Source organism: Marmota monax, unplaced genomic scaffold (genome assembly GCF_021218885.2).
Source record: "Marmota monax isolate L192 unplaced genomic scaffold, Marmota_monax_Labrador192_F-V1.1 WCK01_AAM20220418_F8-fsc00024, whole genome shotgun sequence".
NCBI lineage: Eukaryota > Metazoa > Chordata > Mammalia > Rodentia > Sciuridae > Marmota > Marmota monax.
This window is the reverse complement of record NW_026695224.1, coordinates 18,694,690-18,834,798: the sequence shown is the minus strand read 5'-3', so window position 1 is coordinate 18,834,798 and position 140,109 is coordinate 18,694,690. Positions and strand designations below refer to the sequence as shown.

The 140,109-nt window shown below is 40.7% G+C and overlaps 5 protein-coding genes across 8 annotated transcripts; 3 read left to right on the top strand and 2 right to left on the bottom strand.

Annotated features, from left to right (window-relative positions):
- Positions 1-2,418: 2,418 nt before the first annotated feature.
- On the bottom strand, positions 2,419-9,337 carry Pdp2 (pyruvate dehydrogenase phosphatase catalytic subunit 2). 2 transcript variants are annotated; one of them, XM_046434979.2, is made up of 3 exons: positions 9,197-9,337; positions 8,593-8,700; positions 2,419-7,395 (listed from the first exon to the last, which is right to left on the bottom strand). In XM_046434979.2, exon 3 carries the CDS (start codon positions 7,356-7,358, stop codon positions 5,766-5,768), a length of 1,593 nt encoding a protein of 530 aa, XP_046290935.1. In that variant the 5' UTR covers positions 7,359-7,395; positions 8,593-8,700; positions 9,197-9,337; the 3' UTR covers positions 2,419-5,765. The 2 variants fall into 2 exon arrangements, with proteins under 2 accessions (XP_046290935.1, XP_046290936.1); XM_046434980.2 differs by lacking the exon at positions 8,593-8,700 and having other exon boundaries at positions 9,197-9,328.
- A 25,237-nt stretch (positions 9,338-34,574) lies between these two features.
- Positions 34,575-42,606, bottom strand: Ca7 (carbonic anhydrase 7). Its single transcript, XM_046434921.2, has 7 exons — positions 42,464-42,606; positions 39,748-39,945; positions 37,438-37,556; positions 36,569-36,664; positions 36,403-36,465; positions 35,739-35,894; positions 34,575-35,345 (listed from the first exon to the last, which is right to left on the bottom strand). Exons 1-7 carry the CDS (start codon positions 42,501-42,503, stop codon positions 35,223-35,225), a joined length of 795 nt encoding a protein of 264 aa, XP_046290877.1. The 5' UTR covers positions 42,504-42,606; the 3' UTR covers positions 34,575-35,222.
- A 6,866-nt stretch (positions 42,607-49,472) lies between these two features.
- On the top strand, positions 49,473-71,401 carry Nae1 (NEDD8 activating enzyme E1 subunit 1). Of its 2 annotated transcripts, none has more exons than XM_046435012.2 (20): positions 49,473-49,581; positions 52,256-52,359; positions 52,462-52,522; positions 54,390-54,420; positions 55,192-55,263; positions 55,457-55,536; positions 56,322-56,431; positions 58,461-58,570; positions 59,686-59,748; positions 60,147-60,210; positions 60,534-60,625; positions 63,133-63,192; positions 63,276-63,409; positions 64,887-64,962; positions 65,232-65,271; positions 66,143-66,229; positions 66,679-66,771; positions 69,803-69,917; positions 70,003-70,052; positions 71,161-71,401. In XM_046435012.2, the coding sequence occupies exons 1-20, from the start codon at positions 49,529-49,531 to the stop codon at positions 71,268-71,270; spliced, it is 1,605 nt and encodes a 534-aa protein (XP_046290968.1). In that variant the 5' UTR covers positions 49,473-49,528; the 3' UTR covers positions 71,271-71,401. The 2 variants fall into 2 exon arrangements, with proteins under 2 accessions (XP_046290968.1, XP_046290969.1); XM_046435013.2 differs by lacking the exon at positions 49,473-49,581 and adding an exon at positions 49,740-49,854.
- A 5,070-nt stretch (positions 71,402-76,471) lies between these two features.
- Positions 76,472-113,002, top strand: Terb1 (telomere repeat binding bouquet formation protein 1). The gene is made up of 17 exons (XM_046434561.1): positions 76,472-76,502; positions 82,252-82,362; positions 82,547-82,675; positions 83,295-83,426; positions 84,834-84,894; positions 84,983-85,098; positions 85,187-85,309; positions 89,156-89,308; positions 91,175-91,306; positions 92,968-93,093; positions 94,290-94,450; positions 99,491-99,837; positions 102,433-102,497; positions 102,784-102,879; positions 108,280-108,429; positions 108,725-108,790; positions 112,815-113,002. The coding sequence occupies exons 1-17, from the start codon at positions 76,472-76,474 to the stop codon at positions 113,000-113,002; spliced, it is 2,187 nt and encodes a 728-aa protein (XP_046290517.1).
- A 2,706-nt stretch (positions 113,003-115,708) lies between these two features.
- On the top strand, positions 115,709-139,462 carry Dync1li2 (dynein cytoplasmic 1 light intermediate chain 2). Of its 2 annotated transcripts, XM_046434783.2 has the most exons (13): positions 115,709-115,969; positions 116,098-116,171; positions 118,184-118,300; positions 123,082-123,312; positions 128,039-128,208; positions 128,995-129,088; positions 129,993-130,128; positions 131,922-132,033; positions 132,612-132,671; positions 133,310-133,351; positions 133,650-133,767; positions 134,560-134,676; positions 136,511-139,462. In XM_046434783.2, the coding sequence occupies exons 1-13, from the start codon at positions 115,863-115,865 to the stop codon at positions 136,609-136,611; spliced, it is 1,479 nt and encodes a 492-aa protein (XP_046290739.1). In that variant the 5' UTR covers positions 115,709-115,862; the 3' UTR covers positions 136,612-139,462. The 2 variants fall into 2 exon arrangements, with proteins under 2 accessions (XP_046290739.1, XP_058431807.1); XM_058575824.1 differs by lacking the exons at positions 115,709-115,969; positions 116,098-116,171 and adding an exon at positions 116,306-117,789.
- Positions 139,463-140,109: the final 647 nt, after the last annotated feature.

Sequence of the window (140,109 nt, the reverse complement as noted above, 5' to 3'; positions counted from 1 at the left end):
AGCAGTTGTCATTTGGGGGCAGGGGAGGATAAAGGTGGTTCGGATTTTTCTTGAAATTGGCACAGGATGTTGGCAGGAAGGCATGGACCCCAGGGTTGCTGGAAAAGTGGCTGTGGGAACTGGCTGTAAGGAGTGGAGTAGGGAGGATGGGATCAGAGGTGTAAGGTAGTCTACAGAAGAAAAGCCACACTGTCACCATAGCAGCCACTCTCTGATCACATGTGATCTACCACCTTCTCTGCTGCAATCTGGGACCCTAGCAGCCCCTTTCCCATAAATCTGAGCTGGGTGACCACAAATCAGAGTCCTTCTCCCATCCCACACTTGTTTTTTGCCCCAAAGACTTCTAAGACTTTCCAAAGCTTGTTTCAGCTTGCAGTCACAGAGAAAGCTTGCTCAGGCTGGGGCTAGGCCTCAGGAACACACTCCTCCCACCCTGGCTGCATCTGGTGTCAGCATGGCTGGATGGTGACATCTAGAGGCAGCCTCTGGATCTCACATGGCCTCGGGCTTTCTGCTGATGTTCCGCCCATCACGCCACTTGCAGGATTTAGTGATCAAGCCACTGGGTAGAGGTGGGAAAACCCCATCTCCTCCATCCTCAGTACCAAAACTCTGTTCAGAGTCAGCAGATTCCCTGGGACCCCAAGTGCCCCACAAACCAAGGAGCACACTGGTTTGTTGATGACATTCCCTGTCCTCCCACCCTCTGTACCACTTTGTTTCAGAGGTAGGGTCCTCCCAGCAACTCAGCCAAGCCTTTTCTCAGAAAGTCAACACCCTGTCCTTACCTCCATCAAGGCCCATCCTCTGTCTTCATCCCCAAGTGAGATTACAGAATGGTCTGCCCCTCTCCTGCAGCAAATCTTTCTTAGCTAATTATTCATTTCCATCCAGCCACATCCATGGCATTTCTGGATCTGGACCCTCTTTGCCAACTCCCCTTGCTTCTTTCTGCCTCCAGGACACCACTCACTCTTCTCCTCCTACTTCTCTGAGCCTCCTGTATGCTAGTTCCTCTTCATTTACTCCTCCTTTATCATCTATCCATCCATCTGTCCTTCCATCCTTCCTCATTCATTCCACATTCATGCTTGGAGCAGGACAGGGGCCAGGCCTGAGGCTAAAGGGGTGGGGTGGGAGGAGAGTAATAAGAGTGACAGCCCTGGAAGTAACACCACAGGATATTGGGGAGTTGAGGCAGGATTCCCAGCTCTCCTCCCTACCCCAGGCTGATGCCAGAGCAAGCCATGCCCATAGCCCTTCCTGAGGCCACTACACTGCCTTTCTCATTTTCCCATCCTAGAAGTCCCCTGAGGGGCTCATCGCAGCCAGCCACATTTAGCCAGCTTCCCCTCCCCCTTCACTGCAACAATGTTCCAGGAGTCCTGTCCCCAGACACTGGGCTGGACCAGATCCTGGGCTTCAATCCATGTGCTCTCTTCCCTGGACTGGCCCTTCCCGTTCCCCACTGTGGCTGTGTCATAGGCCTCTCAGCCCCTAGCTGGATTGGGCCATTCCTAGACAGCTCCACATGACTGGCTCTGGGGCATGCAAGGCTCAAATAGAGGTAGGCAGGCATTCCTTCTGTTTATCTGCTATAGGGAGAACAAGGTTGGGCAGATGAGGGCTTTCCAGAATCCTGGGAAGGCAGGAAGAATTGAGATAGGAAATGAGTGGGTTCTGGAGTGTCCCTCCCCAGACTGTTTATCCACAAGTCTAGGCTGCTTATTCCCTTGGCAGTAAAAGCTGGCACTGGAACCCTGGCCTCCTCAGCCCTGAAGTCCCGGCCTGGCCATTTCTCAGACCAAGACATGCTTGGAGAAGACAATAAAGCCAATGAGACAATTTCTGACCCATGGAAGTCAGTAAAGGCTTACCCATCCTCCTAGGGGAGCCACCTGAAGTGGCAGGAGGATCATGAGTTCAAAGCCAATCTCAGCAACAGTGAGGTGCAAAGCAACTCAGTGAGACCCTGTCTCTAAATAAAATACAAAATAGGGCTGGGGATATGGCTCAGTGGTTGAGTGCCCCTGAGTTCAATCCCTAGTACCCGCCCCCCCCAAAAAAATCTGCTCCTTCTAAAAGCCCAACACACACACACACACACACACACACACACAGAGAGACAAAATCAATATCTATCTAAAATCCCAGTAGGCCTTAGCCCTAAATGTATGGAGACCCTCACAGCAGAAGTTTATTCCCTTTTCCTTTTTCTCAGGTCTCCCACATATGGTTAACATAAATGAGGACTTCCTGGGTACTCAGCAGCCACCAAAAATTTGTGGAACACCATGCTTGTCTTTTGGGTGGACTCTTAGAGCCTAAACTCTTCCTTGGTCAGATAAAGGTGGTGAAAAAAAACATAGTGTCCTAAGGGCTAGAAAATTAGTGTTCATACCAAAGGAAGCCAAATTTCATTTTACTTCTTTTATTTACAAGTTTTGATTAAATAGCACTAATGGTTGGAGAAAATCAGTGTCAGATATGAACATTGGTTACAATGCCAAAATACAAATGCCAGTAATTATTAAAGAACATGGTTAATAATTATTCCAAGAGAATGTTTAATAAATATTTTCTGGGAGGCAAGTTAGACATCAGATGCCCCAGAAGGAAGGGACAGAGCCTGGGTCAGCTCAGGAGATGGTTAAACAGCAACCAAACATACCTTCCCCTCAGGTCATGCACATGGCAGCTCTATCACAAGCTTATTGAGGTGTCATAAGTATGGGTCCCCCAGCTCCAAGACTATACCAGGGCTTTTTCTGTCATGGGGATCACATTTCAGAGACAAGTGAAGAATCATTTTCTGATGAAACCAAGTTGGCTCAGTTCCAGGATGTTCTGGTTTGACCTGGGAATTTAAGACTTCCCAAAAGTTGTCAAATAAACATGGGCCACTATGGGCTGATGGACTAAAGAGTTCAGCCAGACTCATTCTGAACACCTTTTTTTTTTTTTTATTCCACATAATTATACTCTTCTTTAACTAATTCGAGTTCAAGTTGTTTATGTTTCATTTATGTTTAAAAAGTGTCAATTTGATTGTGTCTCAAACTGAACTTTCAAGACCTATAACATTTTAGGCCAAATGTACTTCAGGAAAAAATATGTTCATACATTAAAATACCCCAAAGTTTATATTTTCATTATAATAAATTAGCTTTAATATACAAATAACATCTCAGAAAGCTGAATCTCAGTAACGATCTAGCATACCAATTTGAATTGAGAATACCATCTTCTCTATCCATTTTGACCCAGAATCGACAGAGCTATATTATTTATATATAAATAATATCTAAATTACGCCAATATTATCAGTTTCATACCTAAAATAATAAATAATTTTAAGCACCAAAGCATATTTCCTTCAAAGTTACATCTAAAATATTACATGGCCAATCTCATTTAAAAAAAAATATTTTAAAAGCCTCAAAATTGAAATCTCTATATAAAAGGAATGACAGGTGCTTTGCAAAATTTGACAAAGACCTCTAACCTCCTTTCCAATTGCAGTGTCCCAAAGCAGTAGACTATGTGCTTTAGGAAGGCTGCTAACAAGAACTAAAGTCTGGAGACAGACACACTGGAGTTTAACCAGAAGGTTAGACTCCCTGGAGCACTCATAGTAAGAACTGACAGTTCACAGCAGAAAAAAGACATAAATGGGCCATTCTTCCCTTTCAATATGCCAACTAGATAGCAGGGAAATCTAATAGGCAAAGGAAAAAAACAGGCTTGGAGACACAGGTGGGAAATCTGTGTTCTATCAGCTGCTACTCAAGCTACTGAATCAGACACATTTATGAACCATGCATCCAAAGTAGGATTCAGACCCTCTAGGCCAGTTAAGGTTCCAGGGTGTAGCTGGAATGGAAAACAAAGGACAAAGAAAAACATTAGGCAAGCAGAGTCCTCACCTCAGTTTGAACAAGGAACCATGCTAACAGAATGGTAGTGATTCACAATTTATTTCTGAGTTAAGGTCTAAGAGATCAAAGAGAATAATGATGGTTTCAGAAAAAAAAGGACCAAGACTTAAGTACCTAAACGAGAATTTCTTAGATGAAGCCATGACACTAAACAGGTGTCCTGGATGATATACAAAGAAATGTCCCCATATTAGACATATCTCAACTGTTGATTGAATGTCAGCTGGAACACAAATAAGAGGAAAACACTCAGGTTATTAGCCTTTCTTTTCAGGGGGATGGCAGGGTGAGTAGAGAGGGATCAACTAATGCAGTTTGACTACGCTGAAGAATTCTGCCTGATGCAGTACAGGAAAACCAAAATGGTCAATTTTGTGGAATTATATTTGTGTTTCTATTTAGGGACACATTTCCTGTTTAAATGCCACAGCTGCACATGACAAGAGGAAATTCATCCCCAAAAAGGATCCATGTGGGTTAATTTTTAAGTAAACAGCCTCTGTGGCCCATGGAAACCATGACAAGTTAAATTTTTATTTTTGCCTTAACTCCTATACTAAACATGATCTAATTTCTGAGAAGTAGCAATGGTGATTGATCGCATTCTAGGGTAGATGTCCCATCTAATAAGTCTTACTCCTCCCTCCTCCTCACTACCCCTCAGGATGCAGAGTCTCGGACAATACCTGTTCTCTTTAGACCCTTCATGTTTTCACCTCTCCAGATTCAGACTAAATCTTAAGTCCACTAAATAATTCTGTCTCCTGCCTAAATGTCCATCACAACTATCACACATGCTCACATAGCCTCCTTTCCTGAAACCCATTTGAATAGAAAACAGGTGAAAGACTTTCTAAGATACTCTTGTGTAGTCAGCAGCTGCAGGGCAAGACTGGGCAGAGGTAGAAGGACTGTGTCAGATGGAATTAACAGAAGAATGTTTGAAAGATATAATCAAAAATGCTAAATGCTTAAATAATCCCCTCAGGAAGTGGAGGGGGTTATTAAGTAAGCCTAGAAGAACATTTTCTAACACAAGAAAAAGGCCAGGAGTTAAGGATTAGACATAAATTACCCCCTAGTATGGCTCAAAGGTTCTGGAGTGAGACTCATTGGAGGAGACCAAATGCTGTACAAGTAAATTTAGCTGGTCCAGAGGCCTAGACCCTCTTACTCTCAGCTGAAAAACAAAACATGCTTACAGTAGGCCTGCTTGTAAGTTTGAGGATTAATTTGTAAATAAGCTAAAACAGAACTAGAATGTAGTATTACAGAAGGTCTTCACAAGAATATTCACAAAAAAGTTAGAATATTGCATAGAAAAGTGTACTGTAGTATGCTTTGTAACCCTAGGCTTTATTAATTAAACAAAACTAACAAACAAACAAAAAAAAACTCTTCATAAACCTAGAGTGTGTGATTGTGAATTCAGAATGATCAAACCTGCAGATTTTGCAGTTGAATCTCAGAAGATCCTAAAGTTCTTTATGCTTGGAATCATGATTAAATTTGCCCTTTGAAAGTTCAGGATGACACAGTTTAACAGTGTCTTTATAAGGATGTGGGCTATATGAGCCCAGGGCCAATTCTATGGTCCTCTGCCCTCTCTGCATAGAAGAGTTGACCAGTACATTCAGACATATGAAATCACTGCTACTGTTTTTAAACCTTAGCTGTTTTCCTCCTCTTCTCATGTTAGTCAAATATTCAGCAAGCTAATATCTGCCTGTCCTTTCAACAGCGATATTTGCATAGCTCATTTAAAAGTAAAAGAAAATGTTTTAAAGAGCATTTATGTTAACTGGGCAATAGGATGGGAAACTCTTAACCCCCCTTGTAATACGCATCAATTGAGTCTGAGTTAAAATACACCACAGTGACAGTGATATCATCCCTGTACATCCTTGCCAGGTCCTCTGGCAAGGTCAGCATTGCTGTCAGTCGATCTGGCTCCATCTCCCCATACTCGTTGCTCCCAATGGCATGTCTGATCAGGTGTGTGGCTGCATTTTGGTCAGCTGCGTGGAGCCCACTAACTTTCCTCTGCAGCAGCAGACTCTGCATGAGCCCCAGGTTGGCGGGTCTTTGGGCCAGGTCTGGCTTGTGGCAACCTGCCTTGGACAGGTGCCCCACCACCAGCCTTACCACATCCTCATTGTCCAGCATGTCCCACAGGCCATCGGAGGCCAGCACGAGGAACTTATCCTGGGGCCTCAGCCTGTGGTACGTAACCTCAGGTTTGGCAGTCAGGTAGGGTGGAGTATAGTAGTGTGGGGGGGTGAACTGGTAAATGTTCAGGGCCTCAGTATCAAAGCCCCTTTCTAGGACGTTGCGCTGCAGCTCTTTACTCCACTTCAGCTGAACATCCCCAAAGGCCCTGCAGGGCATGAGGACACCCAGCAGTCTGTCATCTATGATGATTGTCTTGTCCTCTGACTCAGGGTGTTCCCTTTTAAGCCGGGATAGCTCAGCTGTATTCCAGGCATTGTGGTCGTGGGTAAGGGGTAGACAAGACCACATACCATTGTCCTCCTGAACACCAAGGATGGCCCGGCAGTCACCAGCATTTGCTACATGCAAGTGAACTCCGTTGACATGGGCCATGCAAGCTGTTGCCCCAGAGAAGGCAACCTGGAGTGATAGATTCTTTGTCACTTCATCTTCCAGGGGAGCCTGGATTTCCAGTGAGATATCAGAATCCAGTCTCTGGAACGAGTACATTAATGCTTCCTCAACGCTCAGTCCCAACTCCATGTGTAGGTCAAGTAGCTCCTGCCAATAGACACGGAGGTGGTCAAGATGCACTGAAGTGATATCTTTATAGATACTATCCCCAGGATGTTTGAGCCACTGCAGGATGGGCAGCAGGGGCTTCATGTTCTCCATTGCTCCCTCCATCTGCTCCAAGGTTTGGTGGGACATCAGGGACACTGCCACATAATAGAAGAGCCTCTCGCTCACTGCTTGTGCACATGCATGACCACCATGTCCATCAAAGATGCCAAACATCAGTCCACTGGTCTGCAAGCAGGAGGCTATACCTCTCCGGTCCTCCACTGGGGAATTGGCAGCTAGCTGATTGCTCTCAAACCGCAACACTGAATTTGGGACTCCACTGTTGAAGTCAAGGATCTTGTAGGCTGATTCACCAGCACGAAGCACTTCATTTACCTGCTCAGGACTGAGCTGCAAGTGGAAATCCTCTTCCTCCGTTGATGTGTGTCTGTAGGCTTTCTGTAGAGCGAAGCTACCACAAGGAGAACTGTTTTTCAGCGTTGGTGGCACCCAGGAAAAGAGCTTCCATTTCGATTGATTCCTATTTGAAACACACCTTGAGTATAAGCGTCTGCCCCCTTGGAATGTGGCAATATGGTTCCTTGCAGAATTTAAGATCCAGTAGGACACAGTACTTGACATTCTGAATATAAACTAGCAAACGGGAATTTTTTTAAGCCTGAAAATTAAAGAGTTTAAGAAAGTTTCAAAATTTCTTAAAAATATCAACTTCTGAAACATTTAATTTGCTAGTATCCTAAACAAAAATGATTTAAGCAATTTAGAAGAGTTGATTAAATTCAAAAGGCTAAGTAAGTGTCCCTATTCCTCATTATAACACATAATCACATTCTACAAATTTGGGGAACAGGTTTTATAAATTTTCTGCTTTTACAGGGACACTGAAGGCCTCCCTTCTCCCTACTAGCCAACCCAGGGTCTCTTTTTCCTCTCCTTCCCAAATTCTTTCTCTTGCTAGACCCTATTGTCTAGCTCCCATGTACACAACCTCCCTAGCACTCAAAGCGTTCATTTAGATATCTGCTTCCTCACTAGTCTATAAGCTCCATGTGTTTAAAAACTATTAACTATCTTACCATTAGTTATTCAGTGTCTAGCCCTGTACCTGGCTGGCACACAATAAGTTCTTAAATATTGGCTAAATGTGACATTTTCAGAGGCCCAGTAACACATTATCTGTCTAGCATTGGATATACTGCATAATCTGAACTCCAGTTATCCACGGGTGGGATGGTAATAATGCCAGTCTAACAGAGTTTCGTGAAGATTTAATAAAATATGATCCTTTTGCTTAGAAAAAGGCAGTTATTTTTGTCATTAAGAATATATTCCTCCATGCTGTTCTTATAACTTTGAATCTGGCTTTCCTGTTATGAGCATTTTGTGTGTGTGCGTGTGTGTGTTCTAATCCACTGAATGAATATGTAATATGCCTCAATTGACTTATCTAATGCTAAGGACTTAGAGATTGTTTCCACTAACCTGTTATTTGTAAAAAACCTAACCACATGGCCTTATGCAACTACCTTTTCCTTACTTAGGTTTTAATCTACTTATTCCCAAATGAGGATTCAGTAGATCAAAGGGCTTGGACTCATTGCCAACACTGATTTCTAAAAAGCTTCACATCTGCCTCCAGAGAGGCATGAAAGAAACAGTTTCATAGTGCCTTTTCCAGCCTTGGTGGTATTTTTCCTTGGGCAAGGAGGAAAAAAAAAAATGCTCCAGCCATTATAATTAGCTTCTGACCCGGGAGGGAGGAAGGGCATTTCCCACGTGTTTTCAGATTTCATGATGAAATCTGCCCTGAGTTTGTCCGGATTTCGAGAGCCCTAGCACTGAGGACAGTACCCACCCCGCTAAACTTGGGGACAGGAGAGGTCAGTCAGGAGCACAGAGGGCTTCGGACACTTCCGGGCTCAGCAGAGCCGGCAGGCAGCAGCCGGGACCCAATTTCACGTCTCTAAAAAAAAAAAAAAAGACAGGTCTGGAGTTCAAGTCTATGATCACTGCCTTATAGCCCGGGCTCCAGAATCTACTAAGCCCGATGCCCCTCAAACCCGGGCGCGGCTACGTCCCAGCTAGATGCTCCCAGGCCACCCCACCGACTTGGTGCCTCTGAGTCTCCACTTCCCAGGTTGTACAAGATGGGAACTCGGTCAGGACGCCAAGCTCAAAGGGTGCTCCGGACATAAAACTACTAGTGTGGGTGTCGCGGTCCGCAGCCGAGTCCTCGGCCAGCCCGCAGGCCCACGTGGCGCGTGCGTGCGAGTGGGGTGACCGTGACCATGGGCCCAGCTTGTCCCTCCCGGCCACGGGCCCGCCCTCTAACCTCCCCTCACCCCATTCGGCTCTCCGCCCCAACACCTAAGCCCGCGCCTAGCGCCGGAGAGAGCCAGGCGCCGGCGAGGGCTGGCAGGAAAGAAGGCGTCCACATCTCAGGTCATCCCCTTCCTTACCTCGAACCTCCAGCCCTTTTCTCACCAGCTTGCTCCCTGCCGCCTTCTCGGTCACCTCAGCTGCGCGCTTGCGCACAGTGCAGCGGCAGCCGCCTCTCTGGTCCCACTTCCCGAGAACCGGCCCTAGAAGGAAACAAGCTCTAGAAGAAAGCCCCGCCCGCAATTCCTGATTGGTTTATCTTCGGAGGCGGGTCCTTGACGAACAGTAATATTGCCCAATGACTGAAGAGGACAAGAAGCCGGCAGAGAGGCGTGACTGGGAGGGGCTAACACCGCCCTCCACCCTATCCGCCCGGATTCTGACAGTACCTGAGAGCTGGGCTACCTGACCCTGCAGTCACGAGACTGAGTCCCGCCACTACGTAACGGCTGCGCTTCACAGCCGCACACCCCGAACCTAGCGGCCAATCCGGTTCCTTACTGTTAATATCCCCTGGCTTCCTATTCCTGTGTCGACCCCTCTCCTAAGTATCGCACCTGTAAAATATTCAACAACTTGGACACCTGCTCCATGGGTGCCTTAAGCAAAACTTGCCCTGAACTTAACTTCCTACCAAACCCTCTCCTCTCCTAACCCAATAATGGCCTCACCATCTGCCCAAAGATCCAGGTCAAAAACCCTGGGGGTTACCTCGAAGCCTCTCCTTCTTCCTCCCCACAATCAGTTACGAATTTTGTCAAGCCCACTTTCTAAATACCTGTCCACCCACCCATCCATTTACCTCCAGCTCCTTCATCCTATTCCAAGTCCTGGTCTTCCTACCAACTTAGTGGTTTTTCTTTTCTTTTCTTTTTTTTTTTTTTTTGGACTGGGGATTGAACCCAAAGATGTTCTACCACTGAGCTACATTCCCAGGCTTTTTTTATTTTTTATTTTACCCAGGCTGGCCTTGATCTTGCAATCCTGCCTCAGCCTCCTGAGTCGCTGGGATTCCAGGAGTGTTCTATCCCTAGAACACTACCACAAATTTTGACTACTCATTCTTTACAGAACAGCCAAAATAACCTTCTTAAAAAAAACACCTGCTCCAAAATCTTCGTTGGCTCCCCACCAACCACTGCCTTGAATTCCCAATTACACTGGCTTGTCACTGACAAGTATAACAGCAAGATTAGTGGTTGGCAGATTAAGAAAGGCAGAGAACATCAGATATTCCCCTCAGGCCCTTCTGGTACTAACATTGTGAGATTCCTGTCATTATCTGCTTCCTTACAAATTATTTTAATAAAACTCTACTAACTGTGGAAAGTCAAATGGAATCCTTCCTTGCAGGCAGAGAAAAAGTTACTTAGAACTCTGAGAATGGGATCTTCAGGAAGGAAGTCACAATGGTTTACCTGAGGAGCCTGGCCAGCCTACCTGGACCCAAGGATATGCCTGCAGGAAAACTTGTCCTGGATGAAATTTGTACTGCCACTCAGGCTTTTCTGGAAATACTAAGTAGGGATTTACAATATCTATCCTCTTGGGGGTGGGGGCGGCTGTTTCAGACTTGTACTAAAATAACTGTAACTCTAAAAATGGGTGTGAGGCAACCAGGAAGCACACTTTTGTTGTTGTTGTTGTTGTTTGTACAAATAGTTCATTTGAAGTTACAGAGGGTTATCCTTCAGGACAGATGCAGCAGAGTATAATTGCTCAAACTGCAGGCCCTGGACTGAGTCCTAGAGACACACAGATGGTCCCCACCACTTTCCTGAGAAATATCACATCACTCTACTAAGCCTCAAACAACAGAGTTTTTCTAAGTTACCACATACCCCACTTCCAAATAAAAATGTACCCTTGAGGATATTATATTGTCTTAGTCAGCTTCTTTGCTGCTGCAAATAAAAGGACCCAAGCAGAACAACTGTAGAGGAGAAGTTTATTTGAGGGCTCATGATTTCAGGAGTGTTAGTCCATGGAAGGTGCTCCATTCCTCAGGGCTAGAAGTGAGGCAGAACATCAGGGTGAAAGAGTGTGGCAGAGGGAAGCCACTCACATGGTGATCAGAAAGCAGGGAGAGCAACTCTACTTACCAGATACAAATATATACCCCAAAGCCATGCCCAATTCCTGTTTCTTCCAGCCACACACTACCACTTCAGTTACCAATCAGTTAATCTCTATCAGGGGATTAATTCACTGATTGGGTTAAGACTCTTATAACCCAATCATTTCTCCTCTGAACCTTCTTGCATTGTCTCACACATGAGTTTTGATGGACACCTCACATTCAAACCATAATATTCTGCCCCTGGTCCCCCAAACTCACAACCATCTCACAATGCAAAATACATTTAGTCCATTCCCAAGAGTCCCCATAGTCTCAACAGTTCCGAGATTGCTCAAAGTTCAAGTCCAAAGTCTTCTCTGAGGCTCAAGGCAATCTCCCATGTGAACTCCTGTAAAATTAAAAGCAATTTACGAGTATCCAATATATAAAGGTACAGAGTACAAACAAGTCCTGTAGCTCCATCTCGGCATCTAGGGCACATAGCCTTGTGAGGGTCCCTGTTACCCTGTGGCCTTGTTTGTTGCAGCCCAAGTGGCCTTTCCGTTGGCTTGTGTCTGCTCAATTTCTGTAGCTTTCCTAGGACAATATCCCACATTACTGGCATTTCTTAATCTTGGGGGTCTCCACTGCAGCTTTGGCTTCCTCCTCACTTCTCCACACTTGGATTTCTCAGGAGGTTCCTGCAGGGACTGTAACCCTCCTGCACTTTGTCTGGCCTCCCACACCTTCCTTTGAAATCTTGGTGGAAGCCTCTTTGAATCCCTAACTCCAGTATCCTGCATTCCTGCAGAACCCGAACCACGTGGTTGACACCAAGATCCGCTGCCATCTCAAGCAGTAGACAAGCCTGTAGGGATCCTTGCTACAGCAGCCTCTGAGTGTCTGGATAGCTGAGCATGTTGAACAAACTTCCCAGGCCCCCTTGTTCAAGAAGGGTGCCCCACTGGTCTCTTCTCAAAAGAATTTTCACTTTTACTCCCTTGAGCCTGAGATGGGTGTGGTCTTGTTAACTCCTGAAATGCCCTCAAACCATCTGTCTTTGGACAAAGTCTTTAACATTTCTTTAGTGGCAATAAGGTCTTTAACAACTGCAACTTCCTTAGCCCCAGTTTTACACCTGCCTTTCAAGTCCACTTTTTTCCAAATCTTTCTGCTCCTGATTATCACACAGTGCCCCCATTGTCTTCAAAGAAAATGGCTACCCCATTGCTGCAGAGCAACAAACTCAGGGAGTTCGGAGCAAACTTTGTGGTTGTGTTAGTAACAAACACTTGGGAATTTTTGAAAAATATAAGTCCTGCCTCAGTCCCTTTCTTAATTATGCTTTGAAGCAACACTACTAACAGGTTTACCAAGGTGTTAGGAAGCCTTAAAATGATTGTGTTAAGCTCTTAGAGCTTAGAGTCAATGCTTGCTCTTCCCTAGAGGAGAATGGGCAGACTCTTTTGGAAAAGATGATCTGACTTTCTCAGGCTACCACACACACACTCACACACACACACCTTTTCCCTCTACAGTTCTGGGATTTTCTTTATTTTTTTTTTTAAGTTGTAGATGGACACAATGCCTTTATTTTTTTTATTTATTTATATGTGTGCTGAGGATTGAACCCAGTGCCTCACATGTGCGAGGCAAGTGCTCTACCACTGAAGCACAACCCCAGCCCCCTGTTCTGGGGATTGAATCCAGGAACTCACACATACTAGGCAGAATATATCTCTACCACTGAGATATATTCCCAGTCCCTACTACTTTTTACTTTGAGACAGGGTCTCAGTTGCTGAGGCTGGCCTTGAACTTCTCCTGCCTCAGCCTACCCAGTTGTTGAGACTACAGGCATGTGCCACTGCACCCTGCTCTCAGTCTCTTTAAGGCTTTTCAAAACATGGGGCAACCTCTTTTGCCAACCATTCAGAGAAGATGCACCCAAGGCTGCATCTTCCAAGGGTCCTGAGGGCAAAATAATCACTCCCCTTGCTACTACCATTTCACATCCATCCTTACATTCAGGCCATATTTTCTTTTTTTTTTTTTTAGCTTTAAAAATCTTTTTTTTTTTTTTAATTTTTTATTGTGGGTTGTTCAAAACATTACAAATTTCTTGACATATCATATTCCACACTTTGATTCTAGTGGGTTATGAACTCCCACCTTCACCCCATACACAGATTGCAGATTCACATCAGTTACACATCCATTGATTTACAAATTGCCATACTAGTGTCTGTTGTGCTCAGCTGCCTTTCCCATCCTCCACCCTCCCCCCTCCCCACCTCTCCCCTCCCCTCCCCTCCTCTCTCTCTACCCCCTCCACTGTATAACCCTGAGGGTCTCCTTCCATTACCGTGCAATTTACCTTCTCTCTCCCTTTCCCTCCCACCTCTCATCCCTGTTAAATGTTAATCTTCTTCTCCTGTTCTTCGTCCCTACTCTGTTCTTAGTTACTTTCCTTATATCAAAGAAGACATTTGGCATTTGTTTTTTAGGGATTGGCTAGCTTCACTTAGCATAATCTGCTCTAATGCCATCCATTTCCCTGTAAATTCTATGATTTTGTCATTTTTTAATGCAGAGTAATACTCCATTGTGTATAAATGCCACATTTTTTTTATCCATTCGTCTATTGAAGGGCATCTAGGTTGGTTCCACAGTCTTGCTATTGTGAACTGTGCTGCTATGAACATCGATGTAGCAGTGTCCCTGTAGCATGCTCTTTTTAGGTCTTTAGGGAATAGACCAAGAAGGGGAATAGCTGGGTCAAATGGTGGCTCCATTCCCAGCTTTCCAAGAAATCTCCATACTGCTTTCCAAATTGGCTGCACCAATCTGCAGTCCCACCAGCAATGTACAAGTGTACCCTTTTCCCCACATCCTCGCCAGCACTTGTTGTTGTTTGACTTCCTAATGGCTGCCAATCTTACTGGAGTGAGATGGTATCTTAGGGTGGTTTTGATTTGCATTTCTCTGACAGCTAGAGATGTTGAGCATTTTTTCATGTACTTGTTGATTGACTGTATGTCCTCCTCTGTGAAGTGTCTGTTCAGGTCCTTGGCCCATTTGTTGATTGGGTTGTTTGTTCTCTTATTGTCTAATTTTTTGAGTTCTTTGTATACTCTGGATATTAGGGCTCTATCTGAAGTGTGAGGAGTAAAGATTTGTTCCCAGGATGTAGGCTCCCTATTTACCTCTCTTATTGTTTCTTTTGCTGAGAAAAAACTTCTTAGTTTGAGTAAGTCCCATTTGTTGATTCTAGTTATTAACTTTTGTGCTATGGGTGTCCTATTGAGGAATTTGGAGCCCGACCCCACCGACTGTAGATCGTAGCCAACTTTTTCTTCTATCAGACGGCGCGTCTCTGATTTGATATCAAGTTCCTTGATCCATTTTGAATTCACTTTTGTGCATGGCGAGAGAAAGGGATTCAGTTTCATTTTGTTGCATATGGATTTCCAGTTTTCCCAGCACCATTTGTTGAAGATGCTATCCTTCCTCCATTGCATGCTTTTAGCCCCTTTATCAAATATAAGATAGTTGTAGTTTTGTGGATTGGTTTCTGTGTCCTCTATTCTGTACCATTGGTCCACACGCCTGTTTTGGTACCAGTACCATGCTGTTTTTGTTACTATTGCTCTGTAGTATAGTTTGAAGTCTGGTATCGCTATACCGCCTGATTCACACTTCTTGCTTAGCATTGTTTTTGCTATTCTGGGTCTTTTATTTTTCCATATGAATTTCATGATTGCTTTCTCTATTTCTACAAGAAATGCCATTGGGATTTTGATTGGCATTGCATTAAACCTATAGAGAACTTTTGGTAATATCGCCATTTTGATGATGTTAGTTCTGCCTATCCATGAACAGGGTATATTTTTCCATCTTCTAAGATCTTCTTCTATTTCTCTCTTTAGGGTTCTGTAGTTTTCATTATATAAGTCTTTCACCTCTTTTGTTAGGTTGATTCCCAAGTATTTTATTTTTTTTGAAGATATTTTGAATGGAGTGGTTGTCCTCATTTCCATTTCAGAGGATTTGTCGCTGATATACAGGAATGCCTTTGATTTATGCGTGTTGATTTTAAATCCTGCCACTTTGCTGAATTCATTTATTAGCTCTAATAGTTTCTTTGTAGAGCCTTTTGGGTCTGCTAGATATAGAATCATATCATCTGCAACTAGTGATAATTTAATTTCTTCTTTTCCTATTTTTATGCCTTTAATTTCTTTCGTCTGTCTAATTGCTCTGGCCAGTGTTTCGAGAACTATGTTGAAGAGAAGTGGAGAGAGAGGGCATCCCTGTCTTGTTCCAGATTTTAGAGGGAATGCCTTCAGTTTTTCTCCATTCAGAATAATGCTAGCCTGAGGCTTAGTATAGATTGCTTTTACAATATTGAGGTATGTTCCTGTTATCCCTAGTTTTTCTAGAGTTTTGAACAAAAAGGGATGCTGTACTTTGTCAAATGCTTTTTCCGCATCTATCGAGATGATCATATGGTTCTTATTTTTAAGTCTATTGATGTGGTGAATAACATTTATTGATTTCCGTATATTGAACCAGCCTTGCATCCCAGGGATGAATCCTACTTGATCATGGTGTACAATTTTTTTTATATGTTTTTGTATCCGATTCGCCAGAATTTTATTGAGGATTTTTGCATCTAGGTTCATTAGAGATATTGGTCTGTAGTTTTCTTTCTTTGAAGTGTCTTTGTCTGGTTTAGGTATCAGGGTGATGTTGGCCTCATAGAATGAATTTGGAAGTTCTCCCTCCTTTTCTATTTCCTGAAGTAGCTTGAAAAGTATTGGTATTAGTTCTTCTTTAAAGGTTTTGTAAAATTCTGCTGTATACCCATCGGGACCTGGGCTTTTCTTAGTTGGTAGTCTTTTTATGGTTTCTTCTATCTCCTCAATTGATATTGGTCTGTTTAGGTTTTCTATATCCTCCTGACTCAATCTGGGCAGATCATATGACTTAAGAAATTTATCTATGCCTTCACTATCTTCTAATTTATTGGAGTATAAGGATTCAAAATAGTTTTTGATTATCTTCTGTATTTCTGAAGTGTCTGTTGTGATATTGCCTTTTTCATCCCGTATGCTAGTAATTTGAGTTCTCTCTCTTCTTCTCTTCACTAGCATCGCTAAGGGTCTGTCGATTTTGTTTATTTTTTCAAAGAACCAACTTTTAGTTTTGTCAATTTTTTCAATTGTTTCTTTTGTTTCGATTTCATTAATTTCAGCTCTGATTTTAATTATTTCTTGCCTTCTACTTCTTTTGCTGTTGTTTTGCTCTTCTTTTTCAAGGATTTTGAGATGAAGTATGAGATCATTTATTTGTTGGTTTTTTCTTTTTTTAAGGAATGAACTCCAAGCAATGAATTTTCCTCTTAGAACTGCTTTCAATGTGTCCCATAGATTCCGATATGTTGTGTCTGTGTTTTCATTTATCTCTAAGAATTTTTTAATTTCCTCCTTGATGTCTTCTATAACCCATTGATCATTCAGTAACCTATTGTTCATTCTCCAATTGATGTATGCTTTTTCCTTCCTTCTTTTATCGTTGATTTTCAGTTTCATTCCATTATGATCAGATAAGATGCATGGTAATATCTCTACTCCTTTATATTGTCTAAGAGTTGCCCTGTGACATAATATATGATCTATTTTTGAGAAGGATCCATGTGCTGCTGAGAAAAAAGTGTAACTGCTTGATGTTGGGTGGTATACTCTATATATGTCAATTAGGTCTAGGTTATTAATAGTGTTATTGAGTTCTATAGTTTCCTTATTCAACTTTTGTTTGGAAGATCTGTCCAGTGGCGAGAGAGGTGTGTTGAAGTCTCCCATGATTATGGTGTGGTGGTCTATTAGACTCTTGAACTTGAGAAGAGTTTGTTTGACGAACATAGCTGCACCATTGTTTGGGGCATAAATATTTATGATTGTTATGTCTTGTTGGTGTATGGTTCCCTTAAGCAGTATGTAGTGTCCCTCTTTATCTCTTTTGATTAACTTTGGCTTGAAATCTATTTTATTTGATATGAGTATGGACACGCCTGCTTGTTTCCGAAGTCCATATGAGTGATATGATTTTTCCCAACCTTTCACCTTCAGCCTATGTATGTCTTTTCCTATCAAATGCGTCTCCTGTAGGCAGCATATTGTTGGGTCTTGTTTTGTGATCCATTCTACTAGCCTGTGTCTCTTAATTGGTGAGTTTAAGCCATTAACATTTAGGGTTATTATTGAGATATGGGTTGTTCTTCCAGCCATATTTGTTTATTTCTGTTACTAAACATTGTTTGTTTTCCTCTTTGATTGTTTCCCCCCCCTTTACTGTCCTACCTCCCACTGTTGGTTTTCATTGTTATTTTCCATTTCCTCTTCCTGTAATACTTTGGCTAGGATGTTTTGAAGAGATGGTTTTCTAGCTGCGAATTCTTTAAACTTTTGTTTATCGTGGAAGGTTTTAATTTCATTCTCCATCCTGAAGCTTAATTTCGCTGGATACACAATTCTTGGTTGGAACCCATTATCTTTCAGTGTTTGAAATATGTTATTCCAGGATCTTCTAGCTTTCAGAGTCTGTGTTGAAAGATCAGCTGTTATCCTGATTGGCTTGCCCCTAAATGTAATCTGCTTCCTTTCTCTTGTAGCTTTTAAAATTCTCTCCTTATTCTGTATGTTGGGCATCTTCATTATAATGTGTCTAGGTGTGGATCTCTTATGATTTTGCACATTCGGCGTCCTGTAGGCTTCTAGGATTTGGGATTCTGTCTCATTCTTCAAGTCTGGGAAGTTTTCTTGTATTATTTCATTGAATAGCCTGCTCATTCCTTTGGTTTGGAGCTCTGTACCTTCCTGTATCCCAATGACTCTTAAGTTTGGTCTCTTAATGTTATCCCATATTTCTTGGATGTTCTGCTCATGGTTTCTTAACAGTCTTGCTGAGCTGTCTATGTTCTTTTCCAGTTGAAATACTTTGTCTTCATTGTCTGATGTTCTATCTTCTAAGTGTTCTACTCTGTTGGTAGTATTCTCCATTGAGTTTTTAAGTTGGTTTATTGCTTCCTGCATTTCTAGGATTTCTGATTGCTTGTTTTTTATAACCTCTATCTCCCTGTATAGTTGATCCTTTGCTTCCTGGATTTGTTTGCGTAATTCGTTGTCGAAGTGATCTTTCATTGTCTGATTTTGCTGTTTAATGTCTTCCTTGATACTCCAGATCATCTGAAGCATGTATATCCTGAATTCTTTATCTGACATTCCATCTGCTGCAGCTGTTACCTCTTCTAAAGTTGCGTTGACCTGCATTGCTTGTGGTCCTTTCTTTCCTTGTCTTTTCATACTGCTTGCGTATCTTTCCTGCAGGTGCGGGCGGCGGCTCTGCTCTCTCCTTATTCCAATTGGGGTGTCGTGGCTACCACGCCGGCAGGTCACTGGGCCTGTTCTGGGAGCTGGTGGCGGCTCTGTTCTGCCCCTACTCCAATTGGGGTGACGTGTCTGTCGTACCAGCAGGCCACTGGGCCTGTCCTGCTGGTCGGTCGCAGATCTGCCCACCTTTCGGGCACGGGTGGAGGCTCTGCTTTGCCCCTACTCCAATTGGGGTGTCGTGACTACCCCGCCTGCAGGATGCTGGGTCTGTTCCTGGCAAGGGAGGCGACTCTGCTCTGTCACTACTCCAATTAGGGTGGTGTTTGTACCCCGCCGGCAGGCTCCTGGGCCTGATCCGCCGGTCTGTTGTAGGTCTGCCTACCTTGAAGGCGCGGGCGGGGGATCTGCCCTGCCCCTCCTACCACGCCTGCGGACCCCTGGGCCTGATCTGCAGGTTGATCACTGGTCTGCTCACCCTGCGGGCACGGGTGGCGGTTCCGCTCCACCCCCACTCCAATTGGGGTCACGTGACCACCACACCGGCAGGGCCTGATCCGGGCGTGGGATAAGGATCTGCTCTGCCCCTACTCGAGTTGGGGTGACGTGTGTACCACACTGGCAGGCCACTGGGCCTGACCCGCCAGGCTGTCACAGGTCTGTTTACCTTGCAAGCGCGAAGGGCGGCTCTGCCCTGCCCCTCCTACCACGCCCATGTACTACTGGGTCGTGGGTCTGCCCACCTGGCGGGTGTGGGTGGCGGCTCCGCTCCGCCCCCTCTCCAATTGGGGTCACGCGGTCACCACGCTGGCGAGCCGCTGGGCCTGCTCCGGGGGCTGGCGGCGGCCCGGCTCCTTCCCTCTGGCTCGAGGACAAATTGAGGAGACTCGGGTGACTGAGCCTCACCCCCCTTACCAGGAGACCAACTGCTTATGTCACCGCTGGTATTGATGAAGATCTCTCCTCCACCGCTTTCTGCTGACATCAGATCTCTGCCATGTTGGTATCCTATGCGAATGGCAGCATTTCGTTCCCCTTGCCAGGCAACCCAAGCAATGGGTGAGTCCTGACCTGCCCTCAGCAGGACCCGGACCGAGACACAGTTTCCGCGGGCTCCTAGCCCCGGTCCAGGGAAGTTCCGGGAGCCGGAACTCGGCCGCTCCGTGCTCGGTGTAAGCTCCTATAAGTGTAGGCTCCAAGAAGCAGCCCCCGCGGGCTCAGTTCCGGGAGCCGGAATTCGGCCGCTTAGTGCTTGGTGTATGCTCTGATAGTAGCAGGGTCCAAGAAGCAGCCTCCGCGGGCTCCGCAGCCCTGAGCCAGGGCGGTTCCGGGACGGTTCCGGGAGCCGGAACTCGGCCGCTCTGTGCTCGGTGTAAGCTCCTATAAGTGTAAGCTCCAAGAAGCAGTCCCCGCGGGCTCAGTTCCGGGAGCTGGAATTCGGCTTCTTGGTGCTTCGTGTTTGCTCTGATATTAGCAGGGTCCAAGAAGCAGCCTCCGCAGGCTCCGCAGCCCGGAGCCAGGGCGGTGGGGGCCATATTTTCTGAAGGGTCCAGAATTCCCCATCACCCTGAGGATCCCAAGCCTGAGGCCTACCATTTCTGCCACCTTCTTGCTGTGTGACTCTGGATCAGTCACTTTCTCTGAGATCCTACGAAACTACTTGGAAGGTCAGAGTGTGTTTGGGGGCTTTGTGATTGTCATTTACACCACAGGTTAAAAATGACTCATATATTTTCATAAAAGTAGTTTAGAGAGGAGTAGAAGAAGGCCCTAGTAAACTGGTGTATGAAGAGGCAAGAGGGAGGGACCTGGGAGAGGTGCCTCCGAGCCTTGCAGGAACCGACTGGCTGCAGGAAAGTTGCCAGTAGGAAGCGCTGGGCACCGCCCTCCCCAGTCTCCCCAGGGGCTGTGGCTGAGGAAGACCGCAGTGTCGTCTGGGTCGACAAATAATGGCCCTGGATCCCAGAATGTGCAGCCTAATGAAACAGAAGCTCTGCAGGAAACCGCGAGCGCCCAGCAGTCCCTCCCTGTCCCTCCTGGGGAGGCCTTAACCCTGACCCTCCTGGGGAACTGAGCAAGTGTGCGGGCAACTCCATGAGAACCGAAGGACCAGCTCGCAGCCTGGGTGTGCACAGGGATGCGGTGCACGGTGTCAGCATCCTTCCCCTGGCAGTGACTGCCCCCCCCACCCCCACCCCAGCCTTGGCCTGAGGAGGGGCCTCCCCACACTTATCAGGACACAGAAGTATCGGGTTGAAAGTAGCCAGGACCTAATAGCCAGGGTAGGACCACGACATGGGGTTTTGATAACAACAGTGACATATTTGTTTCTCCAGCGCCTCGCCCCACCAACCACCACCACAATTGTGCATGCCTGTTTTGCCTGAAGAGAAGTGTTTACTAGGACACAAAAGCCAGTAGTTAACAATGTTCATCTCTGGGTCATAGGACTCTGTAAGAACTTTCACATTCTTTACCTTTCCATTTATTTCTTTACTTAAAAAAAATTGTAGTTATAGATGGACAGCATGATTTTATTTTATTTGTTTCATTTTTATGTGGTGCTAAGGATCAAACCCAGAGCCTCACACCTTAGGCAAGCGCTCTGTCATTGAGCTACACCCCAGCCCCTATTTCTTTACTTCTTAAACAGAGAAGCATGCTTTTAATAATCAGGGAACCCCCTCCCAATATCTCTTCTTACACACAGAAGAGTGGGAGGGAAGAAGGCCCAGCACAGGGCACTGTCCCTGGGGGCTCAGAGGCAGCAGGAAAGAGGACAGAGCTCACCCTTGGGCCTGGGGCTGGGCACTGGAAGTACTGCTGTTTTAGATCAGGAAATCAGGGAAGGCTCCTCTGATAAGATAGACTTTCATAGAAATCTGAAGGAAGTTAGGGAATGAGAGAACATTCCAACGGGATAAAACTGCAGGGGCAAAGGTCCTTGACTTGTGGGCAAAACGAAGGACTTGGAATTTATGGCCAGGGCTGCCTGCCCAGTCTCCACCCATTGGACCAGGTCTGACCAGGACTTGAGAGCATGTCTCCCCACTGCTTTCCTGAGTGTATTTCCTGGAACACCATCTCACAAAGTGTTCTCAGATGAAAGGGCCACAGCCCACTACCCACCCCTGGAACAAGTCATAATACCCAATAGCACAATTCAGGCTCTGAAAAATCCTGAAGAAAAAGGAATTCTTCCACCTTTAGTGCAGCCATTCCAAATGTTTCATGATGACTCACTTCTTTGCTGGAAAAGCTGGTCACATGTTGCAGAATTCATATGCTTTGTGAGAGACTCACACATACATTTTTTGAAATATAAAGTCCAGAGGCCTGAATTGACTGCCCCAATTTCCTCAGCGTCCTAACTTTAAGTTTGTGGCTAAGATGGGTCTGGACCCTGCCCTCTGGTCTTCCCAGGCAAGCCCTTATCCTGGAAACTCCTTTATCTACATTTAGAAGTCTGGGGGCTGATTTGGGCACCTCTGAGGTCAGATGGAAAGCTGTATGGTGGGAAAACAACTTGCCCAACTTCAGTGCTATGTTTTTGTTTAGTCATCTTAGGTAAAGACTCTAAGTTAAATAGGGCCTTCACCTACTCGGTGCTAACAGTGTGTGGGTGTTTTCTGAGCCTGGTCTCCATTGGGAAATGCAGGACAAATATGTTTCAAACCCACTCTTGGAAAACCAATAGCAAGGATCAAAGCCTGCAAACCCCTAGGCTCAGTGGTGCACGCCTGGATTCCAGTGGCTCACTGAGGCCGGAAGATCACAAGTTGGAGGACAGCCTTGGCAATTTAGTCAGACCCTGTTTTTTCTAAATGAAAAATAAAAAAGGGTTGGGGTGCAGCAGCTCAGTAGTAGAGCAGTCCTGGGTTCAATTCTCAGTGCTGGAGGGAGAGAGAGAGAGAGAGAGAGAGAGAGAGAGAGAGGGAGAGGGAGAAAGAAGCCTGCAATCTCTACCTGAACAACCCACTTCTCTGAAGGAGACTGAAAATTCAGACTGGATGATTTTTTTCTTTTCTGCTGAGGACTAGGGTGGCGCTATACCCTTGAGGTTTATGAATGAAGTATCAAGTCCGGGCCATTCTTTATATCTGATTTTCCCAGAGACAAGAGCCTCCTCTGGCACAGGTACCCAGTGTAAACTGGTGCTTTATGAGGCTGGGCCTTGAATCAGACAAACATGAGAACCCTAGCACTGCCATTGCCCAGATGTGTGACTTGGACAATGGACCTCATCTGAATGTAGAGCCCCATTTCTCCATCTGTTGAATGGGGCAGCTATGCCTATAATTGTTGTGGGGGTAGACCCCTCACCAGCTATCTGGGGACAGCAGAATGAGGGCAGGGGAAAATATGTGGGGTGTTGGGGTGGAGCTGGCCTCTTTTCTTTGGCTCCAGAGCTATTTCTGTCTAAAGAACTAGGACCTGTGACTATAATCAGGGCACCCCCATCCCCAGGCTATGCTGGAGACTGGGTCAAATTTAATCCAGCTTTTTCTTACACTGTCCTTCAGTTCCATAGAACTATCCCCAGTCCTTTGGCTTTGCTGACCATCTGTCTAGAATGTCCACCTCTATCCTCCAGGCCTTTGAGGAACAGTGGGGTCTCACTGTCTCAGTCAACCATGCGTACCCTTTCCCCAGCAGCCCAGTGGTACTCAGTGGTACTTCAGTCCTGAAGCCCTGGCCAGCAGAAGAAGCAAGAGCTTAGTGCTCCAGAGAAGCAAGAACACAAACAGCAGCAAAAATATGTTAACTAATTTGACAACTAGTAACCTGCTGGTTACTTTCCACTCAGACCCCTGACTAGGATGAACCAAACCACAACTTTGCACATGGCCACCAGAGGGCGTAAACACACCGTAGGAAGCACCTGAGCCCCTCTTGCTTCCTAGAGCAGGTGGATTGGGACAGGGCTGGGTGGGTTACTAACACAGCCTGGTTTGGCACTGTCCTAGCACCACATAGCCAGTGATAGGGAGGCTTAACTCCTTTTTTAGGAGACTAGAGAATGGTCCAAGCTAAGGCTTGGCTCTGGGGTAAACCAATCTTGGCCCCAGTAACTTCTTGATACGTGGCCTAGAGCAAGTGTCTTAACTAATTTGATACCCCCACAACAATTATAGGCATAGCTGCCCCATTCAACAATACCTCATCTGCAAAATGGAAATAAGAACAGTACCTACCTAGGAAGGGTGTGAGTCCGATTAAATGAGTGGATTTGTAAATTGTGTTTGCTGATGGGTCACCCTACAGACACATGAAGCATGTTCTTAGAGGCACCAAAGAAAGATACTTTAAAGTAATTTATTTTACATTTTACTAAAATAAAAGCAGCAGGAGAGACATCAGAACTGTGTTTACCTGCCTTATAGTTACCTGTCAGTTGAGTATCATTTTGTACTATTTTTACATTTAATTACACATTTGGTGTGTGGATTTAGGTAGATTTACAGCCACTGGAGGTCCCTGCAGGGGACTGCAGATGATGGGGACCCCGCTGTCTTTGGGGGGCATATTTCCTGGGGGGGGATCCTAGAACAATGAACAGGAAATGTCTATGTAGGACTTAGAGAAATATAGGTCCTGGAGGTTCCTCTGCAAGATGCACTGATCAATAGGCAGCAAGGCTCATGTAGGGTCTTCCTAACCCTCCACCCCCAGAGACCAGCCTGCTCCCTGGAGAGCTGGCTGTAAGGAGGCCTCATCATGAGTATTCTACCCTGCTCCCTCCTCTGATGATCTTCCCCATCCATGCCTCTCATCCCCTAGACCTGTGGTACCATCCTAGAGAGTATTTGGGGAATCTGGGGTGGAAGTTGTCACTGCCTGGGAATACCCCTGGAACTGTGTGTAGTCAGAGGTACTAGGAGACTTCCAGGGCAAATTTAAACAGCAAAGAATTGTCTGAGTCCTTCCTGATATTCAAATGTCCTACCAGGATGTTCAGACAGGTGAACTATCTATTTGTCATCATTTAAGCCTGCAATCTTGCTCCATTTTATTTGGAAACAGAAAATATTTTTTCGGTTTGAATATATCATGAGTTTTCCAAGAATATAGTTATCACGTACATTGAGGGAAGATTGCCCTTTTTGTTTACTCTGGTTTGAATATGGCTTGTCCATACCAAAACCCATGTAGAGGCTTAATTCCTCAATGTGAGGGTGTTGAGGGGTAATAATATCATGGGGCTCTATCCTCATGAAAAAATTATTAAAAAGCCAGGCACAGTGGCACACGCCTATGATTCCAGCAACTTGGAAGACTGAGGCAGAAGGATTGCAAGTTTGAAGCAAGCCTCAGCAACTTAGTGAGTTGCTCAGCCTCACTAAATTGCTAAGGCTGGCCTCAAAAAAAGGTAGGAGGCTGGGGATGTAGTTCAGTGGTGGAGTTCCCCAAGGTTAATCCCCAGTACCAAAAAAAAAAAAAAAAAGAGAGAGAGAGAGAGAGAGAAAGAAATAGATAGATAGATTACTGTAGTTTCTGGGAGAGAGGGTTAGTCATCCAGAGAGCAGACTGCTACAAGGCAAGCCCGACACCACCTCTCACTCTGACACACATACTCCCTTCCACACTTGCCTCCTTCTCCTTCCACTTTACATCATGAGTTGAAGCGGCATGATACCCTCAGAGGCTCTTGCCAGCAGTGGAACAGAAGTTGGCTTTGGATCTTCACTTTTCCAGGCTTTCGAACTATCAGCCAAAATAAACCTCTTTTCTTTATAAATTACTCAATCTCATTAATTTTGTTAAAGCAGCAGAAAACAGACTAAGATAGTGTTTGGAATTTTATTAGAAATTATTCACTATCTAGGAAAATCATACCATGGGGGCAAGCATACTTATGTCCCTTTGCCTGGGAGCTACTGAATATGGGTTCAAGCATCAAAAGATCTCATCACATCTTTAGTGTCCTTATGCCTCAGCATTTTTATACTGACACATGAAGTATCTTTATTAAAAATTAAGGGTTTGGGGTTAGAGCTCAGTGGCAGAGCACTTGCCTAGTATGTGTGAGGCACTGGGTTCGATCCTCAGCACCACATATAAACAAAAAATAAAGGTACATCAACTACTAAAAAATAAATTGTTTGTGCCAGGCACGGTGGTGCATGCCTGTAATCCCAACAATTCAGGAAGCTGAGGCAGGAGGATTGCAAGTTCAAAGACAGCCTTAGCAACTTAGTGGGATCCTCAGCAACTTAGAAGGATCCTGTCTCAAAATTTTCTTTAAAAAGGGCTGGATATATAGTTCAATGTTTAAGCAGCCTGGTCCAATCCTCAGCGCGAGCACATGCGTGCACACACATGCCCACAAAAATTACATTGTTTGTATATATAAATATGATTTTAATTATGTCTATGTACATAAATACATCTTATTATGCATACTAAATTACTGTCTTTGCTATCACAAATAAAGCATTAAATTGATCTTTAAAAATTGTGTATATAGATAAGTCATATTTCCTTTGAATTTCACTTCAGGGTCCTACTGAGAGGCATTGCATTTATTAGTATAAAAGTAATTTCTGAGACTCTCACAAGCACAATATGAGCAAAAAAGTCCAGAAACTAAGGAGATGAATGAATTAATGAATGATTTTGTTTACTGAGAATTCAAACTTAGGCAAATGTAACTGATGATGTTAGAAGTCAAGATGGTGGTTACTTTGAGAAGGCAGTCATTTAGCAAGGGTGTTGGGGTTTTGAGGTGCAGGAAATGTGCTTTTGTTGATCTGGGTGTGTTTGGCTGTAAGGTGTGTTCAGATTGTAAATGTTCATCAAGGGTACCTATTTTTCTGTACCTAAATTAAGCTTCAATTTAAAAAAAGTAAACGTGAAGTTAACATCACCAGTAAAGGAAAAAATCAACACTATGTACCTATGGATGTCACACAAAACAACACAGGATCATTTTTCTCATGTTCCTATGAAAATTAAGTAACCAGAATCTTTTCATGAGAAAATACCAAACAAACCCAATTTGAGGGCCATCTTACTATCCAAGTGGCACTCTTCAAGGAGACTGGGGAAGTGTTCCAGAGAAAGGGCCACAAAATACCCTTGACAGCTGAATGTCCTGGGTGATCAGGGATTCTATTGTTTAAAAAGATATTATTGGGGCAATGAACAAAATATGAATAAATTATGTGAATTGGATAATACAGCTACAATGTTAATTTCCTGATTTTTGACTCTTGTATTACAGGGATGTAGGAGAATATCCTTGGTTTTAGGAAGAAACGTTGAAGTATGTAGGTATAAAAAAGTGTTGTAGCTGTGACTTATTCTCCATTATTTATTTATTTATTAATGGGTACCAGGAATTGAACCCAGGGGTGCTAAACCACTGAGCCATACTCCCAGCCACTTTTATTTTTTAAATTTGAAACAGGGTTTTACTAAGTTGCTGAGGCTGGCCTGTATCTTTCTATTCTCCTGCTAGGGAGGATCCTGAGTCTCTGAGATTATACTTGCATGCCACCACAACCAGCTTCCGTTTTTTAATGTATATTGTTTAGTCAGCATTCAAATGCCAGCAATAATCAATTTATAAAGAGAAAGAGTTGGGGCTGGGGTTGTGGCTCAGCGGTAGAGCACTCACCTAGCACGTGCAAGACCCTGGGTCCAATCCTCAACACCATATAAAAATAAATAAATAAGATAAAGGTATTGTGTCCAACTACAACTAAAAAATAAATTTTTAAAAAAGCGAAAGGTTTGCTTTTAGCCCACAGTTTTGGAGGTTTCAGTTGGCCTGTTGTCAACCAATCCCCTGCCCCCCAGGTTGTGTGTGTGTGTGTGTGTGTCTGTGTGTGTGTGTCTGTGTGTATGTGTGTATGTGTGTGTGTGTGTGTATGTATGTGAGAGAGAGAGAGAGAGAATAGGGTAAAACAAATGTGATAAAATGGGGAATCTGGGTGACTTGTCTATGGGTTTTTATTATGTTACTCTTTTAACTTTTCTCTAATTATGTTAAAATAAAAAAATACCTCTTAAAAAATCTGGGTGAGGTGGTCTGGGTCTGATGGCAGAATCTTAAATGCTGACCTTTCTTTTCTGTTTCCACAGTTGCAACCCCAGTTTTCCTGAGCATCAGTGTGAATAGGGGAGGAAAAAGAAGGAACCGAAGCCAGACATTCCCCCACATGGGAGGGTCTGCGTGCTACAAGTTCTGAGGGCCCATCTCTAGGCGTTTCCTTTATACAAGGGCTCAGTAAGCTTGGCCATGCTCTCATCTGTTGACACCTGTTTTTCACCTTTGCCTCAGAACCCCTCTGCTTAGTCTAGCTTACCAGTACATCTCCATACCCCTCCAGCATGACCTCTGACATCAGCAAGTTCCAGACTTGTGTCAGGCGCCCCAAAGACTACAAAGTAGGATGCAGTGCCCTGACCTGAACCCTCTGGACTCTCCCTGGAGTTGCTGGAACTGCCACTGGAGCCAACTAAAAGCAACCAGGTTGATACTGAATCTTCACCCTCAACCTGGGGCCAAAGGGCACATGCCAATATCTCTGCACCCCTTAGACCAGAGCTGCATAGGGGTGAGGAGCTCCCCTCCCGGTCCTTTCCACTGCCCCTCAGAAACCACAGGCTTCTTGATTTAGTACTGAGGCCAGGTCTTCAAAGGCTTGGCTGTCCCCAAAATATCTTTTTAGTTCACCTGCCCCTGACTGAAATAATACCATTAGAGCTTTGCTCTCCAGGAAAGAAATCATTTCCAAGCATTGACTTCTCCCAAGGCACAGGCCTTATTGTTGCACAGGTCACGGTTCATGAATTTGGATATGTGAAAAACAACCAACATCTTTATTTTCCGTGAATCAATTAACTGTAGCTCTGAGCCCCCATTATATCAGGCTGGTGGAAAACTCAGCTCAGGCAGTCTACTCTCACAGTGATGGGCAAAGGGCTGGAGGTCTTGGCAACTCTTCCCGTTATCAGCCCCCACCTGGTTTGGCCCAGCACCATGGCCCCTTTCAGTGAGAGGGGCACATAGGGGTGATTCACAGCTGAGATTCAGAGCTGTTTGCACCCAGCTTGGCTGCAAGTCTGCCTGTGCCTCTGGAAAATCTGCTTTCTCTCCAATCCCTACTGTTTTATTTGCAAATGGGGAAACTGAGCCCTAGCGAAGAAATCACAAAGTAAACTGAAAAGGAAGTGCAGAATCATCCCCTGAGAAGGTTTTACTATGTGCTCCTCCCAAGGGCATTCATTAGAAGACCATGACTTCACTGAGAACAATGAAGCTCATACGGTAGCATTTCAGGCACTTTGACAGGCAGGCAGGGGTGTTTCTTGAAACATAAGACTCCTGATGGAGTGAAGAAGAAATGAAGAACACCAGACAATTCAATGTATAAGGCGTTTCCCTTATACAAGGGCTCAGTGGGTTTGGCCATGCTCTTATCTGTTAACAAACGCCTGTTTTTCACCTTTGTCCCAGAACCCCTCTGCTTAGTCTTGCTTATGAGCACATCTCCAGACCCCTCCAGCATGACCTCTGACCTCAGCAAGTTCCAGGCTGTGTCAGTCAGTCTGGCCGTTGCTCACTGAGGTTTTCCAGAGGCACAGGCAGAATTGCAGCCAAGCTGGGTGCAAACAGCACTGTTCCTCTTTGGCCTCAGTTGTTCATTGGTATAGTGGGATCAGCTTAGATGCCCTGGAATCCCCTAAGGGGATTGTTGAGTCTTTTCCTCTGGATGAAAAAGTTAAACTCCCCAAGCCCTCCTCCCATCCTGGAGTAGCAAAAGTAAGGCCCCATTTCCCAGTCCTCCCAGGGCCTTGGTGACTAAAAAGACAGGGTAGGGTACCCTTTGGAGACACTACACCCACAGCAACATAGGACTTAGCACTCAGAACAAGAACTGAGACAGGAGAAGGAGAAAGAGTCCTATGTTCTCCTTCCTGAAACTCTGCAGGACTCCTGGGAGCCCAGATGACCCTGGGGGCACATGAGCCTTTCTCATGATGCCTGTCCCCAGAGGGCAGCTCAGTGGGAATAAAGGAGATATCTTCTCAATTTCCTATGGCCTGAAGAAAAAAAAATACTTAGGGTGCCACTAGAGGGATTTATTTGTTTGTTTGTTTGTTTTTGTGATACTGGGGATTGAACCCAGGGGCATTCTACCACTGAGCTCCCTCCCCAACTGTTTTTGAGATAAGATTTCACAAAACTGCCAATGCTGGCCTCCCCAGATAACATCCTAGAGGTGAATGTCCACAGCCAGCCCTCGGGCTGCAGAGAATTCTGGGCCTCTGCAGCAGCAGCAGCAGCTATCATGGTAATCACGAGCTTGGGAGCAAATCCTCTGCAGGAGCTCCAGGGGGATTGGGTCTTCATAGTCACCCATCTCCTGAAAACTTGCAATCCTATCTCAGTTTCTCCAGTTGCTTGTATTACAGGAATGCATCACTTATCTAGCTACTGGTGTGATTTACTTATTAGTTTATTTATTTTGGAGTACTGGAGATTGATCCCAGGGATGCTTTACCACTTAGCTATATCCCCAGCACCTTTCATTTTTTATTTTGAGACAGGGTCTTGCTTAAGTTGCTGAGCTTGGCCTTGAATTTACAATCCTCCTGCCTCATCCTCTGGGATTACAAGGTATGCACCCACCATGCCAGCTTCTGGAGGGATTTAAGGTAGATTCACAATCTGCCAAACTGGAAACTGCAAGGGCCCAGGAATGAGTCCATATTATGGGGCCAAGAAGAGGCAGCAAGAAGAGCTGGTGGATGGCACCTGCCAGAATTTGTACAGGAGCCCTGTGTTAGAAGGTGGATGTGGGCCAAGTGATGCCTGGTGTTCCCTGAGCCTCAGGAGAAGTTCCATTCCTTCAACCTACGAGCCCTCAGCACCTACTTTAGACCTCTTAGAACCCCCATCGTCCTTGGATGCAAGGGTAGACCTCTGCCTGGCATTGGAAGTCTCTAGAACTAGGATTCCTTGTGTCTCCAGCCACATATTCCCATTTAGTCAATACATGCTGAGCAAGAGCCTGCCAGGCTTTCCTTCTGTCTCTCTGGTTCCCTTCGGCTGAGGCTCCTGTACCTCTCCTGGGATGTCAGCTACTTTGCTCAGGGCTCTTCCTCTAGAAAACCCTCCCAGACTAATCAAGCCCCCTTAACCCAGCCAGGGCCCTACTACAGCCTCCTGTGGTCGATTCCTTGCTGAGAGCCTTGGCCTTTCTAACTGCAGGGTGACCAGGGCAGGGCAGTCAGGCCGGAGTGAAGCAGAGATTTAGGGACATTTCCTGGAGGAAGAAGGCCTGGTGGAGGAAGCCAACTTGGCATGAGTGTCGGAGACAGCTCTTTTGGAGGGGACAGAGGCTCAGAGCAGATCCGACTCCTTCTTGCCACCACTTTGCCTGGCTGCAGGCCCAACCAGAGAGCCTTCTCAGACACCTTGTCAGCAGATGGCCCTGCAAAAGAGTGACATCTGTTTAGGGCTGCACTGTCCAATACAATTCCCACTGGCCACATAGGGATCCTGAGCATTGTAATGTGGCTGGTCTGCATGGAGATGTACTGTAAGTGTAAAACACTCCTGGATTTCAAAGACTCAGTACCAAAAAAAGAACGTGTTAACTTTTTAATGCTATTTTTATATTGGTGACATCAAAATGGATATATTTTAGATATAATTGGTTTAAATAAAATGTATTATTTGATGAACTGATTGCCTGAGGCTCCGGGTTCAATCCCTCATCCTGAAACAAAAGATATTTTCTTTTGCATTTTTTAACCTCAGGTTTTTGTTTTTGTTTTTTGGTACCAGGGATTGGCACTCGACCATTAAGTCACATTCCCAGTCCTATTTTGTATTTTATTTAGAGACAGAGTCTCACCGAGTTTCTTAGTGCCTTGCCATTGCTGAGGCTGGCTTTCAACTCATCCTCTATCTTGTTATCTGAGGCGTGTGATACCGCACCGGCTAACCTCAGTTTTTTAAAAATATTTTAGTTGTAGACATACACAATATCTTTTATTTTGTTTATTTATTTTTATGTGGTGCTAACAATGGAACCAAGGGCCTCACACATGTGAGGCAAATGCTGCACCACTGTGCTACAACCCCAGCCCCTCCTTTTACATTTTTGATGCAGTCATTAAAAATTTTTAAACTATGGATTTGACTTATACTATGCCATTTTCTTTTTACAGAGGAGGAAACAAGCTTTTGAGTCTTGAGTGACATGAGCTGCAATGTCTTCCCTAGAGTTGGTGACAGGTAAGGCTCCAAAAGAAATGCCTTCCCCAGGCCCTGCCTCTGGCTGTGGGATAAATGCCAGAATGTTTTATGCTCAGAGTCACATTCTTCTCCTTCTCCCTGAATCTTGACCAACCAGTCGTACATTCTGCCTTTTAAGGTGGCCTCAGTTGGTGCAGGGACCCATGTTTGTGGGAGGCACCCCAAGATTCCCAGACAGGACAGATATTCTCATCTGTCCTCACTCCCACCTCCTGGCTGCTCCAGCTGCAGCCAAGAGGCCTCTGTCCAACTCTAACCCCTATCAGCTTGGACATCAGCTGTGACCTGCTTCCCAGGTAACTTTGTCAAGTTACCTTAGGGTTTCCTCCCCAGATAGCATCCTAGAGGGTGAATGTCCACAGCCAGCCCTCGGGCTGCAGAGAATTCTGGGCCTCTGCAGCAGCAGCAGCAGCAGCTATCATGGTAATCATGACACTTGGGAGCAAATCCTCTGCAGGAGCTCCAGGGGGATTGGGTCTTCATAGTCACCCATCTCCTGAGCCCCACCCCACAGAAAGGACTCCCTGGGGCCTGGTTTCCCCCAAGAGGTGCTTTGGAGGAGAGCCTGTGCCCCTAACCTGGGAAGACTCAGCATGCTGTGGTTGCTAGCCTGGGTCTCTCTAAAAGCCCTCTTGGCTGTCCAGGCTGGGGCCTCTTTGGGGTCTTGGGAGCAAGAAGAGCCCATCTTGCCTTGGATGCCTCAGATGTATCCAGCATCACTTCCAGAAGACCTTGTCCTGAATGAGGATTCAAAACCCAGGCTTGGGTCCCTTGAGGCCAGGTTTGCTGGAGGCATTTGAGATCCAGCTGGGACATTCCATTTGGATATAATAGAGTCAAACCTTGGGTTGTGATTATAACATAAGGAGGCCACTTTGGGTTTTAAAATAGTTTTAAATTTTAAAAAGTGTATTAAGGGAAAGGATTTGGGGGAGTGAAAATTCTTGGCAGACTTGGGATAATTATTATAAAACCAGCTCCCATTTTCCAAGTGCTTCTCAGGGCCAGACCTGTGGTGGGTGCTACCATCCCTGGGAGGGGCTGGACAATGTCCCTGGTACATCCAGCAGCATTGAAGCTATTATGCCACCTCTGAGCGGCCACATTATGTTATCCCTCCCTCCCTTGGGTCCAGCTGCTCTGGCATATAGCAAGAAAGTTCCCAGACAGATCCCGTTCAACTCTAGCTCTGCCACTTACCTACTTAACCTCCCTGAACCTAATTATTCCATCTGTAAAATGGGATTAATGACAGTTACTGGGACTTAGGGAGAGAGCTGGATATCTTCCGCAGGCCCTTCACAGGGACTTAACAGTTCACATTGCTAGTACACTTCCCTGCTCCAAAGCCATCTGCCCCCAAGCTGAGCAAACACTATCCTCCAGACAGCTCCCCCACCTTCTCACCCCTCCTGAAACCGGGAGGAGAAGATAGCCCCTAAGTCAAGCCAGTGGGCGTGCAGAGGCAAAGTTGTCTGATCCTGCACTGGGGCAGATTTTTGCTGAGATATCCTGTCTCTCCTATCCCCCCACCTTCACGTACTCTGGGGACAGGTTTGTCCTGAGCATGGGAATGGGAGGGGGGACCAACAGAGCAAGACTTGCCCTTCCCTGCCTCCCTGAATTCAAAACTAGAAGATCCAGAAGTACCCTGTGGCCTGGGAGTAGACTTCTGGTTTAGTGACAATGACAAAAGCTATAGGCATCAACAGTCAGCATGCCTCACCAGCCAATCTCAGTCATGAAGCTAGCACTTCTTCCCAAGGGGTTTGGTTGTGCCCCTGTCCATCTCCTCACAGCTATTCAGCTGTCCCTTTCTTTTCCTTCACAACTAAACTTGCACATCTGCTCTCCTGGCTTCTCATTCCCTCTCCCTCCTCAGCCCCCCTCACTGTCTGCCTCCTGCCCCCGTCTCATCTGGGTCAAGTGCTCACTGGGTCTCTAAACCCAATTGTGAGCTTGCCTCCCTGAGCTCTCTGGACTTAGGATGGGGCTAGGTGGAGGCCAGCAAGGTACTTAGGGTGCAAATTTAAGACAGCACTCACTAAAGATTTGTGCAAATGAAGGGTTGGGGCCTAGAGTTTGTGCCTCAATGGTTTTCTTCCAGGGCCCCATCAATACTATGTGTCCAACTGATCAGCTCCTCTCAGGGTTCCCAGTCCATGAGGGGGGTCTCCCACTTCCTGGGATACCCTCTGGACTCTTCTCCCTCACACACAGCCAAATGCTGCCTTTGAGATGCACCTTTAAATCTCACCTAGTTCCCTCTTCCCCTCCTCCAATACCCTGTCCTTTTACTCCTGACCACCCACTGGGCCCCACTTCCTCCCTGCTGCCACATTCCACAGGGATCTTCCCCATATGCACACTTGGCCCTGCCCTGTCTCTACTGCCAACCCTTGTGACTCCCCACTAGCTTAGGGAGAAAGAAAGGCCAAGGCCCTTCCCCAGGGCTCTAGTCCCACTGACCCTTTTCAGTCCCCGGTTCTCACCTCTTCCCTCTACCTCAGCAAGGCATTCTCTTCCCTCCATCTTGGAGTACTGGCTAGAATTTCATTTTCTCACAAAACAAGGTAGACTATCCTTTTCTTCTGTTCCATCACCTCTGTCCTGCCCTTGTTATAATCTCCCTCTGCCTAGTACAAGTCCCTCCCAAATGTGCCCCGCTAACCACCACCGACTCCCTAAAGCCTAGAACAGTACTTGACATAGCATAGGCACTCAGTTGTGTTCGCTGAATGGATAAATGAGTTTATTAATTAATATATCCATGGGTTATTATGTAGGGGTCTTTGATGGCTGGGTGGGGACAAGGGGAGATAGATAGTGTATAAGCTATAGCCAGGGCCTGCCCGTGGCAGCAGATGGCTGGAGGGAGAAGGCCATGTCACCTCCAGCAGGCTGGGTGCTGATTAAATGGCCTGGCAGTGAGGTGTGTGCCTGGTGGAGGCCTGCAGTCGAGGTAATGCCGAGAGGGCAGCTCTGCCCACCTCTAATTATTGCTTGAGTCTTTCTGGCAGTGCCAGCTGCCTGCCCCAGGGAGCTCGGTCTTGTCCATCACAGTGTGAGCTCAGAGTGGGGCTGCTGCCACTGCCAGTGGGGAAGACAAGAGGAGGTTCCCAGGGGCCTTTGGGTCTTGGAGAGCAGAGGCAGCCCCAGGCTTGGACCCTGCTCAGCGCCTGTTCTTCTAGTCCCCAGGGCAGCTGCAGGGTGCCCTCAACTCCAGGGTCCCATCAAAAACCCTCCAGAGTGGTCAAGGAGCAAGCCGGCTGAAAGGGGGTCCACAGCACCCCCAGGCAGGGAGCCTCAGATGGTTTGGTGTCTGCTGACATGGAAGCCCTTGGGAAGATGGTGCCCTTTGGTCAGCTGGGCAGGTGGGCAGCTCAGGCCCGGAAGGAGGCTTTGACCACGCGGCCCTTCAGTGGTTGTGGTGGCCGGAAGTTGTTCACCATGTGGATCCTCTCATCATCCTCTGAGGTGAAAAGTAGGCTCCGGAACTTCTCCATCTTGAAGAGGCAGAAGGGTTAAAATGTGGGTGGTCCCAGACCCAGCAGCTGGCATATCCTCTTCAACTGGTCCGTCTCATCCCCACTAATTCTCCTCTTTGAGACCCAGCCCCAGATACTTACTCCTAAAGGGCCTTTGAACTTCACTTAGTTCAAGTCCCAATCCTGTCCAGCTAAGGTGTATCAACAAATGCAGAATTTCAATTCCAACACAGTAGAGGTGGTCCCAGGATCCAGGTGTCTCCCCTCCCAGTACATGTCTAGGTCCTAAAGACTAACAATCAAGCTAACCCCCAACCAAGAATCCAAACTTTACTAGCAATATGGTGGGGGGCACCCGGCTTTGGCTGGGCCCTGAGTGCCCCCTTAACCTGGGGCTCTGGGAGGACTCACCTGCCTCTCAGAGATGCTGATGGGCTCTCGGAGTACAATCCAGATGACACTCTCACTGAGCGGGGGTGTGGTCAGGGAGCCTGGGTAGGTCCAGTAGTGCCGGCTGGTAGGCAGGAGGCACTTGGGGTTGAAGCAGCTAAACTGGGCCTTGGTGCCCTGGGGAGCGGGGTATGGGGGACAGACCCGGAAGTCAGCACATACCTCCCACCAAGATCAACCCAGCAGCTTCCCCACCCACTTCTATCATCGGGATTCAGGCTTCTTCTTGGCTCACTGATGCAAATTGTGGGCAAATGTCTATGACCCCAAAGGCCACCTCCCCGGCAGGGCTGGGCCCTCAGCACCCGTTTGCTTGTATGTAAAGGTTGTGGTTCCTGGGCTCCTGGTCACCGTGTTCACTCCCTTGCCTTCAGCTTTCCTCGGTGGCACTGTTCGTCAGACTACCATTTATTGTGACCAGCATCTCACAAATCCTACTCACTTCTGGGTTGCCTGGCAGGCACCAATGGGGCAGTGGACCCTAGTGAAGAGGAATCAGGAGAGGGCCCTGAAGGTACTGTCCTTTGCCCTTGGTCTCAGCCAGAGTTTGCTGCCAGAATAGAGGGCTGCTTCTTCTCTGCTTACTAAGCTGCTCAAGATCAGGGACAGGGAGCCCTGGTCTCACCTTAAATCGAACCATGTAGAGTGCATCCGTCAGACGATTCATGCTAGGGTGCTCATCCCCTGTCTGTCAGGGAGAAAGTGGTGTGAGCCCAACACCCCTGCATTCCAGAGATAGGGGCATGCCAGGCCTCGCATACTCTTCCTGGTCCCAGGGACCCACCACTCACCTCCAAGAAGACACTGACCACAGCCAGGCCATCGGGTGCTGAGGCTGCCTCCCCAAAGGTACTATACTTCTTGGCATTCCAGTGAACTAGATGTAGCTGGAGGAGCAAGAACAGGCCAGGCCAGGCCAGGGCTTAGCGCCTTGGGGACAATGGAACTCTGAGCCAGGCTTCCTTCACTCCTACCTGACTTCTGCCTCTCTGCGGGGAAGGCTATCAAACTTTCCAGGCTTGGGGTCCTGAAGTGCAGGGGAGCCCCAGAAGTTCCCAGTAAGCATCTACCCATGTTTGGGCCCAACCCTTCCCCAAGCCCCAGGAGACCCAAAAGGAATCTGACTCGGATTCTGCCTTCCAGTGAACTAGCTATGAAATGAATGATGGCCATCCCTAGTGACATTTGGAGGTGGCCCCTGCAGCGAGTTCAAAGAAGTAGAGAGTTATCAGATGAGAGCCTTGGGGAAAGGCATTCCAGGCAAAGGGACCAGGAGTATGAGGAGCAATAGGGAACCAGGTATGGACAGGTGTATGCATTCATCACATGCAGCCCAATGGGGGAAGAGAGCAGGGGAAGATGAAGCCAAGCCTGGTGAGTCCGTGCAGGGCCGTGAATGCCAGGTTCAGCTTCTGAAGGGTTTCCAGCAGGGTATGGTGGGACTGGGCAGGACCTTCAGAAAACCAATATGCAGACCAGGACAGCAGTGGGCAGAGGTCAGAGGGAGACACTGTGCTGGGGGCCGGTAGAAGGCATCTCACCTTAAAGTCCCCTGTGTTCCCCTCACCCTCTCCAGAGCTCTACCCAGAAATGCTCAAGCCGCTGACTATGGTATCCCTATCCCTTCCCCAGGCAGCAGAGGGATACAGAGGGCCCTCACCTCGCTGGGGAACGACTTGCCGTCCACAGTGTGCTCTGAGCCCGCATCATGCTTCTTTCCCCAGTGGAAGTGGAACTGCCTGAGGCGGTAGGGCCCTTCCAGGGGGCCCCCAGTCACCACTGTGGGTAGAAGTGGGGTTTGTGGCAGTGGGCATGGTGGGACCCACACTGCCTCATGGTGGCAGTGCCAGGTCCAGAGCAGCAGCCCAGGAAGGGGATATGTGTTTCATGTGGAGAGTCCACTGGACTGGCCAGGCTGGGGTGAGTCTCCACTGACCATCACAGCCCTTAATCTGGGTCAGGGCAAAAATCTTGACAGCCTGCAGTTTGGGACTGACAGAGTACTGCCCCCTCCTTGGGGCCATTCTCTTCACTCCTTCTGATTTCCTGTGGAAGCTGGGACCCTGCCTCCAGGCCCCCCTTGGCACTAACAGTAGACCTCCCCCGTCTGGCTCCTGACCTAGGCTAGCTTGGAAGGATTCATTTGTTTAGTCCTCATAGTAGCCCACAAGGGCCAGAACATATTATTATTCCTATTTTATAAAGGAGGAAACTGAGGCACAGAGAGGGCAAGGCATTTGCCCATGGTTACATAGCAAGGCACTGAGGTATGGTATAAACCCATATTTCTTAAATTCTGACCCAATCCCCTGATCACCAGGCCATACTGCCTCCCTGCCACCTTGAGCCCCCCAGAACATGGTATTGTCCCAGAGCAGGAAGCCAGCTCCCGAGAGTCCTTACCCTCTTATTTGACAGGCTCTAGTGCCCTCAGTGACATCTCCAGCACAAATGACCTCTCTGGAGGGTCCCACTTGTTCTGAGCTTGTGACTTTCTCACCTTGATAGTCAGTGAGCTGGGGCCATGCACAAGGCCTCCTGGGGACTGATAGAATTTCTAGCTGAAAGGGATCTGGCAGCGGAGGGGGCCCCAGCCAGGCCTGAATGTGAGCGCCTAGATCAGGTGACGGCCCCAGGCTCAGAGTTCCCCTAAGGCCCTTCCACGTTGAGTGATCAGGGCAGGTCCTTGTCCACATGGGGGCCCCTCAAGGAGAACAGGACAGTCCAGAGGCCCCTTCTTGCTGCCCAACCTGCCTTACTTGAGAAACACGGCCTGTCCAGGGCAAAAATGAAAGTTGAGAAAGGGAGTCTGGGGATGGGAGGCAGGAAGGCCATCCTATTCCCAGAGGTGGAAGGAACAGGGCTTGCAGGCCGAGCTTCCAGATAGGTCTGTGAGTGTCCACCTCTTTGAGATTGCTTCACCTGGGACCCCTAAGTATCTCTAACCCTCGTTCTCTAACCTTTCTCCCTGCCCACCCTCCTTCCTCCCTCCTCAGTATTCTGTTGGCACCAATCCATTTGACCTCCAGAGTGAACTGTGCTAGGTGAGTGGCAAAACCCCACTGGCTCACTGCCTCTTCAGGTCTGGGTATTCTGTCATCTAGACCCCCATGTCTTCTTCCTAAAGTTTTGGACAAGAGGTTTTTCCTTTCTTGGAGCTCAGTGCAAGGAAATGCTTTTCCTCTCTCTACTGGGGATTGCTTGACTTCCTCCCTTATGCAACAAGAACTATACCCACTCTCTTTCCCTTTTCCCTAGCTTACCAGGAACTCAGGATTAAGCAATTTAGATCAATCGCCTCATGAAAATTCTGGCTTTCCTCTTCTTTTGTGCCTTTTGAATTTCTTTTCTCTTTCTTTTGTACTGGGGATTGAAACCACAGGCACTCTACCACTGAGCGACATCCCCAGTCCTTTTCTTATTTCATTTTTTATTTTGAGACAGGGTCTCTCTAAGTTGTCCAGGCTGGTCTTGAACTTGTGATCCTTCTGTCTCAGCCTCCCAGCGTGGCTCTTTTGTTTTTCTATTTCAATATGTGTGTGGAAGGGTGAGAAGTGGGGGGTGAGGGTTCAAAGAACTGGACACTTCCTAAGAAATTCTCCTCACCCAACTTCCTATCCCACAAACCTAGTCATAAGGACAAAATCTCTTCACTGAAGAGCACTCCTAAAGCCTCTGCCTAGGAATTTATCACGAAAGGACCTGGACTCTAATCCCAGGGCAAAGAGATCTAAGAAGGAGCTTCTGTGAGTTCCCATGGGCCTGTCTGTGGCCCAAGGGAGTTGAGACCTTTAGTGAGTTGGAGAGAAAGACTTTGGGGAGCAGAACCAGCTTGTTCTGGTGCTCCCCAGCTCATTGAGCTTCTGTTCACCCATCTGAAAAGTGGATTATTGAGAAGAACAAATGAGCTAGCCCAATAGGGTTAAGTCCTAGCAGGGACAGGTTCCAAGTTTTGGCAGGGGCCACTTACCTGTTCGATCATCGCTGTCATTGAAGTCTACCTGGACAGAATGGCCATTGTTGGTGATGCTGAGGGATGTGCAGACCTCATAGGAAAGCTCCAGTGGCTGCAGGCTGGGTGAATACACAGCCTGGCTGGATATGATGTTGATGGGTGACTGTCGGTCTCCCTGGGCAATGGGATACAGCTTGTGCCAATTCAAGGGGCCTGCAGGCAGGGATGTGGCAAGGACTCAGGATAGCCAGTATCTCTGAGCTACAGGCTGAAGTAAGTCCTGGGGGTCGATTCCTAGGCATCCATTCAGTGAGCCTCTGCTTTGAAGCAGCCTGGAGTTCCATTCCCACTCTGCCAATTCCCCTTCATCCTCCATTTCCTTGTCTGGGAAATGGCTTCACTAAAACTCCCCTCCCAGCATGCTAGGAAATGAATGAAAGGGAATGTCGTGCAGCTACAGATTCAGAGGTGGTTCCAGGTAGTGCATCTCATAACCTCCAGTCCCCAACACACACTCAAGGAGGCCCCAAGCATCTGAAGTCTCTAATCTTAACAAATATTTAACCTCTTCCTGCATCCTGAGTAACTTAGTGCAAACTTGATGTTTGTGATACTGATAACAAAAACTCACATCAACCTATCTTTGGCTCTGTGACATGTATTTGCTCCTCACAACCATCTTGTGAAGTAGAAACTAGCATGATGCCCATGTCACAGACGAGAGGACCGAGGGCCATGCATGCATGTTCATATACACACACACACACACACAGTATAAACACAAGGTATGTACCTGTACCATCTCTGGTTTCCCTCTCCAGGCACATGCCCAGAGGTCTACTGAGATCTTCATATGTGTGCACACATGTGTACCTGGGTCACCAGGACAAGCTCAGAACAACGCATGTGCTCAAACACACACACAGCTCTATTAACTACATTTGACACACATCTATGCACCCTCACACACAAACACCTCCTGTTGGAAAGCCAAATTCACACAAGAGGACCACAGCAAAACACATGCCCATACATACACATGCACTCATACACACACCTGCATGCACACCCACAGGCGCCCACCACCTGCCTCCCAGAGGCTCCATCTGCAGCCGAGAGACTCAGCATCTCCCTGGGGAACATCCTGAGATGCAGCCTATTTTTAGAGCCACTGCCGGCTGGTGCTTCTCCCCCTTTTTGGCTTCTTAAGTTTTCCTGAGAAAACAGCAGCAGGTGCCGACAGAGCTGTGTCCCCAAAGGATGACTCAGAACTCCAAATCGTGGCCGGGCCCCACTGGGTTATTTTTGAAGCCCTTGAGAGTGCTGCCGCATGCCGGCACCTCTGTCCTCTGTCCTCTGTCCTTTGCTTCTTCATTGCCCCTAGACAGAACAACCCATGTCTAGTTGGGTGAAGGGCAGCTGCCTGTGGGTAGCAGGGCCATGGGACAGGCCATTCAGGACCCTGGATGCTCAGAGCTGGTGGGCAGGATTAGCAGAAAGGCTGAAGTCAGGGGACTCAGACTCTGGTAGAAGCACCCAAAAGCTAACTGCTGGAGGAAGACGGTCTCCAATGTGTGCTGTCAATCTGCCCCTTTTTTGCCTTTTCCTCCATCTTTGCTAGTCTCAGTTGCTTTTTTTTTTTTTTTTAAATGTCTCTAATTCCTGCATGTCCAGATCTAGGGTTCCACTTCCAAAACATGCTCCTTTGTCCTTGGGGGTTTGGGGGGACCAGAGACTCTGAAGCACCTCCCTGATTCCCTCAGATCCACTGTAACTTCATGGCCCCCAAGACTGTGGCCAGGGACCCCTACCCACCCTCATAATGGAGCTGGAGAGTTGGGTGCCCCTTCCAACCCCCATCTGCCCTACTTGGGTTCCCCTACAGACAGCCTGGATCTTGGGGGTACATCGCTTATCTCAGGGAAATGAGGAAGCCCTTACTCCACACCTCCCTCCCTGCTTGATAAGAAGTAGCCTAAAAGGGAATTGTCGTGTCCCAGACCCACACAAAAGCCGTCTGGCTCATCTTCTGCGTCTTTCTCCTTTTCTGCATCCTATAGCAACTGTGGCAGGGTACATCTATTTTTCCCGTTAGACCAGGAGGCTGGTGTCGGACAGCTCCCACCTCACACCGGACGTGCTCAGACACCCTGCTCAGTGTGGACACTAGACACATGCATGAGCACCCTAAGTGCCCCTTTCCCTCACTTACCAGTGGCCACAGCAGCTTGGACGCTTTCACCGGGAAACTCTTTCCCGGGGACACGGCGCCCTTGCCTTCGCGGAGCCCAGTTTCCCGGAGGTCCCCGCACACACGCCGTGCGCGCACCCCGTGCAGACACCCGCGCACAGCGCTCCGCCGCGACCGCCCCCCGCCGCTGCCCTGGGCCATCTCCACGCGCGGCGCACGCCTGGGGCGAGTCAATGAGTGCCCAGCCGAGTCCCAGGAGCGCGCGGCAGTCAGGGGCGGCGCGGAGGTGGCGGCAGGACGCGTGCAACCACTGGATCCCTGGCTGGTGGCGGGGGACCTCCCGGCTCAGCGCGGACTTTGCACCGCCTGCAGGGGAACCAGGGCTGGGGCCCGGTAAGGGGGGCAGGTTCTGGGGGCTGGACAGGAGAGGGGTCCGGGTCGATCTAGGAGCATGGGAATTGCGCGCTCGGGAAACCCAGCTGGGCGCGCAGGTCTGGGGCGAGTCCAGCTGGGTCAGGGCTGGCAGGGGTCTGCGCCTACCGTCGTCCTGGCCGTAGCCCCAGCCGTGGTGGCCGGTCATGCCGCTGCTGTCCCCGCAGCCGTGCACCTGCCGGCTCGGCTTGGTCCGCTTGCTTGGTCGGGCTGCGGCTCCAGCCCGGCTCGCTGCCGCGGAGCAGCCTCTTAAAGCGGCGGCGGGCGGGAGGAGCAGTTCCCCGGGGACCCGCCCCCCACCCCCCAGCAGGGCGAGAGAGGCCGGCCCTGCTCTGCCCTGCCCCCGCCCGCCCGCAGGCCTTTAAGTCCCCAATCGAGATGGGAGGTGTGTAGGGGGTTGGAGGGGATGGGGGTAAACCTATCCTCCTATCTTTATTCACTCCCAGACCCGACAAGATTCCTTCTTTTCCCCCAGCACGTGTATGGACTCTGGGACAGGAGAAACCACCCACGCTGAGGGACTTCTCTACTTTGCATCCCCAACCCAGGCTTGTCCCTGAGCTGTAAATGCCACCAACAAAGAATTGGACTCTGGGCTTTGAGTCTTCTGGGGTGAAAAGTCCCTCTTCGAACTGCAAACTGCGCTGACCACCAAGGTTCCAGATCTGGAACTCTCCCTGTTGGTCAGATGCCCTGGCAGTTGCTAAGCCAAGCTTTGGGTCCTTCCTGTGATATAACCCTTCCAGTAACGCTATAATGGTGGAGGGCTTACAGTGGCTCTATATGACAGAGCAGGAGACTGAGGTCAAGAGAGGTTAAGTAATTTGCCCAAGGTCGTCTTATCAGGGAATGAGGGATTTATTCCCAGTTTGTCTCACTTTGAATGTGGTGAGCTTTACCACTTCCCCCTTGGCACTGGGGGCCAGTGAGGGTCCAGGAGCTCTGGGGTAGATGGGGGTACAGGATGGTCAATTCACACCCAGGTGAAACCAGAGCACTAAATTGGGAGTGGGGCAGAATGGCATTAGCAGTGGGGTCAGACAGACTCACCTTAACTAGCTTCCCCCACTAATCAAGTCTGAGGCCCTGCCTTCCACCCTCCTTTTTCATTCTCTCTGATGCTTCCTTCTTCCTTCAGGGACCCTTTGCCTGTCCCTCCACAGCCTGCCATTTGTGTCTCCTCTCCTTGCCTCCCCATGCCCCTCAGCACACCTGCCTTCTACCCTGCACTCAATCTCAGTGTCTGGTTTGCCCAAACATTTCTCCACCCACAAGCCCTGGACCTTGCTTTGCTGTGCCCTCCTCCTGGTATGTCCTCTGTCTTCCACCCACCAGCTCCAGCCGTCCCAATCTGATTCATCTTAGCATGTGGCCTTGTGCCAAGGATAGGGCTTGTCTCTGGCTAGGCCTCAGCAGGCAGTTTTGGGAAGATAAACAGATGGATGAATGGAAGGACAAGACAAATGATCCCACCCAGGGCCCTCTACCCAACAGGAGCTGAAGAGCAATTTGTGGAATGTCTGCTGATCAGACCTTGACCAGGGGACACTATTTAAGGTCCTGTTCTTGATTGACCTTGACGAAGGAAACTCATTTCTTCTACCTAGTTCCCCTGTATCTCTGGGTCTGTCTGTTTCCCTCTCCCAGTTCCCCAGATAGAATAGTGGAGATTAATTGACAGCTAGTTAGTTTGGCCAACACCAGTGACTTTCCAGTCCTGCAGAGACATCCTTCACTGACTCAAGAGCAGAAAGGCCCTCTCAATACAAATCTGACCTAGAGTAGGGTCAGAGGACTCATGATAGAGATGAAGGGGGTGTTCACGACCAGCAAGTGAAAGAGAATATATCATTGCCAAAGCCCCAGGTCTCCAAGCTAGAAACACCACCTCCAGATCAAAAAAACAAAGGCATGCCTCAGGGAAGGCTTGGAGCCTCTCTCCTGGAGGATCCAGCCACTGTTCTTGCAGGGGAGATGCAGCACCTAGGGATCTAGGAATGGCCCAAACTCCATTGACCCACATCTTCCTCACAGCAACCCAGGCCTTTTCCTTATTTTTTTTAAAAAAATAGTGCTTAAAAATAAAATTTGAATTCTTAATATAGTTTTGCATCCAGCTTCATCAACACAGCAACCCTAGGGACATTGGGCCCCATTTTACAGAAGGCAAAAGCAAGGCTCAGTGAGGTTGAATGATGGGCTCTAGGATTCACAGTAAATGACAGAGCAAGGATAAAAACCTACGGTTCACTCAACATTGTCTAAAATCACAGACAGGGGAGGACGTGAATTTCAAATGTGTTTCTCATTTGCATGTATATTCAAGTTCTCTCAAAAAGGAATTAGAGAAACAAGGGAGAATGTTGTGCTTCCAGAGAGGAGATCAGAGACTAGAAAGGGCAGGGGAGGGTACCAAATGTGTATTCTCTACACTTCATCTTAGCCAAAAGGTCTAGAAGCAATCAGAATGTATATTTTTTGAAAGAATTAAAGTATATACAGTAGTGTATTGCCTCCTCAACAACCATAAAAAATTGATTCAGTTCTTCCCTTTCTGCAGCCTGTCTTTAGCAATTTTCCCTGGGTGCTGGGAACTCAGGCAAGTGAAAGGAGCCAGTGACATCTGCCCTTATCAGGCAAAGCTCCAGTTGCCCCAGCAGCCCACTCAGGTCAATTTGGGGGGAACTATACCCCCATACAGACGCCTCCACTCTCAATTACATGCTGTCTTTCAAGCTGAAGTGATTTATCTGCTTGAGAATTTACTCTTTGGTCTCACTGACATCAATGGCTCTTGGTTTTCATTATTTATGGGGGAGGAAAGGGAATGAGGAAACTATGATGAGCAGCTTGAAAAGCAATGGGCTCACTTATCAAATAATCTTGGCCAGATTTCAGTTCCTTTCAGAGGACAGTGGTTTTGCTCTACAAAACAAGGTGATCAGGGGGTTGTCCCTGCCTGCTCACTTCATGGGGATCCCTTTGCACATCCATTGAAATGACAGGTGCCCAATGCAGAAACAATGGGCAGAATCATGCCTCCTCCTTGCTGTTATGAGTAGGGCCAGTGGGTCGGGCTAGAAGTCTTGTTCCCTGTACTTAAAATTGCATATATTGAGTTTAATACCCATTATCATATGCGCATCTGCACACGCACACATGCACATGTTCCACTCCAAGTATATATGTGTATGTGTACATGCAGGGATGCAAGGAGACTGAACTGTGGATTCAGAGAGACCTGTGATTGACTCCTAGCTAGCACCACTGGTTGTGTGACCTGGGCAAGTCTGCTTCACTTCTCTGAATTTTGGGGTCTTGTTTTTTTAAAAAAATCTATGGGATAGGGCTGGGGTTGTAGTTCAGGGGTAGAGTACTTGCCTAGCACACATGAGGCACTGAAACTAACATACCAGTAGGATGGTCAGATGAGGTGATAATCTGTGAGACTCCCGGAACCAAGGATGCAATCCTCTGATCCTAGGACCTCTACTCTTTCCCCTTCCCCTTCGCTTCTTGGCCACATGTACAACTTCAAACAAATAGACATGGTGGCACATGCCTGTAATCCCAACTACTCAGGAAGCTGAGGCAGGAGAATGACAAGTTAGAGGCTAACATGGGCAATTCAGCAAGACCCAGTCTCAAAAAAAAAAAAAAAAGTCCAAACATTCCTGACTATAGTAATGATGGCTATTTATTGTAGGGGAAAAAAATGTAGGAAACAACTTAAAAATACAATTTAAATCACTAGTTATGTCACTAACCAAGAATCATCATTGTTACCACTTTAGTAACCATTCTGTCAGGTTTTTCTGCTATGTACAGAACAATCAGTACTGTATATATAGCTTTGTGACCAGTTTTTTCTCCCCCTTGCTTGATTAGACTTGGAAAACTTGACACAATTTTCTCACATTGCTCTGGTACATGCGTTATTTCCAGTTTTCACTATTGTAGATAGCACTGCAGTAAACATCCTTATTTATACATCTTTGTGTCTGATGATTTCCTTATCCTTGGGATAAATGCTAGAAGTGGGATTATCAAATTAGATTGTATACAAATTGTCAAGTAACTTATTTTATTTTGCAGTACTAGGGATTGAACCCAGGGACATTTTATCATTGAGCTACATACTCAGCCCTTATTTATTTATTTATTTTTAATTATTTTGAGACAGGTCTTGCTAAGTTGCCCAGGCTGGCCTTGAACTTGGTGCTCCTCCTGCCTCTGCCTCTCAAGTTGCTGGGATTACAGGCATGCACCACCATGCCTGGTGCCAAGTAACATTTTAAAGTGTAGGATATATGGTGGAATTAATTTCAGAAATGTATTCTTTCATTCAGTGAGCATTTATAAAAATTTATTAGATGTCAAGTGCTGGGCCAGGCATAGGTAATACAACTCTGAAGACTATAGACTCACTGCTCCCTCAGGGAGTTTACGGGATAGGGGAAAGAGGTGAGAATCAGTCAATGAGTACAAGAGTGACAAGGGCTAGGATGGTCAAGGACCGGCAGGGAGGGCTATTGGTTAAGGCCCTCAAAGTGTTCTGGGTCATGACTCATTTTTCCTGACTTGCCTCCCATAGCCTATGCAAACTTTTGGGATCCCATAGATCCAGGTTTCCTTGGATGAGACCATAAGGATGGATACAATATCAGACCTGAGTAGGGGTCTGGCCAGATCTGTTGGAGTATTTGTTTCTCATCCCTTAATTTTTAATATTGCCCTCCTCTACTTCATGTCTCTGCTGTCTCTGTAAAGCAGGGTTAGCAGCAGTATCTGTTGCATTGGGTGAGCACAAGAGTTGATGCAGGTCAAAGGCCAAAGGCCTGTTTGATATATCTATGTACCTATATCTATATCTATCTATGTGGGGGGAGAGAGAAAGGGAGGGGGAGAGGAGGAGGAGCGGGGAGAGGGAGAGAGAATGAACTACATATTCCTGGGCCTTAACCCAGAGTTTCTAATTTAACAGGTATGGGATAGGGCAAAGAATTTGCATTCCTAACAAGTCTCCAAGTGATATGTTGATGCTGTAGGTCCAGGATGACACTTTGTAAACCAATGACCTAAATGAATTAGGCCATGGAGTCCTGGCCTGATACCTCTGGTTTGCTGCACTCCACAGCAGGAGAAACACACAAGTAGGCCCTGAATTCCCAGATGGAAGGGGTTGTATCTACTTAGCCTCCACAGCTCCAGTGAAGAAATCTTTAAATGCTCCAGTGGGTTGAATTGTACATCCCACAAAAGTTATTTAAATAAGTCCTAATGTCCCAGTGCCTGTGAATGTGAACTTTTGGAACTAAGGTCTTCACAGACCTTAATCAAGTTAAGATGACATCATTAGATGAATCCTGATCCAATATGACTGGTGTTCTTATAAGAAGAGGCATAGAACAAGACACAAGGGAAAAATACAATGTGACGAGGGATGCAGAGATTGGAGCGCTACAGCAGCAAGCCAAGGATTGCTGGCAAACCCCCAGAACCAGGAAGGGGCAAGGGCTGCTCCTCTATAGGTTTCACGAGCATAGTCCTGCCCACATCTTGATTTCAGATTTCCAGCCCCCAGAACTATGAAAAATACATTTCTCTTGTTTTAAGCCACCCAGTTTGTGGTACTTTGCTACGGCAGTCCTAGGAAACAAATTCCCCGAGGTATCTTTTTACAGACACCACCAACACAACCCTTTTCAAAGTCATGCATTCCTTCATAGGCAGTATGACTCCCCCTGTCCCCTCCTCCCTCACTCACCAAATTTGGGAATGTTTCCTCTCATGCATTCCCTGACTGCACTGAGCTTAGGAGGCTAAGTGGTGGACTTCCACCTGTCACCTTTTGACCTTCCTTCATTCCCTGAGGGTATTTTATTATCCTTTATATTTTACCTGTCCAAATAGAGAAGGAAATGTGATCACATAAGCATATGATGATCTGGGAAAGCTTCATGTCTCTGTCTCTCATCAGTTGTGCTCCATGAGGGTTGGGTAGGGACAAGGGAAGTCATGGGAGGGTGTGCCCCAGGGAAGGCCATTCATCATCTTGCATGATTACTGTCAAACTGTGCCCTTCCCTTGTCCTCAGTGGGGATCTGTGCTCATTTTCGTCTTATTTCAGGCAATTATTAACATGAAGTTGCCTATAGGGTCTGGGATACAGAGAGGAAAGGATCCTTATCTCCCTCCCTGCTGGTCATGGAGCCTCTAGCCCCCTCCCTCTACCAGTTCCTCATGTCCCACAGAACAGGCAAACTCTTCCTGAAAAAGAAGTTTTTCAGGAAGTAGGGCTTCTCTTTCCGTGGTCCTTCACTTGACTACATTTCACCTGTATCTAAAGCCTACCTTGCCTACTTTGCCTCGTACAGATGACACCTGCTGTTCCTTCTGCTTAAAAACACACTTCCATCACCACACCACAGGAAGAATTCCTGGAGAGGAGGAGTGGGGTGGGGCTCTTCTGTGCACCCCCATCTTGCTTCAATGGGAGGACACATTTTCTGGTGAGCGCTTGTTTTCTGTCCCTCCCTGCTCACAGGATTGTGCACTCTCCAAGAACAGGACCTGGATTTATTATTTTCGTTGCTTTGCAGCCAGGAGCAGCTGGTTTGTGGTTCAAAAACCTGTCCTCAGGTGTGGGCTTGTTGAATGACAGGTTGAAAGAAATGGGTAAACGATGACGTACATTATAATGAAAATTATTTTTCATACAAGATTCTTCGTGAGTCTGGCCCTGTGTATTAAAAAATTTTCATTTAAGACTGAAAGATCCCTCTCTCCAAGACCCATTCATTCCCATTGCACAGGTGAGCAAACTAAGGACCGCAAAGAGCAATGCTCACAGCAGGAAGTGATTAAAATCCAAGTCCGCCTGATTCCAAAGCCCGAGTTCCGCACAATTACTGCACCGACAGAGGGTTGGGCTGGCGTATTAGCGGCACTGGGGCATCCAGGCACAACCGACCACCAGGTTCAGCCCGGTTCCCTGCAGTGGCTGCGGTCGCACGGGCGTTCCGGTGACGCGTGCGCAGTGCAACGGCGGCGCCCCCTGCGGGCGACGCGCAGGAGGCGGTGGTGGCGAAAGGCGCTCGGTGCGCCTGCGCGCGTGTTGAGCCGGCGGCGGCGCTTGGCTGCGGCTGGGCTGGTGGCGCGGCGGGCGCGGCCATGGCGCAGCCGGGGAAGCTGCTCAAGGAGCAGAAGTACGACCGGCAGCTGAGGTGAGACGGGACTCACTGAGCCAAGCGGGAGGGCCGGTGGGCTCCCCCGCGTCCGGGCCGGGCCTGAGCGCGCGGACCATGGGGGCGGGCCTCCCTCGGGCCTCTGGCCAGGCCCGGCCCGGCCCGGCCCGGCCCGGCCGTGCGAGGCACGGGGAGCTGGCGCCCTGGGCCCTGGACCGGGGTCGGAGTATTACTGCAAGGCCAGGATTCCCCTGCTCGGAGGGGTGCGCCCACTTGCCACGTGGTCTGCGGTTCCAAGTGCGCGGTCTCCAGGTCACTGGCTTCCCAGCCTCTCATTTTGCAGAATGGGGTGGGATCAATTGTACCCCGTTCCGATTCGCCGACTGTCAGGCATTGTCCTAAACTAGCTCTGTCCAGTACCAATATAATAATAGTCTCTCATGAGGGCCACTTATGTACGTAATTATAATTTTTTAATAGTCACCTTAAAGTAAAAAAAAAAAAAAAAGAGAGAGAGAAATAAATTATTATAATGTAGTTTATTTAACTTAGTATGTCCATAATATTGCCCTTTCAACACGTAATCAATATAAAAAGTTATTGAACTATTTTACTTTTTCTTTCATATTATCTTAGAAATCAAATCAAAATACTATAAATCAAGTATTTTGCAGTTAGAGCACACCTTAATTCATGCTAGTCTCACATCAGGTGCCAAGTAGTCATGTATAGCCAGTAACTGCCTTAATGGATAGGGCAGAATTAAACCATGGGGCTCCTTCTTCATCCTCCTGTTTTCCTTATTGCTTTTCCACTTCTTATTAAGTATCTTCTATGTGTTGAGTCAGTGGAGGTAATAAAAATATGTGTCCTCCCCTTCCTGGAGCCCCCAAGTCAAAGAGAAGTTAGGACTGAAACTTCCATTTGGACCTACAATCTAGTACTAGTTAGGGGCTTTGGGCAGTTCTGAGAGTGTTCTTGAAGGTAGACATTTTTGTGTTTTTACAGAGGGGAAACTGAGTATTGGAGACGTTAAATAACTTGCCCAGAGTTCTCCATATTTTTAAACTCAGGCCCTCTTGACTTTTTCAGAGCTTGTACTCAGTTTTATCACTACTCCCAAGCTTCTGGGGGAAGAAACAAAGTGGCAGAGCCCTTGTAACCAGGTGTTTTCTTGCAAATTCTTGGAATACCTGTGTTTTGAATGCAGATGTCATCATATATGATCAAGCACCAAAAGAGGGTTTTTAATCAAGTCCATTCCATGAAAGGACCAAACTTTATTTTTTATAGTGAGAACTGCTTATTGGTTTGCAAGTCTCAGAGGGAAGCAATTAGAAGCAAAGTTATGTATTAGTCATCAAGGTCCTGGCTCTCAGGCCAACTAGAGATAGAGTGTCTTTCTGTTTGGTTCCTTTCTTCAAACATAGAACCTAGAGATACACCATTATTCTTAGACCCATTCTCCAATTACTAAGGTTCTGTCAATTAAATATGTCTTTGTGCCCTACTTTCCTGGAAAAAACAGATGTTTTCCAGTCTGTTTGGTTCTTCCAGGCTATTCCTCCATTCATTTGACAGATGTTCTGTGATCTGTGGTAGGCGCTGGATTACCAGTGGTGAACATAAAGGGGTGGTCTGGGCTTATGGAGCTTAGGATGGAGAGATGGATGCTAAGCAAATAAAAAAAAAGAATGGGGCATTGGTTATGATTTGCTCTACACAGTAAGAGGAATTTGCTTTATATCAGGTGACATGGAAGGCACATAAGTCTTTCTCAGTCCTCTGGGCTGCTAGTACTTACTTGTTTGACTTATGGCATTTCTCATGGTTTGACCTCCCCCATGCTGACAAAAAAAGGATAAATTAATTAATAAGAGTTTTTTATTTTTTTATTTTTAGTGGAAGTAACCAGGTTGGCCTGGAAGCCATGACACATGTGTGATCATGTACCTTGCCCTGTTAAACTGTATTAACTGGTGTACATCATTTCATAACATACATTTCTAATTCTTATTACTTTTTTGTTTGTTAATGCATCTACTAACCATTAAAGTGTTTGTCAGGTATTGTATTTTAAAGCACTTTTTAGAAGTTGGTGTGAGGCTTTTCAGATAATAGGTTAGCTTTCTTGGTAAAACTTTTGCTTATTTTTGCAGATGTCTGGTGATAAGTCCTATATTAAGATCTTAAATGTACTTGGATCCACTTTTTCCACTAGGAGAAATGACTAGGGAACAGATTAGGCTTTAGGTGCAAGATGTATTTTACTTTTTTAAGAAATGGCATCTTGCTTTGTTATCCAGACTATTCCTGAGCTTGACTCAGGGATCCTCCTGCCAGTCTCCTGAGTAGCAGGGATTACAGGTACTCATCATTGCATTTGGTTACAATACATTTCTTTAATGTTGATGAATATAACTATAGACTTTCTGTACTATAAGTTGTCTCACTTGAAAAGCTTGATGGACAAGGAACAAGGAGACCCAAGTTTCTAGTTCTGATTTGATGCTTCTCCTTGAATTATCCAAAATATAACCTGTCTGAATCTTCAGTTACTCTGCCATATAATCTGCAGTCCATTCCTGCCTGACATAGTGCTGTGGTTTTCATATCAGTTATTCTGTGTAAAAAACATTTTAAATCACTGTTCAAGTGAGAAAGGTTTATTTTTGTGAAAATTTTTAAAATGTTGAATTGTGTCTTGTTTTAGGTTGTGGGGTGATCATGGGCAAGAAGCTTTGGAATCTGCTCATGTTTGCCTAATACATGCAACAGCTACAGGAACTGAAATTCTTAAAAACTTAGTACTTCCAGGTAATGTAATTTGGTAGTTGTGTTCTAAATTGAGAACACAATCTTCTTTTAAGTTCTGGTCTAGAAATATATATTCTTGATTAACTTGATTTTATCTCCCAGGTATTGGATCATTTACAATTGTTGATGGAAATCAGGTCAGCGGAGAAGATGCTGGAAACAAGTATGTTCTTTTCTTTTCAAACATATGTATGTTAGGAAAGCAGTGACTTGACTATATGGTGGAAGTCTTCTATGTGTTTAGGATTATGGGGAGGAGGAAATGAGTTAATATAGTTCAAGTGCTAGTTAGCACAGTGTCTGGAAAGTAGACCATTAACAAAAGATACCCATCATCACCATTTTTGTTGTTATTAATTCAAAGGAATAGTCATTATTCCCTTATTTGCGAAATCTGTGCACTTTCTAAATCTTCATGTTGATTCTTAGGTATTAGTATATAATTCACAACCACTGTATTTGGGGATTATGAGAATAATGAAAAATAATACCTTTTTGGGGGGATGTCTTCTGAGTTTAATCCAGGTAAATCTTTCACCATAATACACTACCTCTATAAAAATAGTTTTAAATATGGTCTATATATCATTCTTTGCAGATTATCATAGTTAGACTTTCAGAACCTTCCCAAATTATATTTTAAGCTCACTCTTTCAGGGAGTCTGGGATCTCACATTGTATTTGTTGGTAGACAATAAAAATGAGAAAATACAATGAAAACCAGAATTTAGTTCATATTTAGCTTTAGTATCATTTCTTTGGGTAGTAGTTTCAAGTTTCTGGCTATCCATAGCATAACTCTTTATTGGTATAGGTTAAAAAAAAAAAAAAAAAAAGTCCTGTTTTCTTTCTTATTTGGTTGATCAGTGATGTTTTAGTTAGCTTTTTGTTGCTGTGACCAAAAGACCTGACAAGAACAGTGTGGAGGAGGAAAAGTTTATTCTGGCTCACAGTTTTGATAGTTAAGTCCATGATTAGCCAACTTCATAGCTCTGGGCCTGAGATTAGGTAGAACATCATAGTGGAACAGTGTGGCAGAGGAAAAGTCAGGACATGGCAACCAGGTAGCACAGAGAGAGAGAGTGCTGCTCCTCAAAGACAAAATATAAATTCCAAATCACACCCTCCAGTGACCTACTTCTTCTAGCCACACCCTACCTGCCTAAAGTTACCATCCATCTAATCTCTCTCCACTGATTAGATTGCAACTCTCATAATCTAATCATTTCTCCTTGTATCTTTCTTGCATTGACTCACATGTGTGCTTTTGGGGGACACCTCCTATCTAAACCATAATAAGCAGCCTCATACCGGGCTTTGGGACATGATGGGAGTATGTGTGGGAAGAAGCCAGAATAAATCTGTTTTAGTTTCTTGCAGAAGCAAATGGTTTAATATAGCATTTTCCCAGGGTGGTCTCAAGAACATTGGTCTAGGAAATGTTAATAACTGTTAAATGGGCCAGTGGCTTCTATGGTCAAAGAAGTTTGGGAAGTGGGTCCAATGAAGTTAAAATTTCTTTACTATAAAACTTTAATATTATGTGTATATGTATTTTATGAATTTCTAAGAAGGAAATACAGCATATAGTATCCCCCCCACCATTTTCTTTTTCTTTTTCTTTTTTTTTTAACCTGGGAACTCTTTTCTCTCAGAGCATTTTGTGAAATTTGTATTACACACTTTGGGAAACACTGATTTATTAGCTCAATTTTGTTTTTAAGTTTCATCTGATTTTCTTCCTCCAAGAAGACTGTTAACAATGTGTTGTCAAAATAGTGTTTGTTTGGGCCGGTGTTGTGGCTCAGTGGTAGAGCGCTTGCCTAGCATGCACAAGTCACTGGGTTCGATCCTCAGCATCACATATATGTAAAATAAAGATATTGTGTCCACCTAAAAAGCTTAAGAATAAATATTAAAAAAATAGTGTTTGTTTTATATTATAAATGCAATACACATGTTATTATAACCAACTTTTTCTTTATAGCCATATAAGCCTTTAATTGTTTTTTTTATTCTGTCCACTTTAGTTTTTTCCTTCAAAGAAGCAGTATTGGCAAGGTAAATATTTGTTACAGAATACAATTGTGTATTAGCATCTAATAATGCCACTATGTCTTGATTACCTGAAAAGTTTTGAATTAAAAAGAGCTTATTTTCTGAGAAAAAAATTAGCTTATTTTTCTAATCTGATAAGTCTTTTATATGTTTGGTAGTTTAAGAATTTAGAAGTATTGTATTAGGTATATATGACAGCAGAATGCATTTTGATTTATTGTACACAATTGCAGCACAGCTTTTCATTTCTCTGGTTGTACACAGTATAGCGTTGCACTGTGTGTACAGTCATACATGTACCTAGGGTAATGATGTCCATCTCATTCCACCATCTCTCCTGCCCCCATTTCCCTCCCCCATCCTTCCCTCCCCAAAATTTTGTTCATGAACTTAGTTTAATATTCTGAATGGAAGTGACATTTCTTTGAAGGATTGACCACTTGAATAGGATTGCAGATGTGGGTGGTTAGAGTGAGTCTGAACTTGATCCGGGATATCCCTCCCTGCTACCTAGGGTTTTTGGTTATTTGCCTAATCAGAAAAGTCAAGGGCAAATAATGTGGTTATTTAAGAACGCTGGATAAGGACAGTTTAGCTGTGTTTAAGTAGTATTCAACTTGAACTGTAGTTTTAAACACTGTGAGGAGCAGAGTTGTCATACTATACATGAAATTTTGATAGTTTCACAGTCTGTTTTGCCTGATCTGTAAATAAGGGGTTTACATTGTAAATAAGTATTTTCTAATTGAAGCCAAATGCTTTGTTTTTAAAAAGAACCGAGCTGAAGCTGCCATGGAATTCTTACAAGAACTAAATAATGATGTCTCTGGAAGTTTTGTGGAAGAGGTATGCACATTACTATTTCTGTGCTGGAAAATAATTTTTAATAGTTCAATGCCATAGAAACTTAGAATTTTGAATCTTTGTATCATTTATGTTAGTTGGAATTTGTTGCATATTTATTCTACAAGAGCTTGTGTTTCTGCTATGTTTAATATGATTGTGAAATTATTGGATTTTTTTCCCCTGTCTCATTTAGAGTCCAGAAAACCTCCTAGACAATGATCCTTCATTTTTCTGTAGGTTTACTGTTGTGGTTGCAACTCAGCTTCATGAAAGGTAAATTTTGATGTTTAAAAAAAAAAAAAATATATATATATATATATATATATATATATATATATATATATATATATATTAACTTAATATATTACATATATATTATATATTTAATATATTACATATATATTTTAATTTCAATCTTAATAGATTTGTATAGTTTTCTTTTCTCTATACAGTCTAAGATATGGTTTCTGAAATTCTTAAATTTGATGGAAATCTTCAGTTTGAAGCTCTTATGTATACTTTAGTGTAGAAAAGAGAAAATGCTCAGATATGAAACTTTTTGTAGATGTATTTAGAGCACTTAAAATGAACATTGGTTACTTTTTAGTGATTAAAAACTAGTTAGAGCTGATTATAGAAATTACCAGAGGTGTGTGTTTACTTTTTTTTTTTTTTTTAAACTGGGGATTGAATGTAGGGGTAATCTACTACATCCCAAGCCCTTTTTATTTTGAGACAGGGTGTCTCTAAATTGCCAGGTTTTATAAATTTTTTTTTCTGTCATAGAAAATATTTAGGAAGTGTTTTTCAATAATATTCTTCTTAATACAAAAGACTAGGGTTTCATATCCCTCTAGTTCAAGGTATACTTTGACTCTGCATCCTTGTGAAATTGCTTGCTTTTTAGTGTATTCTTGACTCGCTTATGCAAATGCAATGTGTCTTTGCATTTATTATTTCTTAAGAAATTTGCATTATTTTAATGTATTTCATGTTTCGCATGTTTTATATTTGGCATATATTCATTTGCTTATGTTCTATTTTGTTTTCCTTTATAGTACATTGCTACGTTTAGCAGATGTCCTCTGGAATTCTGAAATTCCTCTTTTGATCTGTAGGACATATGGACTGGTTGGTTATATGAGGATCATTATAAAAGAACATCCAGGTAAAATTGTTGAGCATATGGGGCTTGCTATTGGTTGCTTTAGTTATGGTTTAGAAACTTGATAATTTAGAGAGTCTATTTTAAATATGAAGTAAATTTGTAGCAGCACAAATTATATTAGTTATATTATTTATAGGTTCAAAGTGGCAGTCTGACTCAATATGCTTGTTTTTTCCCCCCAGTATGCTTTATTCTACTATTGCTTTCCATAGCGTCACAGAATGATACAAAGCAGAGATACCATTGTATATCTGCTGCTTGTTAAGGAGGTCCAGCAATTATACAAGTACCTAAATTTTTTTTTGCCCCCCAACCCACATAGGGCATGTGTGGCTGCGACAAGAGATATGTGAATCACCCTGATATGTGAATCACCCGGACACAAAGAAGACACACCACCTTTTCTCCTACCAATTGTCTTCTTCTTTTTTTTTAGTACTAGAAATTGATCCTAGGATTTTGCACTTGCTAGGCAAGTACTCTGCCACTGGGCTACATCTGCAGCCCAGCACCAACCTTTTATTCCATTCTCCTGCAGTTTTCCCAGTTTATGAGCAATTCCATATGACAAGGAAGGCATTTACCCTGACTATTGTTTCCAAGGAAACAATATTATATGAGACCAAAGTAATTCATAGGTAGGCTTACATTGGTTCAGGGCTGATCTTAGCCCTTTACTTATAAAAATTGTAACCTTAGATTTTCATAAAATTTTCTTTTAGTGCTCATGCAATGTTCCATATTTACTCAAGAAAATGTTTTAATCCTGTGCCAATTGTGTGCCCATCTGTGGGCAGTTAGGGAGCGATTTGTTGATGGTGGCTATTTAAAATTTACAAGTGGGAGAATGACAGGGTAAAATTTTTTATTTTAAATGAATCACTCTGAAGTTATGGGGAATGAATGGGCTTAAAGGGGGCAAAGATTGGAGACAGGGATTGATGTTTGTAAATGTGTGTGTGTGTGTGTGTGTATGTGTATTTATAGATGGTATTGGAGATTGAACCCAGGATGCTCAAACACTGTGCTATATCCCCACCTTTTAAAAAAATTCTTTATTCAGGTTCTAAGTTGCTGAGGATAGCCTCAATTTGTGATCCTTCTGCCTCATCCTCCCAAGTCACTGAAATTACAGGCATTGCTGTCAGTGAATTTCCAGTGGTCTAGGAAAGGGAGAGAGAGACAATGAGAACCCCTGAACTTAGGGAAGATGTTATAGGGTAGAGAAGAGGGAAATAGGAGGTAAATAATAATGAAGGTTAACATTGCTAGTTGTGTGCTTGCCTTCATATGGATTATTTCATTTACTCTTTCTAAAACCTTTATGAAATAGAGTCTGTGTTTTTTATAATTGAGACACAGATTGTTATTTGCCTAAGTTCACATAGCTAAGCTATCAAGTGACAAAATTGTACCTTGTTCTAAACATGCACTGAAATTGAACACTCTTGTACTTCCCCACGTAGAGAGCAGTGTACAAAGTGAGGTTAGGAAGTGGGTAGCAACTGATGTTGGGGCCAAGGAAACAAAAACTCAAGATGACCATTGGGTTTCTAGGGAAGAGACGTAGGTAGATAGTAATGTTATCTGATTTTTAAGACTACAAGAGGGGCAAGAGTAGGTTGTCAGGTATTTGTACATAAACATTGTCAGTTTCGAGTTTTTTTAGTCATCATAACAAATTCTGTTCTAAAGGAATCTTGGTTTTACTTTATTAAAATTTATATTCCACTTAAAATTTGTGCATTTTACTATTTATAAATTGTGATCTCCAGGGCTGGGTTTGTGGCTTAGTGGTAGAGTGTTCACCTAGCACACATGAGGCACTGGGTTCAAACCTCACCACCACATAAAAATAAAATAAAGAAACTGTCCACCTAAAACTAAAAAGTTAATATTTAAAAAAAAATTGTGACCTCCATAACATGGTGAAAAAAAATCTGTAGGTTCTATGACCATTTGAAAATTATAGATTTCTTAAGTTCTTATAAAGAATGAAGTTTTTCTTTTTGGATTATTTGTTTCACAGTAATAGAATCTCATCCAGATAATGCATTAGAAGATCTACGACTGGATAAGCCATTTCCTGAACTGAGAGAACATTTTCAGTCTTATGATTTAGATCACATGGAAAAAAAGGTTGGTTAGTATGTATAAGGTTAGTATGTATAACCTTACATTTATAGGTAGACTTAAGACTTTTTTTTTTAATATAAGGTTTTTGAATTATACCAATGTGAGACAATACTATAAACCTCCATATTCCTGACATCCAGATCACACAATAACATTTTATCTTACTTGTTACCAATAAATTTATTTTCCACAAAATTTAAAAAAACAAAAAACTTCTTTATTGAAGAAAAGTACATAAACTGAACATCTTTGTAATTACCACCTAAGTCAAGAAATGGGACATTAACATCCCAGAAGTCCTCTGGGTTGGGGTTGTAGCTCAGTGGTAAAGAACTTGCCTAGCGTGGCTGAGGCACTGGGTTTGATCCTTAGCACCACATAAAAATAAACAAAGGTATTGTGTCTTATCTACAATTAAAAAATTAAAAAAAAAAATCCCAGAAGGCCTCTTCATAACCCTTTCCTAAATAAATATTTTTAAAAAATAGTTTGAATTTGGAGTACGTTTGTAGAAATTGAGCCTCTTGAGACTTATTTTTAGTGTTTGAAAATTACCAAGGAAACTATATAATATTTATAACAGACTATATAATTTAAAGAACATATAATTTAAAGAACTATATAATTTAAAGAACACCTACATATTAATTAAAATGTAGGTGTCTATTTGGTTCATCAAAAAATACAGAGAATATTCCATTTTCTTAGTCTAGGATTGGGATCTGAAATCGAGATTTGAACTGTTGTTGAGCGGCAGCTTCTGAAGCTTTTTTCTTGCTAGAAAAACAGGAACATAATACCTACCTGACATACAAGGGGTTACATTGGACACGGCCTCTAAAAAAAATTTCTAAAGTAGCCAGGCATCCAAGTACACGTTTTATGTTTCTCAGGAAGTTGAGGCAGGAGGATCACAAGTTTGAGTCCAGTCTCAGCAATTAATTGAGGCCCTAGGCAACTTAGTGAGACCCGGTCTCAAAGTAAACAGGGTACCATCAATCAATCAATCAATCAAATCAATCAATCAATCAATCAATATTGTTGAAAACAAGATGGTAGAATAAAGACTTGATATTAACTAATACTGATATTTTCTTTGATTTTTCTCTTATTTTTAGGACCATAGCCATACTCCTTGGATTGTGATCGTAGCTAAATATCTAGCACAGTGGTATAGTGAAGTATGTCCTTTTTAAAAAAAAAAAAAAAAAAATTCCATATGTGACTAATTTCTATTTATTATAATGGGTTTCCTTGGAGGGAATGGGAGATTAATTTTTTTCCTCATGGGGTATTAGGGCAGGTGGGAGCTTTTAAATTTAAATCTAACAGTTCCTCCTTTAATATTGATATTTTTATTAACAAATCAAAATTTGAATAGATGTCATTTTGAAACTGGTAGGGGGAATGCATATAGAGGCATGGCCTGCAGTTTCTGTTTTCTATCAAGTGAGCCTCTGATTTCACTGAGGTATATATTTGTCAATGAAATCTCATGGCAAATGGGGGAACTTTAAACTCTCAATTTCCATATTTTGAGTTTTTATAACTAGATTTTTAAAATTTTTAACCAATTTAGACAAATGGACGAATACCTAAAACCTATAAAGAAAAAGAGGACTTCAGAGATTTGATTAGACAAGGTAATATTATGGGATGTGGTTAAGTATTATATAAAGTTTGGGAAGCAAATTGCTTGAAATAGATGTTTAGTGGATTTCTTTTAATACTTTTATCAGATGATATCATCAGAAATTTTATTTTACTTTTCCTCTGGGGAGGTGAAGGAGCCCATTCTTTGTATAGTTTAAGGGAGGACAAATGATAAGTCATATTTTTACTTAAGGTTTGATATTCTAATTCTCCCTTCAGACTCTGACAGGATTATTTCTGTGGTGTTGGTGGGGGGTGGACAGGAGTGAGAAGAAAAGGGCTATTGTTTGTTAACCATTTCCTATTTTAATAGGAATTTTAAAGAATGAGAATGGAGCTCCAGAAGATGAAGAGAATTTTGAAGAAGCTATTAAAAATGTGAATACAGCACTAAATACAACTCAGGTATTAAAAGAATCGCAGAGTAATTCATATATGAAAGATGTTTTCCCTACTCAGAAGGCTGAGACAGGAGGATTGCAAGTTTGAGGCCAGCCAGGCAACTTAAACCCTGTCTGGGGAAAAAAAAAAAACCATCTGGGGATGTAGCTCAATGGTAGAGTACTACTGAACTTAATCCCTGTTACTGTAAAAGAAGAAAAAAAGGATAGAAAAAACGGTTTCCCAAAGTCCTCAGATGTAAAAGTTGATTATAAACAATTTATTTAATTAATATTTCTTAAATGTATAGTTAAAATATCTATAACACAACTTGAGGCTTGTTTTAATAAAAATTTTGTGGGTTGGTGGTATAACTCAGTGGTAGAACACTTGCCTAGCATGTGAGAGGCCCTGGGTTCAATCTCCAGCATCACAGGGATAAAGGGAAAAAAAAGATTTTGTATTGTACTTGTTAAAATGTTATGTGCATACTTTATCATTTAATAGTGATAAAAACATCCATACAATAACATATAAATTATGTGAAGTATATAATTTGTGAATATAAATCGTTTTGGGGTAGGGATTATATGACTAAGGTGGTATTTTGCTGGTCCAAAATGGTGTTGCCTGAAGAGTTAAATTTTGTTACCCTGCATTTTCTTTCTTCTTTTTTTTTTTTTTAACTTTATTTTTTATTTAGTTATTTTTATGTGGTGCTGAGGATTGAACCCAGGGCCTTGCACGTGTGAGGCGAGAGCTCTACAGCTGAGCTATAACCCCACCCCCTACTCTGCATTTTCTTCTGACAGTAATTAGTTGGATATAATGGAATATGTTTTAAATAACATTATAGACTTTAAAAATTATTTGGAGGATAACTTAGGGGCTTTTTGTTTTGCTCTTTTATTGTTGAAGTCTGGCTTGTGAAGTTTTGGGGAATCTTTGGAATGACAAACCTGCTAAATTAAGTTAGAATTTTCTTATAGTTTAAAACAGCAAAATTGCTGCTTTTCAGCATTAGGAAGGTCCTTAAACTATCATTGCAGACTTTTTGAAGACAATGAAACAGTGTTGCTGAGTGATTAAAGTTTATGCTTTGTGAATCAATATTCTTGAGTAAAGGAAATTTTCTATTTCCTTTTTGGTGGCAGGTGGGTACAGAGGATTGAACTCAGGGGCACTCAACCACTGAGTCACATCCCCAGCCCTATTTTGTATTTTATTTAGAGACAGGGTCTCACTGAGTGGCTTAGTGTCTTGCTTTTGCGGAGGCTGGCTTTGAAATAGCAATCCTCTTGTCTCAGCCCCCCCGCGCCGCCCCTGGGATTATATGTATGTACTACCATGCCTGGCAAAATTTTCTATTTCTTAATTTCTTAATTGGAGTGATATTGAAAATACATATGTATAGTTATTAAGATACATCAGATTATACATGATCTGTGCATTTCACTGAATAGAAAATGAACTGCAATTAAAAGAAAAAGTTCCAGTGGTTGGGAATACAGTAAATTTAATAAACAGATATAAATGTACTGGTTGCTATTAACAAAAATAAGAACAGAACAAAGGGCAAAAGCATGATAGGCCAGAGGTGGTCTGGGTTCAGGAGGCAAGTTTTAGATGGGGGTCAGGAAAACTTTTGAAGAGATGCATTTAAGCAGAAATATGAGTGAAGTGATATGCAGAGTTCTGGTGGAAACTTTTCAGGCAGAGGAAACACATATGCAAAGGCCCAAAAGTAGAGTGAAGCGTGGCATTGTTCAAGGGTCATTAGGAAAGCCAGTGTAATTGAAGTGAAGAGGGGGAAAGTGGTGGGAAGGATTGAGTTTGGAGAGGCAGAAAGAACTGGATCATAATAGGGCCTTGTAGGCCATTGAAGGATTTTGAGTAGGGAAGTGGAATGATCTGCTTTGTATTTCTTAAAGTTCATTTTGATTCTTGTGAGCAGACTAGAATGGAAAGGACTGAGGTAAGAAGCAGAAAGATCAGTAGGGGGTTTCCACCAAGAAATTTCTTTTTCCATATAACAGTAGAATCAAAGCCTGTAATTTGTATAGTTTTATTAATATTTGATGATCTTACTTGCTAATAAAATAAAACATCTTAGTTTTTTTCAGAGTGGTTGTCTCTTTTAGTAGTCTCTAGTTAAGGTGCAAGGATTTCAAATTTTTTTTGACAAGCAGGAAAACCATGAAGAACTATAAATCTGATTTAGTACAGATGTCTACATTATCTTTGTCATCTGGAGATGTTAACTACAAAAATGACTTACTTGGGCTCCTTTACTCCATTTCGGATGTAAGAGAATAGACCAGCCTTGAATGCTAGCAGTGGGCAGGAGAGGACTTGGTTTCATTCTTTCTTCCCCATCTGAGCTCCAGCAGGTTCTGATTCTCAATAAAACTAAACAAATCAGAAGTTGGTATTTTCGACACTCTGAGAATTCAAAGTATTTGAGTAAATAACATTGAAAATAAGGTGGGCAAGTTCTTAGTATAAATAAATGTTTCATGTTCTTTTGTTAGATTCCAAGCAGTATTGAAGATATATTTAATGATGATCGCTGCATAAATATCACCAAACAGGTAACAAGTAAAAATAATGCTATCTTAACCTCTAGATCAAAATAAAACACCACTTAATGTTAATTTTTTTCTTATTCTGTTAGACTCCACCATTTTGGATTTTAGCCCGTGCCTTAAAGGAATTTGTAGCCAAAGAGGGTCAAGGAAATTTACCTGTTCGAGGCACAATTCCTGATATGATTGCAGATTCAGGCAAATATATAAAACTACAAAATGTGTAAGTCACTGTTTCCAAACTATGTAACAGTTTAACCTCTTTATATTAGAGATAAACATTTTATCAGAAATCAAATGTAAGTCTATTATAACCTTGCTGTTTTAAAAATAAAGAATTTAGGGAGCAATTTTTTTGTTGCTTGGTTGGTTTCTTGATAAATTTTACTTTTAGAGCAATTTTTGGTTCAAAACAAAAGTGAGTGGGAAGTACAGAGTTCCTTACTGTGGAGACAGATTTTTTTCTTTCAAATTTCAATATAAAACCTACCGTTTGATTACTTACTCTGTACTGTGAACTATTCTATGCATTGATTCATTTAAAACAATGATTCACAACAACTTTATACAGATGAGGAAACTAAAGCCTAGGAAAGGTAACTTATTGAGAGTCAGACAGCTGGTAAATGACAGAACCATAGATTCGAACACCATGAAACCCAATTTCGGAGCCTTAACTCTTTTTTTTTTTTTTTTTTTTAAGAGAGAGAGAATTTTTTTAAAAAATATTTTATTTTTTAGTTTTCGGCAGACACAACATCTTTGTTTGTATGTGGTACTGAGGATCGAACCCGGGCTGCACACATGCCAGGCAAGCGTACTTCCGCTTGAGCCACATCCCCAGCCCCTCTGAGCCTTAACTCTTAATCATGGCCTTCTGTCTATAATTTTGAACTGTGAAGTCCTTAATTTTGATTAGATTTGAAGAGTAATTACTCTTTTGTAATTTAAGAAGTCCATAATTATAGATAGATATCTGCTATCCAGTATTACTAGCCTGACCTAGATAAACTATTACAGGAATGGGTCTACATGGATATTACCTTTGTGTAATTGGGGCGGGATGCCAGTGAATCCAGACTACTGGCTTGGTTTCCTCAAGGGTCAAATTATGTCACACAAGAGATGTCATTCATTGTTTAACACATCTTAGTTTGTTGTCATAGTCTAAGAGTTCAGAGTATTCAAAACCTGAGAAATGTCAATTGAGAAGTGTAACCTCACATGGCAAGTAGTCAGCTTGACCACTGATCATTTTTAGAGGGTGAAAAGTAAATAGACCTAAAGAAAAATTTTGTATGAATTTGTAGATGGACTGTTTTGAAGTCTAACTTTTCTTGACTTGACTTCAAGGAGGCAAGTCATGTTCTTTAGTGATATATTTTATCAGGTCCTCTGTCAGAGAACCCTGGGTTATGGACCCTTCCAAGTGGGCAGAAGTTGGATGCTCTTAATTATAGTGGGAGCCTCAGTTTTAGTGGACTTTAAGAGTCTATCACCAACACTGGAAAGATCCTCAACCACTAATAGGTGTTGCTGTTAGCATTTCTTTAGCATTTTTGTATTTCATGTTGCTAGGCCAGTATTTTTTCATGAAAAAGAAAGAAGTTTTTTGTTTGCTTCACAATAATATTTTAAATTTTGCTAACTTTAAAGTTTGTTAATTGTAGTTTTTTGTTGTTGTTGTTGCTGCTTTGTAGTTACCGTGAAAAAGCAAAGAAAGATGCTGCTGCTGTAGGCAATCATGTTGCCAAATTGCTGCAGTCCATTGGCCAGGTATGCTGTTGGTACACTGTGCCTTTGATGGTACATTTCCCTACACACCTAACTATGTAACTCCACCCAGAAAGGGGTTAGAGAGAGGGGGAACGCTTACTTTCCTGCCTAAGGACACCAGATGTAAGGAAACAAGGTGTTTCTAAAGTCCTCTCCCAGTCTTGGAGATAGCCAGTCTCCAAGCCACTTTCACAGCCACTGGCTTTGTGCTATACCCTCTGTTAATCTTCTCATTGTACTGGAGCAGACCTCCTTTTATCTCTTTACAGGCACCAGAGTCCATTTCAGAGAAAGAATTAAAATTACTCTGTAAGTCCCCTTGAACTAATTTCCTTATTTCGTTTGATAAATGTTCCCAGGAGTTTTAAATGGCTAAAATTCTAAGTTTTACACAGTCTCAATGATATAGATGTATATTTTGCACCTTGTATCAATATTGGTGTTTGTTCTATTAGAGTATATGATACCAGATTAAAAGCTGAATGTCGCGTATTTGAAAGTTTACTCTGTTCTGTTTTCTTTAGGGTATGTTTGAAAATTTCCATAATACAAAGTTGTTGTTGTTTTTTTTTTTTTTTTTTTTAATGCCTTAATATAGCTGGGTATAGTGGCACATACCTATAATCCCTGTGATTTGGGAGGCTGAGGCAGGAAGATCCTAAGGTCAAGGTCAGCCTGGGCAGTTTAGTAAGATCCCATCTCACACACATACAAAAAAGGCTGGGATGTAACTGAGTGATAGAGCACCTCTGAGTTCAATCCTTCGTACCACCACTCTCCTTTAGGACTACTTATCCATAAAAATGAGGATTACTATTTATTGAGCCATATCAAGCATTATGCTAGGTATGCACTTATATATATGACACATTTCATCTACAGAAAAACTCTCAAAAGTAGATAGTATTATCCCCATTTTACAAATTAAAAACTGAGGCTCAAAGAGGTGCCACCTTCTTACTCAGTGCTAAACTAATTGTTGTGCCAGTATTATGCATTTAAGATAACTTGTGTTTTACTGCCTTCTCTGCTAACCATTAAAGCCATATAGAATACATATTGTCTTATTCCCATGTCTGTGAAGTGTACATAGAAAAATTTCCTATTCTTAAGGTGACCTGAGATTTGTAGTAATCATCTGTCACAACCATTATTTCCATAAAGTCTTTCCTATGTTCAGGCAGCAATTCTGCATTTCTTCGAGTGGTAAGGTGTCGATCATTAGCTGAAGAATATGGTTTGGATACAGTTAACAGGGATGAAATTAGTAAGTATAATAACCTTCTGATGCTAGGTTAAAAGATATAAGTATTTTGTGTCAAGTATATGGTAATAATATAAAAATAATATAAATATTTACACTAATTTTATTCTATAAACCTATCCCAGTAATTATAATGTATGCATATTATATAAAAACTTAATATATACAAAAAATAATAGAGGTCACTGAGTCCATTGTATGCTATATAGAAGAGCTAAAGTCATGTTACTACTTCAGTAGATACTGCATGACTCCAGTTGTTGTAAGATCACTGAGTAACCTCTTAATGCATTTCCCTTTATTATTTTATTTACCATTTTCATTTTATTGTAACAAAATACTTAATTTGTGGTAATATTGTATCCTGAAACTTGAGTATATAGTAAAATTGGCTCTTTGTTGTTTATATGTTGCAAATTACCCAAATTATATTCATTTTTTTTCTCTTTCAGTTTCCAGCATGGACAATCCAGATAATGAGATAGTATTATACTTAATGTTACGGGCTGTTGATAGATTTCATAAACAACATGGTAGATATCCAGGTAAGAATAGCAATGAAATTACCAAATGTAATAAAATGTTGAATAAACATTTAAGTCAAATTTAATCTTAAAGGGTTCTCTGGATACTTATAACAATAGTATTTGAATTTCATGTTGTAAACAGATTAGACCTAGCTCATCTCAGAGAGGATATAATTTTGCAAGTAGTGTTTGATTCTAAACTGTTATAGAGGAATGTTGATTGGATGTGAATAAAAGAAAACTTTTTTTGCCAGGTGTGATGGCCAACATCTATAATCCCAGTAATTTTTAGAGGCTAAGGCAGGAGGATTGCAAGTTAGGCCAGCCTCAGCAATGTAGGCCCTCTGCAATTTAGTGAGATAGTGTCTCAAAAGAAAGAGAGCTGGGGATTTTTTTAGCCTAGCATCAAAAAAAAAAAAAAAGGAAAACTTTTTCTGTTAATTTTCATAATTTTGTTCTGACTTACACTGGTTTTAATCCAGTAGAACAGGAAAGCCACAAGAAGTATTCCAGTGATTTCTGAATTCAGAACACTGAAGATGTTGGAATTTCTTTGTTTAGCATTATTTGTCTGCAAATGAAGTAATTACAGAATTGGCATAGTCTCAAAGATCTACAGTTATTAAGAATATTTTTATTTTTGATAATTTTAATTGTGCAGGATTATTGCATAGCAGTATATTCTAGATCTGTCATTAGCCAGTTGCCCCATCTAATCTAGTTAAACCTCCAGATTACAGTCACAATGAGCAAATTTTCCAGAGGGAGGAGGAAAGGGGAATAAATGCCAAATATGTATTGCTTTATACATATTATTTAATTAGAATATATTTTGGTTAATTTATTGTATAACAAAACAGTGGTTTAAAACAAATTACAATCTCATGATTTTATGGATTAACTGGGTTTAGGCAATTGTTTTTTTGAGGAAAGTTTATTTTATTCTATATTTATTTAATTTTTTTTTTTACCTTTATTTTATTTACTTATATGCGTTGCTGAGAACTGAACTCAGTACCTCACACATGCCAGGTACTGAGCCACAGCATTTTTAGTTGTTGATGAACCTTTATTTTGTTTATATGTGGTGCTGAGAATCAAACCCAGTGCCTTACAAATGCTAGGCAAGTGCTTTACCACTGAACTACAACCCCAGCCCTATTTTTGTGTGTGTGTGTGTGGCGGGGTGGGGGGGTGGGGTTCTGGGATTAAATCCAAGACACTGAGCTACATCCATAGTCCTTTTTATTTTATTTTGAGACAGGGTTTCACTGAATTGCCCAGGCCTTGAATTTAATAATCTATCTGCCTTAAGTCTTCTGAATAGCTGGGATTACAGGTATGCACCATGCCCAGCTAGGAGAGGGGTTCTCATATAGTTGTATTATGCCTGGGCTGGAATCATTCTGAAGCCTTGTCTGAGTTAGACATTCAACAAGACATCAAACAAGACATTTCCTGACACCTCAGTCAGGATGGCAGGAACAACTGGGGAGTGGCTAGGCGTCTATTTCCATGTGGCTAATTTGAGGGGTTTTTGTGGTGGTTGTTTTTTGTGATACTGGGGATTGAACCTAGGGGTGCTCTAATTCTGAGCTACATCCCCAGCATAAAAAAAAAAAAAATTTTTTTTTTTTAGACAGGGTCTCACTAAGTTGCCATAGGTTGGCCTCAAATTTGCAGTCCTCCTGCCTCAGCCTCCTGAGTAGCTGGGATTATAAGCTTGAACTTCCTTTTGGCATGGAAGTCCAAAGGTAGACTTTTATGATGTCTGGCTTCCTATAAAATTCCACATATGAAAGGTACAAAGCTATTTATGACCTCTTAGAAGCCACACTGCATTGCTTATGTTGTTGTATTGGTTTCAGAGGGCCAGCTAAGATTAAGGATGGGAAAGGACTACGTGAGAGCTTACAGTGGGTGTTTTGGGAGCTGTCATGTAAGACTAGATACCACATATAGCATAGGCTTTGGAGTTAAATATGGGTTCTAGTCCAAGATTTGTCACTATCTCTGTGACCTTGAGTAAGCCACTGTTTTTCTCCATGTCTCCATTCTCAATGAATGGCAGATGCAGTATCTCCTCTTACTAGATTGTAAGGGTTAAATATGTGAAATACGAAAATCACTTAACACATTGCTAGCACCTTTGCAAGTGCTCAGTAAAGGGTAGCTATCACTATTATGAAGAAGAATAGTGATAAGTTTTTAATAATAATTGTATTTCTCCTCCAGTAGTAACAACCATAGCTTACCTTTGGAGATATTATAGTTTAATCATTAAGAACTTTCTGGGTTCATATCTTAAGTTTGCTATTTATGAGCTAAGTAGTATAATCTGAGCCTTAGTTTTCTTTTCTGTAAAAATGAGGATAACTTCACCTGTCCATGTCTCAGTTTTCTCATCTGTATAGTACCTACTTCATAGGGTTGTTGTGAGGATTAAATCAATCAATATAACTGAAGTACTTAGTATAGTGTCCAGCATCTATTGGTATTAAATAAATGTTACCTATTATTAAACTTTATGTCCTCGGTGTCATTTAGTTTCTTAGAAATGAATAAGGAAGACTATTTTTTATAAATGATATAAACAGAATGTTTTCTCATTTAGTTTTTTTTTAAAGAGAGAGAGAATTTTTTTTAATATTTATTTTTCAGTTTTCGGCAGACACAACATCTTTATTTTTATGTGGTGCTGAGGATCGAACCCAGCACCCCATGTGTGCCAGGCAATAATTATTGCCCCAATGTCCAGGTACTCTTCTAGATGGTGGGTAGGGAGCAGTTGATAAGGACTTAGTGAACTTGAATTTTTAATAGATTTTAGTTGGTTTCTTCGATTATAAGTTTCCAATATTTGCAAATAATTGGTTTCATTCTTGTTATTTTTGTTCTTCAGTTTCAAATTTTACTATTTTGACTAGAACATCTGAAACTGATTAAGTAAAAGAGGTAGTCATTAATTTTGAATCATATTTAATGAAAATTAATTTTTATGTGTGTGTGTATACATATATATATAAAATCTTTTTTTTTTTTTTTTAAGGTGTATCTAACTATCAAGTTGAAGAAGATATAGGAAAGTTGAAGTCCTGTCTCACAGGCTTCCTTCAGGAATATGGGTTATCTGTAATGGTGAAAGATGATTATGTCCATGAATTGTGAGTATTCTTTAGGGCACATAAAAGAGAATACCCCACCTGTCATAAGGCTAATCTAAGTTTATATCTCCATCCTTTCCTATAGCTGCCGATATGGAGCTGCTGAGCCACACACCATTGCTGCATTCTTGGGGGGTGAGTTCCATAGATGAGATGACTTATCTGTTGATACATAATACAGTTGCTATTTTAATATGAAGTTTGTTTTCTCAGCTATTTTAATTACTGAGGTCAGTGTAGCAGGATGTTATTTAGTACCCCCTGCCCCATACTGCTGCTTTCTTCCTTCTGTCTCTCTCACTGTCGTCCATGTTAAATTTCTAAAGAGTCACTAGTCCTTCTAAGGCATAGTTTTGATCATGTCCTTCACTTAACTTTCTGTACCACCATTACACACACATATACATTCTCTCCTTCCTTCTTTCCCTTTCTCCAGCTGTTCCCATAAACAAGTCCAGGGACAATAGGTTGACATTAAAGACCCTGTACTTTCGTTCCCTCAGCTTTTCTGGTTAGTTTTACTAAATCACTTGCTTTTACCCTAGACATTCACTTTTATTGCTCCTAGATCTTTTCTCCTCTTAGGCCTTAAAAATATATTTCCTACATGTCTAGAACCTATCTGTTCTTCAAGATCCAAATAAAAAATGCCACCTCCTTCATAAAAACTCCTTTTACTTGTCTCCCTCCCTCACTGTACTTCTTCCTTCTCTTGGTTTGGGCTATAGAATATCACAGACTAGACACCTTGTAAACAACAGTTCTGGAAATCTGAGATCAGGGTGCCAGTGTGTCAGTGTCTGGTGAAAGCCCACCTTCTGGTTCATAGATGGCTGTCTTCTTGCTGTGACCTCACCATTTTTCCATGGTAGTTTTTTTCTTTTTTGTGTTTTGTTTTGAGTAGTTATATCAGACTGGCAACATTTAACATAGATCCTTTCTAAATAACAAATGCACTTTGAACAAACATATCTTTATATATCCTTTGTTGGTATAAGACACACACAAGTAAAAATCTAATGCAAAAGAAGGGTGTTCTTTGAGGATATTTTATGCATCTGTATCCTTTAAAAAAGTTCCCTTGTCAAACTACTATTTAAATTTTGTTCCCTCAATATATCTTGCCAATCTTCCTAACAAAAAGTTTTATTTCCTTTAATAATATAGTAATAAAGAATTGAAATCTTAAATTCTTGAAATTTACTCTTTTCAAATATTTGCTTTTCTCTTTTTTTCCTTACAGGAGCTGCTGCTCAAGAGGTTATCAAAATAATTACCAAGCAATTTGTAATTTTTAATAATACTTACATTTATAGTGGCATGTCACAAACCTCAGCAACTTTCCAGTTGTAGAAAAAGCATTCTGTGAAGAGTGTTAACTCAAACTGTAATTGCCTTCAGGTTGTGCTCTAGTCTGTAAAATTCTGCTAAAGGAGAGCTGTTAAATTGTTTCCTCAATAAACTTTTTTTCTCATTTGTAATAACAGTAGTCTTATTCTTTGATGTGGGAAGAGGAAGCAATCATTTCCTCAGAGAATAAAAGCTATTTCTAATTGATTTCATTAATACTGGCTTGCTGTTTCAGGGTTACTTATCATAGGTATCCCTAAGTTTTTTAGAAATAAAATATTTTTTCTTACTATTGAACAGATTTTAGCTATGGACATTTTAGGACCACTGTTATTTGGTTAAGTGAATAAAATTTAGAAATGTTTCAGGATGTGTAGTTTTAGCAGAAAACAAAACCATCCCCCTATAAGTATATGAGTCATCATAACTAATTTAGGTTTTGCCACCTATACCTCCTTGAAATTTTAGAGTTGGTCCATCCACACCACATAAAATCTTTTTTTTTATTTACGATTTCTTTATTCTTGAGAAATGAAATTCTCTTAAAATAATCCATGCTAGTTGGTTTTTCCATAACGTGCAGCTTGACCTCATTTCCAACAGACATAAGGAACACTTTTCCAGAAAGAAATCAACAAAATTCACAATCATATTTAAAAAGTATCACATCTCTTTCAGTAAATGATAATCCTAGCGGATGACACATGTCAGAATATAGATTATTTGAACAACACAATTAATAAGCTTGATCTAAATGACACACATGGAATCCTGAATTCAACACTTTAAGAACCATGGAATAATTATGAAAGGTAACCACATGTAAGACTACAAAGCAAACTTTTGTAAAAAAAAAAAAAAAAGGTGTTCTTCAAACAATATTCTGTGACTAAAATGCAATGTGTAAAAATCTTAAATTTCATTTTGAAGAATACTACAGTTGAGAATGGGAGTCGTTTAGATGGACCTAACGGTGAACTGAAAATACAGAAGGGAGAGCAAGGCCGAGTTTCCGACTTACAGCTGAAGGGTGATATGATTCAATATCTCAAGGCCCCCAAACTGCCTGCAAATTAGTTTCTGAGGCCAGTGTCCCTAAGCAAGAAGTGTTTGATGAGGTGCGGGTGGGGGTGGGGTTCGTTTTTCTTGGATCCTAATGGGTCATGCCCTTGCTGGCTGTCCTTCATCTTATGGGTTGCCTTTCCCACAGCCGTAGCGGCAGGCACTGACCCTTCACAGTAACTCACTTCCCTCCCCGACGCTCCCATGATGTGGATTTTATTGTAGAGGCATGGAGCAGGACCATTAGATAAGTCAAGGCCTTAACTCTAATTGGAGACCCAAGAGTCCTGATCTTTTGGTCTAGGCGGAGGGAAGTACACCAGGCCTGAACTGAGGCTGAGGCCCGACTGGGCGGCTGTGTGGCAGGACTATCCCTCCATGGAAACAAACAAACAAAAAAACTCAGGCACTAGGGAAATAAACGCAGAACACAGGCTGTGGGGCAGGCTGGGAAGAGCTGGGTTGAGGCCTGTGCATGCGCAATACTTGCGTGCGAACCCAGCGATGGCCCAGGCCTCGTCAATCCAAGCCCACTCTTTTCGGGGGCAAACGCCCTTCCGGATAAAGGAAACCATAAAACCTGGAGGCGGTGAGATTAGGGGACAGGACATCCCCCCTAATTGTGATTTTCCTCCATCCAAACTCTTGATGACCACACATTGGTTCCTCCTGTTCTTAAGAACGTCAGGGACTAGGGGAGGCAAGGCTCCGCGTGAGGATAGGCGTTCCTGCCGGAAGTCCCACCAGCGGAAGTGAATCTGGCCCTTGAGCGGGAAACTCAGTCAAGGCAGCGCTTAGGCGAGCTCAAGGCATCCTATGCTCTTCAAACTGAGGGTAAAGCCTGCGGACTGCGTTCCCACGCGTTGGGGTCGTTTTATTCCAGCCTGGGGTCCCGTCCATTACCTCCTGTGGAAGACTGGCTGCCCAGTTCTGCCCTCAGTGTGCCTGGGATGCTACACTCCCCCGAGGGTCTTTACTTACCGGCCCACCGCGAGGCGTTGAGCTGAGGCGGTGCCTTCCAGAGCAGGCACTCAGACCCTTCTGCAGCCCCCGCAGCTCCTGGTGGGAGAGATCCTTGCCTTGTTTCCCTTAGTTAGGCGTCTGTCACGCGCAGCGCCAGGTGCCTCCCAGGTGGTAGTGGCTGGTGAGATAGCGGCTCAGACCCAGGGCGAGGCCGCGTGCCCGAGGCCGTAGCGGCGCCGGCGGTAGGTGGGCCGGGTGCTCGGCTAGGCCGCCCTCTGACTGCGCCTGCTCTTCACCAGGAGCCTGGTGGAGAAGAACCCCGGGGACCGCCTGTGCTCTTCAGAAGGAACCCTCGGCTCCTCAGGTGAGCCAGGCCGCGGTATCATTGAATGGCATTTGAGGAAGCAGGGTGGTTAGGATCCCTTCTGAAAAGATTCCCGGTGTTAGCTGGGTGAGGCGGCGAGGGGTCGTGCAACCATCTACCGTTAATATTGTGGGGCCAATTGATCCCTAAGCGCGTTTCCTGGGACCTGAACGATTGTTATTTCACAAACCATTTGAACTGTTCTAACAGAAAATTCCTGTTTCATGTTGCATGTTTGCCCTTCCTCCTAGCCTCTCCATTAAGAGATCGTTTTCCGCCAGGTGTGAGTCAAAGCTAAGCAGCCACTGTTAATGATGGCAATTAGTGGCAGGATTTTCAGCCCTCTCTGCCAGCCTTATGCGCGGAAAAAATGTCATTTTTCTTTTCTGATAATTTGGGATAATATGTAAGTTCCAAAAAAGTTTTTGATCTAACATTTTGTAAGTTAAGTGAAAGGGGCTGGGCATAGGTGTAACTCCGTGGTAGATCACCCTGGATTCAATAACGTGGGCGGGGGGAGTGTGAGAGAGGGGGCCGTAGGTTAGACTAATTAAAATGAGGAGATAGTTCTTAAGCTCCCCCACAAAATAAAAACACCATTATATGATACAGTTGTCCATTTATAACAGTTTTTAAAATCTTTTTTCCAAATGTTAGCCAGTTTGCTCAATGGTAAAAAATCTGTATGAGTCAGTCTAATAAAGGATAAAATCTACGGGCTTCAGATCTTCTTGATTCCCATTCCAACCCCTAGCTGTTTGAACTTGGGCAAATCATTTAACCTTTTGTCATCTATCTTCATCAATATGGCGCCTTCATAAAAATTTTTGCAAAGACTAATAATATAATATTAATGTAGTGTAAAGAACCTAGAGCCTGGCCTACAGTAGATATGTACTGAATATTATAAGCCATTATATTATAAATAAGTAGAAAAATAGGAAATAGTAGAATAAAATACAATAGAACCACCCTAAGACAACTGTTAATATATTTCTGTTTATTCAATCTTATTTTGCCTTTTATACCATAATTTGTAAGTGTTTTTTGTTCTTGTTAACTTTGTAACTTAAGTGTTTTTCCTAGCTATTAGAATTTTCTAGTAAATGTCAATGTCTCATCCTGAAGATGTACTAGTGTAATAATCATTTCTTTTTTTTAGTTGTAGATGGACACATTTGTTTATTTATTTATTTAGATGTGTTGTTGAGGATCAAATCCAGTGCCTCTCACATGCTGGGCAAGCACTGTACTGCTGAACATACACCATTTCTATTTTAATGTGATAAGAAGTTAGAAATAGCAAAACTAGTATAAATTTTACACTAGTTTATAAAAGATTCTCACATTTGTTATTTTTTAAACTTTTTTTTTTTGCTTAGGAATTTTATTTTCATTTTGAGAGTAAGAATGAAAAATAAAAAGGATTATTGGGTATCTTTCTTTGACAACATATTGGAGTAAACAAGAACTTGAATTCCATAAGTCCTGATTTGTTGTTTTAAATTCATTGAACTCTGTTTTTGAAATAATTAATTTAGCATTCTAAAGTAGAACATGTAAAATGCCATATCAGAGTTGCTAATTATTTTAAAACTTCTTCCTGGGTACACACCTGTAATCCCAGTGACTTTAGAGCCTGAGGCAGGAGGATTGAAAGCTTGAGGCCAGCCTCAGCAACTTATCGAGATCCTGTCTAGATAGATAGATAGATAGATAGACAGACGGTCAGACCTGGGATGTAGCTCATGGTAAAATAGCCCTAGGTTTGATCCCTAGTTCCAAAATAAATAAATTAATTAAATAAATTCTTCTAACAAATGATATATACAAAATTTAAGCATAGTGGTAGAATACCATGCTGAAAATACATGTGTTGTTGGAAAAATGTTTAGTATTTTTTCTTTTCTTATTTCCAGGCACTGAACCCAGGAGTACTTAACCACTGAGCCACATCCCCGGCATTGCCCCTCCTTTTTTTTTTTTTTTTTTTTTTTAATTTTGAGTCAGTGTCTTGCTAAGTTGCTTAGGGCCTTGATAAATTGCTGAGGCTGTCCTTGAACTTGTGATCCTCCTTTCTCAGCCTCCTGAGTCCCTGGGATTACAGGCATGTGCCATCATTTCCAGTGAAAAAATGTTTTTTTAAAAAATATATATATTTTTAGTTGCAGATGGACACAATACCTTTATTTTGTTTATTTATTTTTATGTGGTGCTGAGGCTCGAACCCAGTGCCTCACATGTGCGAGGCAAGGACTCCACTCCTGAGCCACAACCCCAGCCACGAAAAAAAATGTTTTATATTATTAAACTTAGCTTGTGAAGAAAAATGGAGATCTAAAGAGAGTATCCTGGATCTGTGTTTTAAACCTCTGATTCCTGGAAGGATTTTCAACTGAAATTGGGATGGAGATTTACAGGAAAGAAAATAAGGAAATAGGACCCAAGAAGGACTAGTTAGGTTTAATCAGTCAGTCATTTGTTTAATAAAATTTGTTGGGTGCCTATGGTGCTTCAGAACACTAGATGTGTTTATGTATGTTTTCAAATTTAATTCTAGTAACAACTCCATACAGTAGAAATATCAGTCCTATTTTATAGGTAAGGAAACTGAATCTCGGAGAATTTAAGCAATGTGCCCAGTATCATACATCTATTAAATTGAAGATTAAATCCCTGGTTTTCTGGCTTCAGGAAAACTGTTTTTGCCTACTTCCTTTACATTTATATTTCTGGCATTCTTTAAAATGGATTTAAATTGAGAAAATTCCTCTACTTTACAGATGTAATATAAGGAAAAAGAATACAGACAAACATGGAAAGTGAGGATACAAAGAAAATACAAGGTGAGAAATTCATGAATCATATCTGCAGTCAGTTCTATAATATATTTGTGGGATATACTTCAGATTATCTGACTGGATCCAGGAAATGAGTCATTCAGCAATTTACAGAAATATTGAGCACCTTCTCTGGTTCTCACATTATTCCTGCCTTCAGGAAACTGACAATGGAGAATAATGTTCTGAATGCCGAATGATAGTTGATTTAATGATAGTATATAAAAGTATATAACAGTGGGAACCTGAGAGGACCACTGTTAAAGTATGCCTGGAGGTGTAGATGTCAGTATTATTCTTGGAAAGATGGAAACAGAATCCCTAGACATGGAGGGGGTTAACCACAGAGGAAATAATAATAATAAAGTATGGGGAATAACATTCCCTAATGCATGCTATCCCATGGTTTTAGCTTAAGAAAAGGACCCTCAAAAAAGAGAGACATTTCAGAAAGGGGGAAAGAAAGAGTCAAGAATTTGATGTCTTGAAAATCAGTCTTAGGAGAATGCTTCATGAAAAAGATTGCTTAAGATCATTAGTGTCAGATGTCACAGATGAGAACTGAATTATCCCCTGGATTTTGAATTTAGGATGTTGTTAGTTTTATTAACAATACATTTGATAAAGTTCAGTATATTTAGAATATATATATTAGAGTGGAGTATATTTAGGTCTGTGTGGGAAATGAAGATGTGAAGACAGTATTGAATAGCTTATTCTTTTTAAAAACTTAAGATATATAGTAGTAGTTGGAGGTTAAAATGTGAAGGGAGTCTCTCTTTTTTTTTTTTTTTTGTTAGTGTCGGGGGGGATAGAAACCAGGACCTTGTATTTGCTAGGTAAATGCTATACCGCTGAGCTGTACTCCCCAAACTCCTTTGTGTGTGTGTGTGTGTGTGTGTGTGTGTGTGTGTTATACTGTATTGCCTAGACAGGCCTCAAACTTCTGGACTCAAGGGATCCTCCTGACTCATCCTCCCAAGCAAGTGGGATTATAGACTTGTACCACAGTGCCAAGCTTGTCAAGGAAGTCTTACCAGGTCGTAGAGACAAAGAATTTTTGAAGAGAGAATGGAGATTCCAGAAAAAAAGAAATTAAACAATCTGGAGAAATAGGAGTTAATTGTTGGCAATGCCTTTCTCAGACTACTTATCAAACTTCATTTGTCAACCCTCCAACCTCAGTTCCATATCTCACTCTTTCATTTTATGACTTAACTTGGTTGCCCCCAGAAGTAGACCTTTTAGACAAGGATTTGAGTGTAAGTACTTTTTTTGCAAAAAGAATCTCAGGAAACACTGGCTGCAAAATGAGATAGAAAAGGGAAGGCAGACAGAAGAGTACATTATCATGGGTTCTGGAGCAAAACTCCACTAGGAAATTCTACGAGTTGTGTGCCTAACTCATCCCAGCTAAAGGGTGAAGGGTATTTATCCATCAGTTCCCATTGGTCATTCATTTATTAACATTGTGAATTGTATCTAATTGTGATTTTGGTTTGCATTTCCCTAATAGTTAACAATGTTGGGTGTCTTACTTATTATTAACTTATATTTGGAGAAATGTATTTTCAAATCCTTCACACACTTTTAAATTGCCTTTTTGTTATTGAATTTTTAAGAGTTCTCTATGTATTCTGAACATACGCCTTTTATTGGGTATCTGATTGGGAGGTCTCTTCTTCCAGACTGGATTATCTGTTCACATTCTGGATGGTATCTTTTGAAGCTCAAAAGTTTTCCATTTTTAATCAAATTTTCTTTTATTACTTGTGCTTTTGGTATTATATGCGCTTCAGTTTTTGTTTGCTTGTTTTCTTCAGGAATTATTGAAGGAACTTGGTTGCTCAGCCTAGAGAAGATAAATCCAAAATGAAATATGATAGATATAGATGTCATTATATATCTATCAAGTCCCAGTCAACTGGGACTTCCCTTCCCAGTTGCTTTTACTGGGAAGGGAAGGCGTATGATAGGAGATTTTAAAATGAGATGGAAGTATGAAAGAGTGGAGGAGTACATAAGGAAGTTGTTTCTCGCACCCCACCTTGTGTCTAGAATTGAAATTCACATGTCCCATCAACACGTTGTTGATGTAACTTATTGATATCCATAAAAACTTACCATCGTGTAGTTTTTGTTAATATATAAAATGATCACTAAATACTTTCCATTCCCAAAAGAAAACTTGGTGATAGACTTTGTACTATGTTTTTCTTTGATGGCACTAGGGACTTTTCCACTGAGCTACACTCACAGCCCTTTTTATATTTTATTTTGAGACAAGTTGCCCAGGATGCTCTAAGCTTTCAGTCCTATTGTCTCAACCTCCTAAATTACTGGATTATAGGCATGTGCCAGCCCACCCAGCTTGTGCTATGGTTTTTTCACTAACAAACTACGTGACAAACTATTCCATTGAAACAAATTGCCAGCTGGATTTCTTTCAAGAGGAAGACTAAATATTGATTGATAATAGAAATTAGTTAATTTTTAGTATGTTTCTCTGTATTTTTATGTCCTCCCTTCATTCTATATCTTTCAGAACTTTGAATGTTAATTCAGGAATTATGCCAGAGCCTATATATAATTGTATTTAAATCCTTAAAGAGAAGAAATTGTTTAAGGACTATAGTATTATTTGCTGTTTAGTTATAACAAAGTGTACACATTGATTAGTTTTGACACATGTATAACCATGCAAACATCAGCATATTCAAGATGGTGAATATATCCTCCAATGAGCTTTAGTAATCCCTCCCTATGTCCCTTCTTAGGCTCTCTTTTCCCAAGCAACCACCAGTCTGTTTTCTGTTACTTTATATGAGTTTGTGCTTTTTCAATACATGGAATCATATAATGTGTTTTTTCTCTCAGCATAATTATTTTGAGGTTCATCCTTATTTCATGTTAACAGTAGTTAATTCCATTGTGTGGTTATACCATGAGTTGTTTATCCATTCATCTGCTGATAGATATTCTAGTTGATCTGTTTTTTTTTTTTTTTTTTTTGGCTATTCCATATAATGGTGCCATGAGATTTGTATGGACATATATCTGCTTTTTTTAAGTATGTATGTTTGTTTGTTTGTTTAATTATTTATTTATTGGTATTTGTAATTGAACCCAGGCATACTTTAACACTGAGCTACATCCCCAGCCATTTTTATTTTTTATTTTGTAAGAGGTTGTCACTCAGTTTATTAGGGCCTTGCTAAGTTGCTGAGGTTGGCCTCCAACTTTGTAATCTTCCTGTCTCAGACGCCATAATCACTGGGATTGTATGCCACCATGCCTGGCTACATCTCCTTTTTTGGGAGATATACCTTTTATTTCTTTTTTTCTTAACTGATGGCACTAGCTAGACTCTAGTATGATGCTAAAACTAAACAAATCTGTCTTGTTCTTGGCCTTAGATAGTATTCCCTGTTAAGTATGATGCTAGGGTTTTGTTTCATTTTGAATTCATAACTGCCAGGGTTGAAGAAGTTCCCTTCTATTCCAAGATTGCTGACAGTTTTTTTTAATCAAAAATGAATGTTGGATTTTATCAAATGTTATTATACATCTATTGAGATGACCAAAAGGTTTTTATTATATTATATTGTTTGATCTTTTTTTTCAAATCTTAAATCAACCCTCCATCTGGGATAAGCCCACTTGGTCATTCTGGATTTAGTTTGCTAAAATTGTTTAGACTTTTTGCATATATGCTCATGAGGGATATTGGGCTGTAGTTCTCTTTCTAGTGGTTTTAGTTTTGGTATAAGGGTAATGCCAGTTTCAAAGAATAAATTGAGAAGTATTCCTTCTCTCAAACTTTTGAAAAAGCTTGTATAGAATTGGTATTATTTCTTCCTTAAATGTTTGGTGGAATTTACAAATGAAACCATCTGAACCTGGTGTTTTCTTTATGAAAAGGTTTTAAACTATGATTTCAGCTTTCATAGATGTAGGCCTATTCAGGTTATCTGTTTTCTCTTGAGTGAGTTTTGGTGATTTTATATCTTTTAAGCAATTTGTGTATTTCACTTTTTAAGCAATTTGTGTATTTCACCTAAGTCATGGACTGTATAGATATGAAGTTAAACATAATACTCTCTACTCCCTTATTATCTTTGGAATATCTATAGAATCTATGGTAAAGCCATCTCTTTCATTCTTTTTTTTTTTTGGTTCAACAAAATTTATTTTTTGAATTTGTTCTTTTTTTTACATGACAGTAGAGTATATTTTGACATATTATACACACATGGAGTATAACTTATTCTAATTAGGATCTCATTCTAGTGGTTGTAGGTGATGTGGAGTTTCACTATCATGTATTCATATATAAACATAAGAAAGTTATGTCTGATTCATTCTATTGTTTTTCCTCTTCCCATCCTCCTGCCCTTCCCTTCATTCTTCTTTATCTAATTCAATGAACTTCTGTTCTTTCCTCCACCTACTTTATTGTGTGTTAGCATCCACAAATCAAAGAGAACATTTGGCGTGTGGTTTTTTGGGACTGGCTTATTTCACTCAGCATGTTTCCAGTTTACCCAATACTGGCAAATGCCATAATTTCATTCTTCTTTATGTCTGAGTAATATTCCATTGTGTATTTATATTACATTTTCTTTAGCTATTCATCTGTTGAAGGGCACCTATCTTGGGTCTTTCATTCTTTTTTTAAATATCTTTTAGTTGTGGTTGGACACAATGCCTTTATTTTATTTATGTATTTTCATGTGGTGCTGAGGATCGAACCCAGGGCCTTGCATGTGCTAGGCAAGCACTCTACTGGTGAGCCACAATCCTAGCCCTGGTTCTTTCATTCTTGATAGTGGTAATTTGAGTCTGTACTCTTTTTCCTAATTAGTCTGGCTAGAAATTTATCTTATTGTTCTTCTCAAAGGACCCTCTCTATTGGTTTTCTACTTTACTCATTTCTCCTTTCATTTTATAATTTCCTTGATTATTTTGGGTTTTTCTAGTTTTTTAAGGTGAAAGCTGAGGTTTCTGATTTAAGACCCTTCTTTTATAACATAGGTATTTATAAATTACTAATTTATAGATAATATAAATATATAGGTAAATCTATAGATGCTATAAATTTCCTTATAAATACTGCTTCAGGGGCTGGAGATGTGGCTCAAGTGGTAGCGTGCTCGCCTGGCATGCGTGCCGCCCGGGTTCAATCCTCAGCACCACATACAAAACAAAGATGTTGTGTCTGCTGAAAACTATCTCTCTCTCTCTCTCTTTAAAAAATAAATAAATAAATAAATAAATACTGCTTCAGTAGCATCCTACAAATGTTTATATGTTTTCATTTTCATTCTGTTCATTTCTAAATGGCAGATTTTTAAACCACTGTAGCTTTACTTGAAGAGAACAATATTTGTACATTCTATTTCTGTATACCATGTTAGGGTAAAACCAAAGAACTAGAAGAAGTTCATTTTAAGTGCTTTTACTTAAAGAATGTCTTTCTTTTTATACATTTTTTGTTTGTTAGCTTATAAAAGTAATAAATGCTTATTATTTTAAAAATCAAACATTCTAGGGCTGAGGATTTCGCTTCAGTTGATAGAGCTCTTGCCAAGCTTGAGTGGAGCCTGGGTTTAGTCCCTAGCACCATACACACACACACACACACACGTACGTCAAAAGTTAAACATTCCAAAGATATGTAATGGGAAAATGCAATTGAATCATTAGTCTTTGAAAGAAAAATTTAGTTCAAGTTAATCAAATTTTTCTTTTTTAGAAATGAAGACTGACCTGAACTTATTATTGGAATGTCTAAAGTATCAAATGGACAATCCATTTTCACAAAAAGAAGCTTTGGTCACTATTCATTCAATTTGTCAACAAAACAGTAAGATATTATAATGAATTTTATCTGATTCTAGTTACATAGTACTGTGATATCAAATATGCATGTTTTTTCTCTTCTACTCTTACTCTGTATGTTATATTACTTTCTTCAAATGTTTTTTAAATTCTCAACAGAATAATGGAAATAAATATCATTTCTATTTTGTTTTGTTTATACCCAACAGGTAATGCAGGTGTTTATTTTCGGGAAATTGGTGGTTTGATGTTTGTAAAAAATCTTGCAAAGTCAAGTGAGCATAGCATGGTAAAAGAAGCAGCTTTATATACATTAGGAGCAGTTGCAGAAAAAAATGGTAATATGTAAAATTTTATTTATTATCTTTAAAGATATATTTTACCAAAAAGTAATTGTAGAATTAAATTTCTGTTTTACATGTTTGATTAGCTTTATCCAGGTATTTAAATCAAAAGATGTAGATAGTTCACAACCATCTTGTATTCTTTGGGTATAACTCTTCTTTATTTATTTATTTTTATGTGGTGCCGATGATTGAACCCAGTGCCTCACAGGTGCTAGGCAAGTGCTCTACCATTGAGCTACAACCCCAGCCCCAGAGCAAGTTTCTGAATTTTCTTAAATTGTTTTTCTTGGTTTGTTTAGTTATTTATCCTCTTAAGTTTTTGTCTGATTTTATTCAATTTTTTTATTTCGGTTTTTACTGAAAACTGTAAAGGATATTAATACATGTTTGGAGCCTAGAGCCCACTTTTGGTTAAGATACTACTGTTCTAAAGTGTGATACTTAAGTATGATATATCAGTTTGTCAGGAATTTTGTTGTATTTCTAATAAGTATCAAATGAGTTCAGGTGAAGAACCTCTCACAGTTTGGCAGCTTTGTATTTTGTTCAGCATTCTTTAAAACTAGTTCTCACTAATTAATTGAAATTAAAATTATATTTTATATTTCAGTTTACTGTCAGCAAACTTTGTGTACTTCAGAATTATTTGAAGACCTAACTTTATTCTTGTCTAATGATGATTCAAACACAAATTTGAAAAGAATGTCTGTATATGTTATTTTGGGTCTGGTTTCAAACAATAGTAAGTATATTCTTTTATGAATGTTTAGAAACCTTTTAAATAATAAATTGGAATAATCGTTGTTAATCTTTTTATTCTACTCCTTATATCAGTGTCTTTTTTAAATCTCATTAACTTCTGAGAAATACTAGCTTAAAGAAAAAGGAATTAATAGAATACATTTTTATCATTTGATGTTAATTTTCATAAATAGAAAGTGATTTGTACTATTGAACATTTGAGATATAACTTTTTAAAAAATATATTTATTTTTTAGTTGTAGTTGGACACAATACCTTTATTTTATTTATTTTTATGTGGTGCTGAGGATCTAACCCAGGGCCTTGCACATGCTAGGCAAGCACTCAACCACTGAGCCACAACCCCAACCCCAACCCCAGCTCAAGATATAATAACTTTTACAAGAAAAAGCATAGCCTTTAATGAATTTAATTGATTGATTTTTTTTTTAACTGAATTGACGAATTAGTTACAGAGTTTACTGTATCAGCCAGCAATGGTTTTTATTTTAGGATAATATTAGATTTATAGAAAAGTTGCAAATAGAATGTAGAATGTTCTAATACATCTATTGTTCAGTGTTATTATTATTATTACTTTTTTTTAAAATTGTAGATGGACACAATACCTTTATTTTATTTATTCATTTTTATGTGGTGCTGAGGATTGAACCCAGGGCCTCACACTTGCCAGGCACTTGAGCCCTCTACCACTGAGCCACAACCCCAGCCCCTCAGTGTTATTTTTTTTTTTTTTTAACATTGCTTTATTTAGTTCTTCAATTTGTCAAGCATTTTATGGTCATTTAACGTACTTCTAGATTTTATCTTTGTTTTTTTGTAAAACTTATAAAAGACTGAATTTATTTTTTTCTACTTTGGAGCATATTTTAGTACTATAACAGAGAACCATGATGCAAAATCAGTGTTTTATGATTTTTAGAGGAAATTTGAATGTTGTCAATCTCTAAGTATAAATAGTGTCTTTGCCATAATGATGTTAGTTATAAATTTTTATCTACTATAATTCTGTTATATTTTGTAATGATATATTCAGCCAGACATGGTGATGCATGCCTGTAATCCCAGCAACTCAGGAGGCTGAGGCAGGAGGATGCAAGTTCAAAGCCAACCCCAGCAACTTAGCAAGGCCCTAAGCAAGTTAGAAATACCTTGTCTCAAAATAAAAAATTAAAAAGGGCATGGGGGACTGGGGATGTAGTTCAGTTGGTAGAGTGCTTGCCTTGCATGCATAAGGCCCTGGGTTCAATCCCCAGCACCACCCCAAAAAAAGGGGGAGGGGCCTGGGATGTGGGTTAGTGGTTAATTGCCCCTGAATTCACTCTCCAGTATCCCTCCCCCCAAAAAAGTCATATTTATGTAATACATGACTTTTTTTTTTTTTAAGAGAGTGGACAAACACTTGTGAGAGAAACAGGTTGTATTACAGTTCTGTCACAATTATTCAGGTAAGCAAATAGAATTTTTTTTATCGTTATTCATTGCTTAAGACCTTAACCTATTTATATTAATTTACTTTTCTTTTTAACCTAACAGGACAGTTCTTTCAAAATATGAGTTGAATTTGTCAGATAAAAATGTTTTCCAGAGTTATCAGTTATGGTCTTCAGTATGTAGTACTCTGTGTGTCTGTGTCAACAATCCTCAAAATGGTAATTATCTCAAATATTTAAATATAAAGACAGTAATGAAAACTGGTATTTTTCAAATGTCAAATAAAAACTGATTGTCTTCTTTCAGATGAGAATCAAATGTTTTGCTGTTCACTTTTTTCACATGCTAATGAATGGCTAACAAATTGCATGAAACCTGAGATAATTCGCCCTATTTGCTCATTTATTGGACTTACTCTTGCAAATAACAGTAAGTGTTTATTATTCTCTAGGTCATTCTTGAAGAAACATGTTTCAAAGCATAACAAAAATATTGTTAATAGAATTGAGTTGATTTTATTCTAGTAATATGGGTCATTTTGGAAGCATTTAGAGTTTTGAAGATAAAACTGTCTTAAAAGTAGATATTTTGGGACTGGGGCTGGGGCTCAGTGAAGCACTGAGTTCGATCCTCAGCACTACATATAAATAAATAAAAAAATAAAGGTACATCAACAATTAAAATATATTTTTTAAAAAAGTAGATATTTTGGGGAGGATATTTAGAAGATGGTGACAAAAAGTGTTGTTTTTTTTGTGTGTGTGTGTGTGTGAATCTCACCACATAGCCTCATAAAACAGAGCAACTAGGTGGTAAATCTAAAAACAGAAAATGTGTATTTTTGGCCACATGGAATTAAATTAGTAATGAATAAAAATCAACATCTAGAAAAGCCCCAAATATCTGGTAATTAAAGGCCCCAATTGTCAGTGGTGGTATGAGAGGTCACATGACCATAACAGATATTAAAAGAATAATAAAGGAATAGTAGAACAACTTTATGTCAAATAAATTGATGACTTAAATGAATTAGACAAATTCTTTGAAAGATACAACCTACCAAAGTTCACTCAAAAGAAATAGATAACTTGAATATTCTTATGTCTATGAAAGAAATAGAATTTGTAGTTTAAAACCTTAACACAGAGGGAAATCCATACCCTGATGATTTTACTGGTGAAGCCTACCAAGCATTTCAAGAAAACAAAACATTGTATATAAATTATTCCCAGAAATAGAAATGGAAGAAACACTTCCCAAAATATTCTGTAAGGCCAACATTATACCCATACCAAAACTGCCAAAAAGCATTATAAGGAAACTGTAGGCCAGACTGCCTTATGAACAGAGGTGTGAAAATTCTTAACAAGATGTTAATGAATCAAATGTAGGAATAAAGAGAAAGGATAATATATTATGACCAAATGACACATGTCCCAGGAGTGCAAGATTGGTTTAACAGAAAATTTACTGCATTCACAGGAAAAAAAAAAAAAGAACTATAGAACAATCTCAATAGAAAAGATTTGCCATAATTCAATATACATTCATGACAAATCCTCTTGGTAAACTAGGAATAGAAGGGAGTTTCCTTGTTGTGATAAGGGGCCTCTCCACAATACTACAGCTAACATGTATAATGGTAAAAGACTTTAATACTTACTCTGTGAGACTGGGGAAAAAGAAAAGATAAGGACGGTCACTCTCGCTTCATTTCACTTTTTACCATATGTCTTGTCTAATACAACAAGAGAAGAAAATGAAGAAAAGGACTAGAGCTGGAAAAGGAATAAGATTTATTATTATTATTATTATTATTATTTACAAATGACATGACTATCTATAGAACATCCAAAAAAGCTACTAGAACTAATAGTGATTTTAGAAACGTTGCAGGTGGTAGAAACCTTGCTTAGCTTGTGCAAGGCCCTGGATTCAATTTCTAGCACCACAAAATAAAAGGTAACAAAAAAGGGGGGGGGGGGGCAAAAGATTTGAACAGGTAGCTTCTTAAAAAAAAAATTGTATGTTAAATAAGCACTTGAAAAGATACTTGATCATTAATCTTTAGAGAAATCTATAACCCATGTGCACTACCACTATCTATGCACTAGCATGACTAAAAGTAAAAAAAAAAAATTGGCAATGTTAAATATTGGTGAAAATGTGGAACAATTAGAACTTTTATACATTGCTGATGCAGTCTATATTCAGGTGTTTTAATACTCAGAGGACTATATTTCTAGAATTCTGAATATTGGAACCTATTTCTTTGGTACCTTATCATTTCTTTTTTCTCTCAATGCCAGCTTAAAAGATTGATAAATATATGACTTCATTACTCTCAAAAAATTAGTATGAAATATAAATTAGGGCTAATGACGTACTCAGAGGTGAAATACTTGCCTATCATGTGTGAAGCCCTGGGTTCAATCCCCAGTAGCTTGTAAAAACAAAAACAAATATAAATTAGAGGAAATTTGAAATATTCAGAATACAAGTATAAAGCAGAATGTTCCTCTGCATATAAGCTTGAATTTTTGTTACTTAGGCTATAAATAAGCACCTTTGTGGCAATAGAGAGCCAGTTTTCATCTAAGCATTTAAAAATACTTCATTTTTTTCTGAGTACAGTAGCACTTGCCTGTAATCTCAGCTATTTAGGAAGTTGAGGCAGGAGGATCTCAAGTTCTAGGCCAGCCTGGGCAACTTAGTGAGACCCCGTCTTAAAGATTAAAAAGGGCTGGGGGTATAGCTCCCCCAGCTACACCCTGGTGGTAAAGTGCCCCTGGCTATGCACGTATACGTACATACACACATACACCCATGGTTGTGTCTATACTTAATACATCCTTTTGGAGAGTTCAAAGTTTAACTCAGTAGTAGAACCCTTGCCTATCATACATTAGGCCCTGGGTTTAATCCCTAGCACAAGAGGAGGGGCAGTGATGTGGGGAGATGGGAAACTCCTTCCTTCCCTCTTTCTTCCCTTCCTCCCTCCTTCCTTCCATTCATTCCCAGCTCTTTTTATTTTTAATTTTTATTTATTTATTTATTTATTTGGTGCTAGGGAATTGTACCCAGGGATATTTTACTACTGAGCTACATCCTCAGCCCTTTTTATTTTTTATTTTGAGACAGAGTTTCATTAGTTGCTTAGAACCTCACTAATTTGCTGACACTGACCTCAAACTTGTCATCCTCCTAACTCAGCGTCTGAATTACTGGGATTTCAGGCATGTACCACCGCACCCGGCTAGAATTTACTCTTTGAAAAAGTTTTTAAGTTAAAAATACTCTTTAAGCCATGCACATGCATGTACAAAAAAAAAAAAAAATACTCTTTAAGCTGTTTTGGAGTCTCCATGATATTGAAAATGCTTGCTTGTCCTTAAATAATATTTCCTTAGAGTTTCTTTCTCAGATGTAGAAAATTCTGGATGTAATATTTTTAGATTAATATTCTATTACATTAAACAATACAAAAATTATTTTTTGCTTTAAATCATCTTGGCTTTATTTTATGGAACTAGGCTAAACTGGAAAAAAGATTTGTGACAGAATTATATCCATTTGTTTTAAGTCTGTTTTTGGGATAGGGGCTGTGGAGACTATTGAATCCATAAACCCCCCCGGGGATATTTCCCCTTCAGAATCATTTGCAACAGGGAAAAAATGGACTTTAAACTTAAAAATATGTATGTGTCATTGAACTTTTGTCTAGAATAGTTGTTATAGCTCAGTAACATAGTTTTATGCTCCAAGAAGTTAAAAAAGTTTTGTTTATAAGATGGATGAGATATGGTTTTGGAACAGTTAAATACTTTGCCCTTTGTAGATTTGAGCAATCTGCAAAGGAATTGTGTTATGTTGGAATTTCAGAAAATGGTCTCTTGCTATTTTTTATTCTAAGCTAAATTATTAAGTCTGTTCCTTAGAGCTCTATTGAAAGGCTTGTTTAATACCGTTGAAGGATAGTTTAATAATGTCTTTCTTACAAAATACAACAGTTATTACTAAATGAAATGAAAAACTTTACACAGAAGAAAGCAATATTGTACAATACACGTGTTTGTACTATGTCAAAGTGAAGTGCTTGCATAAATAAGTAATTTATCATATGATTATGTATATGCACAGGTAAAGACTAGATGTTTAATTCTTGGAAATTTTTAGTAAGTATTTGAAAAGTCAAGTTAATGTTGTACAAATTAATTGAATGAAACCACATGTTTTGTTTAAGATATTAATAGTTCTGCTACTTTATTCCTTAAGCATATGTTCAGAAATACTTTATATCTGTGGGTGGACTGGATGTATTGTCCCAAGTTCTTGTACAACTGGAATCTGATTCTCACAAGGCTCTTTCCAGTGCTAAACTTGCAGTGGTGGTGACAAAGACAGTGGATGCATGTATTGCTGATAATCGTAAGTAAAAATGCTTAGTAAGTTTTCTACAGTTAAATTTTGTTAGAATTTAGCATGGTGAGGGTTGAAATGGGAGATTAAACACTAACATGGATTAGGCTTCCAGCTTCTCACAAGTGGAAAGGAATCTTAGAAATTATCTAGTCTAATACTTTATTATCCCATGCAAATTACAATTTCACTAAGAATTCATATAGGTCTCTGACTTCAAGCCTAATGATAGAATCAAAAGAAGATCCTGGGCTAGGATTGTGGCTCAGTGGTACAGTGGTTGCCTGGCATATTTGAGGCACTTGGTTAGATTCTCAGCGCCTCATATAAATAAATAAATAAATGTCCAACAACTAATATTAACAAAAAAGAAGATCCTATCATTCCTAAACCTTTATTTCACTGAAAAAAATCAGCATTAAATATTTTAGATGAGAAATCAAGGGCCATTTTTGTGACATAAGGAATGGAAAACTCAATTTATAGTTTTTTAAACAATATTTTATTAGTTGTTGATGGACCTTTTTTTTTTAAGAGAGAGAATTTTTTAATATTTATTTTTTAGTTTTTCGGCAGATACAACATCTTTGTTTGTATGTGGTGCTGAGGATCGAACCCAGGCCGCACGCATGCCAGGCAAGCGCACTACCGCTTGAGCCACATCCCCAGCCCTGTTGATGGACCTTTATTTATTTATGTGTGGTGCTGAGAATTGAACCAGTGCCTCACACATGTTAGACAGGTGCTCTACACTGAGCCACAACCCCAGCCCCCCAATTTATAGATTTTTAAGAATTGTATGAAGAATTAAGAATGCCTTTTTCTAATGAATAGTTGGCCTGACTTACCCAACACTCCATAGCTAGTAGAAGAGCCAGACTTGTACACATGACTGCTTCTCATTTGTACAGACAGCAAGGCATTGCTAGGTGTGGCAGCACAAACCTGTAATCCCAGCTACTCATAAGGCTGAGGCAAGAGAATTGCAATTTTGAAGCCAGCCTCAGCAACTTAGTAAGACACTGTCTCAAAATAAAAAGGGATAAGGGTATAACTCAGTGATAGACCACCCCACAATTCAATTCCCAGTACCAAACACACACACAAAACCCACTGAGGAATGATTTCTGTATAGCTTTGTAATAAGAAACTCTATTGTCATTCAGAGAGAACCAAAAAAATGTAGATGGTCTTTTAAAAAGAAGTTATTGAATGCCTGTATATTTTGAGCTCCAAAGAGATAAAAGGATTAAAATATAGTCCCTTAAGGAATTCCCAGCATTCTTGTCTATACCAGTATTGTTAGACTCTGGGTGAACCTTATTAAAATTCCCATGAGAGAAGTATAACTTAAGTAGACTTTTGAATTTTGTCATTTCTTCAGTACAGATTCACATATGCTTCATTACATCATTAACATCACTAGAACTTTGGTCAGTTAAGAGAATATTTCAATGTTAGGATAGGATTAGATGAGATTGTCTTTATTGTCCAATGAACATAAGAGGCGATATGTCAGGTGACAATGGGCATATTCAGCTTTTAGGAAAGCAGAATGTACATGCAACATTATGCAGAATAATTAAGAAGAAACCATTATTCAAAAAATTTGCTTTAGAAGGATTAATGAAGACTATTACAGCAAATCATCATCTTATTACAGTGAATTCAGTTATACGTATACATATGATATATGTATAACTAAATTTATACATATATATTAGATATTTATATATATTTTAGATATTGTATAGATACAATATTCTTCCTGGATAAACTCTTCAAAACATAGCATATGTAAAAAGAAGTATCATATGTATATTTCTAAGTTTTAAGTTTGTACTTACTTTTTTTTCTCTTATTTTATACTAATAGCTGCTTTTGGAATAGTACTATCCAAATACCACATCGTTTCCAAACTTTTGACATTACTGTCCAATGAAAGTCTGGATTCAGGAGAAAAATTTAGCATTATACTTGCTCTTGGTCATTGCACAGAGTATTGTGGTAAGTATTGAATTAGTGTGCTGTTTTTTTGAGAGAGAGAGAGAATTTTTTAATATTTATTTTTTAGTTTTTGGCGGACACAACATCTTTGTTTATATGTGGTTCTGAGGATCGAACCCGGGCCGCACGCATGCCAGACGAGCGCGCTACCGCTTGAGCCACATCCCCAGCCTAGTGTGCTATTAAAACAGTGGAAATACACTGGTGTTTCCCCCCACTAGTCATAGGAAAAGCTTAAAATATTGCCTTTTGCTGAGTGTGGTGGTGGTATAGGTTTATAATTCCAGGAAGTTGAGGCATCTGAGCAACTTAATGAGGCCCTGTCTCAAACTAAAAAATAAAAGGGACTGGGATGTACCTTGGTGATAGAATGCTTGCCTAGCATGCACAAAGTCCTGGGCTCAATCCACAAATATAAATATGGAAAATAAACAAATTATTGCCTTTCTCCCAGTCATTAAGATCTCTAATCATTTTAGTTCTTCATCTTCCTTCAGACATTATATTCAGTCATTCACCGAGACCTGTGGTTCTACTTTTCTTTTCCCTTCTTATCTCTTTCCGTAAATCACCAGTAGTGCTACCCTCCTAATTTAGGACTGCACCTCTTCAACATCTTTCACACAGTAGCTACCTCCCTATGCTCCTTTTCTTCTTCTTTTTTTTTAAGTACTGGAGATTGATGCCAGTCGCTATACCACTGAGCTATATCCCCAGCCCTTTTAAATTTTATTTTGAGATAGGGTCTTGCTAAGTTTCCCAGGCTCACCTTGAACTTGATCCTATTGCCTTAGTCTCTGGGATAGCTGGGATTATAGGCCTGCATACCACACCTAGTTTCCCTAACTCCATTTTCAGTCCCCTTTTCACATTGCTGCACAAATTTGACCCTATATTACTTGTTGAAAACCTTTGCAGGTTCTTTCTTCTGCTACCTGTTACTCTATCCTGTCTATTCCCTTTCTTCTTCCCCTTCCATTTTCCTCCCTTTCTCCACTTTCATCCTATTATTAATATCCTCTCTCCAGTCTATTCTTTCTTTCCAACCCTATCCACTTCTATTTCTCTCACTCTCTTCAAATCTTCCTCCTCTTACCCCTTTCCACTTTTCTACTCTTCTCTGTCTTTCTCCTCTTGCTTTTTCTACTCATTCTTCTTCTCTATCCATTTCTCTATTCTTTCTGTTAGCCTCTCTGTAATTAGTACCAACTCTACTTTTCTTTAATCCAAAATGAAGACAGTTTACTTTTCTGAGGTATGATACTACTCTGTGGCTGCATTTCAGAAATCATCACTCATGAGTCAGGCTTTTTGTATAAGCGAATTATTTCCTAAATTGAAAATACTTTTAAAATTGGATTTTAATCTACTTTTAAAAATTGTAACTATTTTGGCACACACTTGTAATCACAGCAGCTTGGGAGGTTAATGCAGAAGGGTCACAAGTTCAAAGCCAGCCCCAACAATTTAGTGAGCCCCTAAGCAACTTAATGAGACCCTACCTCCAAATGTAAAAAAAGATGGGGTGGCGGCTAGGAATGTGGCTCAGTGGTTAAGCAACCCTGGGTTCAATCCCTGATACCAAAAGAAGGAATATGATCTGTGCATTTAGTTTTTTGATAAAATAATTGTCTTGTTTTAATTTTTTATATATTTTCCAGAGGAAAATCAGTATGACCTTTTTAAAAACAATGGGCTTCCACTCATGATACAAGCCTTAACAGAATCTCAGAATGAGGAACTAAACAAAGCTGCCACTTTTGTACTTCACAACTGCAAAAAAATTAGTAAGTTTACTATTGCTATAAGAGGGTACCAACCAAAGTTTATAAAGGGGGAGTTGTACATGCTTTAATAAGCCAAGCCCTATTAGCTTCCAGGTTCCTCTTGTACTTGCAAAGCAGAGTATATAATTTGGTTGTGATAACCAAGGTATTTTCAGCATATACAAACCTATATGTAAGAGAACATATAGAGAGCAGCAATAGACATAATTCACTTACTTTATATAACATAACAAATTTAGTTTGTAGGACTTAAGTGATAATCACACTAGTTTCTTAAATTTAAGTCCTAATAAAAATTATATTCATTTATTTTAAAAAATATTTTTGAGTTTCTATTATGTGATAGATATTAGGGATACAGTATAAGAAAATATATAACCTTGTACTCATAGAACTTAATTAGAGGAATAGACAGTAATTGAATAATCTATCCAATGGGATTATATATTACTATAAATTGACATAGGGTTATGAAGGGGTGGACATCGGATATTTGATAGCCTTTAAGAAAGAAATCTGACCAGGACTTGAAGCAGAAAGGCTTTGGAGAAGGTGATTCTTCATCTGAGATCTGATTATCTAGAGTTAATTAGGTAAAAAAGAAGGGAATTTGTTATGGGCAAGTCTCTCATCCCAAGCAACAGGCACACAGGCCCTGTGGTAGGAGGGAAGCTAGTATGTTGAAGGAATTGATGACCATGTGGCTGGAGCATAGAAGCCAATAGCCATGATAAGGATTATTGTCCTTGTAGAAGAAAAACTGTATATAAGATGTGAAGAAAGGATTTTAAAGTTTATATGAAGGAACAACATCGTGAACACTGTTTTAAAAGTAACTATTTGGGGATTGGAGAGGTAGCTTAGTTAGTAACATGCTTAACCTATATGGGACCCTGGGTTTGATCTCCAGTACTAAAAAAAAAACTACTTTAAAACCAGTAGGTATTTATTGTACCTGGAATAACATATTTTCATGTTCTTTTTCCTGTAATTCTGCTTAATTTATGACCGTTTGAGTTCTGGGCCTCTGCCAGACACTCTTATCTTATATTTATTTTCAGTATCGGTTGAGTACTTACAGTAGTCTGAATGGACAAAATTTACAGAAGGGGTGGAATGGGGCAGGTGGTTATCCTTTAAGTGTTGCAGTTACTGGTAATGGATAAATTCATCATTTTCCCCCCATTATTATGAAGCTGAGAAATTATCTCTAAGTCTAGGAGAGTATTCTTTTGATGGAGATGAAGCAGAACAATTAAAGGACATAAATGTGAAAGAGAAGAATCTTGAAGAGCACTGGAAGAGAGCAAAGGAAATTCTATACAGAATAGAACAGCTTGAAAGAGAAGGAAATGAGGTTGGATTTTTTTTTTTGTTTCCAAGAATATAGAAGTTTTTCCATATATTTTTTAACAGAGTTGGAGAGTAAAAATTTTTTTCTTCCCAAGTCTAAAAAATATTTTAATGACTTTAAATGTAAAATTTAATTGTAGGGGGTTTGGGATATAGCTCATTTGGTAGAGTGCCTGCCTTATATGCACAAAGCCCTGGGTTCAATTCGCAGCACCACCAAAAAAAAAAAAAATTAATAGTAATAATTGAGGAATCATCCTTGGATACAGAACAAAAGATATTTTTAAAAAGTAGAAATGATACAAGGTGCCTTAGCATATGCCTGTAATCCCAACAACTTGTGAGGCTGAGAAAGAAGGATCACAAGTTTGAGGCCACCGTTGGCAACTTAGAACCTGTCTCAAGATAAAATAAGGACTAGGAATGTGGCTTAGTAAAGTCAAGTCCCCTGGATTCAGTCCTCGATAGAAAAAAAAAAAAGCAGAAATTATGACTAAAATTTAAGAGATATTGAAGAAAGAGGCAACAAGTCTAACATCTGAATTATAGGAGTTTGAGAAAGAAAAAAATCAGTCAAATAATTTACCCCCATTCACATACACATACAATGTACCTTCACAGGGATATGTTTTGAAAAATGTGTAGTTAGGCAGTGTCAGCATTGTGTGAACATCATAGAGTATAATTACAGAAACTGAGATGGTGTAGGTCATTCACTCAACATGATCTCTTGATGCAGTCAAGAGATACAATAAACTTGAGTTTGTGTGGGGCTGCTGCCAGCCTAAAAGAGCATACTGTTTTGTAGTAAACTTGTTTTTACTAGGTGTGGTGATACCATGTCTGTAATCCTGGCAACTCAGGAGGCTGAGGCAGGAGGATTACAAGATGGAGAATAGCCTGGGTAACATAGAATTTTTTATTCTGTATCAGAATAAAAAGTAAAAAGGGATGGGAATGTCTCTCAGTGGTAGAGAGCCCCTGGGTTCAATCTCCAGTATTATTTAAAAAAAAAATACAAGATTTGTGGGGTTTTTTTTTTGTAATTTTTGAGACTGGGTCACACTATATTATCCAGGCTGGCCTCTCTTTTACCATTTTTAATGCCTCAGCCTCCCAAGTACCTGGGATTATAGGTGTGAGCCACCATGTCTGACCTTTTTTTTTTTTTTTTAAGTAGAAGGAATAACATTCTAAAATAATGATTAAAAAGTATGATAAATAAATATGTAAACCAGCAACACTGTTATCAAATATTATGTACTTTTGTTTTTATATAACTAGTAGTACAATAGATTTATTTACACTGGCATCACCATAAGCATGAGTGATGTGTTGTGCAAAAGTGGCTCAGTGGTAGATTGCTTGTGTGAGGCACTGGGTTCGATGCTCAGTAAAATAAATAAGTAAATAAATAAAATTGTTATGTCCAGCTACAACTAAAAATATTTTAAAAAATGGATATCGATCTCATCTGTTATGCTATATACTTAGTGGGATCTTTTAATCTGGAGAATTATGTTCTTTAATATGAGGGAAAATTTTACATTGGTCTGTGATGCTACGTACTTCCTTCCATTTTCTTTAAACTTCTTTTTTGAAGCAGTTGGACTTGCAAAATTGGTTTTCCTTGTCATTTCTCTTATTTTCCCTCACTTTATCTTTTTGTTGTGTATCTGGGAAAAGTTCTCACACTTATTTTCTAAACTAACCTATTAGAGTTTTTACTTCTGTTATATTTTTAATTACCAAGTTTCTTTTTTACCTCCATTAAAAGAATCATGGATTTAAGTCTTCATTTAAATTGCCAGATTTTTCTTAGCTATATTAAGGTTAGTTTTCATTTTTAAAGGTTTTTTTTTTTTCTCCTTCATTTGGCATTTTTATTTGTATTTCTGGTGGTTTTAGGTTGTGGCTTATATTTAAGAGTAAGATACTAAAAGTCTCCTTAAAAGTATGTTGATTGAGGATTCATTCAGTGAGTCTATTTCATTGTTATTTGTTTTTGGAGAACCTCCAGTGCCCAATCTCCTGCCTAGAGATTGGCAGTGAGTATTTTGGAGTCAAAATGGAAGAAGAGAGTGTGGGTGTCCTATTATACAGTATGTAATATTTACTGAGTCTTAATTCTTGACTAGCATTTTGCCTTCAGCTTTGCTTAGTGCACTTCAGTGCAGAGATTAAGTTTTAGCCCCCTGACTAAACTGCCAGCCTTGGGAAAGAAGCAGAAGAAGGATGACCCCCTGTTAGGAGTTAGGATCAGTAGTTCCCCAAAAAACTGCTCTTTACCTGCTTGATTGAACCCAGGGGTGCTTTACCACTGAACTATACCTACAGCTCTTTTTATTGATTTTTTTTTTTTTTTTTTTTGAGGTAGGGTTTTGCTAAGTTGCTTAGGGCTTAAGTTGCTGAGGCTGGCCTCCAACTTGTGGTCCTTCTGTCTCATCCTCTCAAGTCACTATCACTAGGATTATAGGCATGTACCACCATGCCTGGCCCACCTGCTTTTTAAAGACTTTCATCCAATCTTGTTTTATTTTTATAATTATGTATGTGCATGTGTATGTATGTGTGTATGGGTGGATACTGGGCATTGAACCCAGCGATGCTCGTTGCCATTGTTTTGCATCCCTAGTCCTTTTTACTTTTTACTTTGACTCAGGGTTTTGGTAAGTTTCTGAGGATCTCCCTAAATTGCTGAGGCTGACCTCAGATTATCCATTTGCCTTAGTCCTCACCCCCAACTCACTGAAATCACAGGCAGAACCACACCCAGCTCCACTCTTGTTTTAACTCTGCCTTCACATCCCACCTTGTAGAGTTTCTTGGTAGTTATATTTCATAAGTCTTTTGAGGGTTTGGTGGTTTATCTTAGTTTGTTGGATTTTCCCTTTATCAACTTTGGATTCAGCTTTACCAGATTTGCTGAGTAGATTGTCACTTATGTATCTGCTTTCTAGTTTTGAATTTTTTTTGGATGGGATGACCAGGGATTGAACTCAGAGGCACTCGACCACTGGGCCACATCCCCAGTCCTATTTTGTATTTTATTTAGAGGCAAGGTCTCATTGAGTTGCTTAGCACATCACTTTTGCTGAGGCTGGCTTTGGATTCCAGATCCTCCTGCCTTAGCCTCCCAAGCCACTGGTATTACAGGCATATAATGCCCAGCTAGTCTTGATATTTTTGTTGCCTTTATTTCTTCTTCCATTGCTCCTTGCTCTTGTGGGTTTATGCCTTTATAAAAATGGTTGTTTTAATGATTTTTTAAGAGGTCCACAATCAAATATAGATGTTCAATTCATCTTTCTTTAGAAATCTGTTATTTTATATTCTGTTGACTACATTTACTGGCAGTTCTTGTGACATATTAAGGTTCTTTCCAACTTTTAGCTGTTACAAATATTGTTGTAGTTAATAACATAACATACATGTGTAAAAGAAATCTATAGAATTTTTTGTACAAATAGGCAATTTTTATTATGAAAATTTTTGTCAAATTATTTCTTCATAGAAGTTATAACAGTTAATACTCTTACCAGTAGTGTTCATGAGTATGTTTCTCCATACTCTTTTTTTTTTAAGAGAGAGAGAGAGAGAGAATATTAATATTTATTTTTTAGTTATCGGCGGACACAACATCTTTGTGTGTATGTGGTGCTGAGGATCGAACCCTGGCCGCACGCATGCCAGGCAAGCGCGCTACCACTTGAGCCACATCCCCAGCCCTCTCCATAATCTTTTAATCTTTACTAGATGAGGAAGATACCTGAATGTAGGTTTAGTATTAATTTATCATTACAAGTGGGATGGAGAATTTTTTCATGTGTTTAAGGAGATACATGTTTCCTATCCTATGAACTATCTGTTCATTTCTTTTCCCTACTTTGCTATTTCATTTTATTGTGTTTTATTTGGGGGGAGGATTCAAATCCAGTTTCTTTTTATAAAATATTTATTTTTTAGTTATAGTTGGACATAACAGCTTTATTTTATTTATTTTTATGTGGTGCTGAGAATCGAACCCAAGGCCTCGCACATGCTAGGTAAGCCCTCCACCGCTGAGCTACAACCCCGGTCCAGTTTCATTTAATTTCAGTGATGCTAAACCATCTTTTCAGATTCTCCTCTTATGATTCTCCATGATCTTGTCGTAGTTTATATTCAAGTCTCATCTTTGCTGCTTCCCTATATACCATTTACCTACTTTTCTATACTACCATTGATCTTTTTAATATTTCATTATAATAGCTTGACCAATATTATTTCCTGGTGTTTTTTTATTGCCATTGGGTGGGACATAGTAGCACACACCTATTTATCCTAATGGCTCCGAGGCTGAGGCTCCAGTATCAAGAAAAAAATTGATTGCCATGGTTTTGCTTCTGGCCTTTTTTCCTTTGTGACTCCCTCACTCCTCATTGTTCATGGTTCTGAGAGAGCTTTCAAAAAAATTTTCTTTAATGATGCCAGGTGTGGTGGCACATGCCTGTGATCTCAGTTACTTGGGAGACTGAGACAAGAGGATCTCAAGTTCCAGACCAGCCTCAGCAACTTAATAAGACTCTGTCTCAAATTTAAAAAAGGTTTGTGGATGTAGCTAAGAGGCAGAACACTTACCTACCAGGTGTGAGTCCCTGAGTGTTCAATCTTCAGTATTGATAAAGTAAATTATGTGATAAGCATATTAGTTTTCTTGTGTTATGATTTATTGATTTTGTGTGGTGCTGGGAAAGATCTTCACCCCTTAATAATATTGAAATATCATAGTTTCTTTTAGGACATACATGATTTTATTTTTTAAATTTAAAAGTTCATTTTTACCTATTTTTATGTAGACTGTGAGATATCTATATTTTTTCCAGATGTCTCCCCAGTTGTCATTTATTGAAAAAAAATTCCTTTTTTCTCCTAATATAAATTGTTCCTTTTATCATATATGTTCTGTTGACAATTACGAACTTTCTCTACATTATTTAAAGGAAATGTAAAGTGGATTATAAAAATTGATTATTTAAAAACTCTTGTCATTTTTACATTATAGGAAAAAATACCAAGAGGAAAGTATAAGAGTAATATTTCATCTATGAACATAAATATTCAGAATACATTGAAACATCTCCATGCAGATAAGATTGGAGGCACCAAAGCAGAAGATATGAATAAAAGCCAGTCTAGACAGCTCCAGAGTTATAAATCCTGTGGAGTGATGTCTAAACCTTGTGCAAGTGATGACCAAATGAAGACACTCTTAAAGAATACTAATCCAGTTAATGTTTGCTATAGGGAAAGTTGGCAAAATAAGACTTTATGTAAAGCTAATTCAAGCTGCAATCAAAACATATGTGAAGAAATGACTTTTGATAAAAAGAATTCTATTTCTCAATCAAGGTATAGTTTAATAATTGTAACATTTATTCAGCCAACATTTATTATGCGCTACTCTGTGCCACACTGTTAAATATTGGGGATATACAAATGAGAAAACATGGTCTTGGGAGGATCATAAAACAGGAAATTTTGGCAAAAGAGATTGGATGAGGAGGTGGGCCAATTCATGTAGCACCTTGCATGTCATACTCAAGATTTTTGATTTTAACTGATAAGGTATTAGAAGCCATTGAGTGACATAATCAGATTGAAATTTTAGAAAGTATACTAATAAAAGAAAACCTAAATGAGGCAATCTACTCAAAGTATTAGTGCAAGCATATCTGCTGGCAATGTGGCAGAAAAACAGTTTGTAACAGTATGATAAAGGGAATAGGCTGTGGTGAAAATCTAGTTTGGCATTGCCCTTTTGTTTCCCATACTTCATTTCCAATACATACCCTTTCTCCCTCAAAGTTCAGCCTAGAATTGTAGCTTTTCTTCTTAAACCCTTTTGTATTGTCCTCTTCTGATGGTTTCTGTGCTTAAGAAGATGAAGAAGTTGTGGTTTGGGCAGGTTGCAGGATAAAACAAGTATCAGGAAGATGAATTACACCATAACCACTCCCTTTGGGCATGGTGGCACATGCCTATAATCTCAGTGACTCTGGAGGCTGAGGCAGGAGAGTCACAAGTTTGAGGCCAGCCTCAGCAATTTACTGAGCTCCTGTCTCAATAAAAATTAAAAAGAGGGCTGGGGATGTGGCTCAAGCGGTAGCGCGCTCGCCTGGCATGCGTGCGGCCCGGGTTCGATCCTCAGCACCACATACCAACAAAGATGTTGTGTCCGCCGAAAACTAAAATAAATGTTAAAAAAAATTCTCTCTCTCTCTCTCTCTCTCTCTCTCTCTCTCTCTCTCTCTCTTAAAAAAAAAAAAAAAAAAATTAAAAAGAGCCAGGTGCAGTGGCACATACCTTAATCCCAGCAACTTGGGAAGCTAAGGCAGGATAATTCCAAGTTCAAAGCCAGCCTCAGCAATTTAGCGAGGCCCTAAGCAACTTAATGAGACCCTGTCTCTGAATAAAAAATAAAAAGGGGCTGGGAATGTGGCTCATTGGTTAAGTCCCCTGGGTTCAGTACCTGGTACCAAAACAAAAATAAATAAATAAATAAATAGGGGTTAGGGAAGTAGCCCCCTGGTAAAGTGCCCCTGGGTTCAAGCCTCAGTACCAAAAAACAAAAGCAAACTAACAAAAAAACTACTCTTGATGTTAGTTTTATTATTGTTTTTTTGTTTTTGGTATCAGGGATTGAACCAAAAGGTGTTTCATCACTGAGCCACAGCCAATGTTAGTTTTAATTTGATTTTTTTAGGATGTGGAATTTCAAAGCAGTGAGATATATTTTGAGGCCAATTCTTGCCCTCTGGCCCAAACCTTCTACCCATACCCTTCTTCTTCCTTTAGGGTTGACTGTGTTTCTACCTCAGCTGTGTTATTAATGCTATAGTATTAATGTCAGCTGAGTTACTAATGTTTACACTTCCCCTCCTGTGTAGTACTTTCTACAAATACATGTAATAGATATTATAGTGGTACTCTTGCTTCATCTGTCTTCTATCTACTCTTGACCTTTTTGGTATTGTTATTGTGACAGTATAGTCAAAACTTATATTTATTCATTAAGGATTTATTCGTCACTGACACAAATGTTTTGGCAGTCAGGAATAATTTTGTTTAAATGTTTATTTTTTAGTTGTAGTTATCAATACTTTTATTTATTTTTATGTGGTGCTGAGGATCGAACCCAGGGCCTCCCACATGCTCAGTGAGCGCTCTACCGCTGAGCCACAACCCCAACATCCCCGCCCCAGAATTTTTAAATTCAGGTCCTTAAATGATTATTTTTAATATACTTTGCTATTCCTTTTTTTCACTCTCGCTAATTTTGTTCTCTCCTTTTGTGCCCTCCTTCCTTTCTTCCTTCTTTTCATAATCTTATTCTTTGTTTCTGCTGACATCAATACTATTGGCCCTCTGAAGGAAGTCTTGTTTAACTTCATTTCTAAAAACAAGGCTATGACTGTTGCAGATCCTACTTTGGCAGAAGTATTAGCTTTTTGTTGCTACTACAAAACAACTAAGGCAATTAACTTAGAAAAGATTTATTTTGGCTCATGGTTTTAGAGGTTACAAAATCTAAAATGGTAGGGGAATGAAGTACCTATTGCTTTGGTCCTTTGGCAAGGGCAGCATATTATGGTGGGATCACCTGGTAGAATAGACCACACCGCATGAGCCACAAAATAAAGAGGATGGGCTTGGGTCCCGTAGTCCCCTTCAAAGGTACACACCAATTGACCTAAGGACGTTCTACAAGTCCCTTACTCAAAGATCCATAGCACCTCCTAATAATGCCAATCTGGAGACTAAGATTTTAACACATACACTTTTGGGGACATTCAATATCCAGAGCATAGCATAGTATATTTTGGTAGATCCTGGCTCCATACTCCTGCTTGCCCAACACCCAGAATCACGTCACTGCTTACAGAAATATTTGACCACCAAACAGTTACCTTTATTTTTAATGATCTCTTATCTATTTTCTTTTAGTGACGGTTTTTTTAAACATCCTACTCATACTGTAAAAAATAGAAAGCAGCAGTTACCAGTAACAGGTATGTTTTAAAATGTTTCTTGTTTTTCAAGAAAACAGATATTTAGGTGATGGATATAGCTAAAAATTTACATTGGTATGTCTGCCCTATGAACTATAGGCCACACCTTTACCGTTCTGATGTAAATGCCTGAGAAATCTTTTACTGACATCCATAATCTTTCTGTTAATCCAACCAAGATGACTGGTTCTATAGTACTGAGATAAAGTTATGAAAATCCTGAGATTTAGTAAATCTTATAAATTTTCATGTATCAAAAAATCATGCATTTTATAATTTTTTACAGATCCATTTGTATTATGTTCAGACATAATAAATAAGGAAGTTGTCAGTTTTCAAGCAACTGAAAATTGTTCCAAAATATTGAAGTATAGGTGTTCAGGTAAGTATTTTTTAATTGTAATTATTTTATAACTGAAGCATTATATGATATTAAATAATAACTAGAATTTATGATAGTTCTACCTTTGTGACTTAAACTTCATTTCCTTTGGATAAATGACAATCTGGAGCATCAAACATTCAAATTAATACTCTATTACCTATATCATGCTGAGCTCCTAACATTTGTTTACACAAAACAATGCAGTTAATACCTCTTTATAACTTTTTTACTGTCTTGTCACAATATCATCTTTAAATTTAACTTGATTGAGCAAAACAGTTTTGTCTTCAGAGAGCAAATATGTATGTATTCTGGATTATGCTGTAAACATTATAGATATTAAGAATTAAACAATGCCTATTTTTATATTTATAATAAATACATTAATGTTTCTACTGTCCCATGCCCCATTATTATTTTTCTGAAAATGTTCCACAGTACTTATCCATTCCTTCTTTCCTTCACACTCCAGTATTTTCTCTTTGTTCACATTTACTGCGCCCATTTGCTCTATGAAGAAAATTGAGGTTCAGCTCAGAACATCACTATTCTTCTATTTCGGATGAAGATATTTACCTCTGTTATGCTAATGCTGATGGCTAGCCATACTCTAAATCCTGATCATCTTTTCTTCCCATTCTAATAATTATAAAATCTTTCTCGTCAGTTCCTTTCTATCCAATAACTTTATTTGGGCCATTTAAACTATGCTTATTTTCCCTTATCTTAAAAAGTCCAAATACTTCGTGTGATTCCCTATACCCTAAAAAGCATTCATCCACTCACTTTTCTTTCCACTGTTTATTGCAAGATTCTTCTCTTGCTGCTTTCAAGTATTTATTCCCTTCTTAACTCTCTGAAACCTGGATCTTTTTTCCTTCTTTCTCCTGAATTTTAAATGTTAAAGCTTATCTGAAACCTTTTTCCCCCCTAAAACCTGTGATTTTAAAAAATAAATTCTTATCTACTTTAGTATCTCCACATTGTTAACTACTATTCCTTTAAATTTCTTCTCAGGAGTCTAAAATTTTTTTTTCCAAAAATTTCCACCCAGGCTCCCTGGAGCTCTGTAATGAACTCACAAGAGTACTACACAATATTTTTGACTTAATAAGGGAAATATAACAACAATAATCAACATTTGATGGACAACTCATGAACTCCTAACTCAAGGTAGTTCATAGTTTCAACATTAGATTGTGTCACATTCCTCTTGAGGATGCCAAGTCTCTCCCTGGCCCTACCCCACAACTGGGGATTGAATTCAAGAGCACTCTGTCACTGAGTTATACCCCCAGCCCTTTTAATTTTTATTTCTTATTTTGAGACAGGGTGTCACCAAGTTGCTCATGATGGCCTCCAACTTGGGATCCTCTTGCCTTAGCCTATCAAGTTGCTAGGATTATAGATGTGTGCCATAGGATCTTTTATATTGCCCAGGCTGGGCTTGAACTCCTAGGCTCCAGTGATCCTTCTGCTTCAGCTTTCTCAGTAGTTTTGGACTATAGGCACATGCTTATATGCCTGGTATCATAATACCATATGAAGCTAGGTTTTTAGAGGTTGTTGTCATGAAAAGCAAACACCACATGAAAATCAATGTGGAGGGCTGGGGATGTGGCTCAAGTGGTAACATGTTCACCTGGCATGCGTGGGGCACTGGGTTTGATCCTCAGAACCACATAAAATAAAATAAAGATGTTGGGTCCACCGAAAACTGAAAAATAAATGTTAAAAAAATCCTCCCCCTCTCTAAAAAAAAAAAAGAAAGAAAAAGAAAATCAATGTGGAACAGGAATGAAAGTTATTGAATCATTAATTTACTCCAGTGTTTGAGAAGTTATGCTGTCCATAATAAGTGTAATTCATAAGAATAAAATACAAATTATAGTTTTCTTTCAATTTAGTTGTATTATTTTTTTCAAATGGCTGCTAAGTCATTAGAACACAAGTAATTAGGAAGCTATTTGGGACCTAACAGAATGGTTAAACATTTCTTTTGGCCTGGGAGTACCATGAACCAAGAACCTCTGATCAGAAGTATCTATTTGGTGGAGCGAATGCTCTGTAACTATTAACCCCATTTCTTTCATCCCTTAGTTTGAGAGATTTTTTTCCTGGTTGTTTCCTCCCTAGTGACCATTATTCATTTCAACAAACATTATGTGGCAGATACTAGGATAAAAGATGTACAGAAGTTGGTTCTTATTGCTTTTTTTCTTACTGCCAAATTTCTGTAGGTGTTCTCCTAAGGCATGATCTGTAATACTTGCTTAACTCTATGACTTTTGTTCTATCATGTCTCATTTTACTGATTTTTTCTTTTTAAGAAATTATATTTAATTAATTTTATTTTTGTGTGTGATATTATGTTGTAACCCCAGGGCCTTGCACACATTAGGCAAGCATGACCAGTGGTCAGTGTCCCCAGCCCTTTAATGATTATTTTCAAATTTGAGTCAAGATATTTGGCTTCTAAGGGCTGGGGATATATCTCAGTTGATAAGATGCTTGCCTTGTATGCACAAGGCTCTGAGTTCGATCCCCAGCACTGCAAAAAAAAGAAAAGAAAGATATTTGACTTCTAGCCAGATACGGTAGTGCATGCCTGTAATTCCTGTGACTTGGGTAGCTGAAACAGGATCACAAGTTTGAGGCCAGCCTCAGCGAATTAGTGAGGCCCTGAGCAACTTAGTGAGACACTGTCTCAAAAAAAAGGCAGGGGATGTGGCTCAGTGATTAAACACACCCCCTGAGTTCAATCCCCAGTACAAAGAATAAATAAATAAAGTTTTAACTTCTACCTTGGTTTATAGCATATTCTTCCACTTTGAGTTGTATCTGGGACATACCACTTCAAGCTTAATGTATCCTAAACATCTTTCTTCCTCTTAAAGTTACCCCCAGCAACTCAGTTTCTGTCAATATTGTTACTATTCTTCAGGTCTCCCAGACTATAACCCTTGAATCATCTGTGACTATTCTTTCTCATTTCCCAATTTCTGGATTTTTTTTTTCCCCCTAGTACTGGGGCTTGAACCCAGGGCCTCACACATGCTAGGTAAGCATTCTACCACTGATCTCATCACCAGTCCAGCCAATTTCTAAGTCTATCAAATTTGGTTCTTTATTCTTTCCTACATGGGACTTTTGGCTTCATGCTTAAATTATTTCAGCAACTTTCTAGCAGTCTTTTGTTCTCAAATGTCTCTAAACACCAACTATAGTATCCATATTGCCGTTAATTTCTTAATATGTGTTTTTTATCTTATCACCATGCTAAAGAACCCTCAGCAGTTCTCTGCAACTCACTGACAATCAGCTCCCCCACCTGGCTTTCAAAATTGTGTAGATTTTTGTCCTGCTTCCACTTGCTAAATTGTACTGAATATTTGCTTGCTTTCAGTGCCAGAAATATGCTATGCTCATTCCAAACTTTACCATTCAATTATGGAATTACTTAGAATTACTCTAAAGTTTTCCTTTACTCCCATAAACTATTTATTTAGTTAGTTAGTTCTGGGGATTGAACCCAGGGATGCCTTACCACTGAGCTACATCCTGAGTTGTTTTCATTTTTTGAAATGGGATCTTGCTAAGTTACTGAGGGTCTCACCAAGTTGCTTCCCTGACCCTAAACTTGAGATCCTCTTGCCTCAGCCTCCAGAATTGCAGGGATTACAGGCATGTGCCACTGTGCCAGGCCCAGCAGTTCATTATTCATCAAATTCTGCCAATTTAGATTAGAAATGTCTTGATTCTTCCCGAAACTGTCTTGTTTCAAAATCCCCTAATTTATTTTCTAGACTATTAAAGTAACCTCTCAAGTGATCCTTTGAGGGTCAGATGACCTTTCTCCAAAGACAAAGAAATCATGTCTTCTTCCTTACTCATAAATATCTTTCAGTTCCTCCCCATTACCTTGAAGACAGTTAAAAACTTTTTAGCAGGGTTTTCAAAACCCTTCTTGGTCTTTCTTTGCAAACTTCCCCAGCTTTATCTTCTCTTCAATATTTTTCTTATACTATATCAGAGTACCTATGAATCTCTGAACACACAATGCTTTTTCACACTTTTGTGCTTTTGTTCATGTTTATTATATCCAAAATGCCCCTACCCCAGTCAAAAATCTGCATTTCCAACTTCTCATCCTTTAGGAATAGGCCACAAATATAATTAGGTGACAGGCTAATGGATAACTTCATAGTAGATGGATGTGGCTGACATGACTTGACTCTAATTTCCATCTTAACATAAAAAAAAAAGATGTTCCTTTTAGTATATTACAGAGAGGGACACAATACTACCTGTTAGGAATTCTAGCAAAAATACCCAAATGTTTGAATCTGATCAATCATCTATATCTTCTAATTACTAGTTTATAGAGTACATGAGAACATTTTAAAGGATACAACTAGGATGCACTGGCATATCCTAGCATTTGGGAAACTGATACTAATGACACGGAAGGAAGAGAGAACTGGTAAATTAAAAGCAACTCATTGGTAGAGCACATGTTCAGCAGGAGTGAGGTCCCAGATTTTACCCCCAGCACCACAAATAAATACATTTATGATTCAGACAACCAGTTGTTGTGTTTTTTTTTTTTAGAGAGAAGAAAGAGAGAATTTTTTAATATTTATTTTTCAGTTTTCAGTGAACACAACATCTTTATTTTTTTATTTTTATGTGGTGCTGAGGATCGAACCCAGCGCCCCGAGTATGCCAGGTGAGCGCGTTACTGCTTGAGCCACATCCCCAGCCCACAACAACCAGTTGTTTTTAAAAAAAGTTTTGAAATGATTGGGAAGCAAGGAAGAAAAAATGATGAAATTTAAATACTGATTAGAGTATGATATTGTGTGTGTGTTTAAAAGAGCCCTTATTCATGAGGGATGCAAACGAAGTATTTGCAGATGGAATGATACTTTAATCCAAATTCCAGTGTGCACATGGGGACAGTAGAGTAGGTGGAGGTGTAGATAAAATGTGATTAGCCACGGCTTAATAGTTACTGAAGTTGGGTGATAAATACATGAGGGTTCATTATACTCTGCCCTTTAATCTCGTGTGTTTAAAATTTTCTGTAAGAAAGAAAATGTTTAAAACAGACAACTGTTTTTAATGATCACATCTCCTGGATGTCTTCCTTCAGAGCTGGCAAACTAGATGCTCTTTTTCTATATCAGTATAACTATCTGTTAACACCTCTGTCTCAATATTTATTTCATTGTAGTGTATTTGTGGTCTTTACTATTTTGCATGAATTGGAGTTTCTTGAAATATGTATAGTTCCTGATTTAACTTTAGTTATAATCATATACATATTTATTTTCATAGATGTGTTAGTGCATATTTTGTAACATCTGTACATCACTTTGATTTGTTTTCTTTTAGGTTGCATAGCAGTAGGAAAACCCCTGAATAGCCGAAATTTTAGCAAGCTCTTGCACTCTTGCCCATACCAATGTGATCGTCACAAAGTCATTGTGGAAGCTGAAGACAGATATAAAAGTGAACTAAGGAAATCACTTATCTGTAACAAAAGTAATTAATCCAGCAGCTTTAAAACTGTAATTATGACTATACCTTCAAAGTGTCATCTAAAGCAGTATGTATATTAAAAGCTAGATGGTAAAATAATGTTGAAAATCTGTCTAAGCAACTAGTAATTTAAGATGTACCCAGGGAGTAGACATAGTCTCTTGTGGTTTAAAAATTCTTCCTTGGCTCACCTAAGTATTTCTACTAGAAGAGAGAAAATGGAAATATACTAATGGATTAATATGCTATTACTCAGATTGAAACTCTACATATGCTAAATGTTTTTTATATTTTTCAGAAATTCTTCTGACCCCACACAGAAGACAGCAACTCAATAATGAATCTACTACTCCTGGACAAATAAGTGAATATATTTAATTTTTAAATAAACTTAAATTTTGCATATTTCTAAGATGAGAGCAGCTGAGTCATTATTCTCAGTCTCATCATTGTTGGGCTCTTAAATGATAGCCCTGGGCTCTAATGAGGGTTATACCTCTGAAGAAAAAAACATCCTTTTCCCCTTTTTAATGGTGTTTGCTAACCTACTGCCTGCCAGCTGGGAAATGAGCAGGGGGAAATGTATATGTATTAAGCACCTGTTCTGTATTTGGTATTTTATAGAGATTATTTCCTTTAATTCTTATAGTATAAGTTAGTAAATAACAGAACTTAGACTCAAATGCAAGCCTTTCTCCAGAAGCCCTTGTTCTATCCTTTAGGTCACATTTCTTTTTTAAGAACAAAATTGCTCTATGTACAGGTGCTTTAGAGACTTTGCAGAAGGTTTTTGTTCATAATTATAGCACTTCAAATGATCAGAATTGAAGAGACAGCCCAGCGCTGTGGTGCACTCTTGTAATCCAGCAGCTCAGAAGGCTGAGGCAGGAAGATCGCAAGTTCAAAGCCACCCTCAGCAATGGTGAGGTGCTCAGCAACTCAGTGAGACACTGTCTACAAACAAAATGCAAAATAGGGCTAGGAATGTGGCTCAGTGATTGAGTGACCCTGAGTTCAATCTCTGGTACTCTCCCCACCAAAAAAATTGAAGAGACAAATAGCATAAGCCTTTACTACCCTACTTAAAAATCAAAATGCTTCTTTAAACAGTTAATTGATGGAAATTTTAACTAAAGTGTTAATGTTTCAGGTTTATCACCATTCAACATATATCAAAGAGATTTAAAAACATTACCATTTTCTTCTTTTCATATGAAGCTAGTACCTGCAGAGTAAGAATAAGTAGTTGAGTACATTACTAGTCAAAGTAATGTGGAGATTAATAACATCAATAGAACCACTCTTACTTATTACAGAGACATTTGGACTTTACATCTAGGTAACATTTTGCCTCACATAATACTTATTTGGCTATTTTCAATGCCAAAACCTTAAAAGAAATTTCAAATTTACTTTATAGATATGGGCCTTTTATTAAGTTAAAAGTTATACGTTTAAATAAAATTTAGTGTAGTAAGGTGGGCCTGGTAGCACGTAACTGTAATCCCAGCAATTTAGGAGGCTAAGGTAGGAGAATTACAACTCAAGGCCAGCCTTAGCAACTTAGTGAGATCCTGTCTCAAATTAAAAAAAGGGCTAGAGATGTGGCTCAGTTGTTAAGAGCCCCTCCCCCAAAGTATAGTAGCACTATAGAGGAGCCCATTTTTTTAAATCATATTTTCTGTAGACACTTAGAATATGTGTATTTTTATTCATAAGACATTATTTTAATAATTATTTTTTTAGTTGTAGGTGGACACATAATATCTTTAGTTCATTTTTATGTGGTGCTAAGGATTGAACTTAGTGCCTCATATGTGCTAGATGAGTATCTACCACTGAGCAACCCCAGCCCTAAGACATTTTTTACACTTGAAAATCTTATTCTTGATAAGGACTCAACAGCAAATTATTATTATTATTATTTAAACATTTTCAATTGTAGATGGACATAATAACTTTATTTACATGGTACCGAGGATCAACCATAGTGCCTCACACGTGCTAGGCAAGCATTCTACAACTGAGCCACAACCCCATCCCTTATCAGCAAATTAATAGTAAGTTTTCAACAATCATGTAACAACTAAAAATTTTACAAAATAAGAATCATCTGTAAACCCTCATGAAATGGGCAGAGATATAATTATACATTGATTATACAGAGTTATCCTAAATACTGTAACATTCCACTATAAATACTGTGTATCTGTGTTGTAGGTCAGACTTACTTTAGCTAAAACCAGTTGATAAGTTGGTCTGCTGTTTTAGATTTCTAATAAGAGCACTAAGCTGTGGGTAGTGGCACATGCCTGTAATCTCAGGGACTTGGGGGGCTGAGGCATGAGGATTGCAAGTTCAGGAGTAGCCTGAGCACTTAGTGAGACCCTGTTTCAAAAATGACAGGGAGCTGGGTGCTGTGGTGTACCCCTGTAATCCCAGCAGCTCAGGAGCCTGAGGCAGGCGGATTGCAAATTCAAAGCAAGCCTCAGCAAAAGCAAGATGCTAAGCAACTCAGTGAGACCCTGTCTCTAAAAGAAATACAAAAGAGTGCTGGGAATGTGGCTCAGTGGTTGAATGCCCCCGAGTTCAGTCCCTAGTGCCTCTAAATAAATAAATAAATAGCTTTACTCTCAACAAATATTTAGTGATCACTGACTATGTTTGAGATACTGTTCTAGACACTGGGGATGCAGTGGTAAATAAACTAAACAAAAATCTCTGCCTTCATAGAGCTTGGATTTTAATTTATAATATTAAGTATTGTTACTTATATTGATTTCTCAGCCTGTGGTAAAATTTTCTTTTTTTTTTTTTTTCTTTTTGTAGTACTGGGGGTTGAACCCAGGGGTGCTCTACTACTGAGCTAGATTCCCTTTATTTTATTTATTTATTTTTATGTGGTGCTGAGGATTAAATCCAGTGCCTCACACATGCTAGACAAGTGCTGTACCACTGAGCTACAACCCAAGCCCTCTCTAGCCATTTTTATTTTAAGAAGGGTCTCACTAAATTGTCCAGATGGGCCTTGAACTTGTGATATCCTACCTGTTTCCTGAGTAGCTGGGATTACAGGCATGTGCCACCACACCCAGTTCTTTTCTGTCTTAAAAAGTATAAACTGTGGCTCTTAGAAAGGTGGATAGATGGCCAACAGTCTTGTCCTGCAAGGGTAAGAATTTCTAAGGATGACCCAACACTTTGATACCAGTGCCTCCTAGATAGCAGCCTCAAGGTGAAATACAAAACCTCCTCCTTGGATTGGGGGTGTAGCTCAGTAATAGAGCATTGCCTAGCTTGTGCACGGCTATGGATTTGATCCCCAGTACTGCAAAACAAAACAAAAAACTACTTTCCAGCATCTACCTACAATAATTACATGACTTATGATTATATGAGTTACTAATGAATTAGGTTTGAAGAATACTGCTTCCTAGTAATCATCACCAGAAGATATTTGTTTACCAACTATGGATTCTTTGTTTTAGAAAGTATCCCTAATCCAGATAGTCAGGCCACATAATGGTGAAGGAAGTTTCTATCTTTTTGAGTTTTGATCAAGCTGAGCACCCATATTGGTAGTGAACATGTTTTGTAAAATAAATTTCAGAAGACCCTTATTCTTAAAAATGTTAATCAAACCTCTGATAAGTGGATGCTAATCCATAATAGGAGGGCATGGGATGAGTGGAGGAATTTTGAATGGGGCAAAGGGGAGGCGAGGAGGGGTCATGGAGATAGTAGGAAAGATGGTGGAATGAGACGGACATCATTACCCTAGGTACATGTATGATTGCACGAATGGTGTGATCCTACTTTGGGTACAACCAGAGAAGTCAAAAAATTTTGCTCCATTTGTATATAATGAATTGAAGAGTGTTCTGCTGTCGTGTATAACTGATTAGAACAAAGAAATAAATTTTATAAAAAATCAAGTCATCTGTGAATAAACGGATTTAATTTTTTTCTTCAAAAAATATCAATCAAACCTAGTATTTAACAAGTATTGATATTGTTTTCTATTCTATAAACTTATGGAGTCCTTTGGGAAAACTGTATCTAAGATAGGTAAACTGTTAACTATCCTTACAGGAATGTTGAATTAACCAAATGTTTTATAACCTTTTGTTTCTTGATGGAAAGATGTTACATGTATCATTATAAAAAATTGTTATAGTAATTGAAGAAGTACCAATAATAGCACTTAAAATAGTAGGCCCTCAGATTTTTAAAAATTGAAGTGGATTTTCATATGATGAATATCCCAGGCATGAAATACTCTCACTCTAGTTTATATCCATAAGTAAATTACACATTCATTTGGGTTTCGAGAAGACTCCTTTTTTTCACCAAGTACTAATATGTTCTACAATTCTCATTAATTACAGAAAAAAGAAGAATTCGTAAAAACTTTACTAAAGAAGAAGTAAATTACCTTTTCTGTGGAGTTAAGAAAATGGGAAATCATTGGAATTCAATTTTGTGGTCTTTCCCCTTTCAGCAAGGACGGACAGCTGTAGACCTTGCTCAAAAATACCACAACCTGATCAAACGCCCCATGTGTACAACTCCTTGATTGGAAGAGACTTTGTCAATTTTTAGTTTAGACTATAGGTATGGTGCCTTGAAAGATAAAATGTTAAATATTATTCTAAATCCCCATGAGGCAGGGAATGTAGAAACAAGTATAAGTTTAATTAAACAGTTTTTGTGATGCTGGAACTCTTCAAATTATTACAATAATTTCTAAAGCAAATACATTTTCACTGTGCATAGTCATATAAAATTCTTCCATAAGGTCAAACATATGTTTAGGAATATGACTTAATTCTTAAGCTCAGAGAACGTGGCTCAGAGGAAAGAAGTTATTGGCTTTTAAACATTATTTCACATTATACTGCAATGAACATTATGTGGACATACGGATTTTAGTATTTTTGCTCAGTGCCAAAGTCCCTCCCTAGAACTCAGAATGTTTTCTCAAGCTGTTCAACTGAGGTTCCCACCCACTAAATCAATGTTTTACATTTTGTTAATTAAAAAAATTGGGAGGGGGGACACTAGGGATTGAACCCAGGGGTTTCTATCACTGAACCATATCCCTAGCCCTTTTTATTTTTTTGAGACAGGGCTTTGTTAAGTTGCCAAAGCAGGCCTTGAACTTTCAATCCTCCTGCCTCAGGAGGGGATTATAGGCATGCAAGTAGCCAAAATGTTTCTTCTAAAAACTAATGATATATTGCTTTGAGTAGTTGGATTTACTTTTGGTGTATGTATTTTTGCTTTAGCTTTTTAAACGTATCTATTACTTTCCCCTTCTGTCCCTATACATCTTTTAGGCTTTGTGCTAATGGGATAACATGCTGCAGCATAGCAGTGCTATGTACCTTAGTTACTGACCATAGGCCATCTGTTTGTAAAATGTGTCCAAAGAGAAGTGTAACCCTAAGAAATGTGGCTTGACTAATGACCCTGTGAGGTTTATGAACTGGACACTTCTTGGCATTCCACATGATCAACTCAGATTATAGTTAATGCAGTTTCAATTCTTAATATTATAATTTTATTTTCAAATAATGATTATCTTTATTTGCTAAGGCATAAGCTTATAGTGATGATAGCACCATGAATTGGCTGGGGCAGGCTTCATCATCAGTCCTTTCTGGCCTGTTCTTTGACAGTCCTTAATGATATCATCTACTTTGTTTATGTTGAGAATGGTCAAATGCTCCTTTGAAATCTGCATTTGTTATGTTTGTAGAATCCTCCTACCTGGTGGTATTCCTCCAAGAAAAGAAAAGATATTGTGTAAATTTAATGCTGTTTTCCAACTACTCATATTAGAGTATCACCTAGTGCTGTTTAAGCTCACTGGCTTAACAGTTTTCAACTCCCATCCTCTGCCTGTGAAAATACAGACACTGCTTACCCTTCTATAATTTCTAACACTTTGCTTGATCTTCCCAGGCTTCCAGGGATGTAATATATTTAATGTTTTTTTATTCCTGATCTTTTGCTTAAAATATATCCAGGTTTGCAGATGATATGCTCATTTGTTGGATGCTATAATTTACTATGCCCAGTTTTTTGGCAGAGCCAGGATCACTATCATGTGAAACCCACTTAAGTGGTTGCTCTTCTGTCATCCCATTCACTTGTGATATTTAGCAGTGCCTTGTAAACGGTAGTCTGCTTCCATCAAAACATTGAGAACACTCAGGCCACACCTAACTTTACCCTTGTGCAGTTTTCTTTCCTCCTCTTCCTTCTCCCTGCACCTTCCTCTTTCACATCCCCTACCCCTTTTCTTATGCCCCCCCCCCAAAGGAAATGAAAGTTTAATTTTGGTGTCAAAGGCTGGATGCCTGAAAAAAAATTTTTTTCCCCTCAGGTGCTGATGACTGAACCCAGGAAGACCTCAGGCATGTTAGCCAAGTACCAAGCGCTCTAATACTGAGCCCATGTCCAGCCCGCTGAAAATATATTTTTTTAACTCTTAGTAAAACAAACCCAAACATATGGTTCACTGGGGTGAACAGTCTTAATAAGATTTACGAAGGTGGAGGTGAAAAGCAGGATACTTATGAGGATTTGAGAATCTTGTTTAAGGCCGATCTTTCACTGCAGGGATTGATGAAGATTAGGTTAAATTCACGATATAGCAGTTTCAGATTAGTGAGTACAATAAGTACCAAGACGCCACCTTCTAGCATCCAAATTCTGAACTTCAGGTTCCTCATCGGTCAAAGGTAAGTTTTTGTTTTGGGTTTTTTTTTTTTTTTTTTTTTTGCGCGGGTAGTTAGTGAGGACTGAATCCAGAGAGTGCTTTGCCGCTGAGCAAAATCCCCAGCCTCTTTTATTTTTTGAGACCGGTTCTCGCTGTCTTTGGGGCCTGAAATTTGCAATCCTGCCTCAGACCCCCGAGTCCCGAGGACTACAGGGGTGGGCCGCCGTGCCTGTAGTAAGATTGGGATAGTGTGTGGCCCTGGCACACTGTGAGGGCTAGCTACGTGGTGCTGTCGAGCATCAGTCTTACTCCAAAGAGTGGGTTGCCGCGTCAGTCCACGGGGCTCCCTAGCACTAGACAGACCCAGGTAACTGCGAGCCGGGCTGGGTCCTGGGGAGGGCGCTGCGCCGCGCCCCTCAGCCAGCAGAGGGCGCCACCGCATTCTGAGTCCGGGCGGCGCCCGCCTCCCTCCTACCTCCTCCTGCAAGGCTGCCCTAGCACTTGCCTGACTACCGCTACCGCAGCGGCCGCGCGACCCGTAGGAGCCCGCAGACATCGCCTGCCCGGCGGGGCGCGTTGAGCTGAACGGCCCCGGTGGTGGGAGGCGCGGCGCGGGGACGACAGGCGGCCCCGCCAGGGTCCTCACGGGTCCTTGAGGGTCCTCGGCGGGCCCCGGGGGAGGGCCCTCTTTGTGGCTGCAGTTGGCAAGATGGCGCCGGTGGGGGTGGAGAAAAAGCTGCTGCTGGGCCCCAACGGGCCCGCGGTGGCTGCTGCCGGCGACCTCACTAGTGAGGAGGAGGAGGGCCAGAGCCTGTGGTGAGGCAGCAGGCTGGGTCGGGGAGGGCGCGGCAGGATGGAGAGGTTGCCGGCCGGACCCTGGGCAGACACAGACGGCCGGTCTTGGGCGGCCCCGGAGCTGACCGCTCTTCCCCTTGTCGCTGCAGGTCTTCGATCCTGAGTGAAGTGTCCACCCGCGCCAGGTCCAAGCTACCGTCCGGCAAGAACATCCTGGTTTTCGGTGAGCGGCGGGGCGCTGCCCGCGGCCGCCCGGGTGGGCGAGGCGGCGCCTCTCCCACAGGTCCCAGCGTTCCCCTCCTTCCCTGCTGCCTGTCTGCCGCCCGGGAGGGCTCTCTAGGCGCTGGCATGGCAGCTGGAGAATCGCCAAGCCCACCACGCCTGACGGTGGGATGCTGGCCCTTTGGGAGTCCAGAGGGGCTGTGTGGGGTGGTCCGCACATTTCCTTTAGTCACTTGGCTGCTAAGTCGACTTGACTTCCTGCGCCCCTAGTCTTCTCTGTTCAAGTTGAGGGTGGAGAGAAGGGAGAGAGTAGTTGAGAAGACTAGATGGAGTAGGCGGGAGAACGAGATGACCTGGGCTCCGAGCTGCCGCAGGAGCCTTCCTCGGTTATTATGAGCAGTGCACAGTCTGATGATTTAGGGAGTCTGCAAGGACAGCAGGCTTTGCAGTCAGTACCCTGGGCTTTCCAGCCATTAGTCCTGCCCTCAATGCTGGGTTACTTGAGTTAGGCCCCTTAACTTATGTGAACTCAGTTTCCGCATACAAGTAAAGGTGATTGGGGTCCTTCGCACAACACACACATTTGTGTAGTGGGACCTGCGGGCTGGGACAGCACAGACAACTCTGATGCTCCACACAAGAACCTCAGTCTATCAGAAACAGATATGTTGGTGATTGCACTACACCATGCCTATCATGGGCAGATTCTTGTGGGAGCATCAGGCTGCTTGTGCTGTTGAAAGAAATTTGGGCCTGTTCTGAAGGATAAGTGTCAGTATGCAGGACACAAAAATGACAGAAGGGTTTGGGGTTTGGAAACTGTTTAAAATTTCTTGTGGTAAATGCCACTACAGGAAGTTGGGGGCAGATTGTGAAAAGCTGGAAGAGTTAATGCTTCTTGAAGGCTTCTGATTTTTATAACCCTTTTATCTTACTTCCATCTATACTTTTGGGCATCATTTTCTTCATGGTTTCCCCATAGTTTCTGAGGGGACTAAATGGGTTTCAGATGATGTTCATTGTGGTAGGTTAGCAGACTCTTAGAGATTTTCAAAAACCAAGGGTTAAGAGCACTAGATCTGTGTTTTAGAAAGAGAACTTTGGCTGTAGAGTGGAAAGTAACTAAGGATGAGCGGGTACTGAAGTTAGGCTGACTAACTTTTACAATCGTCCAGCTGGGATGTGGAGGACAAAAAGGTAATAATAGCATTGTGGATGGACAGGGAGTCTCATCTGTGGAATGCCTTTCGCTCCCTCTATAATTCTATATTATTAAGTCCCAGGAATGCCTAGTGATGATTATTGCTAGTGGTTCTACCTGCTGTTTAGAGAGGTGGTTGTTTTTTTGTTTTGTTTTATTTTGTTTTTTCTTTATCTTTTTCTTTTTGGTGTGGGGAGGAGATATCAGATTGTTGGAGATGAAAAAATGGTAATTACTCAGACTGTACCCATTGCTTAGGTCTGTAATTATTTTCTTTAGTTTCTCAGCCTTCCAGAATGCTTTTGAAGGATATGTACTAAAATCAAGTGAGAAAAATAACATCCATTCTTCATGATGGTGAGGCAGGATCAGACTAAAAAAAAAAAAAAAAAAACATTCAGAGTTCCTAGACTTTGAGGTTAGTTGTGTTTTGAAGATTTCTTGCATTCTTGTGGTAGAAATTTATTTTGTGAGAAACTAGTCCCACCTTTTCCTTTAATTTCTCCAAATGCATGTCTTAGAAAATCTAGCTAAGGCTGATGGACTTGCCTTATGCCTTCCCTTGTGAAGTAAGGAAAACTGCAGTAGAATGTCAATGTGATCTTGGAATTTTCTGCTTTTACCTGCCCCCACCACCAGTCATTCTTAGAGCAAAATCTCCTTTCTTTATGAAAGCAAATGAGACCTCAGCAGTGGTCGGTGCCATTCTTAGTTGTTCCCTGTTGTGTGAATGTCATGACTTTGATATAACATGCCATCCTTGTCCAAAATAAACAGTACATTTTTGTCTTTCTTGCAAACATCATTTGTAGGTGAAGATGGTTCTGGTAAAACAACTCTTATGACTAAACTACAAGGAGCAGAGCATGGCAAAAAAGGAAGAGGCCTAGAGTATCTCTACCTCAGTGTCCATGATGAGGACCGAGATGGTGAGTGAAGCGTTGATCCATAGTAAGGGATACATGCAGGACTCTGACTCCTATGACATGTCAGGGGTTATCAACTTTTCTTTTTGGTTCTTAAGAGAATTAGTAATAAGGGAATAAATGAAATATGTGTCATTCACAGGATTTTGTATAGAGCATGTAAGCAAAATGAAGAATGGGGCCATTCATTGCTCTTCTATTTAGCCTCTATTTAACAGGAGATACTGAAGATAAAGTTTCACATGCATATAAAACTAGTAAGAAAGATTTTTTTAAAACTTTGGAGTATGCTTGGCGTACTAATCTGGCAGTATTATTGTTTCTCTGCCTGGTTCTAACAGAGAGTCTGTAATTGGTGTTGTTCAGAGTGTATAATTTAATGTACATTCACTCAGGAGGGTTTCCTGAATCTCTATGTGACGATTAAGAAATGCTAATTTGTATTTCTTTGGTGGGAGGGAATAAAGGCACAGGGGTGATAATGTTCTTTAATTCACAATCTCTAAAATGCAGAGCATAATGGTTTTTACCTACACAGTAGGGTATTTAAAAGCATGTGGTAAACACTATTACAAGGATTAGATATCATTTTAAAATTCTTTTAATTGTGAGATGGGTGGACTAATGATTTTGGTTACAACTAGATAGTAATGCTTCCTTTGTAATCATTTAGATTTTATTTTAGGGTTTGGGGGGTGGGGATTGTTCCAGGGATTAAACCCAGAGATGCTTTATCACTGAGCTATATCCGTAGCCCTTTTTATTTTTTATTTTAAGACAGTATCTCACTAAATTGCTGATACTGGCCTCAAACTTTTGATCCACCTGCCTCAGCCTCCTGAGCTGCTGAGATAACTGGTGTGCTGCACCATTGTACTTGACAGTGTTAGGTTTTTTAGTTTTTTTTTTTAATAACCGTAAAATAAGTAATATGGATCCCTAGGTCTTTTTTTTGTGTATGTAGGAAAGTTACCTTTGTAGCCTAAAGATGATACATTCTTTCCTAGGTTCTATGGCACTCATCTGTAATCCCATATATTCAGGAGTCTGAGGGAGGAGGATTGAAAGTTTGAGGCCAGTATTGGCCACTTAGTGAGATCTTGTCTCAATAAAATGAAGGCTGGGAAAGTAGCTAGTGGTAGAGTGCCCTTAGGTTCAGTCCCCAGTACCAAATAAGTTCTTTACAGACTTTACCATTTAGGCAGGAAGGATCATGATGTAAAGGTGATTAATTTTATAAGGGAGAACTAATCCTACCACCTCTGGTCCCCCACTTCCTTATTGCTAAATTGAAGTCTGAACCAAGGTTCTTGCCTGCACTATAATTCTGCCATCTCAACTTGGAAATTGTGTTAGTCAGCTTTCTGTTACTGTGACAAAATACATAAGAAAATCAACATAAAGGAAGAAAGATTTATTTGGGCTCATAGTATCTAGAGTTTTCAGTCCATTGTCGCTTGAGCAATTGCTTTTAGGTTGCTCCTGAAGCCTGTGGTGAGACAGCACATCATGGCAGGGAGTGTGTGGCAGAGCCAAGCTGCCCAGCTCAAGGAGGCTAGGAAGCACACAGAATAAGTGGTGGTGGGTGACAAAATATACCTTTCAAGGACATTCCCTCAGTGACCTACTTCCTTGAACTAAAGCCCCACCTCTTAAAGGTTACACCAACTATTAATAGTGCCACAGGCTGGCAACCAAGCCTTTGGTATCTGGCCTTTTGGGGGGCATTTCAGATCCAAATGGTAACAAAACCTTACATTGTATAAACTAATTTTAGTGGTAATTTTAGAACCCCAGGGATTTTTATTCCTGCTCCCCTTTCCTGACTTCCTTTCTCTTGCTGAATATTCCCTGAACGTCTTGAAAGCAGGAGATTGATCTGGTGCCAAGGTCTTTGTTGTCAGATGAACAGGCATCAGGTATCCATCTAGGCCCATTGGAGTTGGTAGCTGTAGTGCTGGGACTTTGGGGCCCACTGAGCCAGGCTTAGAGGACCTCTCATGTCTGTGTTACCTGTTTTGCTTCCTGTTTTTGTAGGTCACCATGGTTATTGTATAGAGATCTTGTGTTTTGGAGTCAGAACTGGTTCCTAAGGTCTCTCCTATAACCAGCCGTAGAGTAACCTTGGGCAACTGACTTAACCACAGTACACTTCAATTTCCTCATGTATAGAATAGGGTTATAGTGCCTATTTTACAGGTTGACAGAATGAAAGGACAAAATGTGGTGTAGATATTCTGTGCATCTTCATAGCCTCTTTTTCAAGATGGCACAAGTACATTTCAGGTCAAAGCATCACGTAACCATATTTACTTGACTTTAAGTACATGGTAACTTCTGTTTCAGATCCCTTTTACCCATTTTGTCCCATATCCCAGATAAAGAACACTTATTAAAATGTAAATAGAGCAACAAATATACTACTTAGGGTAAGTTTGAAGTAATATGTTTTGAGAGGTCTGTTTTTGTTTTATTTTCTGAGAAAAGTAATAGGTAAATGATTAGAGCTTTTGAAAATAAAACCTGTTTTAATGTACCTGTATTAATTTCACTGAAATATTTGTAGAATTAAAAACTGGAGACTAATGGATTTTGATTACTTTAAAACCTTTTTGTTGACTATCTATCTGTGAGTTCCTATTTGATGAAACAGTTGCCCTTACCCGTGGTTAATTATATATCTTTCAGCCCTGGTCTTTTTTATTATGTGGTGTGACTGGGTTATAAATATACATTTTGCAGGCAGTCACCCAGATAACGAAAATAGTCTCTGACTTGTACCTGGTTTGTGGTGAGACATGACATGTCAAAGGATCTCTGCATCCGGATTGGGAGATCCATCTAATGCTATGTGGGGTGTGTGTGATCTTCATGCACATGGGTGAGTTATGTATAGTGAACAGTACCAAGAGAGGCTGAAAAAAAGAATTGTACTAGCTGGTAGGTAGGCATTCAAACCTGTGGATTTTGGGTACAGAGCAGTATTTTTTTAAGGCATTCACAGAATGTAAACTAAAACCACTAGCTAAAGTGGTAGAACACTTGCATAGCAAGCTCAAGGTCATGGGTTCAATCCCTAGCATAAATAAATATATATTAGAAGCTGGGTATGGTGGTGCATGCCTGTAATCCCCATGGCTCATGAAGCTGAGGCAGGAGGATTGTGAGTTCAAAGGCCAGCCTCAGCAAAAATCGAGGTGCTAGGCAACTCAGTGAGATCCTCTCTCTAAATAAAATACAAAATAGGTCTGGGGATGTGGGTCAGTGGTTGAGTACCCCCGAGTCCAATACCTGGTACCCTCCTCCCACTATATGTGTGTGTGTGTGTTTTATATTACTTATATAATATTATATATTACATATTATGTATATTATACATTACTTGTATAATAATATATCTAATATGTAATCTATATAATATATATATATATTAGAGTTTAAAAGTAGAGCTAGATTTAGATACCTTATACTGTTGAAATAAAGTCATAAATGTATATTTTTATAGCATATGAATTTATTGATAGTTAGTGGAAGATAGATTGTAAGTTTATGTTGGAATTGATGCAAAATTAAGTTATTTTTGATAGTAGAAGTGTCTTTCAAGTTACTTTTATAAAAAAAAAAGTTACCATGAACGTGGTGGCACATGCCTATAATTCCAGCAGCTCAGGAGGCTGAGTTAGGAAGATCGTGAATTCAAGGCCAGCCTCCACAGTTTAGTGAAGTCCGAAGCAACTTACTAGGGCCCTGTCTCAAAAGGGGGGGGGGGGGCGCTGGGGGTGTAGCTCAGTGGTTAAGCACCCCTGGGTTCAGTCCTCAGTAAAAAAAAAAAAAAAAGTTACCAAGAAAAATGTGTACAATTTTTTAAAAATATATTATCAGTTTGGAGAATTATTGTATACAGTTTGATCATCTAAATATGATTTTTGGAACTATATTCTTTTAAATGTCTGTACTCATGCAATTATGCATATAGGTTTTAAAATTTACTATAGAAAACAAAAAATATATATGAAGTAGAGAGACTAGTATCATGAACCACAATGTAAATATCACTTGTCTTCAATAATTACCATTCTTAGTCAGTTTTATTTCAAGTATAACCCTTTTCTCCCTTCACTCCATAATGGATTATTTTGAGGCAGATTTTAGACATTGTATCATTTCTTCTATGAATACTTCTAAGAGTGTATCTAAAAGATAAGGATTTTTAGAAAATGTAACCATGTTATTACCACAGGAATATCTGTAATTCCGTAATCTCATCAAGCATCCAGCAATTCATGTCTCAATTTATATCAGTAGTGATTTTATCTTGACATTTAAATACAAAGGACCTGTCTCTTGGTACCCTTCTTGGTATGTGAATGCACCACTTAATGTGACTGACACAACAAGGCGTTGTTTAACCACAAGCTCTCAGCATTACTCGCCACCTCACAAGATTGCTGATATCTTAGGACAAAAGATTATTTAGACCATGTCACAGTTGACCACTGAACATTAGATTTTTTTGGTTCTTACTGAAAGCTATTTACCTTTACTCTGCACCTTAGATATTGCTGAAGGCTTTTTAGTTGTGGATACTTTGATATATGATAGTCTTAAATTTTTTTAAAAGTCTAAATAGTTCATTAACCACAAGGACCTAGGATTGCTGTCCACTGAACATTTGCACCTTTTCAGTTAGGTTTGCATTCTGTGTGGAAATCGTGATCTTCCTATATCTGCTCTTCAGATAGCTTGCTCCTCCTGACTGTTGTTGGCTTCATTTCTTTTCTTAGATCACACGCGTTGCAATGTATGGATTCTGGATGGAGATCTGTACCACAAAGGCCTGTTGAAGTTTGCAGTTTCTGCTGAATCTTTGCCAGAGACCCTGGTCATTTTTGTTGCAGACATGTCTAGACCTTGGACAGTGATGGAATCTTTACAGAAGTGGGCTAGTGTTTTGCGTGAACACATTGATAAAATGAAAATTCCACCAGAAGAAATGAGGGAGCTGGAGAGGAAGTGTAAGTAAATTAAAATTTTCTTGGAAAATTCACTAGTCTTTTGGGATGGATGGAACCACCTTTACAGTTGAGAGGTTTCCCTTGCAGTATTTATGTTTTATTTTGCACCATTGATTCCAGAGTTGTTTTTGTAAGTATCAATATCAAGAATACTTTGAAAAAAGCATTCAAAGCAGTCTTTATCTTAAGTGTCAGTTGTTGAATAAGAGGAATGACTCTTTCTTATTATCTTCGTTGATTCTGTTTTAGTGTAAGACATCTTCTCTCATCTCCTAAAACTTCATCAGTGTTGTAGGCCTCCAGGCTTTTATGTCACTGTGTCTGCTGCATTAGCATCAGGATGTGGGGTTCGCTGTGGTCTCTGCAGCTTGAGTCAACAGCCCTGGAATTCCATGAAGGCCCTGTGTACCCTTCTTGTTGGCAACTTTAGTGGGAGCCCTGAAAAAGACAGATCTTTCAGCTCCTACCTTACTTCATTTTGGAGCCCAGCAAATGTGGCTTTAGTTAGGAATAAAAAGGTTATCTGGGGGGGCAACTAAATGAAAGTCTATTTTAAGGCTTAGGATGTCAGAGTTCTTTTGAGAAAAAAGAACTTTCAAATTAAAGGAAGTTTTTTAGTTTTTTCCTTAATGTGGTTCAGAAGCTTGTTTTTCCTTTCCTTTGCCTCTGTGCAGTTACATCAGCTTCTGTCCTCTTGCCGGGGAAATGGGAGGGGCAGGGACTGGAATTGTGGCAGTAGCAACTGTCTTGGTCAGGACAGGCTTGGCCTAGTCTGGCTTGATTCCACAGGATGACATCACTCCTTTAGTGAATAGATGATAGCTCTGGAGCATGGCACGTGGGATCATCACACTTACTGGCAGAAGGGTTCAGAAATTTTGATGTGCTTTTCAAATTAAATTCCTGGTGTGTGTCTTCCTGTCCCACACTTCATCTTGCCCTGTTCCACATTAGCTAAAACAAAGAGTTTAGCTTTTTTTCTTTGATTTGTTGCCTGTATTTCCTGGGTCATCCACATGTGTGCTGTAGTGATTGTTATGCAGCTCAGCTTGTCTGTCATCAGCCACTGACCTTTGTAGATAATGTCTCTTTTTCCTCTGAAATAGAAACCCTGAAGACAGGGCTGGGGATGTGGCTCAAGTGGTAGCGCGCTCGCCTGGCATGCGTGCGGCCCGGGTTCGATCCTCAGCACCACATACAAACAAAGATGTTGTGTCCGCCAAAAACTGAAAAATAAATATCAAAAATTCTCTCTCTCTCTCTCTCTCTCTCTCCCTCCCTCTCTCTCTCTCCTCTCTCTTAAAAAAAAAAAAAAAAAAAGAAAGAAACCCTGAAGACAGCTTCTTAGAATAGTTCTGAGGCTGAAGAACTGTTTTCAGTCCGCTGTCCAGTAGCTTTGTACCAGTTCTCTGAACCTGTGTTATTAGTGATAACCTTGTAAAGATTTTTTAAAACAGAGGAAAAGAGAGACTGGGCAAGGACACTGCTCTTTCCCGGATAGGGAAAGTACCTGTTCAATATTCGGTACAATTCTAGGTGCTGGGGACATAGCAGTCAAGATACCTATTCTTGGGAAGCTTATTGCATGAGACTGAGTTTGTTTTGTAGGCTTAGTCATTGATGTTTTTGTCAGTGTTAGATTCAGCTGCTTGTGACACAGAACCTGGAATGGTGATGGCGTAAGCAAGACTGAGGTTTATTTTTCTCTCCTGGAAATGAAATCTAGAAGTAGGCAGTTTAGGACTAGGGAACAGCACTGAACTCCGAAGATGGCTCAAGGACCCTGGCTCCATTATGCTTTTTGCTTTGTCATTTGTAGGGTGTGGTTCATTTCCTTCTGACAACTAGAGCTCTAGCCTCCACATCTGTATTCCAGACATCAGGATAGAGAAAGAGGAAGGGCTGATGGGCATATGCCTATTCTCTTTCTCTTTCTCTTTTTTTTTTTTTCTTTTGGAACTGGGGATTGAACCCAGGGGTGTTTATCACTGAGCTACATCCCCAGCTATTTGTTTGTTTGTGTGTTTGTTTTTGAGACAGGGCCTCAATAAGTGCTTAGGGCCTTGCTGGCCTTCAACTGGCTACCTTCCTGTCTCAGCCTTCTGAGTTGCTGGGATTACAGGCATGCACCGTGGTGCCCAGGTCTGCTGTCTTTTAAGGAAAGGGAAATGTCTTTATTCTGTATGGCTCTGTGTTCTGAAAATCAGGGTTTTGTGTGGTTATAAGGAGGAAGAGGAGAAAGATACTTGAGAGCAACTAGCAATTGCTGGAACCAAGTCCATGTCTCTTGACTCTGGTTCACCCTCTGAAGGCTTCTGCTTTTACCACCCATGCCTGAGATGTTGGGAATGGTAGCCATGCTTTTGTGCTACATGCTGAAGGGGTGCCTTTGTTGTGCTGAGTTTAGATAATCATTTTAATAAAGTAGCTAGACATATTTTTGTGCAGAGGACTCTTGATTTCCAGATTATTTGGACTCTGAATTGTATTGAACTAGTGAAAGGTTGTGTCGAACTCAGTTTCTAATCCAACTGACCTTCAGTCTTCTGATTTTGGAGAGTTCCTCTGTGGCCAGCCACTCTCTTTCAGGGTTAGGGTCTCCAGTGATTCAGTGTCTGTGATAACTGGCTGCAAGAACCAGAACTAGGTGGGAAGCAACTCTCAGAGCTGCCAGAAGGTGGTGCACGTTCGTAGTTTACTCTGTTGCTTACATAGGCCTGTGGACTCTCAGGTCTGTGGATCTAATGGGGTGATCAGTGGGGTATTAGGGGAAAGATAGGAGTAGGGAAGGTAGAGTACTTTGTGACTGCCTTCTTGAACCTACTCTGTCTTCATGCTAATGCATTCCAGTTGGATGGCCCCTGCTATAAAATTATTGGCCATCCCACCAGGCAGAGAGAATTGTTAACACTGCACTATGAATATCCCCGAAGGAAAATGCACATATTATGTTTTGAGTTACACAGTCCTCACTATTTTAATCTTCCCTTTTCGTTTACCTATATGTTGTACACATTTGTTCTGCCTTCCAGTATGCTTTCTAAAATGCTGAGTTATTTTAAAAGATGTCAATTTCCTACTCTTGTTGAAAAACCACAATTTAAGTCTTTCCTTTATAGTATGACTAGGTCTTACCGAGAGATTCCAGGCTGTTCTCACCTCGTGGCGTATCGTATAATACAGCAGAATTTGGGCAGCACCCTGGGTAATGGAGGCACCTGAGCTCTGCCTCGCCTCACTTCCCGCTGTAGCCTAGTTCACCTGTTCCCCGACTCCAGGCTCTGCTCTGCTCACTGACAGGGAAGCCCTGGCCAAGGGCCTTCAGTGATACTTAGACTGTTAAGTCCCTGTATTTTTTGTTTATTTAAAGGTTTGTTTAAATTTTTTTAAAGAGAAAATATGAGAATCTTTGATTTCTTCTGATGTCCTTCAATAATCACCTCAGATTTTTCTTTGTTGTATAAAATGGAGTGAAGATCACTCAACTAGGTTACTTATGTTGAAAATGAATTATATGCATGAACCTTAATTAAAGTGAAAATTGTGGATATGAAATATTATCACATCTATACTTGAGCTTAAGCAATTAGCTTTCAGTTTGCCTAGTATTATTTGAAATATGATGAGCTTGCAGATAATTTTAGAAGCTCATGCAAGGATAACCAAAAAGCTCTGTAAATAAAAACTTACTGTTTTAAACATTTCTGTGGGAAAAGAGAAGACCCTGCACCTTTCTCTAGGGCCCTGTGTAGTGTTGTTATTTGCATTTACTTGGCGAATATGTTGTTGATAATAGTAAAATACCTTGTGGTTCTTAAGTCCTGTTGGGCTTGTTAAAAGGGTAGAGCTGCCTGTTGTCTCCTCTGGCTCAAAATAGTTTTAACCATCATGTCTTTGTTATCTGCTTGACATGTGAGCTTTGAAGTGCCCCACATCCACGTGCAGGTCTGTGGGTCTGTGGTCCCTTGGTTTGACTATCCATCAAGCACTTGGCTTAAAGGCCCTCCTTAGCTAGGGTAGTCAATGTGTGCACCAAGAAGCAGATGTGCCTTTGACCCTTTGTTGTGTTAGTCAGGGAGAGGCCATACACATGGCATGTGTGACTCAAGATCTCTAAAATGAGACCGAGTTCACATGAGTGAGAGCAAGGAGGAAATTTGGCTGGTGGTAAGCAGGCTCAGTCTTGTTACTTAGTGCTGACACCCTTCAGCCATGTGGAAACAGCATGCTCTTATGGAATTCAGTAATTTAGTAAGCATTTCTAATAAGGATTCTGGGTTTTATTAGTTGTAATGATTCCCAGTGGTCACCTATGTTGAAGTAGCAGTTCAACTAATTTGGTATTTTGAAAAGTAGGATATTTTAAGAAAAGTGATTCTTTTCATAGTTGGAACTAGAAAAGCCTAAAATAAAAAAGAAAAAAAAAAAACAGAAAAAGAAAAGAACTGTTTAGGAGTTGGTGCAATTGAAGACACCAGAGAAATGTCCTTGCTGCTCAGAAGTTATGAAGCTCAGACTGAAAGTCAGAATTGTCATTTTGCATCACCATTCCCAAATCTCTGATTCTGCAGTCAGATGAAACTGGGAAGGTTGGTGCACACAGCTGCTTGTTTTCTGCCTATTACTACATTTTTCAGTTTTCTACAGTTAATATGTGTTTATATTTGTGTGTGTGTAATATATATATATATATATATATATTTTTTTTTTCCGTTTTCCTCTGTAGTTGTGAAAGATTTTCAAGACTATATTGAGCCTGAAGAAGGTTGTCAGGGTTCCCCACAGAGAAGAGGGCCTCTGATCTCAGGCTCAGATGAAGAAAATGTTGCCCTGCCTCTAGGTGACAACGTGCTGACTCATAACCTGGGGATCCCAGTGTTGGTGGTGTGCACAAAGGTGCGTCCAGGAATTGTAAGCTTGGCTGGGTTTGGCCAGTGAACAATCACTGTCTCAAAGAAAGATTGAGAGGCTTTGATGAAGTTTCTTCCCTAGGGAGAGTTGAGTTTATTCGGGAACCATTAAGGTTCATTGAATGTTTCAGGATAGAACAAATTGTCACTTAACGTTGTTGCTGGAAATGTGACATCACTTGGTTCACTTTTATTCAGTTAATTTCCACGAAACACTGTAGACTGTATGGGAAACTCAACTAAAAGCAGTTTTCTTAAGGCCATGTTAACCAGTTCATCTGGTCCAAATTGATGGTGAAAAAATAGAACGATGAGGTTGGGATGGAAATTGAGTTCAATTAAAGTGTCTTTTACACAAGAATAAAAAAGTAGTTTTAAAAACGTTTGAGGTATCAAAAGTACGATATTCCCATCAGAGCCACCCTGGTTGCGAACAGCAGGGTGTGCCAATCTTATCCTGTTGAGAGTGGAGCCCTGTGGAGGTGGTACCCAGTGATGTACAATGGACCTCATGTGACCTTGTTTAATGTTTAGAACAACTGTGAGGTGGTCAGGCATATTGTATATGCACTTTATAGATGAAGAAGCTGAGAGGATGAAAGAGAGAAATCTCCTGTTCCTTTTTACTGTACTCTGATTAATACTTGGACCCTTTGTAATGGCTTTCTTCTTTGGAGCTATGATACTTTATTTCTGCAAAAGGTGCTTTTCCTATTCTCCATGGGGACAGAGAAGCAGAGAGATGACTCTTTTTCTTTTTTCTCCCCTGCAGTGTGATGCAGTGAGCATCCTGGAGAAGGAACATGATTACAGGGACGAGCACTTGGACTTCATCCAGTCGCACCTGCGGAGGTTCTGCCTCCAGTGTATCCTTAGGACCCAGGGACATGGATTCCCACTAAATGGGGCATCTTAGAAATCCCTCCTGAACTCAGGGTAGTCTTCTCCTGGGAGAACTTATGTATATCTTTTTACTAGTTTTATATTTTACTGTATTGGGATTTGAGGCTTATTAACTTGTGCCTTCTTTGGTTACTCTTTGTTTTTAAGGCTGTACATTTCATAGGCTTTCATATTAAGGAGTGATGGTTTTATTATTAAAATAATTGTACCATGCTTAGAAATTTTAGAAATTTTCTTAGACTTTGCTTTTGTTCAGGAAGGGACAGTTAATAATCTGGTGTTTTAGGTGCTACAAGTATTTCTCATGTGTTTGTGTTTTGTGCTACCTATGAGAGAGATGCTGTGTCACCAGTCTCTGAAGTCTTGTTTTTGTGAAGAGCCAATAGTTGTTGGTGCCCTACTGTCACATCCTGGAATATGAGGACACAGATGGGTTCTAACTGTCTCCTTTGAGCCCATTAGCTTGTTAACACCCATTCCTGGAAAGGTATGCTTAATGACAAACTTGCTCACTTGTGAGCTTCTGCCTAGGACAGAATCCACACCTTAACTGGTCGAGGGTGTTCTCTTAGGCCAGCCCCAGAGCCATTAATACTTTGCTTTCTGGGAAACAACCTGAGAGAGCAGGACAACAATGAGGTGTTAAAAAAGCAACTGTGTAGCCTGCTAGCGTCAGCATACTTCATGCTTTTGACTTGGTTCATCTGTTACAATTCTCTTTTTAGTTTTTAAAATTGTAATATATTTTTGATGTTCGTATATTAATCAAAACTGATAAGACTTGTGAGTAGTACGGTAAGGATTGTGCTTGTATGTGATTTTGTCTCTGCTTGCAGTGAATTGGTTTTCCTTAAGCAAATTGATTAGATGGAGCTGCCTTGATTTACACATCAGTGAAGGAGGAGAAAAATCTTGATTTGTTGTATAAGTACATTGTTCATAAAACATACGGTTTCCACTTTACCACGCCTGCCTTAGTAGTGGAAAAGGATGCAGTATTTATGTGAGTTCTTTAAAGGTGATGCTTTTAACCCCTTCTTTTTTCATAGTACATTTGCTATGCATTTTACCCTTTCATATAAAGTGCCTTTTGTCCGTGTCTTGTGCAGGCAGCTTTCTGGCTGCCATGGGGAAAATGCTGGGGCTGGGGCTGGACCTCAGAGGTGGTAGATACACCCATCTTTCCCTCTTCTCTTTCTGGACTATGAGACAGTCTGCCTGAGGGAAGTGAGTGGTGAGGCCAGGGGTGCTGCCTTTCTTCAGTGAGACCAAGTTGCCCAAACATAATCGAGCCATATATGGCACTTATCAACTGGTGAAGTACTGACTGGGGGAGGTAGTTGAAGTATAGGTGATTTCATTTAAGGATCCTGAATGTCTTCTGTTATGGCATCTGGTTCCTCTGCTCGCTGATAAGGGTGATCCTCCCACATCCCTGCCAGTGTAGATTTTGGCCACACTCAGTACTTATTTAATTTCCAGCATTTCACATTTTGGGAGCTACTGGGATTGATTGTCATGCCAGCAACTTGTATACTTGTTTTCCTGAGTTTGTGTCTTTCACTGGAGAACTGTGTTTCTGAACACATAAATAATGATGAAGCTGTGTTCTCTCTGAGGACTTGGGCTAGCAGGTAGATGTTCAGGCTCAGGTGGCCTTTTGACTTAGCAGTTGTTTTCATTCAGCAGTTCTTACTCAGCATCTCCTTGGTGCCCAGGTTCTCTGCTGGGGACACAGAAATGTATGAAATGTGCTCCCCTCTGTGGGACCGAAAAAGATATAGGAACAGCCAAAGAGGTGAAGAGCAACAGAGAAGGGCAGAGGGAGTGATGCTGGAAGATGAACAGTGTTTCCTCAGTAGATATGAGGGTCAGGGGCAGCCATGAGAGGCTAAAGAGCCAGGTACCCCCAGGAAACTGAATGGGTAACCTCCTGCACATTTGAGGAGAGCCTGATTTAACCTAGACAACAAATATGCTTTTGGAGAATCATCCAGAGCAGTCAGGCAGGTACCAAAGACAGAAGCTCAATAAGTGGAGTTTTGGAATCCTTCAGTACCCAAATCCCATACAATTCTAAGAGGAAGCGGGAGCCTGGTTGGACTTGGGACTGGTCCCAACAGAAAAACATCTTTTGGCTTTTTTTTTTTTTTTTGGTACTGGGGAATTAACCCAGGGAAGGTTTATCACTGAACTACTTTTTATTCTTTGAGACAAGGTCTTAAAAAAATCCCAGCAGCTTAGGAGGCTGAGGCAAGAAGATCTCAAGTTCAAAGCCAGTCTTATCAACTTAGCAAGGAACGACATGTCTCAAAATAAAAGGGGTGGGGATGTAACCCAGTGGTAAAGTGCCTGGGTTCGATATCCTCAGCACCAAAAAATAAGAAAGAAAGAAAGAAAAGGCAGTCCTCAGGGAACCCATAGGAGGGAAGACTCCATGCTTTGTCCTCTCTTTTACTCTCTACATTCTTCTTTGTCAAGACAGGGTCCCATTGTGTCCTTGCTCCTATAAGGGCAATTGGGGGAGAGTTCTGAATGCTTCCAATGGGGGCCATATGTGGTCAGTCAGATCTCAGACTGACCTCTTAGGCCTGGGGCCCGTGAGCTCTGTGTGGAGCAGGATCTGCCACGCTGATCTGATGAGGTATACGTGCTGAGGAAGCTGCAAACCATCCCAGCAGCTGCAGACCAGATCTTATGGGATAGGATCTCATCCAGGAATGCTTTCTAACCTATGTGCTCTGTATTTTGTAAGGCAGTCCCAGGAAAAGCAATCCAATCCCTCTTTGCCTTTAGACCTGCAGGTTGGGACAATGAAAAGAAAATAGCTATTTTACATGAAAATTTTACAACCGTGAAGCCAGAAGATGCATATGAGGACTTCATTGTGAAACCTCCTGTGAGAAAGGTACCCACAGCAAACACTTTTAATGGGGAAAGAAACCTAAAAAGATTCAGGTTTTGGGTTGGGGTGTAGTTCAGTGGTAGAATGCTTGCCTGGCATGCGTAAGATCCTTGGTTCCATCCCTAGCACTACAAGGGAAGAAGAAGAAATGGATCTTAATTGTACTGCTCTGAAGAAATAAGTAATCCAGGGACCTTTTTGTTAGTCTTCAGGTGAGGTCTAGTGGTTATGTGGGTGGCTCATTATGGTGGAGCATGAGTAATGGTGCACCTACATAGAGCTAGCTGGCATGTCCCAGTGAGTCCTGATAGTGCTGCTGCCACCTCTGGATTATTGTTGCTAGATCTCCTCTCTGTTGGGATCTGAAGACCCTGATCTGCCAGACTTTAAAAATGCCAGTTGGCCCAATGCTATGGCTAATTTTGGGAGACTGTACCAGGCAAGAAAAATATACCATCTCAGGAATGATCTTCCAGATCCATGTGGAGGCCTGAGCCTAAGACTCCCCTTACAGCATGAATTTTCAGTTGTTTGAGAGTGTTCTTGATCCATGGCCACAAATGTGTTATGTCTCTTCACAGCTGGTCCATGACAAAGAGTTGGCAGCAGAGGATGAGCAGGTGTTCCTCATGAAGCAACAGGTAAGAAGACTGGGAGATTAAAACAGAGGCCCCTCTCATGCTTGGAATGCCAATTCCTTAGGGTAAGGCTGGGGCTGCGTACGAGTGAGAATCACAGAGAACTTGCAGCATTATAGGGATGTGGACCAGGTCTCCTTTTCACCCCCTTTTCTGAGGGTATGGGCAGTTCCAAGGTTTTGATAATTATTTTTCCAACTCTTCCTCTTTTCTATGCCCTGCTTGCTTCCTTAGCTTCAAAACTGGTTGGTTGGAAGCATGTGTGGTGGTGTATGCCTGTAATCCCAGCCACTCAGGAGGCTGAGGCTGGAGGATCACAATGTCATTGCCAACCTTGGCAACTTGGTGAGACCCTGTCTCAAAAATTTAAAAAGGGCTAAGGTGTGGCTCAATGATAGAGCGCCCCTGTCTTAAAGTTCAATCTTCAGGACCACCAAAAATAAATAAATAAAAATTTAAAGCCTGGTTACTTGGATCTTTTTCACTATATTACCAAATAGGTTTTTTTGCCAGTAGAGTAAAATACAATTTGGTGGTTGTTAATGGCGCCCTCTAGTGGAATACTAAGAGTAAGTTTTTCTCCCAACCTAAGTGCACTCTGCAGGCCTTGGTTAATGGCCAGTTTGTCCCTCTCTTTGCAGTCACTCCTTGCCAAGCAGCCGGCTACGCCCACGAGAGCCTCCGTGAGTACTTTATACCACACAGAGGGTCATGGCCAGTGTCACGGGTATCTTCAAAATTTATACCATTATTTATGAGAGCTTATATTTAGGTGGGCTTTCATTTCATGTTCAGTGGGAATTTGGTCTTTCTAAAGGACCTCTTAGGAGAAACTGAGGCCTAGGAAGGGGCTGAACTAGGAGCAAACTCCCAGTTCTTCACCTAGACTCTGGAAAATTTCTGGCAGAATCAAATCTTCATTTTTGAGATTTGTATTTTTCTGTTATTTTTATGTGTCACCTGGACTGGTTTTGGACTTAGGAATCCCCTGCGAGAGGACCTTCTGGCTCTCCAAGGACCCAGGGCCGGGGAGGGCCAGCCAGTGTACCAAGTGCCTCCCCAGGAACGTCAGTAAAGAAGCCGGACCCAAACATCAAAAGTAAGTATTCTGTTTATGGAGAATTGTTTAGTTCTAGGTCTGTAGGAGTGAAGATCTAGGAAAGCTTGGGGCTCTGCTCTCCCTGAAGAAGAGCTTCTTTCCACTTCCTAGAGGGAGGGATTTTTGGATGGCAGCAACCAAGATCTGTTCCTTTGTTGGAATTAGTGACCCATGAACCTTTTTTTCTTTCTTTGTTTTGTAAGACTTCAGGTCCTGCAGATGCTTTCAGAAAGGAATGCAAAATAGAAAGTTACTTTAAAATGTGTATTTTGAGTTTTTTATGTCTCATGTTTATATTATTACTATTTATAAATTGTGAGATTTTTTTTCTCCTTCACTGCTCTTGTCAAGCTAAATTACTTATTAGTTTAAGTAGCTGTTATTTCCAGCAGCTTATTGATACCCAAAGTTATTGGGTAAAACCATCAAAACAAAATCCTTTTTAATTCTCGAATGTTTGATGGGTATTTTCTACTTAGGATATGAGCTTTTTGTGGCAGGCTGGGAGTGTTAAGGGCTTATAAAATTTTGAAAAACACTGCTTTGAGGACAGGGAGATGGTGTGGAGCATGTGTTATCCTTATGCTTAGGTAGGAATTATAATGTGTTTCCACCTAGTAATCATGCCAACACATAATTAGCCTCAGCGTTAGTGTTGTAAGGACTCGGAGTAAATGAATTTGATCATAGGATGGTGATGGCCACGAATGGCTAATTGCAAGTTGAGAACTACTTTTTTTGTTTTAAGTCATCCAGTTCGTGTGATGCTTTCTTTGCTTACTATTTCCTTAGATAATGCAGCCAGTGAAGGGGTGTTGGCCAGCTTCTTCAATAGTCTTCTGAGTAAAAAAACAGGCTCTCCTGGAAGTCCTGGTGCTGGTGGAGTGCAGAGCACAACCAAGAAGTCAGGTATAAAGGGGTCCTTGGAGACTGACTCATGGCCCTTATGGCCAAGCTGTACTAGAAGGATGGGAATACATACAGGATTGTGTACCTTCACCTGGCCTGCAGACTCATGGTATTCTGAACAACCACACGTGGAAGTAGATCTACGTTTCATAGTGAGCAGGGTGCTTTCTGTGGGGTTGCCTTATTACCAATAGGTTTCCCGGGCACATTTAAAGTGGGATGTAGCCAGGCGCCGTGGCACACACCTGTAATCCCAGCAGCTTGGGAAGCTGAGGCAGGAGGATCACGAGTTCAAAGCCAGCCTCAGCAATTTAGCAAGGCCTTGAGCAACTTAGTGAGCCCTATCTCTAAAACACAAAAAAGGCTGGGAATGTGGCTCAGTGATTAAGCACCCCTGGGTTCAATTCCTGGTACCAAAAACTAAATTAAATAAATAAATAAAGTGGGATGTATATGTATTTAGGCTCTTAGGTGAGTCGAGGTGCAGCCTGAATTGTACATGTGACTCTATTATAGAAGCTCTCATCACTGGAAATTTTGACCTCGTGTAAACTATTGACGTTTTATTTATTCTGTTTATTTTTCTGTGATACTTTGAAGGATTTTATTCACTCTACTGCTCTTAGTCTTGCCATGGGCTAGAGCCTGTGAACCCTCAGTCTCACTAGAGAGTCATCTCTTCGTCTCTGAACTCTATGGTAGCCCACCCACCTATCCTTCCATATGGGCTAGTGGGCCAAGTTTTTCTTGGAGATCTCTGAAACAAAAGAACCAAGTTCCTTGAGAATCACACATTTTCTCAGAAAGCTGGAGGACATTTCATTTTATTTGTGGTACTAGAGATTAAACTTAGGGTCTTGCACATGCTAAAAGAATATTTTAAAAGGGTCTTTGCTTTACAACAGGTGCTGTAGCACATGCCTGTAATCCCAGAGACTCAGGAGGCTGAGGCTAGAGGATCACAAGTTCAGTGCCAGCCCGGGCAACTTAGTAAGACCCTGTTTCAAAAAATAAAATGGACTGGAGATGTAGCTCAGTGATAGTATCCCTAGGTTCAATCCCTAGTACCCAAAAGTAAAAGAAAAAATGGGGGGGGGGTCTTTGCATTTAATTTTCCGCTGACTTATATAAGATATATTAATACAGTGTTTTCCCTAATTAATGTTTCCAGAGCCCATGAAACCCTTAGGAGATCACTCCATTTCCTGGACAGCCTGGACCTTTGGCAGCTCAAATTTCTTAGAGTCTGGTGGCCTTGGCCATGGCCATGACCATTTTTCACTTATCAGAATTTGGGGTCATTTTCTAGGCCCTGTTAGTGTTTGAAACAGAAAAATGTGAACACCAACTTTGTGCAGGATTGAACTGCCTGGTCTTGGTCTCATCTCATATTGACACATGGTGTTTTCAGGCTGTGCATCTGAGTCAGTCCATAGTGCTGTGATTAGAAAAAACCTGAATACTTATCTGCCCTGGGCAAAGAAAGCAGTTTGCCGTATACCTGAAACTCAGATGATCATTTCTAGGAAGATGTTAGTGATGAGTGCTCAGGGGTTGGGTTTGGAAGGTGAGACGGTTTTCAGAAAGGCCCTTGCATTTGGCACAGAGATACCCCTGCTAGAGGCAGCCACACAGTTGGGGGAGCACAGACTTGTGACATTTAGAATTAAAAAGACTGAGTTAGGGTCTGTTTCATGATTCTTGAATAAATGGCTTTCCCATTTTTGTTCACCACAAGTGATTATAGAAGTCTGTATAATTTTAAATGTTTCTTTTTAAAAATCTTTTCCTGTTCTCACTTTGCTGCTTTTTTTTTTTTTTTGCCTTTTTTAAGGACAAAAGACTGTGTTGTCAAATGTTCAGGAAGAACTGGATAGAATGACTCGAAAACCAGACTCCATGGTAACAAACTCTTCAACAGAAAATGAAGCCTGATCCTCCTGAAAAAGTGCACATGTCAAATGACCAAATAACTATGTATATTGATCTGCTAAGACCAGGATTTTTCTGATATGGCACATGCTATCAGTTTTTTGGGGAAGGGGAGATGAACTCTTTAAAAAAAAAAAAAAACTTTATTGGCTTGTCCGAGTGTGAAATGCACATTTAGGAAGATTACGTGGCAGACCCCTTGTTAAGGATAACCCTTGGACTCTCGGGCATGTGGCTCTCTTGGGAAGCGAGCGTAACTGGGCTTCTTGTAGTGCGGAGAAAGGGGGCCCACTTTTCTGTTGGGGTGGAGCAAATGAGACCAGGAAATCATTATCAGATGGTGGTTAGTCTGACCAGTTGCGTGTTAGCAAATTCACTTGTTCTTGGGAAGCAGATTAAGTAGCAGAAAGTCCAGAAAAGAGAAAGATTGAAAGGAGAAATGAGAAACGAGAGACGTGATGGAGGGGAAGCCGGATGTTGAGGGAGGTGGAGGAAGAAAGAGAGATGAGCAGTGTTAGTAAATACTGTGTGTTCAGTAGAAGTCAAATAATCATTGTTTAAGAATTAAAATTAGAAGCATTTCCAAACTAAACACTAAGAAAAATGGGATTTAGACTCGTTCTGAATGCATTTAGCTTATGGAGGATACATTAAGTGTAGGGGTCCTGAGTCAGGTGGAGCTGACACAGGATTGGGAAGATGTCAGTTGCCCAGGACCCACATGCCTGGCTCAAGCCTTGTCCTTGGGGAGATGTTGGGCTCCATGCATGTGCATCGTGGGGCAGGCAGTCACTGTGGGCTGTGATCAAAGTCAGCAAAATTAGTTTACTTTGAGTTGTGTTTTCTAAATAGCTCCTGCTTTGTTATTTTTTATTTTATTTTATTTTTTTAAACTACCACAGGCTGGCCTACTAGTAGAAAATGGGTAATCAACCTCTCATTCTACCATAATGCAATGTGCTACAGAAAGTTTGGGGGAGGTTTTTAATGTAATTGTACTCTGGTTAATTGGCTTGCACCAATCCCTGCCTTACAGTCTGTGGAAACTTTCATGGAGTTCCACTAATGCAAAAGGTCTTGTCCTAGCTCCCTGGTCTGATCATTGCTATCAGATGGACAAATAAGTGTGAATGTTTTATAGTGAAAACAAAAATTATATAATTTCTTTTGTGTTTTTCATAAAATGTAGCATTTTTTTTTTCTTACGGAAGTGAGTGTTTTAGGTGTCTCCCCATTTAGGGCAGATTCATGCACATTGTCATGTCACATCACCATTCTGGGAATGAATTCTGTGGATTTGAGATGGCACTTTTAATTTTATAAATGACACAGCATTTAAATGCAAACACTACCATGAATTTAATGTATAAAACATTTGTTGTCAAACCAAGGGAAATACCACAGTTCACTTACGTGGCGTTTACTTTTTTATATAAATGTTTGTTGTACTGTGTCTCAGCATAACTTCCCTAATGTCATTACTTTTACATACCAGATTTGATTGACCACTAACATAATACTGGGCATAACTTAATATCCTATGTTATATAACAAAACTCTTAAAATTGTCTTGAATTGCTTTTGTAAAAGGTCTGAACACTGTTAAGGAGAAAGCTGCGTATTCACTTGCCTTTCTGACAAATGAAAAAATGTTTCTTGTGCCAGTTTTGTTGTTGAAATATATTATTTTTTCCTTTTTTTAATTCAGTTTTTTTTTTTTTTTTTAAACATGTATCGTGGCTTCCAATTACCAGGTTGTCTAGGTGATGGCAGTAAACTGTGGAGTGGTATTTGTGGTGTAGCAACCGGTAGATGCCAAACAGTTCATGGCCACACTAAAGGTGGGGGTCACTTATTCCCTCTGTAGTAGCTGGGAGCAAAATGAATAACCTCAGAAACAAGAAAAAAATTCTTGGAAAGGCACATGCCTAAGAGGGATACAGTGTGAGTATAAATAGTAATGCAAAATTTAATTTTTTTTTTTTATCATTTGAACTGATAAGCACTTTTTGTGTCAGTGTAAGATGTAGTAAAGCCTATGAAAATACTAAGGTGCCGGTCTTGTGAAGGAAGGTTTCTTGGAGACCACTTTTATTCTCATGACAAATGGATGTTCCTAGTGTCAGAAGAAACTGATGCGTAGTGTCATGTGCTCAGTGGTTGCCAAAGTCTACCAACTTTGGGGGAGCTTCAGGGTTCTTTTTAGAGGGTGGGAAGGGAGAAGATTTCTGTTATTTGGGGGTTTTCAAGCATTGGAACCAAAGGCCAAATAATAAGCAGCCTTTACTTTTTAAAATAAAATTCATTTTATTTGCAGAATACACATGTAGGTAGACAGTTAAAGACAATTTTATGACTTATTTATACACATTATAGTGGTTACATCTGCTGTTTGTTTTTAAAATGGAAAAATCAAAGAAAAATAAGCCCAACCTAGAAGATGTGGCCCAAATAAAGGCCATGAATTGGTCTTTCCTAAAAATGCAACAGGTATGCTGCTAGATTACTTTATTTTGTTTGCACTTTTTTTTAATTGGCATTTTAAAATCAGTATTTAAACTGAAAACATTGTCATGTTTTATTAATTTAATGAATTTGAAAGTGACTGCTCTGTACATCATGACCTTAACAATGTTGATGCTGTAAGTGAAAGTTCACTGTCGTCTATATGCTAAGTTCATTGGTGTTTTTAACTTAAAATAGGACTGCAGATTATCCCCCACCAGCCTTAGTCCAGGGGTGTGGCTCTATCCGGGTGCAGTATGCAGTCTTGTGGAACCTTACTCTCTAGTGCTGGAAAATAAAAAGATGTCTCTAATTACTGGCTTCAATAAACACGAATCCAGACTGCTTACGATTTTGGTGACTTTTTTTTTTTTTTTTTTTTTGATAAATAAATCATCCCACTGGAAAACCATTGTTTGGGTATCTGATCATGTAGCTAAAAATACCACTCACTTAAAAATTCAGGAATTCTGATAAAAACATGTAAAGCCATAGTTTGAAAGTTGTGGAGCTCAAAGCTGTGTGTAGAATGCAGGAGGGTTTGTGAGAGACTGTCTTGTTTTTCTGGCCTCTTATATAAATTTTTCATTTTGAGTGATTTGCACTTAGCCAATTTAAAAGCATTAAGGATTCATAGAGGAATTTCAGAGTAACTACATTGTAATGCTTTCCACTTGCACTGTAAAATTTGCTCAAGAAAATTTGTAGCTTTTATTTTCAAATACATGAATTGCGTATCTGACTGTTGCACTCATACAAATTATCTCCTCAACTTACTTTGAAAAATTGCAAACCTACAGTAAAGTTGAAAAAGAATGTATTGAATACCCGTATTATTTTTTATAGATTCATCAGTTTTTAACATCGGGATATTTTACCCCTAAATATTTCAGATGAGGTCAGGCCAGTGGTCTTATAGAAAGTTCCATCTTAGTGTTTCCCTCATGATTTGATTCTGGCTTGACATTTTTGTAAGAATGCTACTGCATGGATGAG

What these genes read in the sequence shown, in the direction of transcription:
- Ca7 (XM_046434921.2), bottom strand. Translation starts at nt 42,503, where the DNA reads ATGACCGGCCACCACGGCTGGGGCTACGGCCAGGACGACG. An exon ending in TGGTCAGTGTCTTCTTGGAG is followed by an intron (nt 36,466 to 36,568) that starts GTGAGTGGTGGG and finishes TCTCCCTGACAG; the next exon opens with ACAGGGGATGAGCACCCTAG. An exon ending in TCAGCATCTCTGAGAGGCAG is followed by an intron (nt 35,346 to 35,738) that starts GTGAGTCCTCCC and finishes TGCCTCTTCAAG; the next exon opens with ATGGAGAAGTTCCGGAGCCT.
- Nae1 (XM_046435012.2), top strand. Translation starts at nt 49,529, where the DNA reads ATGGCGCAGCCGGGGAAGCTGCTCAAGGAGCAGAAGTACGACCGGCAG. An exon ending in TAGCACAGTGGTATAGTGAA is followed by an intron (nt 59,749 to 60,146) that starts GTATGTCCTTTT and finishes TAACCAATTTAG; the next exon opens with ACAAATGGACGAATACCTAA. An exon ending in GATGATTATGTCCATGAATT is followed by an intron (nt 69,918 to 70,002) that starts GTGAGTATTCTT and finishes CCTTTCCTATAG; the next exon opens with CTGCCGATATGGAGCTGCTG.
- Dync1li2 (XM_046434783.2), top strand. Translation starts at nt 115,863, where the DNA reads ATGGCGCCGGTGGGGGTGGAGAAAAAGCTGCTGCTGGGCCCCAACGGG. An exon ending in GCGGAGGTTCTGCCTCCAGT is followed by an intron (nt 129,089 to 129,992) that starts GTATCCTTAGGA and finishes CAAATTGATTAG; the next exon opens with ATGGAGCTGCCTTGATTTAC. An exon ending in CTACGCCCACGAGAGCCTCC is followed by an intron (nt 133,352 to 133,649) that starts GTGAGTACTTTA and finishes TTTTGGACTTAG; the next exon opens with GAATCCCCTGCGAGAGGACC.
- Pdp2 (XM_046434979.2), bottom strand. Translation starts at nt 7,358, where the DNA reads ATGTCAAGTACTGTGTCCTACTGGATCTTAAATTCTGCAAGGAACCAT.
- Terb1 (XM_046434561.1), top strand. Translation starts at nt 76,472, where the DNA reads ATGGAAAGTGAGGATACAAAGAAAATACAAG. An exon ending in TGTCAACAATCCTCAAAATG is followed by an intron (nt 85,099 to 85,186) that starts GTAATTATCTCA and finishes GTCTTCTTTCAG; the next exon opens with ATGAGAATCAAATGTTTTGC. An exon ending in TCATTGCACAGAGTATTGTG is followed by an intron (nt 91,307 to 92,967) that starts GTAAGTATTGAA and finishes TATATTTTCCAG; the next exon opens with AGGAAAATCAGTATGACCTT.